This window comes from Peromyscus eremicus, chromosome 3, assembly GCF_949786415.1.
Source record: "Peromyscus eremicus chromosome 3, PerEre_H2_v1, whole genome shotgun sequence".
Lineage (NCBI taxonomy): Eukaryota > Metazoa > Chordata > Mammalia > Rodentia > Cricetidae > Peromyscus > Peromyscus eremicus.
The window spans coordinates 150,308,604-150,452,782 of record NC_081418.1 but is presented as its reverse complement, the minus strand read 5'-3'; the positions used below and the strand labels follow the sequence as shown (position 1 = coordinate 150,452,782).

General features: G+C 41.9%; 1 protein-coding gene across 2 annotated transcripts; it reads left to right on the top strand.

Moving 5' to 3' along the window:
* Positions 1 to 29,540: 29,540 nt before the first annotated feature.
* On the top strand, positions 29,541 to 140,767 carry Abcc9 (ATP binding cassette subfamily C member 9). Of its 2 annotated transcripts, XM_059258759.1 has the most exons (40): positions 29,541 to 29,748; positions 30,016 to 30,122; positions 33,713 to 33,873; positions 37,064 to 37,205; positions 41,379 to 41,500; positions 45,538 to 45,704; positions 47,418 to 47,660; positions 50,474 to 50,668; positions 53,064 to 53,216; positions 54,033 to 54,188; positions 55,774 to 55,908; positions 61,065 to 61,227; positions 63,337 to 63,377; positions 64,264 to 64,406; positions 72,058 to 72,166; positions 78,235 to 78,339; positions 80,100 to 80,172; positions 84,197 to 84,302; positions 90,185 to 90,223; positions 91,923 to 92,024; positions 94,543 to 94,627; positions 95,631 to 95,711; positions 99,688 to 99,825; positions 99,946 to 100,071; positions 103,330 to 103,426; positions 105,949 to 106,178; positions 107,093 to 107,241; positions 107,387 to 107,456; positions 108,902 to 109,059; positions 112,929 to 113,021; positions 118,780 to 118,882; positions 125,429 to 125,530; positions 126,607 to 126,727; positions 128,263 to 128,393; positions 129,139 to 129,217; positions 132,443 to 132,551; positions 133,999 to 134,102; positions 134,902 to 135,035; positions 136,067 to 136,129; positions 139,860 to 140,767. In XM_059258759.1, the coding sequence occupies exons 3-40, from the start codon at positions 33,732 to 33,734 to the stop codon at positions 139,995 to 139,997; spliced, it is 4,647 nt and encodes a 1,548-aa protein (XP_059114742.1). In that variant the 5' UTR covers positions 29,541 to 29,748; positions 30,016 to 30,122; positions 33,713 to 33,731; the 3' UTR covers positions 139,998 to 140,767. The 2 variants fall into 2 exon arrangements, with proteins under 2 accessions (XP_059114742.1, XP_059114743.1); XM_059258760.1 differs by lacking the exon at positions 90,185 to 90,223.
* Positions 140,768 to 144,179: the final 3,412 nt, after the last annotated feature.

Genomic DNA, 144,179 nt, shown 5'->3' with positions numbered 1-144,179 from the left:
GAAATTTACATTTACTTTATGGGTAAAGAAGAGTCTTGAGTGATTGTATTGTGAGTGGATTACTTTCAAACCAGAAATTATGGTCTTACTTTACTTTGAAACAGAATTTTCTACCATTCACACACATAAAATGGACTGCTTATATTAGTGTCTGCAGCAGAATAAGAAACAGCAGCAAATGGGAGATAGTAGTGACAAAAGGCAGAATTGACTTTGCAGAAACCTGAATTCATGGAAAAGAGAACAAAACAAAAACCTTCAGAACAACTGAGGTACAACCAAAGTGAGACTGTGTTTTATTTCCACATAAGAAAACACACAAAATATCCAAGAATTCAAAAGCAAAGCTACTAAAATAACAATATTTAAACTTAGATGTGTCTGTTTCCAGGTGGATTGTAAGGACAGTTATTTGTTAAATTTAAAAATTAAAGGGGTGGAGATATGGGGTGCTCAGTGATTGGGGTGTTTGCTGCTCTTCCAGGGGACGTGAATTCTATTCCTAGCACCCATGACAGGAAGTTTTTGTCCACAGGGATTAAAAATTAAAGATGCATAAATAAGGTAGAAGTGCACAAATGTCATCAAGAGTTCTAGAGGCAGACAACTTCTCACCTTCTGATTTGCCATCCTTACAGAATGACTGTGGTGATATATTGTGTACCCCAGTAAAGCTTACCTGGGGATCAGAGGACAGAGCCAGCCACTAGATTAGACACAGAGGTCAGGCAGTGGTGGTACACGCTCTTAATCCTATCACTCGGGAGACAGAGATCCATCTGGATCTCTGTGAGTTCAAGGCCACACTGGGCTACATGGAAGAAACAGAACCAGGCAGTGGGGACACACGACTTTAATCCCAGGAAGTAATATGGCAGGATACAGAAAGGTATATAAGGTGTGAGGAAACAGGAACTCACTTTCTTGAGGCTGAAGATTTTGTAGAGGTAAGCTAGTGGCTGGCTGTTTTGCTTCTCTGATCCCCAGGAAAGCTTTATTAGGGTACACAATATATCTCCACAAATGACTTTCTTTATATCAGATTTGCCTCATGCACTCAGTGGAAGTTGGAGGGTCAGCCATCACATCTGCAGTCATAACAGAAGGAATGAGTAAAGTCAAATGGTACATATACCCAAGGCACACAAGCCACATAGAGTCACCTAGCCACAGGCACGTAGGTTCCATTGGCTGTAGCCACCAGGGCATTCTGTGACTTTGAAAAAACTCAAGAACTATTTTAGAGAGAAAGAAACAATGGCTAATTAGTGTGGGAAGTGAGCAACTTTTGTGATAGATGGTATTAAAACTGAACAATACATAGAACGATTGAACATCTGTTCTTGGGCATATAAAATGAGGCTCAAACACTTGTAATGCTGAAGATTATCTTTCAGGATAATTTGAAATAGAATGGCACTGTGGGTGAGAGAAGCGTAGAGATGGGACAGGTGGAGGCTCTAGGTTTGGTAAGTTTGTAACCGCTCATTTCATTATTAAAAATCATGAACTAAACACTTACGCATCAACAAGAAGTCAGGGTGCGCTCTGATCTGGGGTTTGTGGAAATCCATCTTAAGGAGTTAAAAAGGTACAGTTTGAAGCCCTAATGATTCTAGAGTTCATGTGGAAGAATGAATGGGTAAAGAAGCCAAGACAAATAAAAATAGCAAAGGATGAAGGAAACATGCACCATATTATATTTTTGAACCTCTGATGTCTCATTTTAATAAAACCCTTTGCCTCTTGGAAGGAGGAGTTAGATGCCAGCTGTAACCCCATGCTGTCATAGAGAGTGACAGCCTTTGCATATTGTCCTGGGGCTCATGGGAGGGGACTCACTGTTCTATATGGAAGAAAGGTGAACCACCGCTGTGTCCATTCCACGGCATTTCTCATGACTCACCTGGGCATTTCAAGGCACCTTTTTGTGCATGTCATCATCCTCTTCTGCTAGACTTTGTCCTATTGACCTACTTCTACCAACCTGGCCCACCTACCTGCAGCCCACTAAGCCATAAACTCATGGATGGACTGATCCACTCATAAAGTCAGAGCCCTACAGAGTTCACGGGTTGTTGACCCAGTGGTCTGTATGCTTGATCACATCCAGCACCGCCAATGAATGGAAGTGGAAATGTGTAAGTTCTGGGAAATTTCTGTGAAGAACAGCTGGTGTGTGCCCTTTGGCCTCTCTGCCCCCACTCCTTCCTGCTGCTTGAAACACAGATGTGGGTGATGGGTTTGCCAGCAGGTGGATGCAGCAGTCCAGGAAACCCTGGTTGGTATAGCCTGGACTGCACTCTCTGATGTACTGTGAGCTCAGCATCCATCTCATACCTGGCTCTAACATACCCAGGAACCCAGTGTCAAACCACCACACTGATCTTCTCTTAAAAAGGCAAGCACTTTCAAGAATTAGAAGCCACTGGAAACTGGCCACAAGCTTCTAAGCACAAGCTGCTTTTTGATGCAGGGAATGAAATGCAGTGTGGGGAAAGATTATTTCTCATGTGCACTGAAAGAGATGAATTGTTAAAGACACATATTCATCATATTGAACTATTTTATTCTCACAAATGGAACCATAACTCCTCTAAGATATTATCTTTCATACTGAGAAGTATATATACCCATATGCTAGTCTGTCTTTTTTCCCTCCCTCCCTCCCTCCCTCCCTCCCTCCCTCCCTCCCTCCCTCCCTTTTTTCCTTCCTCTTTTTCTTCCTCCCTCCCTTCCTCTTTTTCTTTCTCCCTCCCTCCCTCCCTTTCCCTCCATCCTTCTTTCCCTCCCTTTTTTCCTCACCTCTTTTTTCCTTAGAAACAGTCTCATATATCCCAGGCTACTCTCACTATATAGCCAAGAATGACCTTGAACTTCTGATTTTCCTGCCTCCAGCTTCCAAGTACTGGGATTGTGAGTATAGACCAAAGCGCCCAGCTTAAAACCTTGTAATTATATGAGATGGTGCAGTGGTAACGGAAAATTATCAGGAATTAATTGATACAACCATTAAAAGTTACAAATATCCAACATTTAGGAATATCATCCTTCTTTGTGTCTCACTGTAATATTTTTTAAAGTTTGTGTCATTTAATGCATAGAATCATCTCATTTAATTCTTCTTTATAGGTCACTAGCCCAAAAGGAAGGGGCACTCATTGTACGAAAATCTGGTCTTATGGTTTTTATCTTCTTCACATCAGGGGCTACACTGTTAACAGAATCTTCAAAATTGAAACCAATTGTGCTGGTTGGTTTTTCATCAACTTAACACCAGCTAAGGGCATCTGGGAAGAAGGAATCTCAGCTGAGAAATGCCTCCACCAGAATGGTCTGTAGGCAAGTTTGGGGGGCATTTTCTTGATTAATCATTGATGTGGGAGTGCCCAGCCTATGGTGGGTAGTATCATCCCTGAGCAGGTGAATGTGGTTTGTATAAGAAAGCAGGCTGAACAAGCAATGGACAGCAAGCCAGTAAGCACAGTTCCCCCATGACCTGCTTCCGTTTGTTCCCTTGTCATCCAGCTTCCTGCCTAGAGTTCCTGCCCCAACTTCCCTTTGTGATGGACTGTAACTTGCAAACAACATAGACACTTTCCTCTCCAAGCCATTTTTGGTCACAGTGTTCAAACAAGGACACCAGTGGTCCATGCAAAGTCATTGCTTCTGTCCGTATTATGCCTACACTCAACATAGTCTGCAGACAACGAGGGGAAAGCTGAGAATCCACAGTTTGCATCCATGACTGGAAATCATGTTTAAACGTGTGATAAGTGGCTGCAGTGAAATCAGCACCTACTCCTTTACTGGTGTAGTAGACTCAATGTTGATTTTCACTTTTCTTCTCCACCCCTGTGCACATACATGCACTTGTGTGTTCTTGGCTATTTTTTTTTTAACTTTTGCTGCCCTAAGAAATATGAGGTCTGTGGGGCTGGAGAGATGGCTCAGAGGTTAAGAGCACTGACTGTTCTTCTAGAGGTCCTGAGTTCAATTCCCAGCAACCACATGGTGGCTCACAACCACCTGTAATGAGATCTGGTGCCCTCCTCTGGCCTGCAGTCATACATGCTGTATACATAATAAATAAATAAATCTTTAAAAAAAAAGAAATATGAGGTCTGTTTATATAACTTCTTAACCATCTGTAAATGATTCCATCTTTGGTACACAGATCTTTCTAAGCTTTGTAGACTAAAAGAACATGATGTTAGCAGAATAAATACAATGAGAGATTGACAATAGGAAAAACGAGGAAAAGAAGAGAGGGGACATGTCTAAACTTCATAGTGTTTATAAAATAATGTCCCAAACACTGAATCTCTTCAGAAAGTGGACTGTGCACTTTAGGCTGTCCTGCTTAGAGACTCTTGTCGATTAATATTCATTATTAGTTTTATTGATTTTTAGAATCATCATGACAACACACCTCTTCAGCTGTCTGTGAGAGTGTTTCTGGAAAGACTTAACTGAGGGAGGAAAACCCATGCTGAGTGTGGGCAGCCCCATCCCAAGGAGTGGAGTCCCGGCCCAAGTTAAAGGGGGAACTGAGCAGAGCACCAGCTTTCATTTCTCTCTGCGTCCTGACTTGGGATGCACTGTGACCAACGGCCTTCTGCTCCTGCCTTCGTGCCTCCCCTATCATGATGGACTGTGCCTTCTAACTGTGAGCCCATTTCAACCTGTCCTTGGGTTGTCTTACAGAAACTAATATGATCACATTAAACCCCCATACCTCATCGGGATATTTAAATTAGACTCATAGTTTCTCAAATATTGAAAACCCATGCCCGTCCTGCACCGGACTTCCCTTCTGGAGCACAGACCCCAGCCACTTCCTGAGACTTAGAGGCCGGCCCCCAGCTCCCATCCTGCCCTGGACTTCCCTTCTGGAGCACAGGTGAGTGCCCTAGCTCAGCCCGGACCCCATCTCTGGGCACCAGCCACTCCGGGAAGACCTGCCCAACTTGGCCCCAGGTTCTGGCCACCGGGCAGGTTTCCTTCTAGCCCCACTGGGAAGGATCCCCTTCTCCAAGACCCCCGGCAGACCCTACAATCTCCACACCCTGCCCCCACACCCATCCGCCTGAGCCCCCAGCCTCTTCCTAAGACTTAGAGGCCAGCCCCCAGCTCCCATCCTGCCCGGACTTCCCTTCTGGAGGAGAGAGAGAGAGAGAGAGAGAGAGAGAGAGAGAGAGAGAAAGAGAGAGAGAGAGAAGAGAAGAACTCCCATCCAGCCCCGGACCTCCCTTCTGGACAAGAGCTCCCATCCCGCCCCGGACTTCCCTTCTGGACAAGAGCTCCCATCCTGCCCCGGACTTTCAATTTGGACAATAGAGCTCCCATCTGGACAAGAGAGAGAGACTTTCTGAATCTGTCAGCTCTGTCTGAACCAAGTGTGTGGATAAGGCCAAGAACGAACCACAAGGAGATGGGCAGACATCAAGGCAGAAACACATACAACAAAATGAATAGCAATACAGCATCACCAGGACCTAGCCCTCCTCCAACACCTAGACCTGAACATCAGAAATTGGAAGAAGCAGAAGAAAACAGCCTTATGAATGACATCATGAAGAAGCTAGAGGCTTGTGTAGAGGAAAAGACAAAAAAATGGTAAGAACGCTGTAAACAACTAGAGGAAAGGGCAAACAAATTAGAAGAAATCAATAAAGTCCTGGAAGAAAACAATAAAGTACTGAAAGAAAATCAAGAAAAATCAATGGAACAAATGAAGGAAACAGTCCAAGACCTGAAAAGGGAAATAGAAAAAATGAAGAAGACACAAACAGAGGGAATGCTGGAAATAGAAAATCTGAGTAAACGATCGGGAACTTCAGATGCAAGTATAATCAACAGAATGCAAGAGATGGAAGAGAGGATCTCTGGCATTGAAGATACAGTAGAAGAAATAGATTCATCAGTCAAAGAAAACACTAAAGCCAACAAAGTCATGAACCAAAATGTCCAAGAAATTTGGGACACCATGAAAAGACCAAACCTACGAATAATAGGGGTAGAAGAAGGAGAAGAATACCAACTCAAGGGCACAGAAAATATATTCAACAAGATCATAGAAGAAAACCCACGCCCATACACAAAAGTTCAAGACCACTTGACTTCTCAGGTTTTTGACAAGGCATTCTAGGACACAGGTGTGAGGTGAAGTGTCTGCGTTTTCCCTCCAGCTAAAGTGAGTTTGTCAAACTTTACTGTTTGTAGATTGTTTTATAAAACCAATAGTTTTTCTAGGCATGGTGGCTCACACCTTTAACCCCATCACCTAGAAGACAGAGGCAGGGGATCTCTACAAGTTCCAGGGTAGCCTGGTTTACCTAGTGAGTTCTAGGTCAGCCAGTGCTAAAAAATGAGACCCTGTCAAACAAGCAAACAAAATAAAAAACCCTACTACCCGAATAACAAAAACAAACTACCTATAGACCATTTTTAAAGGATGTCGTTATCTTACATTGACTAGTTCATGACTTCCTCTGCCTAAATTCAGTCAGGTTCCTTCCTGTTCCTATTCCTGTAAGGAAGAGTCCTGTTCCAATCCTGAGGTGAGGGGTATAGAGGACCCCTAGTGACCAGGGGCTCACTCTGGGATGGGGCCATGTGGATGTGGGGATGTAGAAGACAGAGAGGTGAACAGTAAAGGCAAGTCTGGTGGTCAGCAGCACACCACTGGGAAGAGAATTCAGGTGAGTTCTCACCGAGGAGACCTCACCAGGAAAAGTCAGCTTTGTCAACACCAGGAACCCTGGGGTCGCTGGACATTCAGAAGTGCCACCTGTAACAGTGAGAAAATTCCAGAAAGCCAGAGGACACAACATCTGGGTGTCAGAGTCTCTGCTAAACGAGGAATTGCCAACTTGCTGTGTTGGAACTGTGTGTCTAATGCTTTGAAAAACGTAAAAAAGAAATAAATGAAATGCATTATTTCATTTGATAGCTAGTAAAATAATGTTATTTGTGTTATAAATGTTTCTAGAACTCTGAGTATGACCACAAAAGACACATTGTAAATTTGAGAATTTTGGAATTTGTAGAATTTCCTTTCCCATGCTGTCTATTCTGTCCTGGGTCCCAGGAAAGGGTGTCATTTTCTTCAGTGGTATGGGTACTGGTAAGATGCCCTTGCTCCAGGGTTTAAGCAAAAACCTCTGGTTAGACTCGGTGGGTCTCGCTCGAGAAGCAACTGTGGAAGTGGGAAGGGACTTGCTGAGAAGGAAGGGTGCCACTGGAAGAGGGAGCGGGCTGTGGGGGGATGGGGTGAAAATGTCCAATATTCACTATATACATGCATGAAACTGTCAAACAAAAAGTGGGCAATGGTTTTAACTGGGAGATTGCTGTGTGCGAATTCTGTTTGCCAACTTGACTGGGTTAAGAAATGCCTGGTCCCAGTGAGGCACACCTTTGAAGGAGTCTGTGAGGGCACCACTGAGGCAGTTAGCTGAGGAGAGAAGACACCCTGAATGTGCTGCATCATCTCATGGTCTGGGGCTCCAAACTGAACTCTAGAGACAAAAGGAGCACGTGAACAGAGAACTGGGCCTCTCCTCCCTTCCCTGTTTTCTCTGTCACTTGTATCTGAGGAGGCGGGAAGGCTCTGCAGACAGGGACAGGACCCTTAGACCATGAGTCCACATAGACCCTTCCTCCCCTAATTTGCTTCTTGCCGTGATCTTGATTACAGCAATGGGATCCGTAACCAATGCACTTCCAATATGTAAGTGTTGTAATTCTTAAGTTTTTCTTTCTAAATTAGCAAAAAAGTAAACAAATTGTGAGTATCCAGTCTCTTAACTCAGCACTAGAGGGAGCAACATGTAGGGGAAAGAGCATGAAAACGTGAGCCTCAGACTGTAACAAATGTTGAACCCTGCAAAACAGCAGAAAGAATGGTCAGGAGGTGGAGGGTGTCAGTTGGCGAGGGTGAGAGTCTTGGATCTGCTAGCAAGGCAACCTCTGTGCATGCAAGGTTAGACAGTGAAAGCTGAGGACACTTTTGGAATATATATATATTATATTCCAAAATAATATATATGTATATACATATTCTCTAAGATACACAGACAGCCTGCATGTTAAGCAGAGCACAGGAAACCAGAACTTAAGGCTTTCTGCCGTGCCTTGCTAGGCAGTCAGAAGAAGGTAAGAATGAGCAAACAGCAGCTTGACACAAGGAGGGGAATCCCACATCACCCGTCTGGAATTCCCACACCAGAGGAGACAATGGTACTAGATGGAATCCACGGAAAATGGAAGCCTCTCTCTCTCTTACAAAGGGTCAGCCCTGACCTTGATCTTGACTCTGACCATGGGCTCCAATTCCAGGGTCCAAATCAGGGCATGCTGTCAATGGCTGAGAAACTCATGTGATGAGAAGGAATCACTAGAAGACCTAAAGCTAGGCAGTGTGTTTCTGTGACAAGGCTCAGTGAGTGGGAGTGAGTCCCTTAGGGAGAAAGAGGTGGTGGGAATTAATGTTAAGAGCCCAGGCTGTGGGGCTGGAGAGATGGATGGTGGCTATGACAGCTTCCTCTTCTTACAGAAGGCTGGGCTTCAGTTCCCAGCTTCCACATCAGGAAGCTCATCACTACTTACAATTCCCATTCCAGGGGATATGTCACCTTCTTCTGGCCTCCATGGGTACACACACACACACACACACACACACACACACACACACACACAAACACATAAATAAAAATAAAATACAGCTAAAAAGGAAATTGGAAGAATACAGGCTGTGAGCCAAACACCACGTTTGGGATTGGCTACATGCCTTCTAACCATGTGACCTTGAGTGACTAAGTGTCCTGAAGCAAGAGTTTTTGAGAATTAAGTGGTTTAGAATAGTGTCTAGAATACTCAGTTCATGTCAGCTATACTGACAGGTGATATGATGGTAAGCTGACTACCTAGACCTATATGGCCTCTCTGGAAGTTAACTTGCTACCAGATACAGGGAAACACATGTTTATTTTGTACAAAACTTAATTTAAATGGTTGAGAGTTTAATGGCTGAATATCTGTTTTTAGATTTAGGTAAAGTATGAAATGTCCTTACCAGCTGTGTGTCTGTCTTATATAGGGTTTTTGAGATGAAGGTCTATGTACTGGGTACTGGCATTACAGGCATGTGCCACTGGGTCCTGTTTGTGTGGTGCTCAGAATCAAACCCAGGCCTGCATACATGCTGTGCAAACTTTCTACTAATGGAGCTGCCCTCCAGAACCATGCAGTCTTACAGTATTATGTCCGTTAAATCCTGGCTATAAAAATAAGTAATTATAGGGGCTGGAGAGATGGCTCCACAGTTAAGAGCATTTTTGACTCTTGCAAAGGACCCAGGTTCTGTTCCTGGACCCACACTGAAGCTCACAACAATCTGTAACTAAAGAACCAGGGGATCTGAAATTCTCTTCTGACCTGCTCGGCACCAGATGTGTGCCTGGTGCACACAGTTAGGAAAATACTCACACACAAAAAAATAAAATAAAAGTTAAAAGTAAGTAATCATAACCAAAATAAAGTCACTCTATAAATCAAATCTCAACACGGCATTGACATTTTGCATCTTAGACTAAAGTAGAAGCTCTCTGCACACACCATTTGTATGGTTGAATGTTTGCTCTGCATTTTAGCTTTTTATGTCTTGTTCTGACCTGACCTTATAACCTTTGCCCTTCTGCTACAACATCTGCTCTCTTGCCTTTACGTGATCTTTTCTACCTGGACACACACACACACACACACACACACACACACACACACACAGCTTCAGGAAACCTCTTGTGTTGTCTCTATAATTACAGCCTTCCTCCTCTGGGGGACCTTCACAGATCTCATCACTGCCTTTGGAGTAACAGATGGAAAAGACGCAGGACAGGACAGACAAAGAAGGACGACAGTGGGAAGAAGCAGAATAGTGGGGCCAAAGGAGAAGGGGCATCGACACTCCCATCAGTGCAGAAAGGGCCTCACTGAGTGATGGAAGCTGCCAGCTACAGCAACAGAGAACAAAACCGACCCTCAGCAGACACTTTTACAAACACAATGCAGACTGGAGTGTAAGGGTTGCATTTCCCAGTCAGAGAGACAGCAAGCACCAAGGTCCCAAGAAAGGAGAGGATCCGGGAGCCATGGGAAGGTAGGGAAGTGGGATGTGGCAAGTTCTGGCTCAAAGAATAATAGGAAGCCACGGGGAACAGATGGAAACATTCGTATTATTTCCTTACAAATAAACTTGGTATGCACATAATTTTACCATTTATTAGAGATGAAAACAAATTTACATACTAATGAGGTAGCGCTTGTTTATTGTCACACAAATAATTAAATCTTGGATGAATATCTGATACCATAGAACACAGGATATCTTTATTATTTTTAAGAGTTGATCAATATTTTGATTTTATAATTTCCAATGCTAAGAACATTGCTTTGCATAACTATGCACTATAAAATGGCCAAAATATGTTTTGGGCCACTTCAGAAATTCTTGAACATTCTGTCATAATCCTAAGACAAAATTCATTTAACAATCTTTTTATGAAACTCAAGCCAGCAACTCAAAGAGATAATTTTCAAACTAAACATTCAGACAACATACAATTTAAAGATACGAGGTCTTAATACTTACAAGATACAATTAATATTTACTATTAAACATTAATCTGTTTCTATGAGAGCAGAAAACTTTGAATGGACATTGAAAACACTGCAGTTTATAACAGTTGAATCTGAGCCCAAGTGTTTCAAGCAGTGCTCACTGGTGTTGTCTGATGGTACAGCATACCCAAGTTGCATGTTCAAAACCAAGGCTTCCGTGAAGTCCCAGGATGCAATACGGGCAAGTGCTGCCAGGACCCCGTCAGATTCATTGTGTGTTTGATACTGAGTTAACTTTTGTTCCTGGAAGAGGTGGAAGGACAGACAGTTGTGAGCCAACATGTGGGTGCTGGAAATCAACCCTGAGTCCTCTGGAAGAGCAGCCAGTGCTCTTAACTGATGGGCCATCTCTCCAACTCAGCTCATTCATTTGCTGTTGTTGTTCACATTGTTTCTCAAACTCTTTTCTTCAGAAGTCAGTTTATTTCCTTGGTGAGAATATTTCCATGACTATCTGACAGTATCTTCAGTTTGTTTTTTCTCAGGAGTGGCACTTTAGTTTATGCTGGCTGTTTTCTTACACTCTGTAGACACTATACCACTGTCCTGTGGACTCTGCTCTTGCCACTGATACCAAACTTTTGGTCCTCCAATCCTTGTTCCTTTACAGACACTCTGTCTTTTCTATCTGGTTGTGTGTGTGTGTGTGTGTGTGTGTGTGTGTGTGTGTGTGTGTGTGTATGTGTGTGTGTGTAGGGGGGTTGTCTGAGAGATGGTCTCCCTAAACAAGGTGCTAGCAATTGGATTGACAGGAAATGGCAAGAAAGAATCTCAAAGTTACTTTCAAAAACTTTGTAAAAAATGAGCTCATGGGAGTTGAGACTGGACAAGATGTTCTCAGCTACAACATGCCCTCAGGGAAACTGCAAATTTGATTCTACTTGGCACTTAAGAGTGTGACCAGATGAGGGTTGGTATTTATGTTGGTGTTTCAGCTTGGGGATTATTTCACATTATATGATTTTTTCTTTTGTTTTTGTTTTAATCTTAATCTATAAGAAGTACAGGCTTAAGGAACCAGTTCTCATGAAGATGTGTGTTTTGGTGCTTTGATATGTGTACTAATTACTAAATATTTTCACTTTCTCATACATTCTTTAGTCAATAGTTTGTTATTTTAAACACTCTCAAAGGCTTCAGAATCTCCCTGTAGTTGCAGCCTTACTGTAGAGATGATGGCTTAAATCCCAAGACACTTTCTTCGCCTTTCCATGGCATTTTCCACCGTTTAGTGTCAAGTGATATTAGGTCCACAGTCAGGAGTCTCCTCTGTCTGTCTCTCGTCTCTTGTCCTCCTGCTCCCTGTAAGCCAAGCATAGGTCTGAGGGCTGATAGGAGTCCATACATAAGCCCGTGTCTTCTCTGGCACCAACCTTGCAGGTTGCTATCAGCACTATCTACCCCAAACAGTTTAGGGGACCTCCCACACCCCAACTTTCTGAGTCTTCGGTTTGTCGGTCTTTCATTATTTCTGATCTGATTTCTAATGAGTTAGTAATTTCCTTAGTCTACCACTTGAAGTTGAGGATTGCCCCTCACTTGCTTTCTTATGCCTTACCTACTCCTCTGCAAATCTTCCCCGCACCCCTGTCAAACTCAATCTGCTACTGTTCCGATTCTATGATAGCTCAAAGACAAAGCAAACGCAAGCATCTGCTCAGGCTGGTCTCTCTGCTTTGAGTGCTGTTGGTTAGTGAAGTGTTTTGGTGACACTACACTCTGTTACAATGGGAAGTGAGAAAATATTTGTGGTATTTCTCTAAGTGAAAATTTCATGAGCTCTTTCCCTCCACTTGGCCTGGCATTTAAATGATAGTTAACATCCTTACAGCTCCTGTGGTTTCTGCTATCTCTAATCAGTCACTCACTGTCACCAAAGATTGCTAATTGTCATTAACATAAAAATAGAAAGTTGTTAGGCAAGCTCGGAGAATTGTGCCTGGGGAGAGATCATGGGGCCCCTCTTACAGGGATCTGCTTTTCTGCTGAAATCGCAGAAGCTGCTTCTCTCCCAGAGATGAGGATTTCAAGTAAAAGCTGGAAGAAGTTTGTCCTTCTCCTCTTGGTTTGGATCCTGGCAGTCTAGAGTGAATTTTAAGGGTGTCCAACTAAGTGATGAAGGGAAGCTGGAGGGAGAGTGTGGAGAACAGGGAGGGATGAAAGAGTTCCAGGAACTAAACTGGAGAAAAGTTGATGTCCTCAAGCAGGATAAACAGGAAGAGTTCCTTACTGCTCTCAGTGGAAGATGACGTGAACTTGCCTGTGTGCTCCATGGCCGGCAGATATGTTCTATTTCAGTAAGATGAAGAGGAATCAGTAGGAAAAATGTCTTGTTTCCATGTCTCTGTGCGAGTATTCTGCATATGTGCAGGGCTCATGGAGACCAGAAGACAGCATCTGGTCCTCTGTAGCTAATTACAGGTGGTTGTGAGCCGCCCAGTGTGGGTGCTGAGAGCAGACCCCAGGTCCTCTGAAGAGCAGCAAGTGCTATTAACTGCTGAATTCTGAATTCCAGCACTGACTTTCTTAAATGCAAGTGGGTAGACTATACACATTCTAGGTTCTTCTTAGTGTCTCACACAACCAAACCAAATAGATCATTTCAAGAGCATTGATATGACTATTGAATGCTGATTCTGCCTAACTTGGGCAAGAGACTTACAGTAGTGCTCAAGAGAGGTTCACTATTATGCAGGAAGAATGAGTCCTTTAACTCTTTATAAAGGTGAGAGAAGAATTTGTTGAAAACAACTGTATCTTTACTGTAGATGATAGCTATATTCAATTATATACAGATACATGTGACTATGCTATAAAATTATAAACTACCCATTTTTTTCCTGTTGTTACTTTCTGATTCATAGGAATCCAAGCAAAATCTTACACAAATATGTCAGGTATTTCAGCTTGCATCCTGGGAAGATGGACATAGCTACATGAATCTGGAAGACTTACATAGTACACAGGCGTTAGTGCACCAAGGATCTGTCTTCCCGAGAAGGAACTCATCCAAAGGAGAGAGAAAACACAAGTGTAGCTGTTGGGTCGTGTCCAGCATGTCACTGTAAGGAGGGAGCATTTTGCAGTTGTCACTTAGATTATCACTCAGCACAGTCAGCCTTGATCTGAGGGTAACGCAGACGCAAGCAAGAGTCTGGAGAGACGGCTCCGTCAGTGGAGCACTTACCACATAAGCAGGAAGATCGGAGTTTGACCTCCAGCACCCGCATGCAGAAGCTGGCTGTGTGGCACACACCTGCAATCCTTGAGCCAGGGAGGTGGGGACAGGAGGCTGCACTGGCCAGCAGGCCCAGTCTAACTGGTAAGCTTCAGATTCAGAGAAAACCTGTCTTAAAATCAAAAACAAAAGCAAAACGCAACCCCAAACAAATAAACAAAAATAAGACAGAAGGCATCCTGAAGAACATCAACATTCAAGGTTGATCTCTGGCCTGGCTTCCATATATACACGAATGCATGTTTGCATGCATGTATGTGCTTGCATGCAAGTGTGAACACACACGTAGTAAGCAACACTTCAGAAAGCTGCCGTTGTGTAACCTCCAGAGTCACTGGATCCTCTTAGAGTGACAGTATTGGTGACACAGGAAGTGTACACTAATAGAGACAACGTGTGCATTGCTGACATGAATAACGAAACGCTATGTTCAGTGCCTTTTGTTATCTGGATGTAATCCCAGATACTTGGGAGGCTGAGGCAGGAGGACTGGAAATTCAAGGTCTGTCTGGGCATCAGAGTAAGTTCAAGGCCAACCTGAGCACTTTAATGCTCAGGGGAAAAAAAAGGGAAGGGCTAGGGATATAACTCAGGGGTAAAGCACTTTCCTACTCTGGCATGGCCTTAGGTTCAAATCCGCGTATTCCATAGTGTATATCATAACCCCTGACTAGAAATCAGAGCATTTAGTCTTAGGCTGCTAGGCAGCCTTAGCCGTAATGTGGCAGTGGACTCACAGCTGCCATTTAAACACTGGGACACTTGGACATCTTATCTTGATGAGCAAGGCCAGGTGATACGAGCCCTGGCAGGTTATTCTGTGGTAGTCACCAGAACATGTCTTAGTTACTTTTCTGTTTCTGTGAACAAATACCATGACCAGAAGCCATTTAAGGAAGAATTTATTTTGACTTAACATTCTAGATGCTTTGATGTCATTGTTGGGGGAGCAGGCATGGAGGCTGGGTCAGGAAGCTGAGTGATCACATATTCACCCACACACAGAAAGTGGAGAACTAACTGGAAGTAGGACAAGGCTCTAAACTCTCAAAGCCTGACCCCAGAGTTGCACTTCCTCAGCAAGGCTCTTGTCTTACAAGCCTTATAACTTCTCCAAATAGTGCCATTAACTAGGGACAAGGTGTTAAAATATGTGAGCCTGTGGGAGAGACACTTCTCATTCCAGCCTCCACAGAATGTTATCAAGACTCAGAGAGCCACCCACTGGGTATTAAATTTATTTGAAAAGAACTTCTGTGAGTCCTATTTTCTTGGGAAGTAAGTAGTTTGAATGTCCCCACCATTCATATTGAGATGAACTGCTCAGGTGAGGTATTAAGGGAGTAGTAATTGAAGCCGAGGAGAGGGTCTGGGGAGGTAATTAAGATTAGGTAAGGTCATAATGGTGGGGCCCTAGTCCCTTATAAGTAAAGGAAAGAAAGACCTGGGCTAGGATGTGCTGTGGGATGGTCTGTATGTCAAATGCTCTGATTGGTCAATAAATAAAACACTGATTGGCCAGTGGACAGTCAGGAAGTACAGGCAGGACTAACAGAGAGGAGAACTGAGAGAACAGGAAGGTGGGAAGAGACACTGTCAGCCGCCACCATGACAAACAGCATGTGAAGATGCCGGTAAGCCACGAGCCATGTGGCAAGGTATAGATTTATAGAAATGGATTAATTTAAGATATAAGAACAGTTAGCAAGAAGCCTGGCATGGCCATACAGTTTGTAAGCAATATAAGTCTCTGTGTTTACTTGGTCGGGTCTGAGTGGCTGTGGGACTGGCAGGTGACAAAGATTTGTCCTGACTGTGGGCCAGGCAGGAAAACTCTAGCTACAAATGGCGTTCAACGTGGTGGCAAGAGTTTCCACCTGAAACCTGAGAAAAAAGATTCTAAAACGGAGCTAAAAACAGCTTCCTAATTGTCTCTCTCAAATGAGCGGCAGCTGCCGGTTTGAGCTACTTGTGGGTTCCTAGCATGTGCGCTCGACCTGCAGTATGGCTGGAATGAGGCCTCTGCAAGTGGTGCATTACGCTGCCTGGTGGATTTAGCCTTTGCTAGTACAAAACAAAAAGAGGTTTCTGGGCTACACGCTGCTTTGATAGAAGCATAGATCCACTATTTGTGAGAGTTGATGGCTCTCAGAGCTGGCGGAAAACATACCACTGCCATGTTAGGAAGCTGAAGTGGGCGGAGCCAGCAGCCACAGTGCCATTTAAGTCTTAGAATGCTGCAGTTTAAACCAATAGGTTCAAGATAATATAAAAAATAAGCCACGTAAAGATGGCTACCACACAAAGAATCGGGATTATGTTCTCTTTGATATTCATAACTGAAGAAAAACATTTGATTGTAAAAGCTGTTGAGTTATGTCAAAATGTATATTTTAAAGGTACCTTGACTTCAAAATTTGGATGTAAGGATATGTTGCTTTGGAAAGGAGGCTCTGCTTTTGTTTCCACAGAAAGCCAGAGGCTATGGATTTGTTCCAGATTAAGATATATCAGGTTTGACCAGCCAAGACCCCCTGAAAGGTCTCCGATGACACCATGGCCCAGATGATCCAACATCCAGATTGGATTCAAGGCAACTGGCTCAGACGATACAGCCTCACGGACTACTCCATAATCCTAAAATTTTCTTTGTGTCCCCATAAGATACAGCGCCCCCTCCAGCAGGAAGTAGTAAGAGAAGCTACGCCCAAATTCCCAAATATACCAAGCTGGCTTTGGAGATGTGTAAAAGTTAAAACCTTCCTTTTTTTTAAAAAAAAAAAGAAAAGGGAAAGTGCTGTGGGATGGTCTGTATGTCAAATGCTCTGATTGGTCAATAAATAAAACACTGATTGGCCAGTGGCCAGGCAGGAAGTATAGGCAGGACTAACAGAGAGGAGAATTGAGAGAACAGGAAGGTGGGAAGAGACACTGCCAGCCACTGCCATGACAAGCAGCATGTGAAGATGCCTGTAAGCCACGAGCCATGTGGCAAGGTATAGATTTATAGAAATGGATTAGTTTAAGATATAAGAACAGTTAGCAAGAAGCCTGGCATGGCCATACAGTTTGTAAGCAATATAAGTCTCTGTGTTTACTTGGTTGGGTCTGAGTGGCTGTGGGACTGGCGGGTGACAGAGATTTGTCCTGACTGTGGGTCAAGCAGGAAAACTCTAGCTACAAGGATGCTTTGTCCTTCTCCTCACATGATGCTCTCCACCACACAGAGGAGCGTACTGAAGACCTTGACCCCTTGACCGAAGGTTGTAAGATGTAGGCGCTTTACCTTGGACAGTTCAGCCTCCAAAACTGTGAGAAATCCATTTCATTTCTGGATTAATTACCTTTTTTTGGTGGTAATCTGTTATAAGATCAAAAATGGGCTAAAATGATCACAGATTTTCTTTCCTCTAAAATAGTTGTTTTATAACCTTGCGTTTAACCATTTTGCTGGGCTGTGAAAGTGCAGGGGCCTATGGGAGGTCAAAAGGGGACCAATGTCCAAGCCTGATTCTGTACTTCCTCCAGATGCTGAAGTGTGCTGTTGGATCTCTCTTCCAAACAGCTCTCTGCCCAGGTGAAGGGAGTGAAGTGGTAGAGTGTCCTGAAGTTGGAGCCTTTAAGGCATCTGTTCTCAACCTGTGGGTTGAGACCCATCGGAGGGGGCTGAAGGACCCTTTCTCAAGGGTCTCCTAATAGGGTCCTGCATATCAGATATTCACATTACGATTCATAACAGTATCAAAATTAGAGTTATGAAGTAACAACAAAAATAATTTTATGGTTGGAGTCACCACAACGTGAAGAACTGTATTAAAGGGTCACAGCACTAGGAAGGTTGAGAACCACTGCCTTAGGCCATGCCTCAGCAGAAGTCAAGTTCTTCTCTGTGCATCCTAAGGGCCTGAGACTAAGCGGAGCAGCACTGAAGGGTGAGTGAGTGGGCTGAAGGGTGAGTGAGTGGGGGGTTAGCTTTGCCCAGCTTTGCTTTAGACTGGCTCCCTGCTGCGCAGGCGCAAACTGTCAACCCTGATGCCTCTCCCACTTTCTCTTCTTCCACCCAGTATGCTACTCTACAAGGAACCGTGTTCTGCATGTGTTTTGGCATCGGTTTCTTCTGTCCGTCCACCAAGAAGGAAAGCACTCTGTCCTCAGACAATTCAGTTTTCCCTTCTGCCTTAGAGCCCACATTCTTCGTTGTTTCTGACCCCGATAGTCAAATCCGTAATGAAAAGGAGACCCGGTGTTAGATTTAGATGGGTCTGAACTTGAATTCTACCTCTGCCCGGAATGGTCCCTATGAAATCCAGTTATTCATTCACAAGAGCCTCACTTTCTTTGGCGTCTGAGACATCAGTCATTCATCACTGGGTAGGAACATGGATGCTACCATTGCAGCCCACAGGCAAATATTTTCCCGGACAGCCCCCGGAAGACACTTGAATTAAAAAGGAAGAGTGCAGACAGAGGAGTACCAGCGTTTTAAAGGGGTCCTTGTGTGTTTCATCACCTAAAAGTGGACGTGGTTGACTCTAAAGGGGCCAAAAGAATAAAAGGCCAATAAATTCACAAATGAAGTTTGTGTGTTTTCATGTTCTTTTGATTAAGTTTTATTGTTGCTGCTGCTTTTATTTCTGAGTGAGGAGGCACACCAGATCTTTAAGGCTAACAGGTTAATTTCAGATATAGAGTCTGTCCTTGTGCTCTTAGCTATTTCTCAAAAAAGAGGCTTGGCTTTATTTAACTTCCTCTTTGTCCTTTAAAATAATCACTTGAAATATTTTCCTTGGCATTTTCCCAAAGAAACAAAACAACCAGGGGGCGGACAGCATTGGGAACATTATGGAAAATATTTGACGAGAACTTAACTGTTTTAGACTTCTTATTTTCCTGGCCAAGTTTAAAACCCTGTGACATCTTAACTGGATAGTAAATGGAGGCCAACGCCAGACAAACAGAACCTGGTTGAAAAGAAACACTGTTACATGTTTCCTGTGCTGTATTTGCAAAAGGGATCGTTCTCATGTAGTAAGCATGTGTCACACACACACCAAATGCCTTGTCATTCTGTGGTGAGTTGCCAGCTGCCAAGAGCTTTCACTTCATCACATGCTGACCTTGTGTGAGAATGTCCCCAAGGATGAAGTATTGTGTTTAGCGTCACCAACGAAGAAGGCTGGGGAGCTTGTTATGGAAAGTTGAGATGGCAGAGACCAAAGGCAGCAGGTACCCTGGAACTGTCTTCCTTGCTATCTCGGTGGGTGGGAGACTCAAGAACCACAACACAGCTCCCCTGAGGTGGGAATGAATTTATGGAATGTCTCCAACTCCCACCTCTTTACCTAGCCTCTCATCCTTCAGATTTACCAAGGACAGCTCAGTATTCATGCCCTTTGTCCCCCAAACTGCAGCTGACATGTCTTAGTCTCACAAGACCATCTTCTAAATCCCCTTCTCATGGCATACAGTTAAAGGAAGTTTCTCCAGCCCTTTTCCTTGAGGACAACTCTATTTAAAGACCCTTCTTCACAAGTCTTGTTCAGAAATCATTTCTGACTATGTTTTGCTCCGGAGGCCATAGGATTTAAAGAGTTATCCAAGCGGTTTTGTGGATATTGTTTTTACAAAGCCCACAGGGATTCTTCTCCAGTCTGATATCTAGTATCTGTGAGCCTGAGTCAGATGCAATGGTCTGCTAGAAATGTTTTTGGAGAACCACGACATCACACACACACACACACACACACACACACACAAACACACACACAGCTTGCACATGTAAGTGTATGCAAGAGAGTTAGTCCTCCATCAAAATGGATGGGCCATACTTCAAAAGTTAACCCTAGTGTTAAATAGACAGTTTCACATCTCATGAAACCATCCTGTGATATTTTTGAAATATTTATTTTTATTATTTTTCAGTGTGTAAACATGTATATGTATGTGAATGTGTGTGTATGTATGTGTGTAAATATATGTATGTATATGTGTGAGTGTATGTATATGTGTGTGTATGTGTGTGAATGTGTGTATGTATATGTGTGTGTATGTGTGTGAATGTGTGTGTATGTGTGTGAATGTGTGTATGTATATGTGAGTGTGTTTATATATGTGTGTGTGAGTATGTGTGTATGTGTGAAGGTGTGCCACTTGTGTACAGATGCTGAGGAGGCCAGAAGAGGGCATCTGATCTCCTGGAGCTGGAGGTACAGTGGTTGTGAGCCTGGCAGGAGTGCTGGGAACTGAACTCCAGTTCTCTGGAAGAACAGCAGGTACTCTCAACCCCTGTGTCATCTCTCCAGCCCCTTGCACTCTGGCTTTCATCCTTACAATTCCATTACAACTTCATCTCAAGTGTTCAGGTTTTCTCCTTTCTTAGACTTAAGGTGTAGAGAGAAAATCCAGCATGTTTGCCTCACTTAATGTTCCTTTCTCCTACCAGAGGCAAGGAATGCACTTCACACTCAATAAACATTGGAGGAAAGAACAAATTGACTGATAGTCTGAACAAATTGACCATAGTCTGAATATTCTGTTCTAAAAAAACCCAAATGCTTGCCAGGTGTGATGGTGCATGCCCTTGATCCTAGCTACATGAGAGGCCAAGGCAGGAGGGTTGCAAGATCAAGGCCTGCCTGGGCTGTATGGTGAGTTCAAAGCCAGACTGAATGACTTAGTAAGACCCTGTCTCAAAAAAAAAAAAAATAAGTTGAAGGTCTAAGGATGTGGCTCGGTGGTGGAACATTGGCACGAAGGCCCTGGGTTCATTCCCTAGTACAACAAGGAGTGAGATAAAGTGGTGGAGATGGGCTGGTTGGTTTGTAGCTGATGGTGCAGCTGCAGCCTGTTGATTCCCACTTATTTTTATCAAGTACTAATGAGCCAGACCCTTTCTGGCTATGACTGCTGTTTCCCACATGAGTCATTAAAGACGGAAATGTGCTCTTTTTAAGTGGTTCCCATTTGCAGTGAATGAAAGCTTGGACTTCGTGACTAAGCCAACATAATCTTCAGTGCTTATCTAGTTTGTTAAAAGCACTAGGATCAGCCTAGTCCCAGATCGACTGCTGTGACCTGCTATTCCAGGAACAGCAACATTTTGACTTTGACCTTAGGTCTTCTTATGCCATTTCCTAAGAAGTTTATCTGATTCACATCCTCAACAGGACCTTTCAAAATCTTCCATGTTCTGTGCCTGGAGGAGGTGAGGTCACATCTGCAGGTTTGTTGGCTGTATCGTGAAGCAGACATGGGTCTTCAGTGCTCTGAGCATCTGCCCTTCCCGCCTGTCTTCTTGGGAGGAAGTGTCTACTGCTTGATCCACACAACTGACTGTAGCAATGGCTCAGAACAAAGCTCTTTGCTTTCAAAGCGATTTGCTTGGTTCAGAATTCTTTGGGGATCAGTTCTACAGATGGCATTCTCCCCAATAATTCTTCAACAGTATCTTCAGCCCTATGCTTCTCCCCACTTGAATGTCTGCTCTCACAGAAGGAGGACATCGAGCTTCCACGCTACTGTCAGTGGGAGCCAGTGGACTGAGGCAGCAGAGGGCTGCTTGTCTGATCAGGCTCCTTGGCTTCTACTGTGTCCTCCACCCCCACCCCACCCCCACCCCACCCCCACCCCGGTGATCTGCACACTAAGAAAGAGATGAGGAGGAATAGAGGCCACAGCAGGCAGCCATATTGGCACATTGAGACAGGACATTCTTTAGAGACAGGAAATCAGGACAAAATGGTTCAGGCATTTGGATGAACAAAACTAAGGATAATGAGGTGATGTGTGAGGAGTTCTGTGTGGCAAGTAGTAGAACTTGGTTGGACTGCTGAGGTGAAACCAGCTTTGGGAGAACTTTAAGCAAGAGTGATGACATGGGTGAGTCACGAGAGCCTGGGAATGCAGTAGAGCTGTCAGCAGGACCCTGGCCCCTTCTTCTCTTTTTCATCTCTTCCCAAATGCCATGAAAGGAGCAGACCTCCTCCAGCACAGACCCCTCATGATGCACTGTGTTGCCACAGGCCCAAAACAAAGGGAGAATTCTGAAAACATGAGCCCAAATCCAAGCTTTCTTCCTTGTAACCTGCTTTATCTCAGATCCTTGTCACAGTGATGGAAAGCCGACTGACATGTTTTTAGTGCTGTGTGCTGTGCATCCTCTTGCTGCACAGGAGACAATGCAAAGTCTCTGGTCAATCCAGAAGACACAGACAATGAGCAAAGAGAGAGAGGGGCTATAATGTGTCCACCCCAGTGCACTGGCTGGTTTTGTGTGTCAACTTGACATAAACTAGAGTCATCAGAGGAAGGAGCCTCAATTGAGGAAATGCCTCCATGAGATCCAGCTTGTAAGGCATCTTCTCAATTAGTGATCAATGAGGGAGGGGCCAGTCCATGGTGGGTGGTGCCATCCCTGGACTGGTGGTCCTGTGTTCTATAAGAAAGCAGGCTGAGCAAGCCATGTGAAGCAAAACCAGTTAGCAGCACCCCTCCATGGCCTCTGCATCAGCTCCTGCTCCCAGGATCCTGCTCTGTTTGAGTTCCTGTCCTAATTTCCTTCAGTGATGAACAGCAATGGAGAAGTATAAGTCAAATAAACTCTTTCCTCCTCAACTTGCTTTTTGGTCATAGTGTTTCATCGCAGCAATAGAAACCCTAAGTAAGACAAAATGGTACCAGGAGTGGGGTATTGCTGTGACAGATCTGACCATGATTTTGGGAGGATTGTGGAAGGACTTTGGAAATTTGGGGCTAGAAGAACCACTGAGTGTTAAGAGCTCTATGGGATGTTCTGTAGGAGCTTGGAAGATAAAAATGTTGAGATCAGTGCAAAGGATGGAAGCCTGGCTTGTGAAGTTGCAGAGGGAAGTTTAAAGACCCTGTCTGGGCCACTTGTTATTTTGAATTAAGATCCTATGGTTCTGGTTAACTGGGGCTAAAAATAAGCGATGATTAATAAGATACCAGAACTACTAAAGCAAAACTTTGCTTTGCTTGGGTCCTTGACACTGGTTGGCTGAACTAAGAAATTAGTGGTGATTAAGAAGAGACCAACACCCCTGAGGTGAAATCTGGTAAGCAATTCTTGAGAGCACAGAGAAGCTGTGTTCCAGAGGTAGCCAAGTTTGTACCTTGTGCTGGCAGCTGGATTTGGTAATGTGTAAGAGTCAACCATGTGGTACTGGTGTTGAAGGTATGAAAGGGTCATGGAGGGTTGTCGCTGTGAGAGGCCAGAAGAGGCCATTGGTGAAGATGCAGCCTCAGTGGCAGTTGAAGGCCCAGGACTGAAGGGGTCGTGCAAAGAAGCTGAGGTTTGGCACCATGAGGAGAGCTATGGGAAGCTATTGGTGAAAGTGCAGCCCGGTTGCAGCAGAAGACTCCAAAGTTTTGGAGATGCCAGTATCATGAGGCAACCACAAGAACAGTAGCAATAGCGGAGTGCAGTCAGCCGAAGCCCAGGAGACAAGCTGTGTGTGCTACATAGGGCAGAGCCAGAGAAGTGACCCAAGGAAGCCCTTGGGAAGAGTCCCTAAGATGGTGAGTGGATCCCAGATATTGGACAGTTAGAATTTTGTTTTCCCTTGACTTGATTGTGACTGTGTCCTGATTTTTCCCCTCTTGAAGTAAGATCATATTTTCTTGGAGCCCACAGTTGAGAGACTTGAGTTTTAAAAAGACTAGGTACTTTTAAAGAGATAGACTATTTTAAAGGAACTTAAAATTTAATGTATTTGTATAACATGAATCTTAAAATGATCTTTTAATAAAAAACCCAGTACCGGATATTGGGGTAAATCTGAAAGATCAGAGAGACAAGGGAACAAGCCACTGCCACATCTCACCAATTCCACAAATCCTCTGACTGAAATCCTTTTATGACTTCAGCCAAAAAAGCCTCTAGCTGAAAGGATGCTTCTGCCGAAAGGCCTCTGGTTCCTGTCTCCTCATGTCTTATCTACCTTTCTCCGCCCAGCCATCACTTCCTGGGATTAAAGGAGTGTGCTTCCCAGTACTGGGATTAAAGGTGTGTGCCGCCACTGTCTGCCTCTGTTTCTCTTCTAGACTGAGTCAATCTCATGTAGTCCAGGGTGGCTTTGGACTCACAGAGATCCAGACAGATCTCTGCCTCCTGAGGGCTAGGATTAAAGGTGTGTGTCACCACTGTCTGACCTCTGTATTTTAATCTAGTGGTTTGTTCTGTTCTCTGATCTTCAGGCAAATTTTATTTGGATACACAATATATCACCACATGTTTAAATTTGTAAACACTGTGGGACTTTTAAAGTTATTTAAGATCTCGGAGATGAATAAGAAAGGAAGGATTGTGGCTTAATAGTGATGTTTTTGTATGTCAAGTGGACAAGGGGTCAGTTGTTCTGGCTGGTTTTGTGTGTCAACTTGACACAAGCTAGAGTGTCATCAGAGAGGAAGGAGCCTCAGTTGAGGGAATGCCTCCATGAGATCCAGCTGTAAGGCATTTTCTCAATTAGTGATCAGTGGGGAAGAGCCCAGCCCACGGTTGGTGGTACCATCCCTGGGCTGGTGGTCCTGGATTCTATAAGAAAGCAGACTGAGCAAGTCATGTGAAGCAAAACCAGTAAGCAGCTCTTCTCTATGGCTTCTGCATTAGCTCTTGCCTCCAGGTTCCTGCTCTGCTTGAGTTCCTGTCCTGGCTTCCTTCAGTGATGAACAGCATTGCTGAAGTGTAAGCCAAATAAACCCTTTCCTCCCCAACTTGCTTTTTGTCATGGTGTTTCATTGAAGCAATGGAAACCCTATCTAAAATACCTAGGTAGGCAACAGTTAGACTTATGAGTGAGAGACACAAGGAAGAAGCTTCCTAAAGAGATAGAAATGTTCTATTATCTGTGGTATCATGGTAATGTCAAACACTTGGATTATATCTCTATTATGATAGTATTGTACTTGACAGTATAGTATTATACTTATAGTATTGTACTTGACAAAGTTTATTTAAAATATATTTTATAGATCTGGAGAACTGGATCAGTGGTAACCTCACATACTGCAACTGCCTAAGACCTGAGTTAGTGTCCCAGCACCCACATCAGGTGGCTCTTAACTGCCAGTAACTCCAGCTCCAGGGAGATCTGATGCCCTCTTCTGATATGTAAGGGGAACTGCATTTCACATGCACATAACCACACACATACAAACACATATTCAAATTATTAATGATTTAGAAAAAAATCTTAAATAAAGTAAACTACATTTATTTTATAACCCTGTGTGGTGGCTCACTCCTATGATTCCACTCTTTGGAGGACTGAGACAGGCCAGCTTGGGTTACATAGTAAGACCTTGTCTCACTTGTAGCTAGAATTTTCCTGACTGGCCCACAGTCAGGACAAATCTCTGACACCCGCCAGTCCCACAGCCACTCAGACCCAACTAATAAACACAGAGACTTATATTGCTTACAAACTGTATGGCCGTGGCAGGCTTCTTGCTAACTGTTCTTACAGCTTAAATTAATCCATTTCTATTAATCTATACCTTGCCACATGGCTCGTGGCTTACCAGCATCTTCACATGCGGCTTGTCATGGTGGTGGCTGGCAGTGTCTCTCTCTCCGCCTTCCACTTCCCAGAATTCTTCTCCTTGTCCCGCCTATACTTCCTGCCTAGCCAAAGGCCAATCAGTGATTTATTTACTGACCAATCAGCAACACATTTGACATACAGACCATCCCACAGCACTCACTATACCACACACACACACACACACACACACACACACACACACACACACACTATAAACTACCTCTTGGTGAGAAGAATGTCCTATCTTTTGGCGGTTTAGAATATATTGAAATTAGAGACAAAATGCCAGTAAACACCGTATATTTGCGAAAGTACCAGGCACAGGTTGTTAAAAAACATTACCACGTGCTGGACCCTAAGATAAATACAGACTGTCAGAAAATCCTGGTGAGGCAAAGCATAAAAACAATGTGATGACCTTCACACTGTAGGTCTTCACAAGAAATGTGCAAGCTTAACAAGGGAAGAGTGGAGAGGAAGTGACATGGATGGATGGGAAGCAGGACATGGAAGCCACCAGGCATCTTAGTAACTTATTTCCTAGATTCAATGAAACCCAAGAAGGTATCAAAAGGAGAGTTAATGAAAAGTAATAATAAAATGGAAACTGGTATGACGAGGTTTAAAATTCACACACACACACACACACACACACACACACACACACGGCCAGAATCATAGAATTGATTGTATTATTATTGTCTGATTACAGTTATAGAATAAAAAACAGAAAATGGATCAATTGAAAAATGTAGGTAGCCCAGAAACACAACTACAGGGTCATCACATGCACATGGCAAAGACAGCTTTATAGAGGGACCGAAGAGCAGTACTGGTATAATGTATAAAATACATCAGTTCTCATCCCATGGCATAAGGCAAAATGAATCCCAGAATAAAAAGCAAAGAATTTGTAATAAATATAAAAGGCAGCCAGTGGCTATTATGCAAAGCCTTGGACTACATTGCAAGGAAAAAGTGACAATAAATCTAAGCCAGCATTCCTTACAAGAAGGGTGTAGGGGACTGGGCCAAGAGCCTTGGCTCAGTTACTAGAGGGCTTGCCTGGTGTGAACAAAGCCCTGGGTTCAAACCCCAGGACTGCTTCAGTTAGGTATGGGCACAACTCCTGCATGCAGGAGACAGAGACAAAAGATCAGAGGTTCAAGGTCATCCTTGAGTACATAGGGAGCTCCAGGTCAACCTATACCAGAGAGCCTGAAAAATGTAGAAAAATGTAAGGTTTTTTTTTTTAAATGAAAATATTGGATGCTTGTTTTGTTGTAGAACACAGTTGGCAATTTGGTACTGGTTCCCATAGCCTCACACTTTTGAACCTGTAATTTCCATTCATTCAGAGAAAGCATTTTTTTTTTTTTTCAGATAGGATCTCACTATGTAGCTCTGGCTAGCCTGGAACTCACTATGTAGACCAGTCTGATAATGATCTTCCTGCCTCTGCCTCCTGAGTGCTGGGAATGAAAGTGTGTACCACCATACCTGGCCCCAGAGGGTGTATCTTAAATAAGTTACCTACTAGAATTAATTAAAATTATGTTTAGGAACAGATACAATGGAAAATTCAGAATTATAAGCTCAAGACCAAGAAATGTGTTTAAGTCACAAAATGGAATACTAAGCTACCGTTTAAATTATTTCTATGACCAAGTATTTTTTAAGTGTCATTGGAAAATAATTCCTGTAGAAGAGACAGATTATGTGTTGTTGCCAATAATAAAAACACGCATAGTAAAAACAGTATAAGAACAGCACACTCATTAATGTTTCTTGCAGGGTAGAGAGTCTGATTATTAATGTAATGGCCATCTACCTTTATATTAAGCCTCTGACACATGAACCATGGTTTGTTCCACTGAAGAAGAGAGGACCATCTAGTCGCCGAGATAGTGAGTGGGTGTGACAACCAGAAGCCCAGCTGCCCCTCCTGCTTGCTCTCATTCTCTGCATCTGTCTATCATCTACCCATCCACCCTCCATCTATCATCTATCATATCATATCTATATCAACCCATCATTTATCAGCTATCTTTATCTACTCTATGCATCATATTCTCTCTCTCTCTCTCTCTCTCTCTCTCTCTCTCTCTCTCTCTCTCTCTCTCTCTCTCATCCATCTACGTGTAAATTTTTGGTGTTATTCTATATCCCAGGCTTGTTTGAACACCTTCTCCATCAGCTTCCTGTGTGCTTCATTTTATATATATTATCATATATCTCCTTAAAAACAGTGATAATTCCTTTTAACTATTTATTTTTATATGTGTTTGCCTGAACATACATATGTGCAACGTGTGTGCCTTCTGCCTTCAGAGGCCAGAAAAAGCATCGGATCCCCTGAAAGTGGAGTTAGGGCAGTCGTGAATTCCCACACAGGTTCAGGGAACCTACTGGAAGAGCAGCAAGCACTTTAGCCACTGAGCTGCGACTCCAGCCTCAACAACAGTAATCATTTTTGAAAACTCCTCAGCTCAACTTCTTTTCGTGTATTCCCATTCAAACTGTGTATTTGGCACCATCTACCAGTTCCCAATTCTCTCCCAACTTGATGTCTCCACATTTTGAACACAATTCTGAGATTCCCTGTTTTCAGACCACACTCTTTCCCTCCTCTCCCCAAAGGCTCACTATAGTGTGCTGTTGAATGTCATTCTAAGGCTGGAAGATCAGTCCCAGGACCCTCCCAGGTGCCACTCTCTCTGGCCTTGCAGACCCCTGGCTGTGACACAGGCTGGTCCTGGAAGTTGGCCAAGGCCGCATCGACCTTCCCAGAAGTCTCATCTCTCCTGGGGCCTGCTGTGCTGGGGTCAGCTTCTGTACCCACTCCTGGAGGCCAGGAGGCCATGGGGTTCTGAGTTCAGCTCAGCGACCAGGGCCTCTAGGGGACAGTATGAAGAACCTCACAGGCACCAGCCCGCCAGGCTGACTATCCTTTATCTGGTTAAGACAGTTGCCAAAAACACTGATTACTGCAAGGGACTCAAAACCCGCCCTTGGGAATCTCGAGGGTTTGTATTCAGGAGTAGTGGGGTCAAAAATTACCCAGTGTAATGGCGGCTAACATCTGTAATCCTAACAATCCAGAAGCTGAGTCAGGAGGATTACTACGAGTTTGAATCCAAGCCAGGGTTTGAAACTTTGACTGCCCCCCTCCACATTTTGTCTCCACATTTTGAACACAATTCTGAGATTCCCTGAAAAAAAAAAATCAAAAGTTTAAAAATTCAATCCCTTACTTCCCAAGGGAAAGTTAATTGTGGAGCAATACACATACATACGTGTATCAAAACCGTGTGTGTGTGTGTGTGTGTGTGTGTGTGTGTGTGTGTGTGTGTGTAACTGGCCTCTAACCCTCTGTGTAGCTGCTCCTGGCTTTGAACTCCCTGCAAATCTTTCTCCCAAATTCTGGCAATTGATCTTGTTTTAGTAGGTTATGTTATTTCAAGAGTTAATTACATCTGTAGTTGGGGAAAGCACAGAATCAACAAAGTACTGTTGGTGCCGAACCACAGAATCAAAGTCATGCGTTCAGGGTGATCAGACAAGGACCATCAGTCAGTCTAGAGAGCAGACAAGTTCTCCTCGGGTCACTGGAGAATTCTGCCCTGCTGCCTAACCATCCAAGTGAGACATGCGAGCTTACTTAGCCTGGTGGCGGGTTTTTCTGCCCTGAACGAACCCTTCAGTTCCCAGTTCCGCTGCGGGAACAGACGGCAACTCCAAATCTGTTTCTGGGTGGTCAAAGCAAAGGCTGCCTGCGGACCTGGTGCCTTGCGTGTTTTCATATCTGACAACCCTACTTTTTAGGGTCCAAGAGTCGGTTTTTTGCAAGTTCCCCTCTCAAGCGGAGTCTGGGAGCCGCGGCTTAGCACATCTCCCTTGTGCTGGCTCCTAACTGAGCAGCTCCGGAGCAGAAAGTGGCTGGGGGACGGACGGGTGGTGGAGGGTCCCAAGCGGGGATGGTCCGGGCTGGGGAGGGTCGGGGTGGGGAGGGTCCCGGCCTCAGGCGATGCGCTCCGGACTCCTGCAGTTTCCTGCCTGGGCGCGGCGGTGTCCGCCCCGGCCGCAGCGCAGCGCATCGCAGAGGGGAAAGGCGATAGGAGGCAGCAGCTGGCCTCCCACCACCCTAAAAATAATCCACCCGCCAGCGGCCGACCGGGGAGGAAAACTTGTCATCCCACGGAGTGCAGGAGCTCCTCGGCTTGCTACAGAGCGATCACCAACCACTTTGAGGAGTCACCGGCTGTAAGCTGTTGATTTTGATCTAGTATTTATTTCCTCAGTAAAGGCGTTCGCTGCGTCTAGATTCAGGGGACAGGGCCCTCCCTGGCTGGAGAGGAGAAGGTGGGATCAGGTTTCCAGTCTGACTTACACAACGCTGCTGACTGGGGCCTAACCTGCTGGAAGCGGGAAGGTGTTACGGGTAAATACATAGACTTCTCAGCCATTCCCTTTATTATTCAAGAAGCAGCTTTCTTCTATCTACTGAATTTGTTACTCTTTGCTCTTTAGGAGTTCGGTGTACTGGTTTGAAACTTACATCTTCAGACTGTGGGCAGGCGTTTGGAAGGTAGCATAAGTGGCCGGTAGGGGGACCGAGTACAGGAGCCAAACTCAAGGTATTTATTATTTATTTATTTGCTTTCTGCTTGTTTGATCCGTGTTGATTACAGTGTCTAAGAAATCTTATCTGTGGAGGGAGTCCCAGCATGGGCTTTCTTGTGTCACAGACCGTCACAGTCCCTGAAGGGTAAATGGACACACTAAGACCAAAAAAATCAATCAGGCCAGTGGTCACTTTTGCTAGGGAATTTCCTACTTGGATCAGTACAGAACCAGCCAGACAGCTAGCTAGACTCTTTTTGTGAGGTCTCCACTGAAGTAACTGCGGTATTTGCTTTTGTAAATAATGGGTGTCCTGAGAGTGTCATGGGTAACAGAAGCCTTAGGAGCCTTCAAAGGGCTTACTAAGTGCTGAGTGACTCAGGGGTGAATTGTTTCACATGTAAGAAGGAAAGCTATCCTGTGCATGTTTGCTTTAGATGCTTCCAGAGCCTGAGGTTGCCTGGAACTCTCAATGGGTCACAACTGACATTTTCAGCCGGGTGGGCAGCGAGGTGGCTGCTTCTCACTCACTCATAGTCTACACTGGAAGGAGGAGGCTGGCAAAAGTAACTGGTACTCCTGATACGTTTTAATATTTTAGCATTCTTTTAGAATTGAATCAGTCAGCCTTTGTTCTTCTCCTGGAGAAGAGTAGAGTTGATAGATGAATTATTAGAGTCGTGAACTAAACTGAACTAAATCTCCGGGGCTGTGGAACTTCGCCTAGTGCACGTCCAGAGCTAAGTAAGCACGTTGAGTTGCTGCTCTCTCTAGGAAACAAGAAGTTAGGTCATGAAGAAATCCTCTCCCCTGCTTTTCTGCTCTGTAAGCCATCCCATAGTCAAAGTTTCACTTTTCATCTTTGTTTTAAAGTTTATTCCTTCCAATTCCCCAACCCTGATGACTATTATAAACACTTGACTGTTTTTCAGAGAGATTACGTGTGTTCGAAGAAAGGTGTTCTGTTTCCCCTTCTGATTTTCTGCCTTCTTGTTCTCCTTCTGGGCAGAACTGAGTCTAAACAGATCCAAGGAGGGGAGGGACACTAGCAATAGACGACACTTTAGCCCTCAAGAGCATCAGTGTATGGCCTTCCTCAAACGCTCACAACAGCCTGAGTTCTGGAAGGGAATCCAGACACTGTTTGGAAACTTAAGGATTTATTAGAAGGCTGGGTGTAGTTTGGTTTGTAGAGTGAATGTCTAGCATCATCAGGCTCTGGATTGGAATCCTAGAACAACACATACAGGTGTCGTACCACACACATACACACACACACACACACACACACACACACGCACGCACGCACGCACGCACGCATGCAGGCACGCACGGAAGGCACACACACACACACACACACACACACACACACACACACACGCACACAGCATCCTGATTCAATGTCTTTGATGGACACAGAAACTAATATATCTGCAATAAATTTCCTCTTTCCCTCCTCTTGGTTTGTAGTGGAGCTGGTAGAACTTGCTTCCTGGACAGCTGGCTTAGAGAAAGAATCTAACGGTTGAGGGGGGTGAGTAGAGGAGATGTCAGAAGGAAACATGGAGACCTGTGTAAGAAATGGAGAGGGTAAGAACCAGGGTGAAGCTCAAGGATCATATCAGAGGGAATAAAATCGTCTAGACCTTTCTGTGTAATGTGAACTGGAGGGCTGGGGACAGAGCATGTTGGTCAGTGGTAGAGCATGTGCCCAACATGTTCAATGCCCTGAGTTTGGTCTCCTGCACTGCATAAACAAACAGATAAACAAACCAATGACTCAGTTTCATTTTACCATTTCCACTAAACAAGGAAATAGTCTTAAAAATCTCATTGATAGCTATTATTTTTTAGATTGTTTTTCTATCTGTATCAAAATACATCTACTAATATACATATGTGAATGTTTAGCTTCCATTTTGCCATTATTTGAAAATTTTCAATTCTTTCTCCCATAGGAGTTTTTTTATAGTGTGTAATGATTTACCAAATATATGGCTGAATTTTGAATTTGTTTTTAAAATATAATTTTTTTAAAGATCTCAACTAGAGAGCCTACCAGTGACTTATCCACAAAAGGATTTATCAGAAATAATATATATGAGAGATTATATGCAAACACTTGGATAATCATACAAGCTTTCCAATTAGTTACTTATATCATATTCATGTAATGATTTTTAAAACCTCTGAGGGAAATTTGATTTTCCCAACAATTTACTATTGTCGGCATTCTCTGTGTCCCATTATTTGTCTTGTTTTTAGGAAAAATATCAGGTCTGTTACTAAATTAATTGCCAATGAAAAGAAAAATAAGAAAGGTATTGTTAGTTAATAAAATATTAATTTTTAATATCCTAACTCAGAATCCAACATAAATATGGAAGTCTGCTGAGGTCAAACTCTTAAACTGCTGTTTGTTTTAAGATGAATAGTTGAGATTAGTTTTGTAGAAAAATGGGTGGGGGGCTCAATGCCAGAGCAGAAAAGCACAGGTTATAAATCTGGCGTGTGGGTGTGGATCCCAACTTGTCTACTGGTTGACAAACCACCGGACTTATCCGAAGCTCAGTATAGTCTGCTGTAAAACACTGCCAACATCACTTTCATTACATGCTTGTTTTGAGGACTTCAGATAACACCTGGGCAGCACCAAGAACTAAGAAGTTGCTATTTAAATAATAGGTACCCTACAAAGGGTTTCAGAGTGCTGAAAGAATACTTGGGGTCCTAAGGACTTACTTTGATGGAGCAGGCTCTGCTGTCTTCCATGTAGCAAAGAGAAAGGTCTTCTGTTTCAAACCAAAGCCAGAGCGTATCCTCTGCTCACACTCACACGGGGTGGAAGCTGAAGTCCTCGCAATGGCTGGCATGAAGCCCTGTTTCCTTCCCATCTGCCCCTGCTCCCATTGCACTGGGACACTGATCTCCAGCTCAGCAGCTAACCTTTGTCTCAACTTGGGCAGAGTGCCTTGATTTATGAATACACCTAGTGGTGTTTTCATGACAGCCAGAAGCCCAAACTTGCCAAATGTCTGTCAAGCAATGAGAAGATGAATGAAATGTGGTAGAGCATATACCATAGAAAGTTATTCACCTTGGTGGCTGAGAATCTGTTGAGAAAGTACATAAGGCCGGTGAGATGACTCAGTGGTAAAGCCTCCGGCTGCTAAGCCTAATGACCTGAGTTTGAATATATAACCCAGATGGTGGAAGGAGAGAACTCACTCCAGCAAGTTGTCCTCTGACTCTCACATGCCTGCTGTAGCACACACACACACACACACACACACACACACACACACACACTCAAAGTGTAAAAATAAAAAATTAAAGGAGAGAAAATATGTTTCTTATTCCTTAAGGAGGAAGGATGAGAAAATGGGAGCAGGTAGATTAAAGGATACTAAGTTTCTTTGGGGATGATGAACATTTCTAAAATTAGTTTGGTGACAGCTCCACAACTCTGTGACTATAATAAAGCCGTTGGATCACACATGCCCAAGAAGATGTCTGACTCTGAAACCTGAGAAATTTCCCTAACTTAAAGTTATCACTTTAGGAAAGAAAGTTTAATACTAAGATGATCTTTTCTCCATTTTAGGCTAATCAAATAAGAAGAAATGAGTCTCTCTTTTTGTGGGAACAACATCTCCTCATATAACATCTATTATGGTGTTCTCCAAAACCCCTGCTTTGTGGATGCGCTCAACCTGGTCCCTCACGTCTTCCTATTGTTTATCACCTTCCCAATATTGTTCATTGGTGAGTCATCAGATGTCCTGTGTTACAGCACCTCATATTTCTGCCTCACTGGTGGCTGAGGTTCTGAGTAATGCTGTGTTAAGTTTTCCACCTCGAAAGCAGATGTGTGAGTTTGTGAGGAGAGTGTGATGCTGTTCTGTGTGTTTCAGTTGTATGCACTCGCTGTAGAATATTCATTCCACAGGTACATGCCAGCTGTGCTGCTGCAGATCTTTAAAAAGGAGCAAGAAGATAATTCTGTGAGACAGAACTAAAGTGTTTCTGGACTGCTTGCTTCATGCTGTGAGACAGGATAGAAACTGGACAAGACAGAACTCTTCCCTCCTGTGCAGACCACAGGAGCAGATGAACCCTGACAGCTCTATCTTGTCAGCCCCTTTGCAAAATCAGGGCAAATCACCCTGAGCCTTCACCTGCCAGGGCAGCTGACTCCTACAGGGAGGAGGGAGGACTGCAGAGTGACACCCGTCCAGTCTTCAAAGAAGGAGACTGGTAGGTTGTGTCTTAGGGAAAAAGAATTCTTATGAAAACCACTTGGAAAGTTAGCTGGATGTGGTAGTTAAGACCTGTTATTCCAGCACCTGGAAGGCTAAGGCAGGAGGATTGCCATGAGTTCTAGACCAGGATGGGCTATATAGTGATACCGACTCAGGAAACAAACAAAAAAGCTTGTAAATACACTTTATTTAACCACTTACACATGCACACAGTCAATTGTTTAGGTCAATTATATATAACTTTTTGTAACTTTCTGTGAACGACCAAAAGAGTTCATTTCACTATATTGTTTTGTTTTTATTTTCTTTGAGAAAAGTTTCTATTACACATCTCAGACATCTGGAACTTGATACACAGCCAGTTTGCCCTGGATCATGCAATCTTCTTGCCTTAGTCTTCTGGGTGATGTGGAGGTTTCAGGCATCACAGCCACAATGGGAAAAAAATAGATCCTTTAACTCACAAAGCACTAAACCATTTTTATGTATAAAATGATTAAGATTAATATAAGACTAAGCTTCTTGACAAAAGCAAGGGAGAAAAAGCTTATTTGGCTAACAATTCTAGGATAGAATTCATCATTGTAGGGAAGTCAAGACAGTCAGAGCCATCCCTAGACAGGTGGACTTGGGCTGTATACGAAAGGTAGCTGAGCAGGCCAGGGCACCAAGCCAGTGAACGGCATTCCTCCAAGGCTTCTGCTTCAAGATTCTACCTTGAGTTTCTGTCTAGGTTTCCCATTATGATGGACTCTAACTTACAAGCTGAAGTAAGTCCTTTATCCCCCAGGTTGCTTTTGGTCATAGTGTTTATCACAGCAACAGAGAAGCCAACTTACATAGTTATCATGGGTTAACATTCCAACAGAGATCATTTGTCAACTGGTATACAGACAGGCAGCACAACTCTCAGTACATTATGTTAAAACAATGTATGGACACTGAATATGCTAGGACCAGAGGGTAGAAACACTGTTCACTTTTTCTGTAACACTGCCTAAAAGCATTACTATTTTAATGCAGGTCTATAGTTAATAATTCATATCCTGACATGCAGTTAGCCTGTGACACCCCCCTTTAATGTCATCACAGTTTCTGACTACTAGGGTGTTTAAATAGAAGGACTGATGAAATGTTCATTTATGACACTGGCCACTTAGCCAAATTGGAATGAAAGAAGAACCACATCCTAGGGAAATTATAACATCACAGGGAGAGACAGAGCTTGCCTTCTAGATGTGAAAGTGCAAACCACAGGAGAATGTATAAGTAAAGCTCACTTTCTACTTGGGAATTACATTTGGAAGCACTAAGATGTGAGTCGGTTTTCTTTACAGAGGTACTGCTACAATTCCTTTTGTCTACACAGAACTTCTTTCTTGCAATATTTCTAGCACAAATCCTCACTCATTTTTGAAGTCCATTGCTTATTTCTGTAGTCTAAATCTAGAAAGAAAGAGGAGGGCAAAAAAAAAAATAGGAGTTGGATTCTCTTCTAGTGTACCATAAAATTCAGTGATGATACTCTCTCTACCTACAGTTTGGGGAGGGAAACCTTAAAATTTGACCAAGAAATAATTACTGTTTGTTTCTTCTGTTGTGAGCTTAGGGTGAACCAGTGGTGTTCTCAATCCTTCCAAAGGATTGTGTGAATGGCTGAATATTTTTATTTTATTTTAAAGTGTGTGTGTGTGTGTGTGTGTGTGTGTGTGTATACCTTATGTGCATACAGGTGCCCATGGTGGCCAAAAGATCTGCTGGAGCTAGTGTTACAGGCACTTGGGAGCTGCTTGTCTGGGGTGCTGGGAACCAAACTCTGGTCCTCTGCAACATCAGTATGCACTACACTCTTAACTGCTGAGCCATCTCTACAGTCCCCAATTGCAGCTTTCTTTGAGAAAAGCATAGTATGCTTGTTGATCAGTGCTGGCCCAGCTATAGATGCTGATTTTTCTCATATGATGAGTGTATGATTCAGGGCCAGAGAGGTAGCTCATTTCATTATTGTGCAAGCATGAGGACCTGAGTTTGAATCCCCAGCACCCACATAAAAAATATGCTCTATTATGTATCTATAATCCAGCCACTCCTATGTCAAGATGGGAGGGGAAGATGGGAAAATCCCCAGAAGCTCACAGGTCAACAGGGACCAATAGGAGACCTTGTCTCAAACAAGGTGGAAGGTGAGGACTTCCATCTGTACATCATGACACACATGTGCTCACACTCCCACTCATGTGGACACACACACAAATATGCATGTGATTCAGAATTGACTCAGCAAACGGGTCCCCTATTGTACCACCAAATATGTGGTTTTTTGTTAGTCCCCTGAAGGTCTCATGTGTTAAAAGACTATAAATGCTAATTTTCTTTTGATATTGTAATTATTCATTTGTCTTGTTGGGTGAATCAGAAGTTGTAAGTGCATCAGTTATGATCATGCTCTTCTCAGAGGTGGAGAGTCATTTCTGAACAATGTAGCATGTGTTCATGTGTGAGCCTCTGTGGTGTTGTAAATCTAACTTAAATAGTTGTTTTTAACATGATGAAAATAGACCAGAGTTTCCATTGCTGTGAGGCACTTGGGGTTCAGGAACTTCCCAAAGCATGTGGCATTCAATAATGAAAATTATACTCCTGGTTATTGTGGCCCTTTTGTTAATCACGTTTTTGCCCCCCTTCTCTCTCAGGATGGGGGAGCCAAAGCTCCAAAGTGCAAATTCATCACAACACATGGCTTCATTTTCCCGGACATAATCTGAGATGGATTCTGACGTTTGCGCTCCTCTTTGTCCACGTTTGTGAAATAGCAGAAGGCATTGTTTCAGACTCGTAAGTGACCCAACTCGTCCATACCTTACTGTATGTGAGCAGGCACATGGATGTAGTCAGAGCACATCGTCAGGCTTAGTTGGGGAAGGGGATCAGATCATGACTTATTAGCTATAATAACCGCCAACCACCATACAGGATAACCACATGGGGTTTGTTTTTGTTTTGTGTGTGTATATATGATGTATTTGTGTTCACATGTGTGAATGGGGTGTGCATGTGGAAGGTCAGGGGACAACCTCTCTGCCTGTTTGACATGTGATTCCATTGCCATTAGCCATGCCAGGCTAGCTGGCCCATGAGCTGTCTCTGACTCACATTGCTCCTTAGGATCACTGGGTTTGTGGATGCATGCTACCCTGCCTAGCGTTTTACATGGGTTCTGAACTCAGGTCCATACTTGCACAGTAAACACTTTACCTGCTGAACTTTCTCCCTGGTCCCTCAGGGTTTTACCTTCATTGTTGTCTAGCTACATAATTTCTCTGATGGATAATTTCAGATCTTTGTGACTGGTGCTCAGTCATGTGCTTTCATATTTCTTTGTTCTTTTATCCAGAAAGTTCTGTCCTCTGAAACATTTTGATGTGTACTCTATCTTTAAAAATAGGTATATACATATCATCTATACTGATATTAAATATCTGTATCTCTCTCTGTCTTGATAGTAATTGAGTATATAGCTCTAATATCTATGTATTTATATTTTAACATAGTATCAACTCTCAGATGCTCTCATTTATTTTGTAAAGGAACAGAAATAGACAAAGTAGACATTAAGGGAAGCTAAGAGCCATGAAGACAAAGAGACTGAAGTAAAGGATGGGAGAAATTTAACATCAGAATTTGCATGAAGTCATATTTCTATTGGAATTTTTTCCTTCTTATAAAAGCAGGTTATATTAGGAAATAAAATACAATGAATTTTACTTCTAAATGTAAATATAGTTGGTGAAAAATATTTCTCTCACATAGTAACAGAATAAACTCAAGCAATAGGAAATGCTTAGGCCACGGTATACCTTTCATTTAAACATTGATTTGGAGCCATGCATGACGGCACACACCTTTAATCCCAGCACTAGGGAAGCAGAGGCAGGCAGATCTCAGACCAAGGTACGTAGTGAGTTCCAGGTTAGCTGGGGCTGTACAGTAAGATCCTGTCTAAAAAATAATATTAGAAGCCTTTCAAGTTTTTAAAAAGAAAACTCAAAAACTATTTTTCTCTCATTTCCTAGGACCCCTTTGCAACTTCCTTGTTTTCCTGTTGCAATTAGCAAGGACTGAAACTTCCCTCATGGAGACAGCTCTCCCATAATGCTTCATGGCGACTCCTTGCAGATGTGCGCTTGTCTGAATTTCCGATAAAAGGGGGAAATCAGAGATTCTAATATGTGTCCTTATTTAAAGCAATTGGAGGTTTATTTTGCCCTTGACTTATTGATAACTTTTTAGAACTCTTTGGTATGTTTGTACAAACACAGCCAATGCTGTCTTTAATACTTTCTTTTGCCTCTGAACCATGTAGTTTGACATTGTATGTTCCTATGCACATATATGAATAGAGACCAGCCCAGTATTTCTTAGAACCTTAATGTGTTATCAGGGAGTACTCTTCTCTTCCAGCTTCATGGCTGATGTGTGGCATGAGAGACAGAAAGTAGGCTGAATGAATAATGAGTGCCCTGTGGGAATGGTGGAAACGTGTTTGTAATGGTGATAGTATCAGGAGTTGGTCTTAAAACCAAACAGGCAGGTAGAACCAATATAACCCTGTTCTTGTGCACTGTCTCCCATTTAGACTTCTCCCTACTTTTTATCCAGGCTTCTTAAAATGTCATCTTGCCATGACTTCTTAAACTTGAAGTTTGCCTCCTTCTTCTCTCTGACCTACCCTTAAAACTGCTTCTACAAGAGACCCAATGAACATGCCCCACACAGCCATGGCCATGTTATTATGTTTTCATTCCTGATATTCTTTCTTTCTGTCCTTTGTGTGTGTGGTATGTGTATGTGTGTGAATTTGTATTAGCATATGTGTGGAAGTTCATGTGTGAGCCAGTGCATGTATGTGTGGGCCTGAAGTTGATACCAGGTTTCTTCCTTCATCACTTGTCATCATTTGTATTAAGGCAAGGTCTCTTACTGAACTCTGAGCTTGTTAGAATGACTAGTCAGCTGGCTTCTGGGATTACAGGAGGGCCACCATGCCATGCCCACCTGGGTTCTGGGGACCTCAACTTTGGTTCTGGAGACCTCAACTTCAGTCCTCACACTTGCACAGCAAGCCCTTATCCATCTCCTCAGACTCACTTTCAGTCCAGGGAAGTGGTGCTGAGGTTTGCGTAATGTTCAACAAGTCAATTGTCCATCATTAGGTCCCTTCATGATCTGCGTATCCTCCTAGAGCTTGCTTCCTTTCTCTTCTGTCCTTATAACACCTCGGTCACACAACTGTCTGCCCAGGAGAGGAACTGTCATTTAACTCTGTCGTCGTAGCCTTCGTACATTCACACTGGTCCACTGTAGTCTGACTCTACAGCCATTGCTTTCACAGTTCACACTGGTCCACTGTAGTCTGACTGTATGGCCATTACCTTCACAGTTCACACTGGTCCACTGTAGTCTGACTGTATGGCCATTGCCTTCATAGTTCACACTGGTCCACTCTTGCCCAATCTTGCAACTGACCTTTTCCAAAAGCCTGGTTTCCTTCATGTCACCGCTGTGAAGATTTGACTGAGACCTTCACTGTGCCACCTGCCTGTTGTTGATCATTTCTTAGTGGCCTCTTCCTCTTTTTCTTCCCTCCCCCAGAACCCCCAGAACACTTACCAATACCATCATCCCTACAGTGCAGAATAAATTTGTCTAAAATACAAATATGACCAAGCACTAACTATTAAGCTCTTCCAGTTTTCTTCAGAGATATTCCCACTCATTACATTGGGTGCAAAGCCTTTCAGGATATAAGCTGTCCTAAGCTTTCTGGTTCAGCATTAAACTATTTAGAATTTTAAACATATTACATGGTTTCAAGCTTTGGTGTATCTCCATATTCTGTGCCCTGTTTACCACTTTCCTGACTGGGGCATTGATTTTGATTTATTTTATTTTTATTGGCATGTATTCTTTGCCTTCAGTACTGGTTTTCTTATAGACAGTTTCTCCAAATGCATTACGTACTCTGATCTTATCCCTCTGTCCATGCCTTCCCTATGGTCTCCCTGCTCCTTTCCCCCTCCACTCACCCCTCCCTTTCCCTAACCTCCTCTCTTCTGCTTCCATGACTGTGGGAGCCCGTTCTCGGGTTCCTCGTGGCTTTACCCAGCAGGTCCTCATAGAGGGCCTGAGTGCAGGTGTCTGGGATGGTCTGCACTTGGCTGTGCTGGGGGAGGAGGTCTTTTGCTCCACCCCTTGGCGTCTCTATAAAAACCCTGAGGCAGAGACAGTTGGGGCCCTTTGGAAAAGGTTCCAGGCCCTCTCGAGGCTATCCTTTATTTTCTATCTGTTTATCTCCGCAAGATTCTCAGTAATAAATCCTTCTATCTAATATTTCCTGCTGCTCACACTCAAGAAAACTCTGGGGAACTGTGGGGGTGGTGGGTAAACGCCCCACACATGACATATAAATGCAAATGAGCAAATGGTGTTATGCAGCTATAAAGAACAGTAGGGCTCGCAAATGTCTTTTATTTTGCTTGTATGATGTCCAGCTGCATTTTTTTCTGTATTTCAGTCTCCACTGTCAATCACACTTCCATTACCTCCTCAAATATATTTTTTCCCTATATTTGAACTAGCCACTCTTTCAGCTCATTGTCTTTACTGCTTTGATTATTAAATTATTTCTGCAGGTCTGCCTTGACACATAATTTATATATCACTGGATATATCCACACTCATACAGAATGGTGGGGATATGTTGTTTTGTTGTAAGCACTTGAAGATATCATTTCGCTGTATTTAACCCATGCTTTGTGTTAGGACAAATGCTTTCAGCCCAATTATGTCACACGGGTATGATGTATTTGCTCACATGTTTTCTAAGCAACTACTATGGCAGTCTGGCTTTTAAACATAGCTATGTAAGTTCTCATGCAAAGATTGCAAACACAATGAACTCTCTAGACCCCTTTGCCTTAGACATCAACACTGTTTTGCTCTCTCTAGGCGGCGGGAGTCCAGGCATCTCCACCTTTTCATGCCAGCCGTGATGGGATTTGTTGCCACTACAACATCCATCGTGTATTATCATAATATTGAAACATCAAACTTCCCCAAATTACTTTTAGGTAAGTATTATCACAGGTTTTATGACCGTCCTCCCCCAAAGAGCCATTTGCTTTCTTCTCCACATGACAAATAAGAAATAGTGAGGAGGCTTGAGAGTGGGAAGCATGGAAAAGAGTTCTCATGGAGTCTCCCTGTAAATGTGAGGCTGGGGATACGTCACGGTGTCCTAAGCTGTGACAATTCCAATAAATGCCCTCTGTGGGGTGTCAGTGTATGGGGATGGTGTAGTTTATCTAATGTTTTTGTATTGTTATTGCTTTCTGTGTCTTAAACCTTTACTCTCTCGTGCTTTCTCTGATAGGTTTAAAATCAACTGTGTATAAGAGGTTATTAGCAGGCCAGGTTCTTCTTATTTCACACACACAGCCATTGGTTCTAAGCAGTTCCCTTTGGTCTAAGTTTCCAGATAGGATATCATAGAGTTGTCCCTGGTTATTGTCCTCAAAGATGTAGACTAGACATGTAGCTGCCTCCATTCCCCATGCTGGCTGATTTATTTTGCCTTTTGTCTAACCTGGCTAAGGAATGACCAGACTGCTGGGATCCTTTAAACCAGCCTTGTTGATGCTCCTGTGTGTGCCCATTTCTTCAGCTGTTCATTTGTGTTGTGTGCTTCTCCACTCACAGCCCGCTGCCTTCCTTCCTTAGATGTTGTTCTCTGTCCTCCTTCCCATAACTTTCAAGGTGGAAACATTGATTTAGGACCTCTCCAAAGTGAATATCTAAAACGATCATCTTTATTTTAAGTTTAGTTTTTCTAAATTTTTACATGAAGTAGAGTTTTTGTCATCACTCAGTTAGAATATTTTCTAGTGTGTACAGGAACTATTCTTTCACATGGGTTATTAGATATGCTTGGTTTAATTTCTAAGCATGTGGAGACATCTAGATAGCTTCCCAAACAGTAAGATGTACAGGTGACTGCGGTATCTCTGTGCTCAGTGTTCCTAGTCTGGGACCTATTTTCCTGAGGTCAAGGAGGATCCCACCAAGCATGGCAAGGACAGAAGTTCAAAGTCAGCTGGTCCACTGCTGACACCACAGTCCCTGTCATCACTTGGCTCGCTGCTTGTTGAGAGAATCCAGATGGCACATGAAAACTGAGAGGACAAGGTGTGGGCTGCTCTAAGTTGTCAAGTATCTGTCACCCACTAAGCATTAAGCAGAGGTGACAGGCATTCTTGACTTTTAAAAAATGTAACACTTTCGTTTTTAAATTTTATGTTATTGTTTTCATTTTATGTGTATGGCATTTGGCTGACACATGTATCTCTGTATCATGTGTGCACCTGAGAGGATACTGGAGTCCCTGGAACTGGAATTATGGATGGCTGTAATCTACCTTGTGGTTTCTAGGAATTGAACCTGGGTTCTCTGTAAGAACAGCCAGTGCTCTTAGCTGCTGAGTCATCTCCAGCTTTGTCCTTGACATTTTTCCTCTTATGTTTGAGACAGGGTCTCAATATGTAGTTCAGGTTGACCTCAAACTGCTGGTACTTTTGTATCAGAAGAGTATCCCAAGTCCTGGGATTATAGGCATGCATCATCATCCCTAGATTTATTTTTAAAACTTAATTACATTGTGAAACAAATATAATCGTATTTAGTCTGGTTCCTGTTGTTCTGTTTCCTTCCTTTTTCATCTGCATGTTTATATGGTGTACATATGTGTATGCATGTTCATATGTGTGTGGCCATGATCCAAATACAATCATACTCTGTATGATTTCTGTTTCCTTCCTTTTTCATATGCATGTTTGTATTGTGTACATATGTATATGCATGTTCATATGTATGTGGACACATGAGTGTATAGGGGCAAATGTGTAGATGTGCACATGTGTGGTTGCCTCAGATGGATGTCAGGAATCATCCTCATTGCTCTTCTACCTAATTCATTGACGTACGGTCTTTCATATGAACCAAGAGTTCACCCATACAGCTGGTCTAGCTAGCCAGCTTGCTCCAGGGGTCCCCTGTCTCTGCCTCCTGGCAGGTTTCTAAGACCACTCAGCACTCACATGGTTTTGGGGATCTGAACCCCAGCACTCACATGGTTTTGGGGATCTGAACCCCAGTCCTCACATTGGCTGCATGTGAGTTATATCTTTGCTTTGACTGCTGAGTTATATCTCATTCCTATTTTAATTTTATTATGCCTCATTTCCTAATTGCCAGCTCCATGGTCAGTTAATGTGAAAGATAGTCTGAAGGAGGTAAGTGGATTTTATAATGCCAAATACCAAGTACTTCCACAAGCATCAAACAATATGAGATGTTTGATAGTGTCTAGATCTTCAAGTTTTCATTGGGCCATGCACAACTTGATTGTTGAAAAATAGACCCTTTAAAGGTCAGGTATGATGGCACACACTTTTAATCCCAGTACTTGGGAGGCAGAGGCAGACAGAGATCTGTGAGTTCATGGCCAGTCTGGTCTACAGAGCGAGTTCCAGGATAGCCAGGTGTGTTACATAGAAAAACCCTGTCTTGAAAAAACAAACAAACAAACAAACAAAAATAGACCCTTTTAATATTATTAGATTGTTAAAAACATTTTTCCTTCCAGCTAATATTCCATTTTGAAGTCTACTTGGCTTAAAATTAACATGACTTCTCCAGGATCTTATGTTTTCTGGTTTCAAGTTACATCTTTTCCATCACTTATTTTCAACCTGTTTCCAGTATTTAGGGTGGATCTCTTTAGACAGTGGATTATTTAGTCTGTTAATTTTCCCTAAATTTATCCTTATTTCTGTATCTTAAGCTTAAAAAATTCTGATATATGTTGAGTTATGATGCCAATGTTTAGCTTTCCTTCATTGAGGAAGGGGTGAGCATTCTTAAGCATTCTGGCTCTGCTAAGTGTTGCCCAAACTGGATTGTCTGGTGTGTTTTAGATTAATTTTTATCCTGTATTCACTTGTAATGACCCAAGTACAGAGTGGACTACATTCGTGTCTCTTGGCTTCTAACTCACATTCATGGTATGGGGCCGGCTATGGCACGGTGCCAGGTGTGGCATGGTGCCGGCTGTGGTGGTGAGGAATGAAGCACCCGCCCTTCTTATTCAGCTAGTCAAGGACTAGGCTGCTGTTTGTGCTCCTTGCTCTTCTCTGTGTCCTGCGGATAGTAGTACTGTTTAAACTGACTTGTTTGGGAAGAATCATTTCCTCCTTGAAGGTTAGCTGTACAGCAGAAGCTCCACTCCACAACTGTGTAAATTCCATGATGATTCCATGCAAACAGGGATCCACATACACTGAGTGCTACAATGGACCCACCTAACTAATAAATTACACAGACACTAACTTGTTAATTCTTCATATAACTGAAGGCCTTAAGAAACAAGATCATGGACAAACCACTGCAGAGATCCACAGAATCATAACAACTCTGAGAAAAGAGATTATACTGAGGTCTGCTTACAGCTTCCCACATATCACACATAATTGGAGTGAAAGCAATCAATATTTCTAGCATATTTTCATACCTTCATGGATCGGAAGAACTAATATGATCAAAGTGTTGACATGCTCCAAAGCAATTCATAGATTCAATGAACACCCCCCCCCCCCCATCAAAACGCTAATGTCATTCTCCTCAGATCTGACTAAAAGCAAGGCAGGAGACATTACAGGACTTTAAAAGATGGCACCAAGCTCTAGTGATCAAAACAGCATGGCATTGGTATCAAGACAGACAGACATGAAAAATGATACTAAAGTCAGAAAACAATACTGTTCACTTACAGCCAAATGACTCTGCACAAAGGCACAGAAACATACATTGGAAGAGAAGCAGTCTCTTCAGTAACTGGAGCTGTGGGAAACTGGATATTCTCATGCAGAAGACTGAAACTTAACCCCCATTTCTCATCCTGTATCATACTTTCAATTTATAACCCATGACACACACTTAAACACATATATTTTTTCTTACTGAAGAACTTATTTGCAAATCAAATACTCAAAATGTGTTTGTGTTTATGTTGAAATGTTAGTGAAGCTTTGCCTGTCCCCTTTTCTTTCTGCAGCTTTATTCCTGTATTGGGTGATGGCCTTTATCACAAAGACGATAAAGCTGGTCAAATACTGGCAGTTGGGGTGGGGAGTGTCAGATCTGCGCTTCTGCATCACAGGCGTGATGGTAATCTTGAATGGGCTGCTGATGGCTGTGGAGATCAATGTCATCCGGGTCAGAGTGAGTATCAATTGCATTTTTGTAATGACTGACACTTGAGACCTCAGCATTAGAGATTACAGCCAGCCAGGAATAAGCGGTGTTTAAGAAGAGGGGGAAAAGGACATGTGATCTGTGTGTAAACATGAAGTTAAAATAGCCACTGAATTATGGGACATTTGTGTTAGTTACTTTTCTATTGCTCTGTGACCAAGGCAACTTAAAGAAGAAAGGGTTTATTGGGGCTGGTAACAGTTTCAGAGGGTTAGAGTCCATGGCCATCATGGCTAGAGTGGTGGCAGTCAGCCAGCCAGGCAGGCAGGCAAGCAGACAGGCAGACAGGCAGTCAGTCAGTCAGTCAGTCAGTCAGTCAGTCAGTCAGTCAGGCAGGCAGTCAGCCAGCCAGTCAGGCAGGCAAGCAGACAGGCAGACAGGCAGTCAGTCAGTCAGTCAGTCAGTCAGTCAGGCAGGCAGACAGGCAGGCAGGCAGGCAGGCAGGCAGGCAGGCAGGCAGTCAGGCAGGCAGTCAGGCAGGCAGTCAGTCAGGCAGGCAGTCAGTCAGGCAGGCAGGCAGTCAGGCAGTCTGTCAGGCAGGCAGTCAGTCAGGCAGGCAGGCAGGCAGGTAGACAGTCAGGCAGTCTGTCAGGCAGGCAGGCAGGCAGGCAGACAGGCAAGCAGGCAGGTACTGGAGCAGTAGGTGAGAGCTTACATCTTGATCCACAAGCATGAGACAGATGATAGAGATTGGAGAAATGATAGAGAGAGGATAGATGGACAAGGAATGGCACTAGTCTTTTGAAATCTGAAAACCTACCCTCAGTGACACATCACCTCCAACAAGGCCACATCTCCTAGTCCTCCCCAAGCAGTTCCACCATCTGAGGACCAAGCATTTACCTCTATGAACCTGTGTGTGTGTGTGTGTGTGTGTGTGTGTGTGTGTGTGTGTAAGATCCTCATTCAAACCACCACACCATTAATATCTCAGAATCTTTGTGAACCTGGACTCTATTTATGCTCTCAAGGTAGTGATGGATTTCTTCATCTGTGATTGGCCAAAAAGCATGTCTGGGTTTATCAAAATATGAATCTTGAAGTTAGTCATTGCAGAGAAGATAATTTTATCTACTCTTCTCATTTCCATGATGAGGCATCTATAGTGGTAACTAGGTACATGTCCAAAATGCAGTGGTTAGGACTATAGTTAAGGCACACGAAGCCTAGCTTTCAATTGTTTTATACTTTCTGTTCTTCAAGTTGTCAGTTACATTGTGTGAGACACTACTATCCCTAGCAGGTTTTCAATATTCATTTTCTATCAAATAACTTTATGAGGAGAGAGATACACACTACAGTGAAAGTGCACAGTAGACAGCTAACACCAGCCAAACCATGTGACTCAACAATGGTATTAAAATCTCAAAGATAGAACAGTCTTCATTAATTTAACCCTATCGTAGGATAAAGACAGGTTCTTTTAAAGGGCTAATTAATTTTTCAGGTTTATCTCCAAATGGTTTCAATGTGGAATTCTGGCAATTAGCTAGTTAGTCCAAGGAAAACAAAGGAAAAACATTGCAAAGGATATTTCAGAATGCAATGGAAAGAACCATAAATTAAAACATGAGTTTTGACTGTCTTAAATGAAAATTCAGAAAAGGTTACGGTTTTATTTTTAGTCTGTGGAGAGAGAAGTAGGCAAATGGTCACACTGTGGAATTCTTCCTACCGCAGAGATATGTTTTCTTCATGAATCCTCAGAAAGTGAAGCCTCCAGAAGACCTCCAGGACCTGGGTGTGAGGTTCCTCCAGCCATTTGTGAATTTACTGTCCAAAGCTACGTACTGGTGGATGAACGCGCTGATCATATCTGCTCACAGGAAGCCTATTGATCTGAAGGCGATTGGAAAGTTGCCAATAGCAATGAGGGCGGTGACAAATTACGTTTGCCTGAAGGAAGCCTATGAAGAGCAAAAGGTAATAGCATTTGTCTTCCACATCTGTAACCAAGGAGGGAGGGCAGGCTTGTTAAATATGAAAGTGCAAAGCTCAAATAGTATCTGCTCAAGGGAAAGTGGATTTCCTCCATCTGTCTCACCCAGGAGTGTGACTTTGTGTTAATTACATCACTGAAGAAAACGAGGAAGGGCTAATGAAGTAAACAGATGTCATGACTGCTGTCCCTAATCACCTAAGGAAGGACTGTGTGGGCACGGTTTTTTTTCCCTCTGGAACATGTGCTCAAGTACACATTAAAAATGAGCTCAGGGTCTGGAGAGATGGCTCAGTGGTTAAGAGCACTGGCTGCTCTTCCAGAGGTCCTAGGTTTGATTCTCAGCACCCTCAGATGGCTCATAACCTTTGTCAATATGTTCCCAGGAGATTTGATGCCTTCCTCTGGCTTTAGAGGGCACTGCACACATATGGTACACATAAAACATAATAAATTGAGCGATCCCATGTAACTAACCTGTTATCCTAGAATATTAATAGCTCATACATTCTAGTTCTTCTCAAGTATCTTACGAATAACTTTTCTGAGTATGGTAAAAGTAGTGTATGTTTGTAGCAGGCTTTCTCTCTGGACCACCAGCCAGCTCCCAAATCATGACACAGAGACTAATTATTAGTTAAGGATGCTCAGCCTTGTCTTATGCTTGTCCCTCTTTTTTTTTTCCTGAGACAGGATTTCTCTGTGTAGTAACCCTGGCTGTCCTGGCACTTGCTGTGTAGACCAGGCTGGCCCTGAACTCACAGAGATCCACTTGCCTCTACCTCCCAAGTGCTTGAATTAAAGGGATGTGCCACCACTCCTGACACTAATAACCACTGAAATCTCATATTAATTATCAATAAACATTGGGTTCTATTGTTCAGACTTAGAAACTATAGCAATGAAAGGACTATCAATTTCTATTTCACATATTATTATAAATGTCTTCAAAAGTTGTCCGCTTCCAGCATCTTTCTGTGTATAAATAATTGCTTTCAAATGTTAAAAGTGTGTTTTTAGATAGTTCATTTTAAAAATACCTTTGCTTTATTCTTTGACAAGTTCATACATTTATACAATATATCTCAATCCCATTTACTCCTTTGGATATTTTAAATTTGTCCTGTTACCATTCCAAATGGTCCTGGGTGTGATGCACAGTTCTAAATGTATTTTGGTTACTACTGTCTGTAAAATGTTGATGCTCACAATGATCCTGGAAGGGAGTCATGCATGCTGAATCAGTTAAAGAGATTTTTTGGCAACTCTAAATGAAAATCAACTGTTTATGGTAAATGATAAAAATGAGCATGTGTATCAGAATCTTGTGTTTTGAAAGGGTTATTGCAGAAAAACGTTGCTACAAATGGGCCTGAGTCACTTTTCTGGTTTCCCTTGAGGAAAGTATTGTATCAAAGTGTGTAAATTTCTCTGTTAAAGTAGATTTAAAATGTAGACCAAACTTACCTCAGATTTCCTGGGTGCTTTTTACGTACAGTATGAACTTGAAATGCTCATGTCATGTGAGTAAACTTGATAGAAAATGAAGAAATCATCAACTCTAATGGACAGCTGAATATGAAAGATGAATTCTATTCTATTGTGTGTGTTTGTATGTGTATAGGTGCATGTGATTGCACACTTCTGGAGGCCGGATGATAGCCATAGATTGCCTTAGTAGATTTCTACCTGTTTTTTTTGAAACAGGATCTCTCAGTGGGACATAGGACTCCCCTGTGAGGGAGACTGGCTGGTCAGCGAACCCCAGGGATGCCTCCCTTGTGTTAGGAATCTGAGTCACCATTCCTGGCTTTTTTCATGTGGTTTCTGATGATTGAACTCAAGTTCTCATGCTTGTAAGGCAAGCAGTTTACCAACTAAACCATCCCCCCACCCCAGCCTTCTACTCCATTGAGTACCTTCTTTGGCACCATAGATGTTCAGGCCTTAAAGTCTTTACAAATGATGGCTGATGGGTGAGTCAATGGTCATCTTAAACATGTATCCATTTTTACTTTTTCAAACACAAGCTCCTAACACTTTAAAATGAACTGGCTACTCTTTATGAAGCTGAGAAAATGTGGAAGATAGATCATGTGAGATAATCTATTTTGGCTTACAGTAGTGTGATTGGGAACCTCTTATGAATGCTAAATATTCAAACATATGAGCCTATGAGGCCATTTTTATTCAAATCTCTGTAGTATGTGTGTGTGGACATGTGCATGCCATGGCTCACATGTAGAGATCAGAGGACAACATGTAGGAGTGGGTTCTCTCTTTACACCACGAGGATCATGGGGATTGATCTCAGGTCATCAGGCTTGGTGGCAAGCATCTTTACTCACTGGGCCATCTTGCCTGTCCTCCTCACAGTACTTTAGAAAGGAAATGCATGATTGGTTACATGATACAAGGCCTCATAACATCAGACCTTGTCTCTCACTGTCTTGTTTTTCATACGGTTTTCTTTGGTCATATTCATGAGTGATATACATTTTTCAAGCTCAAGGGAACTAGATATGAATTTGTCCTTAAGAATTCTATGTCATCTTTTGACAACTAAAAATAACACAGAGATGTAGAATAGCTAGCTTATATGCTATGTTGTATCTGTTTTATTGTGGTGGTTCCAGAAGCTACCGTTTGTATAAAATACAAGGATGCAGAATTTCCCATGTTGCATTGAAATCTCCACAGTTTCTTTTAGGTCTTTAGAATATTGTTGGGATTTCAGAAAGCACATCACTGTCAGCTGTTACTTCAAGCTTTTACTTGGGTCTTTTGTTTGTTTCAGAAAAAAGTTGCAGACCATCCAAATCAGACCCCATCCATATGGCTGGCCATGTACAGAGCTTTCGGGAGACCAATCTTGCTGAGCAGCACATTCCGATACTTGGCTGACTTGCTTGGGTTTGCTGGTCCTCTCTGTATTTCCAGAATAGTCCAGTGTGTGAATGAAATAAAAAATGGGACGACTAACACAACAGGAGTAAGTTCATGGTTTTTCTTTTTATTATTTAGTTTGTGTTTGCATTAGTTACTTTTTATTGCTATGAAGACACAGTGACCAAGGAAATTCATAGAAGAAAGAGTTTATTGTATGACTATAGTTCCAGAGGGTTAGAGTCCATGACCATGATGGGGAGCATGGCAGCAGGCAGGCAGGTGTGGTGTTGGAGCAGTAGCTGAGAGCTCACATCCTGATCCACAAGCATGAGGCAGAGAAATAGCTAACTGGGAATGGCATGGGCTATTGAAACCTGAAACCCTGCTCTCTGTGACACATCTCCTCCAACAAGGCCACACCTCCAATCCTTCCTGAGCAGTTCCACAAACTGGGGTCAAGTATTCAAACATATGAGCCTATGGGGGACATTCTTATTCAAATCACCACAATGTATATGTGTGTGGACATGTGAATGACATAGCTAACATGTAGAGATCAGAGGATGACTTGTGGGAGTAGAGTAGGTGCTCTCTTTCCAACATGTGGGTCTTGTGGATTGGTCTCACATCAGCCTTGGTCGCAAACACCTTTATTTACTGAGCCATCTTGCCTGCCCTGCCCATAGTACTTTTGAAAGGAAACACATTACTGGATGTTTACATTGTAATTGTCACATTTTATTAATGCAGTAGTATAAGAAACTCAAGCAGGTTTATTTATAGAGAAATGGAAAGTTTTTAAGTAAAACCAATAATTTTCCTTTTGGAGAAAATTATATATATATATATATATATATATATATATATATATATATATCCATCAAAATTATTCCTAGGATTTGAAGCTTATAAATATTTTATAACCACCCTTCATGTGTAAGGAACTTCATGCAAAAATTTCACATTGATTATTTTACTTGATTTTTATAGTAATCTTTAAATAGGATATGAGAGTGTTAAGTCACTGCTTAAAAGGTCTGTGCAATAATATGGCCAATGTGGTTTTTAATATTACATATTATTTTCTGTTTTATTGTGTTTTGTATGCATGTGTGTTTTCAGGTGAGTGTGTGTGTGTGTGTGTGTGTGTGTGTGTGTGTGTGTGTGTGTGTGTTAGGCCAGAGGTTATCATTGGCTGTCTTCCTCAATCACTCCTCCACCTTAATGTTTTTTGAGACAAGCTCCTCATTTCGTTTGGAATTAAATTTGGGTAAACTGGGTGGTCATTGAGCCCCAGTGGTCCTTCTGTCTCCATTTTCCTGTCAGTAAAGGGCTGGACACCCAAGCATAAGGAACCAAGTTTTTATCTTCAGCACCTATGTAGAAAAATCCAGGCATAGCAGCCCACAACTGGATCACAGGGCTAGGGGAATGGAGATGGGGTGGGGCTGGAGGTTCAGACCCCTGAACTAGGGCTGGAGGAATGGAGATGGGGGGGGCCACTGGAGGTTCAAATGCTGAAGGTGAAGAAGGCTACTGAAGTATAATCTTACTAGATTAAAAAATACACTTTATTAAAATGCATTCATAAGTAAAAGTATCACACATCTAGATTAAGTTGGTTAGCTAAGCAAACACTTGCCTAGTCCCAAACCCTGTCTCAGTAAACTTCACTACAGTTAGAATGTCCATTCTAAAGCCACAGAGTTTTGCTTAGGGTTTTACCCTTCATCACCAATTACATTTTTATTCACTTATTCACCACAAAAAAGGATGAAGAGGAGGACGAAGATGAGGAAGAGGAGGAGAAGGAAGAGGAGGATGAGGATGAGGAGGAGGAGAGGACTATGAAGGAGCTTGAAACTACAAAATCTATTTGCTTTATATACTCCTTCACAACACTAGGTTTCAATAACAAAAATGAAGAATGTCTGTAATACTGCCATGTGCTTATTGACTGTCACCAAGTGACACTGTTGTTCACAAAGCTGAACCAATGTCATTTCATCCCTATGATGGACCCAGTCATTTTCCTACTAAGACATGTCTTCCCAAGTCATCTTTTCTTCCTGGAAGTGACCCATGGCTGAAATAAATAAATGACATGTTTTAAAATTTGTTTCACTAGTATGAATTAGGATGCATGGAAATTGAAAGAAATAAACTGTGTACAATGATTTTAAAGACCACAGACAAGGTGGCCCAGTCAGTGAAGTTCTTGACTAACAAGCGGGAGAGCCAGGGTAATTTATGACTGTCATCCTAGTGCAGGGGAAGTGGAGACAGGAAGTTCCCTGGGGCTTACCACCAGCCAGTCTGGCTGAACTGGTGAGCTCCCGGCCAATGGGAGTCCCCGTCTCGAGGGAGATAGATGTCTGCATTGTAAGAACACTGAGTTTTAAATTGAAAATCATGTGTCCTTTAATAAACACAAATGATACATCTGGTAGATGGAAAGACTGGTTTTAATTTGTTTTCTGTTTACTTTTCGGGATAAGAACTCAGAGACACTCTCATCGAAGGAATTTCTGGAGAACACCTATGTGCTGGCAGTCCTGCTTTTCCTGGCCCTTATTTTGCAAAGGACATTTTTGCAGGCTTCCTACTACGTGACCATAGAGACTGGCATCAACCTCCGTGGGGCTCTGCTGGTATGTAGAACACGGGAACCTTTGCATCTTGTAAATGCCATGCACTGTGTGTTGGTAAGAACACTAACCGTTTAGGGAACACCCCCACTCCACTCCACTCCACTCCACTCCACTCCACTCCACTCCACTCCACTCCACTCCACTCCACTCCACTCCACTCCACTCCGTTTACACTTTAATACTATGACAATACGTTTCTAGGATCTACTTTTAAAAAATTTAGTTATCATATAAAATAATGGACTTTATTGTAACATAGATACATTTCATTATACTTTGTTCTCTCTCTCTCTCTCTCTCTCTCTCTCTCTCTCTCTCTCTCTCTCTCTCTCTCTCTCTGATCCCTTTCATACTCTGAGAATAGTCCCTCCTGTTTTTGAGTCACATATATTCAATTAATCTCCCATTATTCCCACCTTTGGACCTCCCCTCCCTCCTCACAGCCCCTTCCCCAGCTCCTCACAGCCCCTCTTGGCTTCCAGATCTGTAGCTTTTACTTAATGAAAGAAACACGGACTTAATGTGTAGGGGTGGGGAGCTTTCAAAATAACACATTAAGAAAGCCATTTCAAAAATCTTGCATTTACCATTTCTTTGTCTGTTTATTCTTGAACATAATAATGTTTAAAGTTGAGTATGGGTCTTAATTATAGTCCTAGAAAACACAAATTCATATTTAAGAACATAGTTTAAGAAGGTAGAGAGGCTTGTAAATTTTCAAAAACTTGAAATAATTGTTATTTTGATAGAAGTAAATAATTAGTGTTGGATTTAAGTTTGGGGCTCAGCATTCATCTTTTCCCCTTCTCCTCATAGGCTATGATATACAATAAAATCCTTCGGCTCTCTACTTCTAACCTATCCATGGGTGAGATGACCCTGGGGCAGATCAACAACTTGGTTGCCATAGAAACCAATCAGCTCATGTGGTTCTTGTTCCTGTGTCCTAATCTGTGGGCCATGCCTGTCCAGGTAGATCAATGTACATAAGTTGCTCATTGGAAGGGGAGATAAAACAAACAGCTGAGAATGCTCGGCTCTGGGAAGGGTATACTGTTAGAATGTTCTAGTGTACTTGGGCCATTTTTTTGTGGACAAGGAATATGAGACTAAGGGATGTTAGAAGGTTTAAAAGTTGGATGTGGGGTTACACTGCTTAACTTCTAATGCCTGTGGTGCTCCTTGTGTATGCTACTGTGGAACCCCTCCAAGTGTTACTGTCTTTATCTGTACAATGGGAATAGCACACATATCTTCTTGACATAGCTGTGGAAGCTGTCAAGTTTGAAGAAGTCCAAAGCATTTGGAAACAGGGTCTTTGCATTTCACGGCACTTAGTGTCCACTGGTTGTTGGCATTACTGTCCAAATCCACACCCAGGTCTGGACTCCTTCATTCTGACAAACTCCCACAGTGTTTCTGATCTACAGCGGCCACCTCAAATCATCCCATGGCTTCATCTGGGGGCTTGAAACATGGCAAGCTGTGGTGCTATTTAGCTATATGTTATATAAAGTAGCATTTTAAATGAGGTGTTTTTTAAAAGATGTGTTTTTTGTCCCACTGGGTAAAAACAGCAAAAGAAATACTTTCAGCTATTTTTCTGGGTTGCTGTATTGGGTATTGTTCATTATCTCAAAACTTTCATCTTTAAATTGAAACTTACACTGTGTACATTTATTAAAAGTACATAAAATAATAACAAGTTCTTAATGTATTATTTATAGTTTGTTTTGAGTGGAAATTCAAACTCATAAAATACAAGTGTTTGAGCATAACGGGTAGGAAGTCAGGTCAGTCTTGGCTGGTTTAGTCAGCCTTGGCTGTGTAGCAAGTTGGGAGCCTCTCTCAGAAACAAAAAATAAAAAAATGAATGAAAAGAGAAAAATGAGCGTGATAAAGTAGCCTGAGAGCCTTTATAGTTGGTTGGTTTTGTTTGTTTTGTTTGCTTGTTTGGTTAGGGTTTGAATATGTAGTCTTAGCTGGTCTTGAACTCACAGTGACCTTCCTACCTAGGGCTCCCAAGCGCTGGGGTTACAGCCTTGTGTCAACACACCCAGCTTTCTTCACAGGTTTGGTTAGGCCTAGACTTAAGTGGCTTTTGGAGTCACCAAGTAGGGAACTTTTGTCCTCCAGCAGCCCTCCTATGCTCATGTGGAATGCTGCCAACACTTCCATTTCCACAACTTTGAAAACCTAGTTCAATTCCAGGAGAACCTAGAATGTCAAGTTTATGGTGGGTGACAGCTTGTTCATCCCTTTAAAGTCTCCTTTCAAGTTTATATCTGTGCTATAAGGTCAGAAACACCAGGAGGCCATTCCGCAGCTCCATGTAAGAAACTGGTCTGGCACCAGTTGTACAGATCAACATACTAAAAATATGTTCCTAGAGCTTGGCTGCATAAAGAAGTCTTAGCAAAACCCAGCTGTCACCATTGAGTTGGCCCCCAAATAAATGTAGCACGATAATTAAGAGCGTCCATTCCCACTAACGGCGTTCCCGGCACTCGCTGGCTCCTGCAGCCTGCTCACTCTGCTGTTCTTTGCTCCCTCCCAGATCATAATGGGGGTGATCCTGCTGTACAATCTGCTTGGATTAAGTGCGCTGGTTGGCGCCGGGGTCATCGTGCTCCTTGCGCCCATTCAGTACTTCATCGCCACGAAGCTAGCTGAGGCTCAGAAGAGCACTCTGGTGAGTCACGTCCTCGGAAACGTTATTAGCGAATTGAGCTGGGCTGGGCGATTTTTGTATTTTTATAATATAAGAAGAAGTCACTCCGTTTCAACTGGATAATTTCAAAATCGTTGTATCCCCAAACCTTCCCTCCCTTTTTATCTCTCCTTCCTTCCTTCCTTCCTTCCTTCCTTCCTTCCTTCCTTCCTTCCTTCCTTCCTTCCTCCCTCCCTCCCTCCCTCCCTCCCTCCGTCTGTCTGTCTTTGTCTCTGTCTCTCTTTCTCCCTCTTCCCCCCTCTGTCTCTGTCTCTCTCTCTTCCTCCCCCCCCACCTCTTTCTTCTGACAGGGTCTTACTACATGCAACCCTGGCTGTCCTGAAATTTGCTATGTAGACCAGGCTGCCCTGAATAGACAGGGCTCTGCCTGTTTCTGTGTCCTGGGTGCTAGGATTAAAGTGTTACCACTCCTGGCCTCATTTGTACTCTTGGGCAGTGAATGTGTATTTTGATTACTGCAAAAATATTTTAAATTGGTGCTTATTTAATCTACATAGTAAATTTCATTCAAGTATTTAGTATATGTTGAATATTTTCAATCTGTGTCACCCGTATCCCATTAAACCCTTTTGCTTCTCTAGACAGTTTCCACATCTACTTTCATGTCATACACACACACACGTCTGAATTTACGTATCTGTGTAAAACCCAGGACTCACAGATGAGAGAAAACGTGTCCTTGTCATTTCCAGTCTGATCTAATTTGCTTATTGTGATGATCTTCAGTTGTACCCATGTCTTGCAAAGGGCGTAGTTTTGTTCTTCGTGGTGGGATAAAATCCACCGTGCATGCATGTACTTTCCTTACCCATTCCCCTGGTGTGGACGCCTCGCTTGGTTCCAAACCTCAGCTACCCTGACCGGTGCTGTACTGACAGTGGTATGCAAGTGTCTCTGTGACATGTTCATGTGGAGTCATGAGTGTAAGTATTCAGGGGTGGTTAGCTGGGTCATGTGGTAGAGAGAGCTTTTAGTCTTCTGGAGAATTTCCACACTGATTTCTGTAGTGTCCGGGCAAGTGGTGAGGTAGAGTGGAAACTGAGGCTTGATTGTCTTACTCTCGCACTGTGGGGATCACAGGTGGCAAGACTTGGGGCCATTTTAGTTTTGTTTTTCTTTTAAGATAGGGTCTCACTCAATAGCTCTGGCTGTCATGGAATTCACTGTGTAGATGGGGCTGGCCTTGAATTCACAAAGATCTGCCTGCCTCTTCCTCTCCAAAGCTGCAATTAGAGGTGTACACCGCCACATCTGGCTGGATCTTCTAAAAGAAGTAAAACTTGCCAAAAATTACTCTTAAGCATACTTTGAGGCCACCAGGTGACAAGGAAAAAATGAACCAAGCAGGGGTCACAGCTCAGATTTGGTGCATCAGAGGTTAAATTCTCTCCAATTGTGACCCGTCAGTGACAGCGAATCCTATTGAGTGTGTTCATGGTCATGTTGACAAGGAAAGGACAGTCCAATTATTGACCCTTTCTGCCTTTAATTTACCATGAAATAATTTTATTTGAACAAGCATTGGCTTCTTGCAAAGAATCATTTGCAAATAGTAAAACTGTTGATAGCATATTTAGAAATGAAGCTTGATTAACTGTGAGGAGGCTGGGTATAAATTAGGGGTGCATGTAGGGGTGCTGCCACCCTTAGGATGGGTATAGATTGGCGTCACATGTGGGGTCCTGCCACCCTTAGGGTGGGTGTAGATCAGGGGTCACGTGTAGGGTGCTGCCACCCTTAGGGTGGGTGTAGATCAGGGGTCATGTGTAGGGTGCTGCCACTCAGGGTGGGTGTAGATCAGGGGTCACGTGTAGGGTGCTGCCACTCTTAGGGTGGGTGTAGATCAGGGGTCACGTGTAGGGTGCTGCCACCCTTAGGGTGGGTGTAGATTGGGGTCACATGTGGGGTGCTGCCACCCTCAGCATTGCTCCTTGAGCCGGCCTTTCTACTGTGAGAAGGAAGTGGTATGTCATGGAAGCTTGTTTTCTGTCTATGGGGCTGTTCCTCACTTGTTTGTTTGCTGCTAGGGTGAGGTGATCCCTGGTGTCTGCTTTTGTCCTCGCTGTGCTCTGAGCCACCCCTTTTCACTGTAGCATTCAAATGCAGAAAGAGGTTGAAGGGCAGCCTAAACGGAGACGTGACACCCCTCACACATCTGTCTTTCCTTTTACTGCTCACAAGTAATCATTTGATAGGCACTCAAGGCCCTGCAGAGACAAAGACGAACAAAACACAGGTGAGTGGCTACCATGCTTTCTTTTGTCTGCCTTTGAGCCACCCAGCTGTCCCTGTGGATGGTTAGTGGACCTCCTGCACTTTGTAGGCTGTTCTCATAGACTACTGGGTGGCAGAGGCAGCTAAACAATGATTAAATGATTAAACCAAGGACTTCAATCCACGACAAATGACTCCGAAATCACTCTGATTCTTAGTCTTGAACAAGAACATATGAAAAAGCATGCAGAAATGTGCTGGAAGTATGCAGGCTTGACTACTAGAGTATGAGGAAAAGTGTGAACTCATCCCACAGCAGACATTACAGATCCAAAGAAGCAGCAAACCTTTGCTACCTGGGGACCAGCCTCTAGCAGTGCAGGCAGGAGTGGATTGGAATCCAGGGAGTCATCCTAACTATGCCCTTCTTTATCTGAGGGGGTAAGGGAGAAGACACTCACACACTCTTGATGCTTTCCTTCTTCTGGATTCTTTACTCTGTGTTCTATTCTCTTTCCTTATCTCTATCCAGAAATGTCCTTTCTGTCTCTCTCGATGTTTTCTTTCTAACTCTGCCTTCATTCTTCCTTATTCTCACTCTTTATTTTTCTTTGATGGCTTATATACCCCAGCAAAATCTTTCAATATAAAAGTTATAATGTGGTTACATTCTATTTTTCAAGCGAGTGATTACAATGAATACAAGTAAGGAACAGCATGTTTTCCATATCCCTTACATGATTAAACATTTTACATATTACAGGTGAAAAACAGGTTGTCCCAAGAATCCACGTATGTTCATAACCAAACAACTTGTTATAGATTAACAGAGTGTAAGCAAACAAGGTATTCTTCTCAGTCAGGTCTCTTATTGGCAGGCTGTGTTTTGCAGTTACAAAGAAAGGACCAATCACTTTATTACTTGTCTTGAAAGGTAATCTTATAAGGAATCACAAACCTAAACTTTTATACATGAAAAAGAGCCAGCTCTACTTTAAATCTTTAGTGTGCCTACCCACTCATCAGTAGCTTTTTATAATCAAGAGATTGAGGGCAGAAATGGGTACAAGGAACTAATCATCTTGATCACCAACCAAACCTCAAAAGGAAACTATGTCAGCTAGTAGTAATTGGACTGCTTTGTTTTTGATCCCTAATCTCAAAGCTACTATCAAAATCTTAATCTGAGGTCATTCTAAAGCTTTGTTTCAGCTATCATGCACCCTGAAACCTGTGAACACGTCTCCCAACATTAATATTAAAAGAATTTAAGCTAGCTGGGCTATTGGGACTCAATTGTTTTTTTTTAATCATTAATCTAAGTCACAGTCTATATGGCTCCTCAGTAGAAACTCATGTGTTCTAGCTGTGTGACACTTCTTTATTTTATTTTTTATCCTCTGCAGCCTCTGATCAGAGGCAGGGGCAACACTATATCCTACCTTTACCTATGTTAATTTTTCCACTAAACTGACCTCTATCATAATCTCTCACTATATTTATTAAAGACCCTCAATCACCAAAATCCTATTTAAACTAGCACTATTATTATATAAAAGCATTGTTTCAGTTAAACAGTGCAGCTTAGGAGGAAATCATCTTCATAATAATCCGCAGGTAGAAATGCTGAGTAGAACAGGATATTTCCATGAGATAAACACACTACATTATAGGCAATGGGGATCTCCCCATGCCTATTTACACCATGCCAGATACCAGAGAAAGATGGCAGCGGCAAACATGTGAAGGCACAGCAGAGGCAAAAGACACTCTGGGGTCTGTGGTCTCGGGGCCTTGCCTGTCTGAGATTCACCTATCAGGGTTGTATTTCCTGGTGGGCTGACACCTGAAGCCTGTTACCACCTGCTGCTCCTCTGACACGGCCACCAGCACAAGCCACCCTTGTCCTTCTGTGGTGCTGTTGAGGAGAGACGCAGTCAATAGGAGCCATCACACACGGACTGCATGCTAACATCATACTCACCTGCAGCTGCTGCTCAAGGAAACCGTGGGAAGCTGAAGAACTCGCTTTTATATAAACTAAAGAAATAGAGGCAGATGTGGCTCTAAGTGGACAGATATTTTGGAGTTACCTCCTTGGTCACCTCTTCATTCTAAAGCTGAGGAAAATTCTTGCTTTTACGACATACATGCTAAAGTTAGGATGATTCAAAGAATGTGTGCATGGCCCCTGGGTGTGGAGGAACACAAACTGAAGAGGCATTCTATACTTTGTGTGCATGTATGTCCGTGTGTGTGTGTGTGTGTGTGTGTGTATGTGTGAGTGGTGTGTGTGTATATATGTGAACGTATGTGTGTATGTATGTGCTTGTGCAGGTGCATGTGTAATGTACCTGTGTATGTTTGTGTGTGAGCACATGTATGTCTGTAATGTATCTATGTGTATGTTGGTGTATGTGGGAATGTGAGTGTGTGCATTTGAATGTATGTGCATAGGTGTGTATGGATGCATATGTGTATATATGCATTTATGTGTGTGTCACAATACTAGGGAATTATATCATGAGAGGAAGGTATTTTAAAGGAGAGAGAGCAGAGAGGTCTATGAAATACATGTAGTAAGAGAGCAGAAGGTGGCATCAGTTAGGAGAGGAAGAGGATCCACCTGGAGGGGAGAGAGGGCACGGGGGAGAGCAGGAAGGAGGGGAGCAAGCAGGAACACAGTATGACACATTTGTATGAAGAGGCTGCGATGAAATCCATCACTTTCCTATCAGAATGAATGAAGTTGTGATTTCGGCACTGAACTGAGCTAAACCTGGGGATTTCCTAGTGTGGTAGGGGCAGAGCTGTTCAGAAGCAAGGCCTCCCGCTCTCTGGGTCCTGCCTTGGTAGTGTAGTTGGCTGCATCCGGCACTACAGTTTCTTCCTTTATCTTACAGGATTATTCCACCGAGAGGCTGAAGAAGACAAATGAGATACTGAAAGGCATCAAGCTCCTCAAGCTGTACGCCTGGGAGCACATCTTCTGCAAAAGCGTGGAAGAGACGAGAATGAAGGAGCTCTCCAGCCTCAAAACCTTCGCGCTCTACACGTCACTCTCCAGTGAGTCACCATTGTCACTCGGGTGACCAGTATGTGCCCAGTGTTAAGTCTGGCTTATAAGCGATGAAATGCTCTAGTCCTCAAAGGAGGCCCGTTATTGTCTCTACATATTTTACCCTGTCTCCACTCACAACATGATGCTCTTTACACTGCATCTGGCCCTTTGCAAGTTGTTTTTGGCTATGGTACATCACCTATTGAAATCCTTGGTACTTTTTTTAAACTTTATTTTAATTTGATGATGTGTGTGGGCATGCACATCTGTGGCACATGTGTGGAGGTCAGAGGCCAGCGTTGTGGAGTGAGCTCTTGTCTTCCATTTTTACATGGGTTCCAGGGATTGAACTCAGGTTGCCAGCCTCATACAGCAAGCACTGAGCTGTCTCACCTGGTAATATGAAAACGGTAATGATGTGAGGTGGTAGCTCCAGCTGAAACTCTCATCCACTATAGTAGGAAAAGTCAGCTAGTTCTCAGTAAAAAGGGAGCTAGTTCTTTCCGGTGATTTGACTATCTTGCTAATGACCATCTCTAAGTCCGTTGAACGCTCCCACTCTGGTTTGTGTTATCTGTTTTGGAGGGTGCTTCTGATAGACTCTCCTGAAGAGCAAATGAAGGCAGAGAAAAGCTTCAGGTAAAAGAAGCCAAACTTGATTGACTCACAGTCTGCTTTCCTAGTGTGTTCTTGAGAACATTTGCATACTGTTTCCATCTTAAGCACAAACCCAGTGTTTTCTGGAGTAATCGGTTTGCATTAGTATAGATCACACACGCTTAGTCAAATGTCACCCACTCTTACTTGATTTTATTTGTGGGTCATTTTTGTTCCCAAAGATCTTTAAGGGCTTAGAGATTTGGAGGTTTATGCACTATTATTTCTTGAACTGTAAATGACTTTAGATCTTTGTGATGTTATATGCTTTTGTTCTGAAATGGAATTACAGTCAACATTGAGGGCACATTCTATTTTAGGTGCCATGAAAAGGGCTTTATACTCATTGGGTTTTGTATCTACATGACAATGGTGCCAGATTTTGATAAAATCCTGTGGTTTCCAAAAAGGATCCTAACAGACCGTCCATCTGGTTTTACTATGATTCAAACCCTAACATTTTTGGTGGTGTGTGGCCATAGCTCCCAGCCCTTGGGATCCTAAGGCAGAAGGATTGCCTTAAGGTTCAAGCTAGTCTGGGCTACATTGCGAATTCAAGTTCAGCCTCAGGTACAAAGTGAGACCATGTTAATAAACAAAAGTAAACAGGGCCTGAAGAGATGGCTCTGCAGTTAAAAGCACATTCTGCTCTTGCAGAGGACCTGGGTTCAATTCCCAGCACCCATATGTGGTGGCTCACAACCATCTGTAACTCCAGCTCCAGAAGATCTGATGCCCTCTTCTGGCTACCTCAGTCAGCTGCACACATATAATACACATACATACACTCAGGCTCATACACATACACATAAATTAAAAATAAATCTATAAGTCTTTAAAACAAAACAAGAAAAAAAAGAAAGAAAAAAAACATACTACACTAAACCCCTCTAGAATTTTAGCCTAAAATTCTGAGTTGCCCTTGTGTTGACTCTGCATTTATGGTTTAAGGAAGGGTGAAGATATGAAATTATTTATTAACTGAAAAGTCTAAAAGTGAAAGTTAATAACCCCTGTTGGACCCTGAGCATGAGGTAATGTCAAATTCTCATTTTTCATCTGCATAATAACCAAATTTTTATAACTTAAATTAGTTCAGTAGACCAAATAAAATATACAACGTGTAAATGCTCTCAAAAGTGCACATTTAAAAAATTCTAATAATCTGCATCATCAAAGGATATTTTATCTGAATTCTGTTGCTTGGAACATTTAATAAGAAAATTGTCATAATTCTTTAATAAAGAAAAGTGCTTTCTGGCTACAATGTGTATGTGGGAGCTCATATAACCATGGGTGAGGAGACAGCCCTGGGGACTATTGGTAAGCCAGACAGAATGCTGCTAACATACTCTGCCATTCTAGTCTTCATGGAGCATTAATAGTGGATGATTAATTTACATGGGGAAAACATTTGTGCAGTTCAGTGAAATAACACATTTGATTTCTTCCTGCAGTCTTCATGAATGCAGCAATTCCCATCGCGGCTGTTCTTGCAGTAAGACACTTTTTCTTGCTTTTAGAAATAGAAGCAGGTCCGTGCTCATGAAAGATTTCCAGCAGAGAGTGTGTGGGTGGCCATGGCTGTTACTTCCCTCATCGCTTCCTTCTCTGTAGTTTCCAACCCAATGGTTCTAGTCCAGGATTGCTCAGCCCTGACAGCGCAGATACTTTGGTTTATACCATTCTTTGCTGTAAGGGGATATCCTTAGCACTAGTATAAATAGTGGCATTCCTGGCTTCAACCCTACTAGATGTCAGTACCTTGCCCAACCATGACAATAAAACCTATTCCCAAGGGTAGGTGAAGGTGATTAAAACTAACAGTGGTTGGAAAGTGTCCATCTTCATCATGGTGGCCTGGTTCTCATACATTCTTGTAACAAAATAGTTCATAGGAGGAACCAGGACATGTTAAGTAATTGCATTATATTTCTCACCATATAGTGTTCACAAGTGAGAATAAGTCTTCACTGGACTAAAGTCTTGGAGTTTCGTACAGTTGTACAGTACAGACCTTTAAACGCTAGACCACTTTCTTTGCTTAGAATAGCGAGTCTGGGTTGCTTGGGAAGCATTTGGCTGGGTGTTGGGACTCGGAGTTCTCTGCTCAGTTTATTCCTCCATGCACAGTAATTTGAGAGAAGCCACTTTCCTAGTCTATAAATAAGCTGTCTTGTCTGTCTCTCAAGTTTACTGCTAGGATCATGTGCAGATCACTATGTCTCATGAGTCTGGGGTAAAGTAATTATTCTTCGTGGTGTCAGTGGACATGGCAGCCTGGGAGGAGACACTAGGTTAGGCAAGTTGAACGTCAGCGTGTGTGTCCCTTGTACCACTTTCGCCAGAACATTTTAAGTAAACCTTTTTTTGTGTTTGTGCAGACGTTTGTGACACATGCATATGCCAGTGGAAACACCCTGAAACCCGCAGAGGCCTTTGCCTCTCTGTCTCTCTTCCACATCCTTGTCACCCCACTCTTCCTGCTGTCCACAGTGGTCAGATTTGCGGTCAAAGCCATCATCAGGTATGCACTAAACTATCTGGGTTTCTTTGCTTATTGATGAATAATAAGTGCCCCTGCTGGTGGATTTGCAAGAGTACAAAAGGAACCATAAAAACGCTGTCAGAGATTACCATTGTTAGAAACTGACTACATTAACTTGCAGTGTTTTAGTTCCTATGAAAGTGTTGCAGATTGGGGCTCCTTATTTTTTCCTTTTTATTATTATATTTTTTAATATTTAAAATAATTTTTAAATTTAAATTATTTTGATCATATTCCTTCCCCTCCTCTAAGTCCTTCCAGATCCTTCCCCTCCTCCAACCCAATTTAAAGTTCTTTCTCAAAAAAAAACCAAAAATCCAATACAACAACAACCAAAAAACAAAAACAAGATAAAAAAGTAAAACCACACCAAAAAAAACCACCAAATTATATCCAAATAAACACACACACACACACACACTCACACACAAGTGAGTGTGTGTGTGTGTGTGTGTGTGTGTGAGAGAGAGAGAGAGAGAGAGAGAGAGAGAGAGAGAGAGATACATGCACAAACACATCACACACAAACACACACATGACAAAAAACAAGAAACAAAAACCGTGGAGTCCACTATATGTTGATCAACTACTCCTGAACATGAGTCCTATCCTGCAGTGGCTTGATATACAAAGTGTCATGCCATTGGAGAAACTGATTTTCCCTCTCACAGTAGGAATAAGTGACAGTTCAGTTTTAACCTTTACCCTAGTGGATAAATTTTCATTCATTTATTCATTCATTTTTAAAAACGTAACAAAATAAAATATAATAAGACAAAAGCTATCACATTAAACTTGGACAGGACAAACCAACAGAAGGAAAAGATCCTAAGACAAGGCACAAGAATCAGAGACCAACTTGTTTGCACACTCAGGAATACCATAAAAACACTAAATTGGAAGCCAAAATATAAACACAGAGGACCTGGTGCAGACCGATGCAGGCTCTGTGCATGCTGCCTCAGTCTCTGTGAGTTCATATGAGCTTTGCTCAGTTGATTCAGAGTGCTTGTTCTCCTGGGGTCCTCCATCCCCTCTGGCTCTTACACTCTTTCTGCCTCCTCTTCCCCAGGATTCCCTGACCTCTGAGGGATTTGATGGAGATATTCCATTTGGGGCCAAGTGTTCCAAGGTCTCTCATTCTCTGAATAACGTCTGGCAGTGGGTTTCTATATTTGTTCCCATCTGCTGCAGGAGGAACCTTCCTGGTCATGCCACAATCCATTCTTTAGAAACAGTCCAATTGATTGAACAATTGGCTTTTTACCAGACATTTAGAATGTCTTTATCTCCCCGCAATATGCTTAATATCGAGGCAAACACCTCCTTTTATCTTTGAAGTCTTCTTTGATGGTTGGCTTGGGTCAGACTTCTGTAAGTGATGGTGACAGTTTTGGTGGTACCGTAAAGGTTCTTGATGGAGATGGCAATGATGCTTTTCATCTAAGTGATGTAGGCCAAAGCTTATATGTATATTTGATATGATATAGGCCAAAACTTATGGGTATATTTAATGTATCTATGAATGTGGTCATCATGTTTCCCACTGAAGCTGCACCAGTCTATAGATGTACCATCAGTGGTGGAATATGTTTGAATCAACAGAATATGCCACATGGATTTCAGTTTAATCTCCCCCCAAAAAATAATAATCCCAGCTCATATTCTTTGAGGATTAGGAAGACTTGAAAAACTGTTAATTTTCTCTCTCAAGTATGCTTCCAGCCAGGGTAGACTTTGTCTTGGTTATAATTTCCCATAACTGACAGCTACAAAAGCAGGTGTCATATGATGGTGACCATTTCCCACTTCTTCCATTTGTACCACACACACACAACTGTGTTGACAAGACACACCATGCTCTCTGTGCCACCATCTACTGTCCTAAACCATTATATAAACAGGGCAGTCTTGAAGTCATATTTCACCCTCACTTTGCAATTTTCATATGCCTTATAGACTCTTAGCATGTGCTGCACACAGCTTTTGTAATTTTTATTTTTGACCTTTGAAAGAAATGTCTACATGCTCCAACACTGAAGAAAACCTGAGCCCTTAACGAGTACCCCTTAAGGGTCCATTACACCATCAACAGCAAAGTAGAACATTTCAAAATGAAATAATTTCCACAAGGCACATACATTACTGAGACACCTTGCATTTGATGTTCAATACCTTGGTTGTAGGCAACAGTTTATACTGATTTGCCATAGATTAACTACCGGATAATGTTAGAATGCAGATGAGCTATCCAGAAAAGCACTAGGTTCAGATGGGGGGTGGGTGGGGGATGGCATCCTAATGCAGCTTCAATCCTCTTCTCTGAGCCAGGCGATCAGCAACTGCTCCGAAGCTGCTGGGCTTTAGAGCTCATACGCTCTGGCCTCAGCTACCCTCATTTCTTCTCTCATTGTTCTGCCTTTGGATGGCTTACATAGATAGACTGTAGTTCGCAGTCGGCCTTCCAAATTAGGCAGCACTCTGGAAGGGAAGCCACTTCAAACAATAAAACTGATAAATAGCCAGAGTCTGCTATTTTGGTCCTTATTTTCATTTTCTCCATTTAACGGCCATCCCTTCCATGGTTGCAGTCTTAATTAATTGAAACTTGACTCTGCGCTAGAAGTCGAAATAAAAAGCAATCTGTAATGTATAACATATCACGACTTTCAAAGAGGTAGCCTGCCAAACATTAAAAGGACTTTGGGAGTTGGTTTGAAAAAGACAAAAGAACTCAAACACAATGCTACAACCTAGTGCAGTGGAAGGTGGGTAAAGCCCTCTGTGGATTTCTCATGGCCCTCTCCCTTTATTGCTCCTGGGGAAAAGGCATTTGCCAGTTTGATAAAGCCCAGCGAACTTCCAGGGCCCCAGGCCAGCTTCCCCAAGCCACAGCCCAAACAGAATGTGCTTCTAAAAGCACACTTCTCTAAAATGACGTTCAGGGTTGATTTGCAGGTCCTACAGAGATGGTGGGTCAACAGAAGTGGCCAGACCTTTTCCCCACTGGGTACTGGTTCTGGGAACCCAAACAAGCATTTTCCCAGTGTTGACTGGCTTCTGCATTTGCTTCAGTGCCTGGGAACCCGTGACCAATCTCAAATGCCAGTTGGCCGGCAGTGAGCTGAGCCGCCTGTTTATAATTGGAGACTTTGGTCAGCTGATTTTGAAATCTCCTCTTCAGGACTCTAGAAGTCATAAGCTCTTTACTGGACTCTTAAATATATTCAGGAACTTGGTAGGTTGGGATGGGCTGAAGCAAACTTATGCACTTCTGCTATGTGTGCATGAGAGAAACCGAGAAACCCCTTCACTAGAGGAAAATGCAAGGCCCTACAGAATTCCCTGCCCCAGGATAAGTCCTACACTTTCTTTTGACAGAGTTCATATTGATAGCCAGTAGCCTTGTGATGTTCACTGGGTAGAGCATGTGCACACGCACACATGCGATCCACCTGCTATTACATTTATAACAAAATGCAACCAAGAGGCAAATGGGATCCAGGTTGTCTTGGCACAGTCTCAAACTTCCCACCCTGTTTGAGTTTTAGGGTGAAGTGTTGCAAAACAGACTAGAGATATGTCACTTGTTATTTAAAATTTGACTCCAGTTCCAGGAAATCCAACATCCCTTTCTGGCCTCTGCAGGTAACAGGCATGCTAGTGGTGCACAGATGTACACACGAACAAAACACCCATACATGTGCAATTAAAATGAAAAATATTAAAGTTCTTATAAAAAAAGAGCAGGGCTGGTGGCACATGCTTGTAATCCAAGGACTTGGGAGGTAGAAGCAGGAGGGTCAGGATTTCAGGGTTACCCTCTGCTCCATATTGAGTTAAGGCCAACTTGTGCTCTCTGAGACCCCGTCTCAAACACAAAAAGTATTTGAGTGAGTGATTTTTTTCACAATGCTAAACTTTATTCTCCACTTCCTTAGGAATAATTTATGTGTTTTACCCTTCTGGAGTATTCCTTATAGGTATTTGGTATTTGATACGTAATGTAGTAACTATGTCCAAAGATGTTATTTGCCAGAGGAAAAAAAATATTATTAAAGAAACCTCTCATTTCCAGTGGAGAGTAACAAGAACAGTAATAATTGTCTTTTCTCTTGTGTGCCTCTCAGAGACATTTCTGCTTGGCACATCTCCTGCATCACCACCTGTAAAATAGTTACTGATACTTATTATCAAGCATGCTTACACCTTGGCCAGGCCTTTGTATTTCAGTTGACAAAATGTCATATTCTCTATCAAAAACCATGCAACTATCAGCCACAAAAATCAGTTATTCTTCAGGACTGTAATACCTGTTCAAGGTTTTCAAATTGCATCTAAATATCCAAAGTAATATTTGAAGGGTTGGAGTGGTGACTCAGTGGGTAAGATCACATAGTGATGATTCAGTGGGTAAGATCACATAGTGATGATTCGGTGGGTAAAATCACATAAGGATGATGCGGTGGGTAAGATCTCATAGTATTCTTCCAGGACCCAAGTTAGGTTTCCAGCGCCCATGTTAGACAGCTGACCACCTCCTGTAAGTCCAACTACAGGGGATCTAACACCCTTTTCTGGCTTCTCCTTGATACCTGTACTCCATTCGCATACCCATAACAGACACATAATCAAAAATAAAATATATATTAAAAAACCAAAGTAGTATTTGAGAAGTGAACTGGTCATGTGCATATGTAAAACTGTAAACACTTTTGTCAGTTTCCTAAGCAAGTGAGACATTAGTAAAATACTGAGCTTAACAGTGCTGAAGGCGGGCCAGCAAACTTATTGGTATCAGCTACGCCTACTTTCAAATCCCAGGCATAAAGTACTTATTGTTCAACTTTAGGTGTGTCGTGTGGTTGTATCTGAGACTCAGTTTTCTCATTTGTCAAATGAATACCATATCACCTGCTTCTGAAGGTTGATAAAAACATGACAATGCACAGAAATGGCCAGAACACTTTCTAAATACTGTAGGTCTTTTTACAAATCTCAATTTTACTCATTTATCACCATTTTTACCACCTAGTGCCTGAGCATATTATGTGGGTCTTCACTCTCTGGTGGCTGCATTAATAACTGCAAAGAGGAGAGATAGGTAGCCATGAGCAGAGAGTCCACTGTGCATTTAGAGAGGCCAAGAAGCAATATGAATCCCTATACATAGAATGGCATGGCCTGTAGATGACCATCAGTTTATTTAGTGGAGTGGGAGGCTGTCTGGTTCCCAATGGTCTGAAGGGTGTGAATGTACTTGCTAACTCTAAAAGGATACCTGGCTTTTGACTAGTTGGAGAAGGAGGAAAATGAATTTTATTAGAGGGGGTAGAGGGAGGAGTAAGTACCCTAGACATCTTAGTGTACATGGAGGGCCAAAGGTGTTTTTGTGTGGATGGAGAAATGATTCTGACACTAGAACTCTCAAGGGACAAGGCTGGGAGATGATGGGGAAGATGTTGGAAGGCGAGTAAGTGCTGAGCCATTTGATATCTGAGAGAGGGCTTCTTACATCCATGTGTTTGCAGTGTAAAGGTAGTGTGGCTGAAGAAACTTCACCTCTGGTCAGGATTTGTGCATTTTCTGAAGTTAACTGTCTCAGTGGCTCCTGGAAGGATCTTGTACAAGCAGGAGATGCTTTTGCTACTCATTAGCCACTTATTCTCTCACCAACCTCACTGAGGAATCACGATGCACACATTGAGATAGCCCCAGAGCACAGAGAGCTATCCTTTTAAAGGTGCTCAAAGTCTAATAGGAGAGATATAAATAACACATAATACTAAAGCCATGATAATGCACTAGTATGTGGGACCTTCAGCCAGAGAGCCTAGGTCAGTGGTTCTCAACCTTCTCAATGCTGCAACCCTTTACCACAGTTCCTCATGTGGTGACCCTCAACCTTAAAATTATTTCATCCCTACTTTATAACTGTGATTTTGCTACTGATATGAATAATAATGTAAATATCTGATATGCATGATATCTGATATGCTACCTCCTTAGGGGTTGTGACCCACAGGCTGAGAACTAGTGGCCTAGAGGAAAGGAACAGGGAGGTTCAGAGGTTTAACACTGGATACCATCTATGGACATTGTAACTGGAGGTGCCAAAGAGGATATGTCTCAGCTTTATTTCTGTTGACATGATAAATATTTTGACTCAAGACAACTTAGATGAGAAAAGGGTTTGTTTCAGTTTATAATTCCAAATCACAGCCCATCATTTAGGGGAGTCAAGGCAGGAACTTGAAACATCAGCTGTAGAGGAATGCTGCTTGCTGGCTCAACTGGAGGGCTATGCTTGCTCAGCCTTCTTATTCTGCTTAGGGCTACCTCTCATAGGGAATGGTGGTTACACACAGTGGACTGGACCCTCCTGCATCAACTGACAATCAAGGCAATCCCCACAGACCCACCCACAGGTCAGTCAATCAATAGGTGATCCCCACATACTCTCCCACAGGTCAATCAATCAAGGCAATCCCCACAGACCTGCCCACAGGTCAATCAATCAATGCAATCCCCACAGACCTGCTCACAGTTCAATCAATCAAGGCCATCCCCTCAGACCCGCCCACAGCTCAGTCAATCAAAGCAATCCCCACAGACCCACCCACAGGTCAGTCAATCAATAGGTGATCCCCACATACTCTCCCACAGGTCAATCAATCAAGGCAATCCCCACAGACCTGCCCACAGGTCAATCAATCAATGCAATCCCCACAGACCTGCTCACAGTTCAATCAATCAAGGCCATCCACACAGACTCTCCCACAGGTCAGTCAATCAAAGCAATCCCCACAGACCCACCCACAGGTCAAATAATCAATAGGTGATCCCCACAGACCCACTCACAGTTCGATCAATCAATGCAATCCCCACAGACCTGCCCACAGGTCAATCAATCAAAGCAGTCCGCACAGACTCACCCACAGGCCAATTTGATCGAGGAAATCTTTCAATTGAGACTCTATTCTCAGGTAACTCTAGGCTGTGTTAGGTTGATAACTAAAAGCTAGAAAGGACAGGATGTTCCACGGAGAAGAGAAAGTTCTTTCCACTCCCAGTATAGCTGAGGAGTCATGCTTTCTCAATGTTCAGCAACATTAAGGCTTATGTATTCCGTAAAAGCTTCAGTGAGATTTGTGTGCATACTAGAAGGGAGAAATGGAGACTTGGACCCACCAGATATAGTATGTGAATCATTAGTCTGTTTATCCTTTGATTTATTGAGCAAGCATCCATACAGCAATGTGGGCCAGGCACTGTTAGGCCTGGAGGTCAAGACTCATGAGTCTGGTCTTGGCACTTGGCCTTGTTCAGAAGTACAACATGAGGGTGTGCAAGGGATATTCTTGTAGTTGACAAGGCTATTTCTTCTGACCACACCCTTTAAAACATGAGAGCACAATGGCAGCTACACCGTGCATACATCAAAAAGAAATGCTTGTCATTCAAGATGGATAGCATACCATTTCCTAAGACAGTTCCAGTGCTGTGATTTTTTTGGGTCTATGCAGTCATATGTTAGTAATAAAGTCCCAGAGTGAACAAGTCAATGCTCTTCTTAGACAATTACCTCACCTAGTTTCCTGACACAGTGTCTCTTGGTTTCTTTCTGCAGTGTTCAAAAGCTGAATGAGTTTCTCTTGAGTGATGAGATTGGTGAGGACAGCTGGCGCACTGCTGAGGGCACGCTGCCTTTCGAGTCCTGTAAGAAGCACACTGGAGTGGTGAGCATTTGTCTTGCCGTACAGAGGACAGGCCAAACAAATGATATGTTTTAATGCACTTAGAAAAAAAAAACTGTAAGCTTTATTTGTTTAAATCTACACAAAGAAAAATGGCTACATGCTTCTACGAAAATCAATCTTCATATGTCTGAAATCAATATACAGATGCAGGAATATTGCCTCTATAAATTGTGAGAGAATGACCCCCTTCTTGATTCAAAAGGGAATTGAGATATTGTTTCTTCTTACCCACATTCTTAGGAGGTGTCCTGGTACATTAAGTGTTTTGATTCACTGAACATATTACAGTACATTCCTTGTCTTTATGTTCATCTGAAGACACTGCCTTTGCATGCTTCAGTGGCTTGAACAAAGTCATAAGGTTAGAAGGGCCAGAACCAGAATTTGAACCTGAGTCTTTTCACTTGTAAACCGGCAGGTCCATTCACCCTCACCAAAAATATTTACTCAATAGCTGCATAAGGTCTGGAAGCAGTCAGTACTGTTTGGATGTGCGTCATACACAGTAGAAATCAACCATTTGTCATGTGTTCACCAGGCTTCCAGACTCACTGGCTACCCTGTATTTAATGCCAAGAACTAGATTGTCACTCTGAACAAGGCACACAAGGTCTCTCCCAGCATGGTTTGTTTTCCATTTTTGAAATGACAAGACCATTTCCTGTGTGGAAAAAAAAAGTGAAAAGGACATGAAAAAGTGAAGAGGATTCTAAATTAGGGTAGTCATTCACCTGATGGCCCCTCTGAGGAGCCAGCATTTGGGCCAAGACTTGAAGAACACAGATGCATGTCTTCCAGAGGGACATTGGGAAACAGGAAGGCTAGTGCACGTGAAGTACTTGAATAGTGGATTGAGTTGGTTCATATAAAGAGCAGAAGGGCAGTGTATTTAGAGCCTGGTGATAAAGAGGAAGATGAGGCACAATTATGATAGTGACAGGGTTGGGTAGAACACGGGAAGGGCTGAGATTTATGGAAGTGTGGTAGAAGCCGTTGAACAAGGTTGCTTGCTTGTTTGTTTTTGGTTTGGGAGACAGTGTCTCATGTACCCTGACTGGTCTGGAACTCTATGCAACTGAAAATGACCTGGAATCCCTATTCTTCCTCCTACTTCCACATCCCAAATGCTGGGATTATAAGCATGGTATAATTTTACTTATTGTTCAAAAAGTTAACTTTGATTACTGAGAGAGGTCAATAGGGCAAAGATTGGAACTGGGAGGTGAGTAGAAGTGGTTATAATAACACAGGCAAGAGATGATGGCTAGAATTAGAAGTTTGCTGCAGTTGTGGTGCTATGGTGAAGAAGTGATTAAATTCACTCTCTCTCTCTCTCTCTCTCTCTCTCTCTCTCTCTCTCTCTCTCTCTCTCTCTCTGTGTGTGTGTGTGTGTGTGTGTGTGTTGCTCAGGACTGACCCAGGGCCTCATCCATGCTAAGCAAATGCTCCATTACTGAGCTACACCTCCAGATCCCTCTGTGTCTTTTGTATGTTCCATTAATAAAAATGTGTTGAAAGATTATGGCACCAAGGAAGAAGGAAGTCTGGAGGATGGATGCTTTGGATGCTTTCTGATTGGCTGACTGCTGGGTAAACAGTGGAGCCATTCACTGAAACAGGGCACTGATTAAGGAGGCAGGCAATTACCATTAGGGTGAGATCAAGAGGTGTGTATTTTGCAGTTGATATATTTTTTGTTTTGGTTTTTTTGTTTTTTGTTTTTCGAGACAGGGTTTCTCTGCGTAGCTTTGCGCCTTTCCTGGAACTCACTTGGTAGCCCAGGCTGGCCTCGAACTCACAGAGATCCGCCTGGCTCTGCCTCCCGAGTGCTGGGATTAAAGGCGTGCGCCACCACCGCCCGGCCGCAGTTGATATTTTTACAACACTTCTTGTCATCCAAGAATAAACATCAGCATTGGAGATGGAAATTTATGAAACATAGGCCATGAGACAAGCTTTAAGTCAATGCGACTGGTTGAAACCTTTCTTTGGTTATGGAGGTGGCTCTTTTTGTAAAGGGATAGTCACACAAGCATGAGGACCTGAGTTTATACCCCCAGCATCCACATATAAATGAGTGTAATGATGTACCCTTGTAATCCCAGGGCTGGGGAGGCAGAAATAGGAGGATCCCTGGGTTTTGCTGGCCATCCAATCTAGCAGAGAGACCATGTCTCAAATTATACAGGGGAGAGCAGTGAAGGATGATATCTAGTCTCCACATGCACAAATACACAAAACACACACACACTAAATAAATAAATAAATAAATAAATAAATAAATAAATAAATAAATAAATAAATGAATAAATACAAACCACTTTCATGAAAGGTATGTCTGAAAAATTCTGAAACAGTCCATTAAAAGCAATGTACATATTTCTTAAGAGTAAAGTCAGTAGATGCATCATGTTATTATAGCGTGCTATTAGTCATTTATATAGCTGTTTGGGAAAAAAAAACATGAATACATTTGTCACATGCTCGACCCAATAAAAATGTACATCAGTCTTCTGAGTGGAGCTGAATGGAACTCAGAAAGTCCTTGCCAGGAAATCCATCTGTATTAAAATTTTCTTTATATTGTGTTTAAAACTGCTAAAAATAGTTAAGCCAGGTGCCTGAATACTTTCATATGTACTGTTTTATTTGCTTTTCTGTAGTTAAAGCAAAAAAAAAAAATCATCTTTTTGGCCAGGCAGTGGTGGCTCACACCTTTAATCTCAGCACTCGGGAGGTAGAGGCAGGCAGATCTCTGTGAGTTCGAGGCCAGCCTGGTCTACAAAGCGAGATCCAGGACAGGCATCAAAGCTACACAGAGAAACCATGTCTCAAAAAACAAAACAAAAAGAAAGAAAGAAAGAGAGAGAGAGAGAGAGAGAGAAAGAAAGAAAGAAAGAAAGAAAGAAAGAAAGAAAGAAAGAAAGAAAGAAAGAAAGAAAGAAAAAAAAAAAAATCTCTTTGGTTGTCTCATTGAACAGGTGTGATTTTTGTCTGCCATGTGTGCCTGTCTATGTTGCCACAGCAAGACTGCAAAGGATGTTTGATGTTGTGTGGACATGTGCATAAATCCAAATACACATGAATGGCTGGCCAGTTTAGGTTAAAGCAGGGAGCTTATAGTGTCTCAGTGTCATGGGTTGCATCTCTGCATGGACCACACAAGAAATTCATGAGGGCTAGAAAGGCAATTCAATCAACATAAGAATACTTGATGTTCTTGCAGTGAATCTGAGTTTGGTTCCTGATACCCCAGTTGGGCAGCTCACAATCACTTGTAATTCCAGCTCCAGGGGATCAAATGCCCTCTATGGCCTCTTCTGCCTCTGTGTGCACCTACACAAATCTGTACACACACACACACACAAATAAATCTTTAAAAATACATTCAAGTGTATCTATATTTTTTAAGAGAAAGAAAATCAAATGTTTGATTAGAACCAGCTCCTCACACTTTTGATGATCTTCCTCTCCCAAAGAATGCATTAGACCATTTTCTAGGGAGGCAGATTGAACAGAGCAATACCACCTCAAAGAAAGGGGAGGTCAAATTCATAGAGTTAGAGTTATCTGAAGAATTGTTTTCTGTGAAAGATGAGGTAGAGGAGTAAAATTACACTGCAAAAAGAATTCTGGAAGAAAAAAGAATCTCCTTCAGACACGTCTAATATCTCCAGTTATTGAATCCAGGTTGGACTTCTAGTGCTGTCGAGGGTCATTCATCACTGTGGACGGCCCAAACCACAAATGACAAGCTTTTTTAAAATGCTGTGTGTTTGAAAACAATACTAGGGAAACTCGTCCTTGAGAGTGCTTGGGATGCTTATATTCTGTGAGAGCTTAGAGTTGAGTGATTTTGGCTGTAACATTGCCACAGAGAGTTGGTAATATTCTAGGGCCAAAGTCTCTTCAAATTACATCGATGGAGCTGTGACTCAAGTCTCTGTCAACACGTCTCTACTTGTCATCATTGCCTTGGTCCCACAAAGAGCATGACGTCATTCTTCTGAGCCTCTGGGGCAGCACTACCACAGTAGCCATGACTCTAGAAGATGGTGATGCTAGGATATAGGTACAAATCTACTTAGCATGCAAAGTACATCCACCCTAAAGAGTTGTGGTAATTTGAGAATGTTCCGTGCACTGTGCTTCCAGTGTTATCTGTGAGGGCTGTGGGGAGGGCAGATATAACATTTCATCACCCACCCCCTTTTCTTTTCACCCACCCAAGTGTGTGTGTGTGTGTGTGTGTGTGTGTGTGTGTGTGTGTGTGTGTATGTGTGTGTGTGTGTTTCCTAGATGGCCTGACCTCTGCTGTTCCTCTGATATCTGTTCTCATACTGAGGTTTTGGTTTGTGTTGCTCTCATGAAGACTTGGCATTGTTCTGTTTGATGGTTGATGGATTAAATCACTGGTTATTTTCAGACATTGTTAGTTCTCACAGAAGTTATCTATTTTTTAAATATTAAATCTGAAATTTCAGACAGAAATATTTTTAAAAGTTTCATGCTTCTAGAATCATTTGCTTTTCTAGGCAAATTAACAGTTTTAAACCGTTACATTTTAAACCCAATCATCTTTACAAGATATTTCAATAAGAGATATAATTATTTATGGAGAACTACTTTATTGTTAAATTTGTAGAAAAAAATTGAGCTTTTTCACTCTAAAATTTTTAAAAATCTTTTCAATGTGTATGGGTGTTTTACCTACATGTATGTCTATTCAGCACATGTGTGCAGTACCCATATAAGCCAGAAGAGGACAGGAGGCACAGTTGTGACCTCTATGAGGGTGCTAGGAGCTGAACCCAAGTCCTCTAGAAGAGCAGTCAGTGCTCTTAGCCATTGAGCCATTTCTCCAGGCCCTTGTGTGTGTATGTAGGTACATATGTATGTGTGTGCATGTTTCTCTTCGTGTGTGTGTGTGTGTGTGTGTGTGTGTGTGTGTGTGAACTCCTGTGTGTAGAGACCAGAGGACAACCTTGGCTGTCATTCCTTGGGTGTCATCTACCTTGTTTTTCAAGAGTCCCTCCCTGGCCTGAAGCGCTTCCTGTGAGTTGAGCTGTCCTCTCTCCACGTCTTCAGTGCTGAGCCTGCACGTCCTGCCAGCATATCCAGCTCTTTTTTCTTTTTAAATTAGGGTTTTGGTTTATTGAACACAGGTCTGCTTACAAGTATTTTACAGGCAAAGACACGCTCCTCCCCTTACTGTTGTGGTTTCCTTGTAGTGGATAGGTCTGTCTGCTGATGAAGAACTGTACTGCATTTGAGGTAGATCACAGTATAGCACCTGTGGATCTCCTGGTGAAGCACTGTCCATCTTTGTGTAGCAAAAAGTTCTGGGTCTTTTTCTTTTGATAGTCCACAATAGATTCCTGGGTGTGTTCTAGCTCAGTCTGATTTATGTGCACATGTCAACTTCTCATGATTCCCAAAAGTGATCATTAATATCCTCCTGGAATGTTTGTTTTTAAGTCTGATGGCTCTCCCAAACGGACTGCAATTTGTTCAGGGTCAATCTAGTCAGCCTGTTTATAGTAAACGGGGTTTAAAAAATGTTTATTTATTTGTGTATATTTGTGTCTGAGTGGTGTGTGTGTGTGTGTGTGTGTGTGTGTGTGTGTGTAGGTGGGCTCACAAGCCTATGCACACAGAGAGGCTTGGTGAGGGTATCCATATCCTCTCTCACCCTCTGCCTATTCTTTGAGGCAAGGGCTCTCACTGAACCCGGGGCTCAGGTTTCCTGGGCTAGGCTGATGCCAACAAGCTCCAGGGATCAGCACTCTGCCCACCATCATTTCCAAGTACTATATCTTTCTCTTTCCATTTTCCCAAGAGGTCAGTTAATTAGCGTTAAAGTTTTAACTAGATATTTTTCTCACCGTTTGCTCTTGTGGAAAAGCCCCAGGAAAGACTAAAACTTGACATTCTCTAGCTTGTTTTTCTTGGAATTGAAGTGAAATAGCCATGTGAGCGAACGTTTGGTGAAAATCTCAGTGTTTTTATAAGGCTTCAACGTCTGTCCTTTTCTATTTGGAACACAGCAATCAAAACCAATAAACAGGAAGCAGCCTGGAAGATACCACCTGGACAGCTACGAGCAATCTCGCCGTCTTCGGCCAGCAGAGACAGAGGATATTGCGATCAAGGTTAGTTCATCTCTTACGATCTTACGTAAGTGGAAGGGTTTATGTTACATTCTAGGATGACGTCTGCAAAAGTGTCCCAAATGTGTCTTCCGGGTCTCTTTACTGGGATCACAGCCCTGACAGTTTTTAAAGCATATGCCAGTGAGTTTATAATTCTTTTCTTCACTTCTTGACCACAGGTTCAGTTTCAGCCTGGTACCCAGAAAAGAACATTTCTTTCAAATCTACCAGAATCTAGTATTCAACTCATTCCTCTAGTACTCACATATAAACTGATTCACAGAAAATACCAGTATTTTATAATTCCATTTTTAAAGGAAAACAAGAAGTTAGTTGTTGCACAGTACTACTCCTAGAGAGATGTGAATGAACATCTACTCACCAAAGATAGGAAACTCATGACAGAGTAATGTAACAGCACCATTAGAGTTCAGCTTGGTGAACCACTGAATCTATTGGGGTTACTTACAGGAATATGGGTCAGGGGTTACCTACAGGACCACAGATGGCACAAAGCTGCTACATCCACTCCAGAATGCATGATGACTCAGGGAAGTTGGAACCCAGGATCTCAGCACAAATTGTAGGGAACTTGACAGGTCAGAGAGTCACCTCCTTAGTCTTTACTGGTTGTATATTATTAGGGATTGATAGGCGGTGTGAATCTTGTAAGTTTCAGATACTTCTTGATACTTGTGAGTTGTTTATTGCCTGAGTCTCAAGGAGCCTTCCCTTTGAAATTCCTGAGTCTTGATAAGCTTCCTCTCAGGATAGAATATTTCAACTGGGAAGAAATTGGTACCCAACATAAATACATGTACCATACAGTTTCCCTTAGCTTATCCTGCCCCACAGTGCTTTTGATATAGTTTCAAACTTGGCTTTATACTTTCCCCAGCCTTTTGTGCTTAGGCAGAACTCATGTAGAAATAGCAGCTTTGGGGGCACATCTGGGAACTGATGGCTGGGACAAATCCCAGGGAGAGGCCAATGATGAGCAGGTTCCAGAAGAGAGGCTCCTGGACATGGTAGTATCAGAGTCCTAGAACATTTCCCTTTTAGAAATCTCTTCTCCAGGTCATCTGTACTTCCCAGGCCAGGCCAAGGCAGTGAGATTCAATGCCTGGCCTATGGAAATCATGCAGCTGCTTGTTTAGGAGTGACTGTACATGTTCCAGGCTCTTGTCTGGTGGTTTCAGACCCTAATTTTTCTTCTTATGCTCAGATGACACTGTGGCATCCTCAGTCACTTCTCATACCTGTCACCAGAGACCTCTTTGTCATGTCCTCACTTTCACTGGTGACATCAGCACGCTTTCCTTTTCTAGTACATGACAGGTTAATATAATTTTTTCAGTTTAAAGAAGTATGTATTTACTTGTTTATTATTTGTATGTGCCCATGTATCCCTGTGTGAGTTCATATGTACCACATGTGTATAAGTGCTAGCAGAGACAAGAGGAGGGCATTGGATGGATGTCCTGGAGCTGGAGTTAGAGTTGGTTGTGAGCCAAGTGATGTGGGCGCTGGGAACTGAACACATGAGCTGTATGAGAGCAGCAAGTGCTCTGAATGGCTGAGCCCTCTCTCTAGCCTCGATTCCTTGTTTCTCATTTATACCACTAAACACGTAGAACTCAGATTGGACTGCTGCCGTGTGCTGTAACTTGTGTTACAGTTGTAACCACTGGAAAGCGGCTGTCCTTTAGTTTTCCACTAGTACAGCACATCAACTTAATTCCTATATTCTTATTTTCTAGGTGACAAATGGATACTTTTCATGGGGCAGTGGTTTAGCTACATTATCCAATATTGACATTCGAATTCCAACAGGTAAGACTCATTGCATAAGCATTTTTGTATTTTTCCAAGATAATTGAGCCTAACAAAAAGTGAAGGGGGAGGCTTTACATTTATTTAATTTCCATTTCATGTGTGTATGTGTGTGTATGGTGTGAATGTGTGCATACATTGTTGCATTGTGTGAGTGTGTGGGGTGGGGTGGGGGTTGAGTTCATATATGTGGAGACTCAAAATTGAGGTTCAGAATCTTCTTCAATTAATCTTCCACCTTATTCAGTGAAGTAGGATCTCTCAGTTAAACCCAGAGCTCAGTGATATAGCTTGTCTAGCTTGCCAGCTTGCTCTGGGAATGTCCTGTCTCCATCATCTTGCTCTGGGAATGTCCTGTCTCCATCATCTTGCTCTGGGAATGTCCTGCCTCCATTTCTAGGGCTAACTGAACTTACTTTGGTTTTGGGAATCTGAACTCTGGTCCCCTTAATCTTAACCGTTGATCTATCTCCTATCTCGCCTGCTTGTTAAAGGAGTTTAAAAAGATACAGCCATAAGTTTATATTACTTGTATGTACTAGGTTTCTCATGAGACAACTATATCACTATGAACTAGAAATTATAAAACTGGACTGTCATTTGAAAATCTGTGTCTTTGGATAAAGTTATTTACTGTTCACTCAGTGATTTGAGGTGCTTAAGGAAGTGGGATTGTTGGTTTCTCATTGTGTTCAAGAGAAACTTTATTTTTTTATTTATTTTTTGGTTTTTTGAGACAAAGTTTCTCTGTGTAGCTTTGGCATCTTTCCTGGAACTCACTCTGTAGCGAAGGCTGGCCTCAAGTGCACAGAGATCCACCTGCCTCTGCCTCCCAAGTGCTGGGATTGAAGGCGTGCGCCACCGCCGCCTGGTGAGAACAACTTTAAAGAAAGGCTATGTGTGAAAACATCTGAGGCCTGGAAAAATACTGATAGCTGTAGTTGGACTTTCTTTGGACTGCCAACCCCAAAATAATGACATGGAGACATTATTAATTATGAAAGCTTGGCCTTTATCTTAGGCTCGTTCCCAGCTAGCTCCTATAACTTAAATTAACCCATTCACATTAATCCACATTCTACCACATGGCCCTTTACCTCTCCTCCGTCCTCTATGTCCTACTCCCTCGTATCTCACTGGCATCTCTTGTGGCACTAGTTTCTAACCTCGAGTTCCTCTTTCTGCTTGGAGGTCCCGCCTCACCTCTCCTGCCTAGCTATTGGCCATTCAGCTTTTTTTTTTAACCAATCAAGTGCCTTAGACAGGTAAGGTATAACAGTGACACATCTCTACACAGTTTGCTTAAATATCCCACAACAGATGGCACTTGCAAATACTTCAGGATCACCCATCTGGTCATTTTATTTGCGCATTAATTTTCTTGCCTTTAAGTCTTATTGAGGCGCAGCCAGTCTACAATGGCTGTATCTCTTTAGTATTTCATTGTAGGCAGGCTTGCTTTGGACTGCCAGCTCCCAAATAATGACGCGGAGACTTCTTATTCATTATGAATTCTTGGCCTCAGCTTAGGCTTGTTCCTTAAGTAGCTCTTAAAACTTAAATTAACCCATTTGTATTAATCTATATTCGCCATGTGGCTCTTATCTCTGCTCAGTACCATGTGTTGGTGGGATCTCATGTCTACTTCCCCACCACATGCTGGGATTTTGTCTGGTTTGCGCTTACACAGTTCTTGTGCATGCTTCCTTAACCGCTGTGGTTTCGTATGTACCACTGCCCTGTCTGGAAAACACCAACTCCTTGAAGTCATCCAGCACCTACGGCTCTTAAAGTCTTTCTTCCTACTTCGAGAATTTGGGCCTAGTGTAGGTCTCTGATGCCATGACAATCAAGAACTTAATATATAGCTGCATCCGAAAGCCACTTCCTTTTATTATTCTTTTACTTTATAAACTTTTGTGGGAAGAGCATACCATGAGCTATCCTGCCACATATTAGAGTTACTTAGATATTATGTTGAGCAGGTATTGAAGCATTTTTGGAAAATTTATATCCGTTAAACAATACCCCACAGTCCCCTTCCTCTGTTTACTGGTAACCACCCTTGCCATTTCTTCTTCTGTGAGTTTGACTGTTGTAACTCATATTCATCACTCATGAGTTTTTTCTTCTTTGTATTTTTCTTCTTTGTCTGTCCTACTTTACTTAGCATAATCCCTCAAGATTCTGCTATATTGTTGAAAACAGTAGAACTTCCTTCTTTTGTAGATGAACATTTTATTACATGTATGTAGCATGTTTTCTTACCCTGTCAGTAGACATTGGATTGTTTCTATCTGCTTTGATATTGTGAAAAATGCTTCAGTGAATGTGGGAGCACAGACATCTTTTACTATCTGAATTTTAATTATTTCGTACAGACACTGAGAGACAAGTTTACTGATACATACGGTCATTCTGTTTTTAATAGTTAAGTAACCTTCATACTTTTTTTGTACTGAACGCTCACATTCTATTTTTCTGCTATTGACTTGTAGGGAATTCTTGTGAATTTTAAATGTTAATACTTCATCAGGTAGAAGGTTTGTGAGCATTTTCTGTCATTTTCTCTCTGTTCACTGTTTCCTTTGTTGGACCCTTTATATTTTGAGGTATTTTCATTTTGCTATGCTTTGTTTTGTTTTCATTTGAAATCTAAAAATTCATTGCCAAGGCCAATGTGGAGAAGTTCTTTCCCTGTACTTTCTTGGAAGGTTTTGAAGCTTCCACTCTATCAGGTCTTTGCATCACTGTGAGATGACCTTAGTGTAGAATCGAACAGTCAAATCCCATTCTTTTGCAAGCAGACATCGGTTTTCCCATCACCACTTGCTTCTTCCCCACTATGTGATCCTGAAGGGCTTATGGCAGATTAGGTGACACAGGGGTTAGTTCTCAGCTCTCTATTCCATTCCCCAATGTGTCATTACCACACAGATCACGGAGGCTTTGCAATGTATTATTTGTAATATATTTTGGGCATGGGATGCTGAAGAAATTTGCATTCAATCTGTAGATTATGTTGGGAAGCACAGGCATTTTCATAACATTAGTTTGTCAATCACATAAGCCTGGGGTTATTTCCATCTTCTTCTCTTTTCTGCATGCATTTCATCACCATTTTTAGTGTGAAGCTCTTCTTCCTTGGTTAAGTTTCATTTCTGTGTTTTGAGGTGCTAGCAACAAATTGTCCAAGAAGGAAATTAACAAAACAATAGCATTTATAACAGCACCCCAAGCACAAGCTATGTAGGGATGGTTATAATAATTTTATTTCAAATATTTGACTGAATAAAAATATTTGCTCAATCTGGTGTAATGGTCAGTAGCTTGGACATTTTCTCTCATACCTGGAGGTCAAAGTGAGGAACTAGAGTCCTAACAGCATCCAGATCACTTCATCTCAACTACCTTTTGTCACAATCGCCCTTTTACTGTGTGAATTCAACAATGAAGTTAAAGATAATATTGATAGGTTAAGAAGTTGGTTCTTTTATTCTTTAGTCATATCAGCTCTTTTCCATTTAAAAACACTAGAGCACGGTCTGCGATGTAGCTCGGTTGGCAGAGGCAGAAGGGTCAGAAACTCATAGAAAGTTTGAAGGCAACCTAGCCCACAGGAGATCTTTCAAGTAATAAGTCAAGACCCATAGGTTTTACTTTTTCTTTCCCTTTGCAAAAAGACAGGGGAAGGAGCTGTTTACTTCACTGCCTGGAGTCAAACTGGACTAGAGGTCGAAACACGAGGCCTCTCTAAATGTGTTGGAATTTCATCTTTTTTTTAAAAATTTATTTTGGTGATTTTTTTTTTCTTTTAGTGTTTGAGACAGGGTCTCGCTTTGTGTTTCTTGTTGGTTTGGAACTTCCAGTGTAGACCAGGCTGGGCTTGTGCTTGCACTGATCTTCCTAGCTGTCTGTCTTCCTGGTGCCGAGAGTCCCCACATGCCCACCACAGCTGGGTTTCTGTTTCATTTAGCTATGTGAAATCTTTCTCATCTTTGTATCCTCTGCTTTGTTTCTCTAGGTCAGTTAACCATGATTGTGGGCCAAGTGGGGTGTGGGAAATCATCTCTTCTCCTCGCCATCCTCGGTGAGATGCAGACCCTGGAAGGGAAAGTTTACTGGAGCAAGTAAGTATTCCTGTTATAGTTTCCTTTCTGTGGCTATGTGAACACTCAGACCAAAAGCAGCTCGGGGAGAGACGGGTTCTGTTTGGCTTACACGACCAAGTCACTGTCCATCACTGAGGGAAGTCAGGGCAGGCAATCGAGGAGGGACTTGTAGTAGAAACCACAGAGGAATGCTGCTTGCTGGTGCACCTAGCTCACACTTAGCCAGCTCTCCTGTACAACCCAGTGTTACCCATCTAGGGGATGGGGCCACCCACAGTGGACTGGGTCTCTGTATATTAATTAGCAGTGAAGACACTTCCCCATAGACATGCCCATAGGTGAAACTGATCAGGATAATCCCTTAACTGAGAGAATTCTTTTCTCAGGTGACTCTAGGCTGTGTCAAGGTGACAGTTCACTCTATCTAGGACAGTGCTTTTAACAGGTTTCTGTTCTGTCACACAGCTAAAAATCTTCCAAGAGAAAACTAGAACAATGGGTCTCCATTTCCTGGGCCATAGAATTTCTGAACTATGCAAATATATAAAAATAAAAATCACAGAAATATAAAAACCACTGGATTATAAAGCAACTCACTGCCATAGTTAATGGTAGTGAAAACTAGTACATGCTAAGTTAAGAGGTTGGGGTGGTAAAGACAAATTTTTGGATTTAAATAGGGAATACTCAAAGAAATTACAAAATTTATTCTGTAATAAAGTAAGTTATAGAAAGTTTATACTACCTATAAAGCTTAAATGCAAACAGATCATCAAGGGTTTGATGTTCAGGAAACAAATATCAAGTGATCTTTTCTAAAGTCTTCAGAAGAGGCTGAGAAGCAACACTTTTTCTTCCCATTTAATATAAGCCAGACATCAGAGGTATTGAGGAACACATGGGTAGGACAGCCTAGTGCGCTGTGTAGCTCACAAAGACGTGAAGAGGAAGTTGCCCAACCTGGTGCTTCTTCAAGTGCTAAGACACTAAAAGAGATGTTTGCCAAGAGCAAACACCTCAATTAACACTAAGAGAGGTCACTAACTCAGTGATGCGGGGGGCAGGGTCTGTGAACAGGTTGAGGTAATAGAGTGATATGGGGCTACACTAGTACAGGACTGAGTACTGAAGAGCAAACTAAGTTTATTTAGTTTGGTCTACCTAGTTGATTCCTCATGGGCAGTGTATGAAGGAACTAGTTGTAACTTTTTGTCAAATATATATATACATACATACATACATACATACATTAATAAGCAAATAAATAAGAGTGTTGTCTAGGAGTTCATATCTAGGTGTGATTCTTCCCCCAGGAACTTAGCAATGTACGGAGACGTGTTTGAGAGCTATGTTGCTGCTGTTCTGGTTGGTAGAGAGCAGAGATATCTGCTAAGCAACCTGAGATGCACCACGAAGCTCACAACGGCAAGTCGCCCTAGCGCTCGCTAGTAGTTGTGCTAGAGTTGAGCAGCCTTGCTGTGAAGGGTCCAGTTTTGAACTCGTGATCACAAGTTCCACTGTGTGTAGCCAGCTGTTCATGTACACAGATGTCTCTGAGGGACTAAAGATTGTTTCTGGGCCCTTGAAACGCTAGGAGAAAGAAATGCTTGGCTGTGAAATTTGGCCTAGGACTCCTGTTTGTAGTGTCATTGGCAAAAGAAGGAAGCTGAGAAAAGTTGAGTGTCTACTTTATTTGTGTTGGAAAAATCTAGAAGGCAGTAGCCATGAAATGGTTTGCTCATGTTGAGAGGATAGCTCAGGAAATCATGACTGCTCAGTTTGGTGCCGATCACTGCAGTTAGACACTAAGCAGTGTCTGCCTTCCCTCCGTCATCCTTGGCTCTGGAGGGAGAAGCAGATTCCTCCGGATTGTGTTATGTGATGCAACAGTTGCCATCATAATCAAATTACTTGGTTTTCATTTAACATTGTTTCACCAAAATTTGTAAGAATGTGAGATAGTGACAGGAAAATCTAGAAGTCCCCTTCTCCTGCCTCCAGGGAGTTCTAATCTGGTCTTCTCTGTGTTCGTTAATTTTCTGCACCTGCTCTCCAGTTGATTCCATCTTACTCTGAGCATTACCATTCATGATTATTATAATTTGCTTAATAAAATAAACAGCATGACAATATAGAAATACATTTTATAATCTAAATGTAGTTGTTTACTTACATTCTCAAGAATATAGACTGTGTATTTTCCATCTTATTGCATTAAAATGTATATTGCTGGAAAATGGTGATAAAGAAGTCAAGAATGAAATTAGTTTACATAATAACTTCTGGACATATTGTTATATATTTTGTACCATGGCATATGTGTGTCCACACACAAATAAAGTAATTAATTTTAAACCATGGTGTCCTTAATTTCATGGGACACATTGTAGACATGACCTGACTTTGCCTCCTGGTCACCTGATGCTGTTACTAATACTTTTCATACTCAGATGACTTCCTTGTTTAGTTTCTAGCAAAACTTACAGTGTGGTTCTCCCATTATCAATGTAGTAAGGCACAGTGGCAAGTGTCTGTAATCTCAGTTTGTAGGATGATGAGGAAGGAGGATCATGACTTTGAGGCTAGCCTGGGGCTATATAATGAGACCTCATCTTAGAAAGCAGCCAAAACAAAAAACAAAAAAAACAAAAAAAAAAAACAAAAACAAAAAAACCCCCAAGCCTGTGGTGATGTATTGTGTACCCTAATAAAGCTTGCCTGAGGATCAGAGGACAGAGCCAGCCACTGGATTAGACATAGAGGTCAGGCAGTGGTGGCACACACCCTTAATCCTATCACTCGGGAGGCAGAGATCCGTCTGGATCTCTGTGAGTTCAAGGCCACACTGGAAACAGAGCCAGGCAGTGATGGCACACACCTTAAATCCCAGTACTGGGAAGCACACACCTTTAATCCCAGGAAGTGACTGCAGGGCAGAGAAAGGTAGATAAGGTGTGAGGAAACAGGAACTAAAGCAGTTCAGCTGAGACCTCGGGTGAGGATTGAGAGGCTTTCAGTCTGAGGATTCGTGGAAACAGGATTGGCTGAGGAGTTGGCAAAGTGAGTGTGGCTGTGGTTTGCTCTGCTTCTGTGATCTTTCAACTTTCACCCTGATATCTGGCTCTGTTTTTTTTTTTTTTTTTTTTTTTTTTTTTTTTTTAATTAAAAGACCATCTAAGATTCGAAAAACACAAGCCTCTTGTCTTTGTCCATCCCATAGATTTCTTTTCCTCAGTCAGTTTGCTCAGCGGTGATGTTTTCTGGAATACTGCCTTCCTCTGTCTTCTGCTTCTGTGTTTACCAGATCATCACACAGCTTCCCAAGACTTCAATTTTCACTCTCTGCTCCTAGTCTTTTGTTCTCTTATAAACAAATTAAGATTGTTGGAACTATTTACTGATCTTTTTTGTAAGTAATAAGGGAATAGAAACTGGAATTTTGTTATCTAACACACGTGTCAAGACAGGAAACCATTCCAAAGTCTTCATTTCCTTCCTGGTCTCCCTTGAACTTGGAACTCTGCTTCATGGCCAAGGTCATTCGGAAATTCCCCAGGCACCTCAAATCGAGTGCATTTGATGCTACAGTCTCTCTTGTCCCCATCACAGGCGCTTGCCCTCCTGTGCTCAGCGTCTCTTGCTCGTCCATCTTCCCCTCTCACCAGCCCTGCCAGCCCGGGCAGCTGGACGCTCTCTTCATCTGCTCAGCACAACTCTCCTAAGGGCATTGCCCTCACTGTTCTGACAGCCCCCAGAGGCCTCTGTGTCTCCTCGCTCCTGATCCTGCAGTTCCTGGGTTCCACTAAAGTGCAGCTTCTCAAATGAACCTGTCTCTCAAGTAAAGTTTATGACGGTTCTGTGGGAACCTACACAGTGGTTTATGAGCCCTTTACTATCTAAATTTGCATCTCCTTCTCTTTGTGGGTCTTATACCCACTGCTATGCCATGTTTCTGGCAGATGGGATTTACCTGTTCTTTGTCTGGGCAATGTAATGCATGGGCGTCTGCTATGCACTTTCTCCAGCCTCAAGTTCTCCTGGCATTTTCTTAGTGTGGCCCATTCTTCATCTTCCCTGTGGCATCACTAATCCCATTAATTAATTACTTTGTCTACAGCTGTGAGAAAATACCTGACAAAAAGCAGCTTACAGAAGGAAGGTTTTTTTTCCCTCAGATTTCAAGAGTGCAGTCCCTCATGACTGGGAAGGCAGGGCTGCAGGAGCAGGAGGCAGCTGATGACGCTGCCTATGCACTCAGGAGGTGGAGAGGCATGAGTGCTGGTATTCAATTCTTTCTCCTTTTTTCCAGCCCAAGATCTCAGCCAGTGGGATGGTGCCACCCGAATTCAGAGTGGGTCTTGCCTCCTGTTAAAATTCTCTGAACATGTTTTCAAAGCCATGCCCAGAAATGTGTTTCCATGGAGATTGTCTGCTCATCTTGGTGCTTACCATTTATCATGCTCTGGCAACAGTGCAGCACCGTGCAGAAAGCATAGAACCTTCATTCTCCTGGTGTCTCTAGTAGTCTCAGTACCAGGAGGAGACCAAAACTATGTATTAAGTTTAATTATTTAGTGTGGGAGATGCATATGCTTCAGCACAGTGTGGAGTTCAGAGAGCAACTTAAAGGATCCTCTCCTTCTACCACATGGGTCCCAGGGCTTGAACTCAGGCCAGTCAGGCTTGGCTGCCAGGACTTTTCCCACTGAGTTATCTCCCCGGCTCCAATAAATATTTTAGTTAATTTTTAATATAGTGGGAATATAATCGATCATTATTTGGACACGTTGATGGTTTCTAAGGTCTCCAGTCTGGATTGACATATCCAGTTGTATGATGGGGATTTCCATCTGGATAAACAATACACAAACAAGCCCACTAACTTCCAATGCATCTACTTTTCTTTCATATATGACTTAAGTAATGTTACCACTAAAACATTAAGTTCAAATATTTTGGCGTCTAAAATGAGAAATGAAGTATTTTAGTATCTGTTTTTCATGAATTACTTAAATCAGGGGATACATGTTGAGAGACATTTTTTTTAGTCTGGTATTTTATTCGTCTCATATTAATGATTCTTTACTTCTATTATCTGTCATCATATGTCATTAGCAATGTGTAACACTGGAGTTAATTCTTACAAGTTCTAAAACAAATTTATTACTAGGTAATGTAATTAGATACATTTACTTACAAAAGGCATAGAGCACTGTCTGAAGTAAAATAATACTTATTTTTTGATTAGATCAGTTGTGTAGGGCTATTGAATAAAGATCTTTCAAAAGAATAGAATTCAGGTGAGCCTAAATCCTTCAAAATTCAAGTACAAAATAATGATCTTCAGGTGATATTTCCCCCTCACAATGAGTGTATAACTACATGGAATCAGTCTAACCCCACTCTGGCCTGAATCTCATCACTCTATAGTCATGTCGTGTTGCAGTTTAACGTACATGATCCTTGGTGGACAACACCTGGGGGTTATGCTCCTTCCATGTTTAGATTCTCAAGGTATCACTTCTGATCCTGTCTCAGGATATCATGAAGAATTTAAATAGATTAAAATCAAATTTTAATGATAGGAAGCATTTGACCATACAGAACCACAGGCAACTGTGTTTTAGGGCAAATTTTCAAGTTTCCAGAGCAGAATATAAGCTGTTACATGAGGCAGAAGTTTGTGTGAGAGAGAACTGGGCCTGCTGTCATCCAGAAGCTTAGTGATTAATTATTTCCTGCTTGAGGAAGACAGAAAAGAGGAAACTAATTTATCTAATTTGTCTTTGGAATAAATGGGGAGAATATTTCCGATGTTTGTTTGTCTCACACCTATTTGCACACTCGTCCTTTCACGGTTCCATTTCATCATTAATGAGCGTTGTTTGCCATACTTACAGTGTCAATGAATCTGAGCCTTCCTTTGAAGCAACCCGAAGGTATTATTTCTATTTTCACCCAAGTTTAATAAGAATAACTTTCCCCCTCAGTCTTTAATCTTGCCCCTAGTTTCCCCCTCCATTCTGATGGTGTACAGTCATTTTTCAAATGCCTACCATATTTCCAACAGCAGTGGTTCACAACCTCTCCAGGCTACTGAAGGATTAATTTTTCAAGCCTATGCCTGTAACCCTGAGACAGGAGGATAGGCTTGATTTCTAAGCCATTCTATATTATACACTGAGTTCCAGTTGAGTCTAGGCTGGAGTGATAGCCTGTCTCAATAAACCAAAAAGAAAAAGAAAGAGAAAAATTAATCTGCCAAACAAATGGCTCATTGTTTAAACTGTTTTTGTCTCAATGGGTCACATGTCTTTTAAGTTTATCTGAAAATCAAACTGTCTGTAGTAAAGGATTGTGGGGGCTCATTAAATAAAAACTCTTAAGAACTAATACATGCATTGATTATATGTCAAATGATATCTGAAGATGGTGTTGAGTTGGAGAGCCCAGTGTTTTAGCTATTCAAAAACAAACAAACAAAACCCCCAAACAAAATAATCCCACAAAACAAAAAATGCAGCAAAACAAAACAAAACCAAACCCAAAAGCTTAAAGAGGCTCTGGGTTTGATCCCCAAAATCAAAAAATCCTCCCCAGACTAAGGGGAAGGGCAGGCAGATGTGCAAGACTTGGGGACTACTGCCTTCCTGCATATGTAATCATCTAAAAGATGACTGTCACACTAGACTTTAGTGTCCTCTGAAGCCCTACAATGCCGCACTTCCCAATGACTCTTTAGCTTTTCTCATTTCTTCCTCTTAACCTTACTCCTTGTTAACTGAATCCCGTCATTAGAACTGACATATCATGAACTAACTGTGGAGGTCCACTCCCTTCCCCAGCCTGTTCCCTTCACCTTCTGTTTCTTCAGCTCATGTATTTTGTAATGGTTGCCAGTTAAAGTCTAATGGGTAAGCATATAACAAAATTTGTAAGCTAAAGAAATAGAAAAGAGAGGAGGAATTTAGTAGTTTTTATTTATTTTTTGTCTTTCTCTTAAAAATTTTTATTGGCTCTTTGAGAATTTCATACATATATTTTGAGCGTATTTATCCCTCCTCCACATCATCTCCATAAAAATATTTTATATGTTTTGAAATATGGACCTTGAATGTGCAATTTCAACATTGAAATTGACTCCTCTAGATATCGTTCTTCATTTTGAAATATTTATATATTATCTATGACTTTAAAATATATTTATGTAATTAAGCAACATAATTCTAGTTTTAATTCATGTTTCTTAAAGGTCATTATGAAAACTCTACTGTTTCATAAAGTGTGTTTAACACAAGCCAAAACATCTATGGCTACTAAAGAGAGTGAGTTATTAATAACCCTTTAATCTCAATTCAGAAAAGACATTTTCTTTTAGCAGCTTATAACATTAAATGCTTCATCAGCAGAGAAGAATCAAATGTTACTCATCATATGACATTTTAATTATATTTTGATCCCTGTAATTTAAGTGGCTTATTTAATAATCGCCTTCTAAGGTCGGCGGCCTTGGCCTTCCTCTCCTTTAGTTGTCTACTTCTATGTCTGATGTATTCTCTCAACCCTCATTTCCCTGTTGTACTGAAGTGCTCAGCATGGCACCCTGTGTAATCCCTGTTGTGTTTGCCCTTTTCCCAGCAGAAGCAGGTATTCTGTGGCTTATGCTGCCCAGAAGCCCTGGCTCCTAAATGCTACGGTCGAGGAAAACATCACTTTTGGAAGTCCTTTCAACAGACAGAGGTAAATTTGCACATACAGAGTCTACAACTGAAACAACTGCTCATGATCCATGAGTTTGGACCAATTCACTCATTGAGAGGCAATGCCCCCAAACTAAAGGTCATCATTGAAGAGTATATAACAGTGGGATGGGACTGTATAGGTTGTTCATGAGTAGGTAAAAAGGGACATGCCCAAGTATGCTGAATCAGGAGGGTTAACTGGACAGAGCTTGAGCTTGGTAATGGAGACCCCTAGTGACTATGGGGAGCTAGAATATACCACCTCTCTACCACCTTCCCTAAGAAGGTATACAAGATGGCCTGTGCCTTGAACCACGTCATAGTGGTGGGCCTTAAGATCCAAAGCTGGAATCTTGAAAGTTAAAGAGAATTAGGCAAGGGGAGAGGAATGCTGACAAGGAGAGAAGACAGGAGTGTGGCTTCTTGAGAGAAGAACATAAATTATTTGAGTCTTCTGGGGTCTGGGAACAGGCAGACAAAAGGAGATTCAGAAGGGTGAATAAGGTTGGGGAGACGATAACTCCCATTCAATGGGATTGTCTGTGTTTCAAGAAGGAACTGCAAGCTTTAGAAAGGGGTACAGGCTGGGTGGGATGGGACATGTCTGAAGTCTCCACACTTGGGAGATGATGGCAGGAGGATCAAGAGTTAAAACGCATCTTCAGCTATACAGCAAGCTGAAGACCAGCTTGGTTACATGGGATCCTGTCTCAGAAATAACCCCCAAAATAAATAAATAAAATATCAACTAAAAATAAAAATGGAAAAGGCTACAAGTAAATGTGGTGTTCACTTTGGAGGTTAAGATACCTGGGCAGATACAGTCTGAATTGGGTCAAAGACATGTAAAGAAGATATTTGGAAGAATCACTTAGACATATGCTTGGAATGGACAGTAGAAATGTAAAAGAAAGGATGGTTGATAAAAAAAAAGTTCTAGAGTAGTAGTGGAAGCAGATGAGGAAGGAATCAAGATTGACTTGAATATTTTAGAACCAATAAATAGTCAAGGGCCAGGGAGATACTCAGTCAGTAGTAGAATGTCTTCTTTGCAAATCTGAGGACCTGAATTTAATCTCCAGAACCCATGTAAAAAAATCTAGATGTGGTGGCATGCATCTGTGCTCCTGCACCAGAGAAGCAGGACAGGATAACCCCCAAGGCTCATTGTCTAGCTAGCCTTAACTTATGTGCTGAGATCTAGGCCAATGAATAAAATAAGGTGGAAAGTACCTGAGGAATGACACCTGAGGTTGTCCTGACTTCCAAATGGGCACACAGACACATGCACCTGCACATACATGGGCATGAACATGCACACACACACACACCTGCACACACATGAACATGCACACACATGAACATACACACGTGCACCTGAACAAACATGAGCATGCGAACACACCTACACACATGAACATGCACACAGTAAATAAATGGTTGATAATTTCTCCAGCATCCTTTGCTTCTCTATCTTTAATTCCCCTGTGCTCTAGCACTATCTTTATATTCTTAATTAAATTTGAGTACTATCAGTCCCCATTGCCTTCTGCTTCTCCTCTCTTAACATACATGACAATACTTGAGGACTGCCACTTAGTCTGTGCTTGGCCACAATGGACAATCTCTTTCTGTCCCTCACAGATACCATGAACCATCTCACCATCAGATCTTCCTTAAACTTCATTTTGTTCATTTTTCTCCCTGGTGTATTTCTACATTCCTTTATGGACTCCTCTTGGAGTGGCTATTGTTTTTCTCATGTTGAAGAGTGCCTAGTCCACATCTCCATGAACAGCACCTGAGAAAGCCCAGCTCTGTTGTGTGCCGAAGATGCCAGCTTTAAATATTTTAACAAACAAATAAACTTGGATATACTTTTTAACGTACAAAATGATGTCTCAGATATATACTGTGAATGAACAAAATCTAGTTATTTAGTGTACATGTAACCTCACACCACTATCATTGCTCATAGAGAAATGAATGGAAACTCATACTTTTCTAGTCGAGGTCACACTAACGTGTTCAGAACATGTTTTGTTTCAGTCTAAGATACTGAACTTGGGATTGTGAGCAATGTGCAAATAATGATCAACAGACTCAAAACAAACTGAGTGAAGACTGTATATCTCTTTATATGAGTTTATTCTTCATATAGAAGAAGAGAATTATATTGTTTGCTGGAGAGTGGATGCAGCTGGATCTACTAAGTCAAATAAGCCAAACTCAGAAAGAGAAATATTGCACACTTTTTAAATATTTTTGGATCCTAGCTTCCTTTAAAATAAGTAATAAAACCTTTTACCCATAAATGTGACATGAGAGTGGAAGGGAGACTATGAGAAGGGGTGGACTAAAAGAGGGGGAGGGGAGGGAGAGGAAGGAGGGATGGGGAAGGGAAGGAGAGAGAGGGAACAGACAGGAGGGGAGGGGAGTGGCTATTGTTAGAATATATAATACACTTGAGGGAACAGCTGTGTTTCAAAAGACCCTGAATGTCATTTCTCCCGAAGGTACAAAGCTGTCACCGACGCCTGCTCTCTTCAGCCAGATATTGATTTGTTACCCTTTGGAGACCAGACTGAAATTGGAGAGAGGGTGAGCTGCATGTGGTTGAACTAAGCAATGCACAAAAATAGAGAAAAGTTGTCTGCTTGTCTTTAATCCTCAGAAGAGCACAATGAAGTCTGAGGGCTTAGGAATTGCCCGTTGTCCCGGTGACAACCACCAAAATGTAAGGACAGGCATCCTTTGATACCACCGTCCTTTATGCACCATTGAGATGCTACTGTGCATGTCATATTGTGCTAGCCACCCAGGACTTGCAGCAGCAGGTGGTGGTGAAAGAGAGTGGACTGTGAGTAGCTTCATGTCTCTGAGCCACAGCGTCCACAGGTGTAAAATGAGAACAATCTTCATCTATTGGACCTTCTATGACAAATAAAGCAAAGAAAATTGTAAAGTGACATATACCAACCTGGTACATACTAGGTACTAAGTTAATGCTAATTATTAATTATCATTAATATTTCATTGTCAAAGAATATTGTTGTGGAGTGCTATATGGTATAACTTACAAGATCAAATTGAAGCGATATGTATTGAGAGCTGGAGAGATGGCTCAGCAGGGAAGAGCATTTGCTTCTCTTGCAGAAGACCCAAGTTCTGACCACCCAACTAAGGCAGCTTACAACCTCCTGTAACTACAGCCCCAAGGGAGCCAACTCCCTCTTCTGACCACAGGTATCTTGCACTCATGTGCACATATCCTCACACAGAAACACACATGCACACATAATTAAAAATAAAATAAAAAGCTCTGTAAAAAGAGGGCTGCGTCCAAGTACAGCCAATGCAAAACATTAAAAATGTGGAGTTGCTTGTCTTTGGCACTCACCAAGAGTGTTGGTTATTAACGCTCTGGTGCAGCAGAGCTCTCAGTCAGTGTGAAAGGCCTGTTGACGTGCATCAGTCATTGGCATTAGAGAGAATTGTTAGTGATGTTAAAAATGTTTATAGATACTTATGTTTTAAAGGTCATCTTTACAACCATATCCCTTACTAATGATGAAAATTGTTGTTTCTGGTATTTCTTTTCCAGGGCATCAACCTGAGTGGGGGTCAGAGGCAAAGGATCTGTGTGGCACGGGCACTCTACCAAAACACTAACATTGTCTTCTTGGTAAGAATATGAACTTTAATTTTATTTATACTTTGATTTCTCCCTCTAGACAAATGGGTCTTAAAAAGCCAAATAATCAGAAAAAAAAAAAAAGAAGCCAAGTCAGATAACTGAAGAAAAGCCGATTTAATTTGTGGAATTACAGAGTAGAGAGTAGGTAAATCCTCACAATACAATTCAGTATATCAACACACAAAACCGAGAGCTGGGAGATCCAGACTGGTGTCAGTGAAATTACAGAAGAAGCACCGAGACACTCTAAGCAGTATCTTTTTACATTTTGTGCATTATTTATTCATTTTGTGTGGGAAGGGGAGGCAGTGCTTGCTTGCCACAGTGCATGTGTGGAAGCTGGAAGACAAATTACCAAGTTGGTTCTCTCCTTTCAACATCTGGGTCCCAAGGATCAAACTCAGCCTTGGTTGTCAGGCTTGGTGGTAGTCACCATCAGCTTCTGAACTGATTTGATAGTCCCTGGAGGTAGTGACTTATCTGGGTTTCTTGACCAGAAAAATCATTAATGAGGGAATGTGAATGATGTTGAATAATTCCACAGAAGCTTCTCCTTTGTATTTCATGGCAAAGAGATAAGGCTCAGAAAATAGACCCTTGGTGGACGTAAGGGCATCTAAATAAATATTCCAGTTCCAATGATGTTCAGTTCAGGCTGCAGATAAGAGTTTTCTCTGATGACTCCTAAAATGGTAACAATCTTTGCTCAACACTGATAGAATCCATGTCTTGAAGATGCTTCAGGTGGTTTTCATGTATTCACAGAATTTTTTGATTGTGTTGGCTATGATTTTGATCAGGCTTAGTTTGTGCAGGAGCAAGGGGCCAAAATACCAGCATATATAAAGTGGGAATTTTAGAGTCCAGCAGAGAATGTAAGCTTGTCCCTTTCCTGTGCCATCGTTTGTAGCTGGAAGTTTTCCTGTGTCCCACAGCGGCTTGGTCCCAAATAAATACACAGAAGCTTATTATTAATTACAAACTGTTTGGTCTATGGCTTATTGCTAGCTAGCTATTACATCTTAAATTAACCCATATCTATTAATCTATGTGTTGCCACATGGCAATGGCATTATTGGTCTGCTGGCACTTTGCTTCTTTGGCTGTGGGCTGATGTCTGCCCTGACTCTGCCCTTTTCTCCCTGTATCTCTCTTGGATTTCCCGCCTGGCTCTTATCCTGCCTTACCATAGGCTGAAACAGCTTCTTTATTAACCAATGGTAGCAACACATGTTCACAGAATACAGAAAGACCATCCCACAGCAACCATTAGCCTTCATTTGTAAATCTGCTTGTAGATGGTTTAGAACCCTCAACCTGTGGGTCAAGACCCCTTTGACACCTTTGAGGTCAAATGACTCTTTCACAGAGGTCACCTAAAACCACTAGAAAACACACACACACACACACACACACACACACACACACACACACACACACATATTATGTAACAAAGGTACAGTTATGAAGTAGCAATGAAAATAATTTACGGTTGGTGGTTACCACAACATGAGGAACTGTATTAAAGGGTTGCAGCAGTATTAAGAAGGTTGAGAACGACTGTTTTGGACATTCACTCCCCCATATCGAAACTCTTCAAAATATAGGTTGATTTTGAGGTTTCCTGCTGAATTTGAATCAATTTAGAAGAAGAATCCAGATCCGTTGGAATTCTTTCAGGTTAATCCTGAAGATTAATTTAGGGAATGGTGCCACCCCTTGTGGGCTGGGTCCTCCCATACCAGTTAATGTAATCAAGACAATTCCCCATAGAGCTGCCCATGGGCCAACCTGATCTAGACATCCCACTGAGATTTTCTTCCCAGGTGACTATACATTGTGTTAGTTCAGAGTTAAAACCAATCATTGTACCATGTAAAGGAATTGTGCTTTTCCTAGTCTTCAGAATGAACACACGGCTTTGTGCATGCTGGACAAGTACTCTGCCACTGAGCTGTGTCCTCAATCTTCTTTTTATTTTGAGATAAAGTCTTGCTAAGTTACTCAAACTGACTTTGTACACATTTTATGGGCCAGACAAACCTTAAATTTGTGACCCTTTTGCCTCAACCTCTTGAGTAGCTGGGATGGCTGGCCTGAGCCCCTGGCTGACTGGAGCTGGGCCTTTGAATCATCGTGATTTCCTTAGTGATGAGTCCTGATGACACATAGCTGTCACTGTGGCACTTTAGAGAGAGAGACATGGTGTCAATCCACCACAGCTTTATAAGATAGTAATAGTAGAGTAGCACTAGTAATAGTAGAATAGCACTGTAAAGTGATTTCAGAAACCCCACATTACTCTATTGGATCTTTGCATCAGTCTGATGAAGGTTTTGACAGGTCCTGTTAGTATCCCCCTTATTTTACAAATGAAGTGACAGTTGGGACAGAGAGAGAGAGAGAGAGAGAGAGAGAGAGAGAGAGAGAGAGAGAGAGAGAGAGGTTGTAACTACATTTCAGCCTTCTCATTTACAGCACTATGCTTACTGTCTTAATGACATTTCAATTCAGAATTGTGTGGAAAATTGACCTGAGTTACTATAAAAACTAATTTCTAACTTGTATCTTTTTCCATATGAAAAATTTCTTATACAAATGATTAGGACCTTTTGGTCTGTATAACAAAAGATGTTCCAGGTCTTACAGGAACCAGAAGCAGAAATTTTGTCAAAAGCAATCAATTTATCCCTATAATAGTTATCTGAATTTTCAAAAGCAGTGATTGGCTAGTAAACCTTGTAATTAAACTCTTACTGCATCACTTCTGGGAGAAGGAGGTAAACCCTGCCAGTGGTATCCTGAGAGTGTTTAAGTCTTTTTCCCAGTATGGGAAACAGTGTATCTTAGAATGATTTATATTGCTACACACACTTTCATTTTAAGTAATCTGTCCTCTAGAAAGGCCACCAGGGCTGTTAACCTCTGAGCCATCTCTCATCTGTACAGATCCATCTGTAACAATTTTTAAAAGCAAGTTACTGGACAGCAGGCAGACAGATTAATCTCTTGGATGTTCTATTTCATGGGATATCTTAGAAATAGTTGGTATTCATAAAAATGACCCAAAGGTTCAGAAAGATTTTGAAACATTTCAATATGATGAAAAATATTTTAGAATATTCCAGAAAATTCTGTCAACTAATCAATTTCATTTCATTACTTTCTAAAATAAATAGATAAACCCAGATAACATATAAATATATATTTATACCTGTATATGTTAGGTATCTGTACACACACACACACACACATATATATAATGACAATTTCTTGCTAACGATTCCATCATCTAGAATATCCCTGTATTTAAATGGTTTAAATGAACTACTGTGGGTCTATCTCAGTTACTAAATGTATTAATATAAAAGCCATCTGAGGGTATTCACTAATTCACCCATCTATCTGTAACTATGATTATCTAACAAACTATTTAATTACTTTACTAATTTTTGTTTTTATAAGATTACTTTTAAATACTTTAATAAAATCATGACTTATTTCTGTTTATTGAGCAGAGAATAATTGAATGCTGAATAAATATTGAGCTAATTTTATTACTCTCTGTAATGGCCGCAAATATAAACTGACACTAACTTCCAAATATAATTGCTATATTTCTTGCTACATAATCAATCAATGTATATGTATAGATAACAGGATTGTGCTAAATTCTTTCAGAGTGATAATTTCTACCTATGTGAGTATGTGCCCCAGTATGTGGAATCCATAAGAATCCAGTCACTCCCTCCATGGGCCCATATGTAGATACTAGTTAGCATATTAAACAAGTAGAACAACAAAGAAATAAATCAAGCAGAGAAGATATGTTCCAGGCACCCTCATTTCTCCACTAAAAGCCTGGATCATGTTTCTTTTTCTTATCTTTTAATTGGTTCTTTGAGCATTTTTAGCAGAACTGAGTACGGGTCGCTCAACTGCCTTCCAACTCTCCCTGTCCCAGGACGACCCATTCTCTGCCTTGGACATCCACTTGAGTGATCACTTGATGCAGGAAGGAATTCTCAAGTTTCTCCAAGATGACAAGAGGACAGTGGTTCTCGTGACTCACAAGTTGCAGTACCTGACACACGCTGACTGGGTGAGACCTCCTGAGTTTGTCATATCTTAGAGACACCAAGGAATACTTCCTGAGACCAAGTTATGTCATTTGGCCCCTTCCAAGCTTTGCTATGTTTCTGCTCATGCACTCTTTCCTTAGATCATAGCCATGAAGGATGGGAGTGTGTTAAGAGAAGGGACCTTGAAAGACATTCAGACCAAAGATGTGGAGCTTTATGAACACTGGAAAACTCTCATGAATAGACAAGATCAAGAATTAGAAAAGGTAAGAAGGGTCAGGGAATTCTTTGTAATTACTAGGAATTCTTTGAAGGAAGCACTGTGATTTGTAAGATACATGCTGCTCTGTGATAGCCTTCTTTTGAAGCTCAAGATGATTGAGTCTTTGCATATAGTTATTGAATAGGCTACTTTGAACCTACTACATTTTACTATTAGTTTATTATTTGCTTGTTTATTTATTGTGTGGCCAGTATGTATTGCATGCATGGTACGTGTGTGTGTGTGTGTGTGTGTGTGTGTGTGTGTGTGTGTGTATACTAGGCATGCACACCCACAGACACATGTGCACAGACAGGAGGAGCACATTTGGTGTCTCTTTCTGTCTCTCTCTGCTTTATTCCCTCAAGAGAGGGTCTCTCACCGAACCTGGATCTAGGCTGATGACCACACACACCGTCGTTGTTCCTGTCTCCACACACAGTGCTGGAGTTCCAGGTGTGAATGGCCACCCTTGGCTTTTTACGTGGGTGCTGAGATTTAGACTCAGACCCCCTTGCTTGTGCAGCAAGCAGTCCTCTCCATGGAGCTGCCTCCCCAGCCCCTGTCCTGTACTGCCTTTCGGATGAAGTACTATCCGTGTTTTGGCTCTGGACCATTTGGAATTATGTGTGTAGCTACAAGTTGAATGAGCTGTTTATCAAGGCTTGAGGCTTTCCTTATTTTTCTGATTTATCTCTTCTTTTCTCACGTGTGATAAGATCATGTTCATGCATTGACTACAGTCAGACAATCACAGTCAAGACAAAAGCCAAGGTGACTCTGAAAGATGGCAAAGCTGTGAGCTCTGGCTGGAGTCAATGGGTGTGTCTGAAATAACCCTGACGGTGAACAAAGCTTAACAGAAAGAAAAATACACTATCTGAAGCTGGAGAGAAATTCCTCCATAAGGCTGGGGAGGAGGCAAAATGCTTGCTTTCCAAGTATGAGAACCTGAGTTTGGACTCCCAGGACTCACATAAAAAGCCAGACAGCAGTGTGTGTGTGTGTCTGTAATCCCAGAGCTAGGAGGTAGAGACAGGAGGATCCTTGGAGTTGGTTGCACAGCCGTCTAACCAAACTGGTGAGTTTCGAGTTCAATGAAAGACCCTGCCTCAAAAAATAAGGGGGACAGTAATAGAGGAAAGCACGTGATGACCTCTGGCCTGCCCATGAATGCATGGAAATATGTACTCACATACACCTACATGCGCGCGCACATACACACACACACACACACACACACATACACACACACACACACACACACACCTGGAATACCTTGGGGGAGGGTTCCATAAAACAGTTTCCACTTGGATTGTTATATGTCAGGACAGAGTCTCACTTATTCTCCAGGGCGAATTCTGCTACTTAGGAGGCATTTGGCCACACTGGGAGACATTTGTGTTCATCACAGTTGAGGCTGGGGTGACACAGGGATGTTGTGGGCAAAGACAGAGCTGCTACTCCAGCTGCTGCAGTACAGGAGGACCCCCAAGGCATCCATCTGGCCCAAGCTCAGCAACACCAAGGCTAAGGAAGCCTAGCCCAGAAGTGCAGACAAATGGAATGAGTGGAGAAGGAGCATGAGGCAAAATGCCAATCAAAGCCTTGGCACGGGGCTTCAGTAAGAACTGTCAGTGTGAATTAAGGGGAAGAATGAAGGGCTGTGTCAGAAAGATGACAATGAAAACCACAATAAGGAGATCACATGTTTGATTCAAATTCGACTGGAAACTCTGCTTTGGGTGGCACCGATTGTTTTCTCCACCGTGCTATTGAGTGGATGAGTGACTGTCATTCGATGATCCCTACTCTCATCTTGGGCAGGCCTGGGAAATAGTCACTGGGCAAATGAAATTGAATTTGTACTTACTTAACCCAAGCATCAACACAATATCAAATACTTATCCAGTAAATAGCTTATTTATGAAAATTTACTTTCAAGAACATTTTCCTTAACTTAAAACAAAAATAAAAACAAAGTAAAGTTGGGCTCACACATAGTATTATGGGAGCCAGCAAAGAGCTAACTCCACTTTTCTATTTGGGTTTGCTCCATTCCATCCCATCATTGACAAAGGAGAGAGGTCTTTATTCATTGGATGTTTGATCTAGTCTATTGACACATCATTAGGCAACGCTAGTGTCTAGTGCCTTTGTAAAGTCTAATCGGCACAATAGATGTACTGGGGATTGCTGCCACTCTTCATGAAACCAGAAACAGTGAAACTTTCTAGAATGGTGAGCCTTCCAAAGGTTAAGAAAAAAAAATATGTAGGGACTGATCACCGAAGCTCATTGGGTTAATGATGTAACCACCAAACTGTGTTCTGTTGTTGCTGGTGTCTGCTTGTTCATGTTTGATTTGGGATGTATTGGGCCATGCTGAGGGGCCACTCAGGGCTAATGTCACTTACCACGTTTCTGGCCTACATGCTTAGAATGCCAAATCCTGCTGCCCCAGTTCTGAGGCTGAGGATGAAGAAGATGAAGCCCTTTCTTCCTTGGGCCAATGTCAAGTCCACTCAACCCTGAACACATGGCAATTTGATTTTGTATTTTTCTTTCTTTTTCTGTATATTCCTTCCCTACAGTGTCCTCTGAGTCTCCTAGGCATGGAAGGACCTCATTGCTTATTTTCTTTGGAATGACCTGTTCCCTCCTAAAGCCACTGAAGTCCCTTGTACAGCTCCCTCAATGATATGCTAAGGGAATCTATCTTGATTTACTCATTTATAGTCATAGTGGATGCATGATAGAAGTTTACCCATCGCAGAATTACATGCAACTTTATATGTTCATTTATTGAGATGGGATCTCCCTATGTAGCTCAGGCTGGCCTGGAATTTCCAGTAATTCACCTGCTAGCCTTCTGAGGGATGAGATGACAGGCATCATGCCTAGCTCGACTGTTTTTTAAAAAAGAAATTTAACGTAAGTGAATCCTCAGGTTAAAAAACTGTATTTGAAATTGATGTAAAAACAAAAGATTTCTCAGTGGTGCAGCTGTGTTTGAAGGCTTAGGTTCCTGATGTTATAACTTTTTCTGGCTTCCTATTGATCTACACGTCTGAGTACAGAAATGTTGTCTATAAATCCTCAGCACCATTTTCGTAACAGCTCCTGTGACAGGAGTTCTGTGTGTCTAGAGTGAGCAGAGAGCTTGGGACTAGTATAAAACCATCCCATGTGTCATCCATGGCCAAGTCAAACCCTTCCTCAGACAGAAGCTCCTTCAGTGAGAGCATGTTGTTATCCACAGGACATGGAAGCAGACCAAACAACGTTAGAGAGGAAGACTCTCCGAAGAGCCATGTATTCAAGAGAGGCCAAAGCGCAGATGGAGGATGAAGATGAAGGCAAGTCTTTTTTTTTTTTTTTAATCTGAAACATTCAGATAGATTAGTATGTCGTGAGGAGTTTACTCTGGAAATTGATGTGTGAGTGTGCCACACACACATATAACAAACTACTTTGCACAAGGCCCAGAGCCAAACTAAGTGCACAATATTGAACATGATAGAGTCAAGGTAAGGCTAATGTCCCCCAACAGCATGCCCCTGTGAGGGGTGCACTAGGTGGGTATCTATGTACTCACATGGTGTGTCACAGAGAATGGAAAGACCAAAGCAGGGATCTGAAAACAGAATAGTTGGAAGTCTAATATAATGACTGGATCAGGTTGTTACTAAAATATCAGTTCTTTAAATATCAAGAATGAATGGAAATATAGGAAAGACAGTCCCTATATTTGAATCACTCAGACTTTATGCATGTAGTTTCCATAACACACTGATGAAGAAGGAAGATGTTAGAGAGTCCATTTTTCATTTCAGTTTTCCACATCTAGTACTGTATTCTGAAGAAGAAGAAAATAGATTTACTGTAAGTTTGGAAAAAAAATCACTTAAAATCATTACATTGTCATGACATGACTCACCAAGAAAGTTTGAAAAAAGTCACTTAAGTTCACAGAATAAATGCATTCATTATGCTTCATTTCCTATGTAGATTTTATTTACCATTTCCTTTCCACTGGCCAACTAAGAAATAGGCAACATTGTAATGTGAAGGTAGAAAACACCAAACTGGGCCACCTACATATTTCAGATGTCTCAATGAATGTTCAGGAAGTTAAAAAAATCAATGAATGAAGGATGAATTTTTTCATTTCAATTCTTAATTTTGAGGGTATTTTGTTCGTTAAGCAGACACAGGCTTCTGGAATTCAAAATCACTTATTTCTAATATGTTTTAAATATAGAATCATAGTCAACTACCTTAAGACTCACTTGTTGCAATAGAGAACTGATCACTACAGAAACTGATTCAGCCCTGGCTTGCTGGGTTAATCCTTCTTAGGTGTGAAATAACAGTACTTGCCTTAGTGGAGAGGGTGTTAATGTGACTTAATGGCAGATGCACTACAACTAGGATGGTTGCTCTCCTGGGTCCTAGCATTCTGAAACCACCAGGGAGGGCAGAAAGGAGAAAGAAAATGTCTCCTTTCCCTTAAGGAACTTAAAGCAGCATGCATTGTTTCTACTGATGGTTGACCAGCTCGTGATGTGGGCAGATTAGGTGCCAAGAAAGTGAACATGAACTGTCTTTAGCTGGCTGCCATAAGTAACTGAACTTTCATCTGGTATAGAAGTAAAGGGTACATACTAGGGAGACAGCAGGCAGTCTTTAAGTGTGTACCATTTTCATCATACACGTTTTTGTTCCCATATTTATGAGACAGAACATAGTTCCTCCAAAGAGAAGCTCATCCAAGACTCCTTTGCAGGATCCAGTTAAAACGAAAGTGCTGATGATGGGCTGTCTTTGCCTCACATCCACACTGGGTCCCTTTGGTCTGATGATTTGCAGACAAAAGTCATATTTTCCATCCTTCCAGGCCACAGCTTCATACCTGTAACTATTGAGATAGTGGAGAGCACACAGCTAAAGTATCGTACAAATGGCCACTGGTGAAGGAACAGACAGGAGACCCGACAGTCACTGGAACATGCAAATAACCAAGTCATGCTGACAAGAAATTGAAAGCCTCCCTGTCATAGCAGTGAAGAATGTGCCTAGGATAATCATTCTCAGAGTTTCTAAAGAATATGCCTAGGATATTCTGTCTCGGAGTTTCCAAGTGGCTTGAACATTTGATAGGATCATCCTGCCCATTGTCTCATGTGATCTTCAGCTTTGTCTTCTAGAATGTTCCATCTTGACAACTCTCCTCCATGACCACATTTAAAGCAGGACAGAAAAATTATGGATTGGTGCTTCTAGGGTAGACACAAATTCCACAGCTGCTTTTCTTCTGGTGCAGATTTCTAAATTCAGAAAGCCATAGATTAAAAAATTAGATGTTTACAAACAAGGAGCATGCTTTCCTCGGCAACACAATTCTACCACTAACTTAAGTGTCTGTAAATCAGCAGTCTGGTCTATATGTGAACTTATATATTTGTTCATTCATTCACATTTTACCTTTATTTCCTCCCTTCCTTCCTTTGTTCCTCCCTTCCTTTCTTCCTTCCTTCCTTCTTCCCTTTCTTTCTTCTGACTGTATCACACACAGCCTAGGCTATCCTTGAACTCCCTATGTAGCCTATAGCTGGGGCTGGCCTTGAACTTCTGATCCTCCCACCTCTGGCTCCCAAGTGCTGGGATTACAGGAGCATGCCACCATGTATGACCATTTTCAACCCGTTTTTTAGAAAGAAAAAAAAAGAAAACAATTGAAATGTGGACCACTTAAAGTATTTAAAACTTCAAAAGCTAATACTAAATGCGGTTATTCATATTCTTGGTAGAAAATAAAATTTCTTTCTGGTGCTCATCTGAAGCTTACACAAAGTTTGTTGTGTGTGTGAATACACAGAGGAAGAAGAGGAGGAAGATGAGGATGATAACATGTCAACTGTAATGAGGCTCAGGACGAAGATGCCCTGGAAAACCTGTTGGTGGTACCTCACCTCAGGAGGGTTTTTTTTACTCTTCCTCATGATCTTCTCTAAGCTTTTGAAGCACTCAGTGATTGTGGCTATAGACTACTGGCTGGCTACATGGACATCCGAGTACAGTATAAACCACACCGGGAAAGCTGACCAGGTACAGTGCCCCCAGAAATGGTAGAGAGGGAGGCTCTCTGCTGAAATCAGTTAAGAGCCAGAAGGCCAGAGGAGTTTGGTGCAAGTTCAGTATGTTAGTAATTAGGGAACCACCTAAAACAAGGTAAACTGCCAACAATGTTAAAGACGATGTCTCTTATTGTTTTATCATTTTAAATATTTGCTTACATTATTTTTATTTATTACATATTTATGTATTATATTATATGTATAGGTATGTGCACATGAATGCAGTGGCCATGGAGGCCAGAAAAAGGTGCCAGATCCCCTGGAGCTGGAGTTACAGGCAGTTGTGAACCACTCAATGTGGGTTCTAGGAACTAAATACAGGTGCTCTGAAAGAGCAGTAAGCACTCTTAACTGCTGAGCCATCTCTCCAGCCCTGTTTTTACATTCCTGTCATAAGAAGCATTTCATCATAGTATTTAGATAGAGATTCAAGGAGTTCAATATATCTGTTTTATATGTAATGCATGTTACTATTATATATCAGATGCTAAACACATGTAAAGGAAATTCTGTTATTCTGATGATTTTCAATCCTCCATCAGTATACTGAGTGGTCATTCTGTGATCAAGGATGGGAGGGCTTGACAATGCAGAAAACCAAGAGTCTGTCCCCAGCCTGAAAGATACATCAATCCTGCAGGCCTTAGGCCAGACCTTGCTGGTGAAAAAAGCAAGCAGGGGCATGGGGGAGAGGCAGGCGCTGCCTGGCCTGTGGGACTGACCTGAAGGGCGCACTGCCCTAGGTACCCACCATATGTCTTCAGCTCTCTAAATACAAGTGAGATAAGGATGAAGACAATCTGTCTGATTTTGATGCTTTGTTTTCTAGTTAGGAAAAGCCCAGGTAATCATTTCATGTCAGCCTCCCGTGCTGGTTCTTCCTAGACTTTCTACGTGGCTGGATTTAGCATTCTCTGCGGAGCTGGCATCTTCCTTTGCCTCGTCACCTCCCTCACTGTAGAATGGATGGGCCTCACAGCTGCCAAGAACCTCCACCACAATCTCCTGAATAAGATAATTCTTGGGCCAATAAGGTAAAAAAAATATAGTGATCTCTTGCCCCTATGCATGCAGTAATAAAAACATACTGATCGTTTTCAAGACCTTAGATGTCCCTTAGTGGTGCTTCTGACCCAGGCAGTCCACATCACCATACTCTTTGATCTGTTCCCTGCCTAGGTTCTTTGATACCACACCCCTGGGACTGATTCTCAATCGGTTTTCTGCTGATACTAATATCATTGACCAGGTGAGTATCCGAGCTGCTTCTAAGTTCTAAGACAAATTTCTCAGTGTAAACTAAATAGCATTTCAAAAAGGACCGGAGGGCTCTTGGTGGTAGAGAATTACCAAAATTTAAATTATGGCCCATTTGCTCTCATATCAAAATGAAAAAAAAAGATTACTAGGGTAAAATTTCTGCCTGTGTGTTGTATGCACATGCTTGTGTGAGTGTATCCACTTGACATATAAGTGCCCATGCATACTTCTATGTGTGTGTGTGCCTCTGTGTGTATATGTGTGTGTGTATGTGTGCCTCCGTGTGTGTGTGTGTGTGTGTGTGTGTGTGTGTGTTAGCCAGAGGTTGACATAAGGCATCTTCAATTATTCCCCATCTTAATTTTTATGTCTTATTATTTTTAATTTTGGAGTTGTATGTATGGGTTTTTTCATGAAAGTCCCTTGCAGCAGGGGGCAGGTGGATGCCAGAGCCTTGCTAGTCAGCCATTGTGGCAAAATGCCTTCTCTGAGCTCACTGGGAGACCCTGACTCAAAAAATAAAGTGGATAACTATGCCCAGTGTCAATCTCAAGCTACCACACGTTCACTATGGGCACTCACACCAACTCACACATGTGCACATGCACACACAAATAGTACACATAGAAATTTAACACAAGATAAATGCGGCATCTGGAATCTCTGAGAATCATTAATTTTAAAACTAAAAGATGTTGAGACAATTATCCATAAAATATAAAACAAATGGCTATAGAATGAAAATGGCCACATAAAGCCATAACCTGGTGAAATAAAAGATATTGGGTAGCTTTGGAACCTGAACTGCCAAAGGTCTTTTGAAGTAAGACAGAACATAGCAAGAAAATAAGAAAAAGACAAATAGAAATAACTGTATACACACACAAAAGAAATAACCGTACAAAAATTTAAACTTTGATTGAGCTGAAAGCACCAACCAAAGACAAATTTAAATTGTAAAAGAAGCTAAACACTACAATATATTAATAGCATCTAAATTCAATAAAGAAAAGGCAAATAATGCAATCAAAGATACTTGAAGGACACAAGCAACTACAGGAAAAATAATCTGTGTGTTTTACAGTAGAAGAGCAGATGAGTTTTAGATAGTGTATATCCATTCAAAAGGAATGTTTGGAAATACCTATAGTCCATCACAGAAAAGTGAAACAGACACAGGAATGAAAAAGATTTCTAGGATCATCATTTATATAAAATATCCAAGATAAGTAGGTGAACAACATGTCAGTGATATGTCAGTGGATACAGCTACTAAATTGCGGAAGCATGTGGAATTATTTACAGTGAACGTGCCTATAGACGGCTTTGGCAGCCCATATTACTGAACATTAATATAAGAGTTAATATTTTTATGACACTGCCGTGGATATTGTGCATGAGCTGAAAAGATTGTCCCTTGAATTCTCTCCACAGCACATCCCTCCAACCTTGGAGTCTCTGACCCGCTCTACCCTGCTCTGCTTGTCTGCTATTGGGATGATCTCCTACGCTACACCTGTGTTCCTGGTCGCCCTTGTGCCCCTTGGTGTTGCCTTTTATTTCATCCAGAAGTACTTCCGAGTTGCTTCTAAGTAAGTAAAACTATTCTCCCCTTTTCAAAAGCCTGCATATTTGACTCATTGGGAACTGTTTTTGCTCAACTGTTTCTTTGTTTTTCAAACTAAGGTGGAAAATTTAGAAATGCAACTGTTTTGCTAAAACCTCATGTTACAATGTGAGATCTAATGTCATTCTTTCTATAATTGTCTGTTTCTTCCTACCCTTGACACATAACATATTGTTCAGTTTGCCAACAATTTGTCTATTGAGTTAGATGTGCTAGCCTTTACATTCCACGATTCTTTTTCTGGATGTAACATAGGCAGGAAGCTCAGAAAATCAAACACAGTCCTGAAGAGTGAGCAATTTCGAGCCAGTATATTTCAAAGCAGGAAAAAAAGTTAAAAACAAAATCCTTCAAATACACGATATGAAATAGTAGAAGAAGACAGATGAAGAGATACATGATCCAAGACTATGCAATTGGATAATCTTGAGCATCTGAGAGGCATACCATCACTTTAAGAGACTGGAGAGTTTGAGTTCACAGAATTTTCCATGTACTTGCTAATCCAGTCAAATAAATAAAGGGGAAGAATTAATTTTAGATTTTCTGTCAATATAGGACTTATTGTTTCCTGAGAAGTTGAATGATTAATGATCAATACAGTGTCTGCCATTATAAACCTGGAAGTTTGTGTTTAGTGCTTTCCTGAAGAATATGATGAGCTTTATATATGTTGCAGGGTCTGTCTCAGCACTCACTGAATGTTTGCTATGTTACTGATAGCTGTATTGAGCATGTGGTGGGTGATGAAAAACCTGTTCTCAACAAAACCCATCTCTCGTGAAGATAAAGCCATATATAAAGTAACATATGGATTGAGCTAAAATAAAAGGCAGATGTGTTTTAGAAACTGAACATACTTCATGTGACAGGTGTGTGAAGAAGAGGAAGTTACCCGGGAAGAGAGAAGAAAAGGGAAGGGGCTCCAGTGAGGTCCACCTCACATCATAGCATTTTAGAGGATTTCTCCCCCAGGGCTGTGAGTGAAGAATCCTTCATGTACTGGAGATGTGTATTATATTTGAGTGGTTTTTCTTCCCCAGTATCCATCCATCCTTCCTTCCTCCCTCCCTCCCTCCCTCCCTCCCTCCCTCCCTCCTCCCTCCCTCCCATTACCAAGATAAACCGAGTGGGGAGTATTAGGCAAAGTGTTCTAACCCACTCCAAATGTGAGAGCTGTGAACTCTGCTCCTGAAACATAGTCCAAATAATGTGTCCACATGAGTATAATAGAAGGCATAATTTTTTAAAATGCTATATAAAGAATTTTTATTTTTAATGCTGGTGAAAAAGGGAAAGGCACAAAATAGATTTTTTTTAAAGAGCCAACTGTAACACAACAATCATTTCTTAAGGAATTAGAGTCTTAATTCAGACTTAGGAGCCATTCCAGTCCACCCATTCTCATCTGTAAATCAGAGAGACGACCCAATGACCAATGTGAAATCTTACAGGCTCAACAACTTTGCCTGTGACTCACTCAGGGAAAAAGCTCACACAGCTGAATAGACTATATATATAATATATATATATATTATATATGTAGACACACATGTATATATATACACATACATACATACATACATACGTACATACATACATATATACAAATTGAAGTGGGGAGCTCATGGCAGGCAACAATATGACCATTAACATCTAAAGTCATAGGTCTAAAGGGTTTTTAGCTACACGCTTCCTCTGACAAGAACACAGATCAAGCTGTGCCTTCACCTTCTGGGTTTCACACATGATCCTTCCGTAAACAATGACGGCTCCTCCGTGATGTTTCCTTCAGCCCTGACTGCAGTGTAGTGGCTTTGGCCATCTGTTGGCGTCAGCTGCCCCAAGAGCCACTTGTTTATGTCTAAGAAAAGGAAAGTCCTCACATTCCTTCACTATCTTCACCACCTTTCCTCTGTGTTCTCCTCTCCACATCCCCCATTCGAGAAGTGAGCCAAGTCCTCAGAAACTCAAAAAGAGAAGACTTCGCACTTGTTTGTGGGATTACACAGCCAATCGAGAATGGCTTCCACAGCTGATGCTGTGGAATAACACTTCGCTCACTAGATGCTCACAGGTGAATGGAAAGGCAGCCCCTCCAGTTCTCCCAACCCCATGACCGCAAGAAGGGCAGAAAGGGGAAGAAAAAAGTGAAATGCTTTCTAACAATTGGTTTAACTCAGTCTTATATTCTAGAAATGTAAGCTTTTATGGCTTAAAGAAAAGTTGTTGACTTTGGTATGCCTATGAATCCCTGTCGTTCTAGTAGTTGGGAGGCTGAGGCAGGAGAATCTCTGCAAGTTTTAGGCCAATCTGGGATACATGGTGAGCTCCTACAAAAACAAATATAAACTAAATATTTTTAAAAGGAAATTCATGAATACACACCTTTGTGAAAAGGGTTACATTAAGCAGATTGAGGTATTTCTATTTTTAAGTAGGTTGTGGAGACATGTATATATTCGTGTATGGACATGAACATTAGTTCCTTGGGGGAACAGTGAAAGTTTCTTGGAGGCAGGGATTCAGCTCACTGTGGCCAGAGCCAAACTCATGGTCATAGTGGATCTCTCCCTGTGATCTCTTCTCCCCACTTCTCCTATCATCTCTTCCCCTCCCCCCTCTCTGTTCTCTTCCCCCACCCCCAACCCCAGCCCGTCCGTCAACATTGGTGGTAAGTAGCAGTTATTTTTTAAGTCTGTTGTACTGGAAACTCGGTACAATCAATGCTTCACAGTAGCACGTGAAGCTCCCTCTAACAAGTAACTTCCCACCATAACTCCCACTCTCTTCTTTTAAATTGATTAGCATCTTACTAACTCAGAACTTTAAAGGCCCCTCCCATTAGCTCTCCCAAGTGCTCTCCCAGTCTCAACTACTCACTCATTCTTCACATCATTGAGGAGGCTCAGCTCTTACTGTTTTACTGTTCAGTGATATTTTTCATTTGGTTAATAATCCTCTACAGTCCAGTGTCCCATTTACAAGACTATACCTTTGTGACGGATGTAGTGGCGCATGCACTTGGGAGGTAGAGACAGGAGATTCAGGGTGCCAGGTCATCATGAGTGACGTTGTGAGTTCAAGGCCAGCATGTGTTACATTAGACACCTTCCTTATTTAATTTTATAATTTAATTTAATTTTACATATCCACCACGGATTCCCCTGTCCTCCCTCCTCCCGTGCCCCCCCTTCCCCCAACCCACCTCCCATTCCCATCTCCTCCAGGGCAAGGTCTTACCTAGGGATTCAGCTCAGCCTAGTAGATTCAGTCGAGGCAGGTCCAGTCCCCTCCTCCCTTCACCCAGGCTGAGCAAAGTGCATTAGACACCTTCTTAATAAACCAACTCCCCTCCCCAAACATTAACAGTAAGAAGATCATACCCTTCAATGGATTATTTTTCATCAATTCATCCATTTTAAATCAAGGTTGTCTCATCATTGCATTTGCATTTATAGTGTGTCATGGTAGCTCTTTCACTGAAGCACTCAGTTGACAAAACCTTCAACAGCTTACACTCTGATGATGAAGGAAAAGATGGTTGCGTAAGGGTTACGGGTCCATACTTCATTTAAGGTGTCTACAAAACTCCAAGTCTTATGTCACAGCTGAAACACACTGGCTGTGGGGACGCAGAATGAGCAAATAAGTCATATTCACACGGGAAACATTTTGACGAACCTTTTAAACATGACAACCAAGAGGAACTAGATAGAGGCAGAGGACAGATGAATGGTGACCAGAGCAAGCACTCGGGTCTGAGAACTTGCAAGTTCAATGGTGGCCTCAGAACCTGGAGGCGGGTGACATGTACCATTGCCTTTGTCCTAGGGATCTCCAGGAACTTGATGACAGCACCCAGCTCCCCCTGCTTTGCCACTTCTCAGAAACAGCTGAAGGGCTCACAACCATCCGGGCCTTCAGGTGAGTAACACATCTTCAGATTGCCCCTGAGGGGCAAATCCATCCACAAATGTCTATCAACAAAGAGTAGCTAACAGCCACCCCTTCTGGGGGCACACTATGTTTCTCACAGTGAACTAGAAAATGGACTTATCTGAAAATTTAAGAGTAAAGAATGAATTTACTCTTGGAAAGTGGAAAGGAATTAGTTGTGTATCTTAGATAAGGTTTTCTAATTCTAAAGCCTCTGTGTCCTCATCTGAAAAATGGGGGGATCAGTCTTGCTTATTACAGCCATTGGAATGATTGATATAATACATGTAAGGACTGAACCACAGTGACTGTTGAAGTACTCAATAAACAACTTAAAATAAATCTATAGAGCATGATAGTAATAATGATATTAACAAAAAAGAAAACCATTACACCAAAGTTACTTTAGAAGTTAATCCAGCCAAGCTTGGAAATTCGCACCTATAATCCCAGTACTTGGTGGTGGTCATAGTGGGGATATAGACAGGAGGACCAAGAGTTTAAGGACCTCCCAGACTACAGAAGTTCAAGGCCAGACTGAATTCTATGAGACTTTATCTCAAAAATACAACAAAACAAATAACTAACAAAGAAAACAACCCATGTTTCCCAATATTTGTGCACAGTAATAACCTAGGCTTCCATGGAGCTAGCTCCATTTTCCTCTTCAAGTTAGATCATAAAAGTGGCATTACTGGATATTTCCTTTGTTCTGGAAAACTTATATTTTAATCATTGTATCTTCTTTCAACCCTATTGCAAATATGCATTGACTTCAATCAGAGATATCTCCAATCTAAGAAGTTTACTTTAAGAATTTAGAAATGGGTCATAGAGTATATCATTAATATGCAACTTCCCATATGATTTATGATATGATTTCTACCCAAATCCATGTGAGTTTCACTTACCCCACCAGTATTTCACATCCTGTCATGTTTTCTCAACATGGAGTGTAATGCCTCTTACTGAGAATCTCAACATTACTTATTGGTATTGAGTATATAGATACTGGCATGAAATGTATAGTCTAATAATGCTCAGCAGGAACCATTAACAAATACAGCAGTAAAGATTACTGTTGCCACCAAGAAAGTCTTTCCCAAATAGTTTATATAAGAAATATTTATTTGAATAACTAACACACACCAAGTACTATTCTCAATGTAGATTAATATAGGTTGAATACACATGGCCATTTATTCCCATCCCAATTGCAGGCTGGGTTCTTTACTTTAGCTGACATGATGATTTTATTTCTTTTATGATTATTTATGAGTATGTTTTCATTATCTTTTTATTAAAAATATTTGCTTGTTAATTGTCCAATCTCTTCCAACTAGAATATGAGTTCTGAGAGAGCAGGGTTTTGTTTTCACAGTTAGCTTCCTGTGACTTGAGAAAGGCTTATGGTACTTACTAATGAGCTAGTATAGGCTCTGTCCTCAGGAGGTCACCACACAGGATAAAGGACTTTATTCTTTCTGTGTTATAGAGTCACTGAAGAATCTCAACAGGAAACTGACACAGTCAGAGTTGTATTAATTAGAATAACTGACTCATAAAGGATGAGTCAGGATGGTTGAGGCTAAAGGTAAGAAGGTGTCAGGAGGCTGTTTGAGCCACAGCATTACAAGATACATCATTGTGATGGACCTTAATTCAGACAGATCCTCCTTTTCCAAGACTTCAGCGATGTAATAAGGCCAAATGCCACTTCTTGGGGAAGATCTCATCTTTCTACTAAGGGAGAGAAATTCAGACCAATTGAGAAACTAAACCACATAAGGAGGCAAAAGCTCAGGATAGCGGGGAGTGTTTAATTACCTGAGAGTTTCACAGGAATAAAGAGCGGATCAGAAAGGCTTTGTGCAACTTGGAAAACGATGATTTTGTCACTGCAGTTAGACAAATGAGCAAGTCAAAAAACTGAATGTTTACAGTGGTAAAAACATAAACGAATAAAAAGAAACTAAAGGCATCCTCTGGATAAGAAATCCTCAGTGCTAATTATGACTGTAACGAGATTGGAATTGGTTAAGGAGGAATGACATCAGAATTCAGAGGGCTGACGGATTAAAGGCCTATGGGAAGATGTGAGCTGTAAGCAAGATGGGGCAGTTGATGGAACAGGTTTTAATATGGATTGACAGGGGTGTGACCAGGAGGGGAGTGCTTTTCTTGAAGGGGATTTGGTACAGAGTGCCTCTGAGAAAGCATGGAGGAGTATGGGGGGATTCAGGAAGAGTGACAGCAGGAAGCTGATGGGCTCAACACATCAGAACCTTTACTTTCTTCCTGTGGGACAACGTAGATCATCTTCTGAAACTGCCAAGGATGTGAATCGGGGAGAGCATCTTGAGGAATTTGAGAAAGATTTAGAAAAGAAGAGGAAGTGGACCAGGGGTCAAGATCCAACTTCTTAATTTCCCTTCTTCCCTAGACACAGGAGTAGAATTTAGTGAATTGTACATTGAGAAAGACTCTGGATAACTGTAAGAATAACAAAATATTGTGTTAACATTCAATGCTTGCACAATAGTTGTGAGAAACAAAGATGGTCTAACTTCCATCTAGAAGTATCTTGTCTGCATCTACATCCAGAATTAGATCTTTCATGTTTATTCCAAAAGTCAATATTAAATATTATAAACAACATCATTTTTTAGTCATAATAAGTATTTTTAAAAGATAGCGATGGCCTGCCTGCTGTGGATAAGTTTCTAGAATCCTTAGGGTTGGCATTCATAATAAGAATGAAGCATGTTCTTGGGGGCTGGAGAGATGTGCAATGGTTAACATTGTGCACTATTCTTGCAGAGGATCAGGATTCAGTTCCCAGCATCCCTATCAGGTGGCTCACAACAGCCTGTCTAATCTTTTCTTCTGTTATCCACAGGCACCTGCACTCATGTGTACCTAGATACACACACACACACACACACACACACACACACACACACACACACAATTAAAATCAAAATAAATCATAGAAAATACTTAAAAAAGAATTAAGCACATGATTTCCCATATCTGTTCCTTTCTATGTCTGCTCAGTTTTTCCTGGGCCAGCTTCTCTCAAAGTTGTCCTTACTGATTAGACCTTGTGTTCCCTCTGCACCCAGGGCTCAGGGTGCACTCACACGGAGCAGTGACCCTCTCGCCATTTACGAGGGAAGTATCACAGCTAAATTAGTCAAAGTTGTCAGTGACCTTTGCCGTTGCTTTATTATTATTTTTCTGTCTGACAGAATAAAGGTCTGAGAATGTTCAGAAGACGAACTGGATGCGAATGAAAAGATACAGGCTGAGTGTGTCAAAGTTTCCGTTAGGAAAACAGCAGGTTTCTTGCCAAATAGAAACAGAGAAAGAATGCTCACTGCATTTTCACCCCTCCTCCTCCCTGCTGCTTCAGGCTGCTGCCAGTTCCCTACACATGTGTGGAGTGTGGAGATGGAACTCCACAACCACAGCAGGACGAAGGTCCCAGAGCGAGCACGCTGTCAGGACCAAGGTCTAGTCGTTCGTTAGAGTGTGGCTCCCACACTTTGATCCTCCTGGATGTCTTTGTCCAGTGGGGAGAGAAACTTGCCCACTCCAGGAAAGCACTGGATTTTCTCACTCCTGTGTTGTCTCTTGTCCTTCAGAGTACTTACAATGCCTTGTTCACCTGAGGAATCCAGTGTCATGCCTACGACTACACTCGACCATCTTCCCTGTCCTCCGGAAAGCTTAGTCCTCCCCTCTCCACCCCCTCCTAGTACTCTGTTCAGATCCTGCAATGCACATTCCCCTTTTTGTTCTTGGGGCCATTAAAGGAAGGTCCCAGCTACATCAGCCTCACTGGTTAGTGTGGTTTCCCCATCCTGAGACCTTGTGCATCTCCAGAGTCTAGCACAGTGTGAAGAACGGATGCTGACTAAATGCATCTGAGTGAATAGATGCAAATACACCCGACATCCCCCTAGCAAGCAGCTCTACCTGGCATACCTCTGGCAAGCATGGAAGTGTGACACTTACAAAAATCTTCACAGTTCATTTCCACTGTTGCCGTAAATCCTACAACTTCCTAAGCCCTTCACCCTTTAGTGATTTACTATAGTCACCCGTCAAGGTCATCTGGAAGGCAGACATGTTTCTTGAACTGCTTAGTCCTAAGCCATTGTGCTGCCATTCTTCGGCACAGGTCCCCCTGGACGTGGCATTTAGTTCAAGCCTACATAACTCAAAGTGAAGTAATGGTTTGGCTCTCACTGCTAACTTTTCTGATCACTGTAGATCAGACATTGCTGTCTGACCAAATTATCTATCTGGCTTGGCATACTGAAATGATCAGATTGGTTGGACAGATCCCAAGTATCTGCTCTACATTGGCCTGTATGGGCTCTGATCGTGGGCCAAAAAACACCCCACCCAGGACTCCTCCGTTCTTTCATACAAGTGATGAGTTATTTAAGTTTTGCAATTTTACTGGAAGATCTTACAGGAGTGGAGGACTCTTAGCAAATGAGTCTTACTAGCGGGTTGAAAATTCCTTAGAAAAATGACCGGTAGATGGGTTATGTCAGCATCCATGGCCACAGAGAGGGAAGCAGCAAACTTAGCTGGGGATGTAACCAACTTTCAAACCAGTTGTTTTCCAGCTCTCTGCTGTTTCCATTATTCGAGGAAAATAATTACAAAGTAAGGATATTTTTGTTCCTTAGAAAAGGTGCTTTTCAGCATGTATGTCTGTGGAATCACACCTCTGATGTGATCAAGCTCTTCTTGATTTCTTAAAACTTTCCACTGCATGTATTCATTGTACGTGGTAGTGCAAGAGATTGGGGTGGAGGTGCTCATATACAACATACGCTTGTGTGAAGGTTATTCTTAATTCTGCTAGTAAAATAAGCTACACAGAATTTTATTTGATTGTGTTGGACACCAAGGATGAGCTTAACTTTTTATGGATCAGTCTCTCCATCACCATGGCCATGAGGGGGAGAAACGTGCCCAGCCCTGGAAGATGGCAGACTTTCCCTCATGCCACCTAGGGTACTTAGAATGCCTGGTTCACCTGAGAAACCCAGCTTCACTCCTAAAGCTGCTCCCAGACCGTCTGGGAAGCCTGGCTTTGCCTTTCGCTCTCCCCTCTCTTCTCTATTCTGATTCTCCATCCCCCAAAGTGTATAAATCCCCTTCGTGTTCATAGGTCATTGTAAGTAGACCCTGGGCCGTGCCTGTCACCTGCAAGACCCCTCAACCCTCTGCTTCTTGGCACCCTACTTTCTTTCTTTGGTTTAAAGAAAGGCCAGAAAAAAGAGTTTGAAGGAATATATTTACTTGTTATAAATGATAGCTTTCTGTCTTCACTGGTTCTCATCCAGCCCAACTCAGTATCATTTGGAAAAATAAAATAAGTGCCTCAAATGAAAGTAGAGCCTATTGTGGATTCGGTAGCCCTTGTGATGTAGGTCAGATCTTGTTTATGTGGTTCCTCCAATTTAGCAGAATTACAAAGTAACCTTTAATGAAGTTTTGTCTTGGCAATGGCTTTTTTTCTTAGTTGTGGCATGAAAAGGGAGCAAACACTTGACCTCTTGGGCTCTATCTAGGATGCAACAGAGCAGCTCTGGAGTCCACAAGTCACCCATCCTGTCCATGTGACACTCTGTTGAGCAAATTGTGCAGTAGTTAAGCATGTCTGGCTTTTACTACTTCTACGGTTAGGTGGCTAAGATCGTAGTGTTTTTGTTTTCTGCAGGCATGAAACCAGATTCAAACAACGCATGCTAGAGCTGACAGACACGAACAACATTGCCTACTTATTTCTCTCGGCTGCCAACAGATGGCTGGAGGTCAGGACGGTATGTTCATTGTGTTCCAGACACTTGGTATGATTAGCCTTCCACTGAGAGTCAGTACCGGTCTCCATTATCTGGACTTTAAAATAGATCAGGTTTGTTTATGTTCCAAATGAAATTTAACATATCGCAATGTTTTAGCCAATCACAACAAAGCAGCCCCCAAAGCAAAAATCATTCTGTGTTCATTATATTCTCTGAACTACCTCAGTTAATGGGATGGTAAATATTTATATAATGTCATTTTTTTTAAAGAGAGAATTTGAAAAGTGACCACATACACTCATGTCCTTCACCGAGTCAGACAGCTGTAAGGGATGGTGACTTTCTTTGTTTCAAGCCAATGGAGGGTTATGTTAGTACAAAATGTAATGACTAAGTCATCGATTGCTGTCTTCTGTCCTATGTGACACATAGAAACAAGCACAGACTTTGGCACTCTATGGACGCCATGTACCAGATTAATTTCTTTTAGTCCCAGATCCCCCTTCATTTATAAAATAGGAATAAAAACACGTATTTCATGGATGTGTCACTAAAATAACAATGAAAATAACATAATTGACTTTGTATGCTATTCTAGCTTGATTTGTCGCTGTGATAAAATGTCCTGTCAAAAGACAACTTAGGGGAGAAAGAGGTTTATTTCAACTTACAATTCTGGATTACCATCCCTCATTTTGGGAAACTGAGGCAGAAACTTCAAACAGATAGTCATATCACATGTACTGTCAAGTGTAAAAATGAATACATGCATATAAACTCACCCACTTGCTGGTGTGCCGCATAATTTCTCCATTGTCATACCTTTCAGGACACCTGCATAGGGACTGGTGCTGCCCACAGTGGCATAGGACTTTCCACCTCAATTCAATTAAGAATGTTTTCCATAGACATGCCTACACAACTACCCAGTGTAGACAATCCCTCATTGAGACTCTTTCCAAGTGATCCCAGGCTGTGTCAAGCTGACAATTAAAGCTAAGCAAAGCACCTTCTGCAGTGTTTTGTTTCCCCCAACAAGATGCAGATCTTCTTTTAAAACCCAACAACCAGAGGGGCAAACGATAATGGAAATATAATGGGGTCAAAATGAAGGTACCCAAGTTCAAGACTGGTCTTAAATGGATTGATATGGATTGACACAGAGTCTTGGACAACCTGTGTCTTTTGGTTACTGTGATTTCTCACTGGTTGACAAAGACTCTTTACCATTGTGTTGGTGGTATAGAGAGTTCACTGAGCAATAGAACACAATCATGTCACACAAAACTTTGAAAGAAGCATTAGCTGTTGAAAACAACCACTAAGCCATCTTTCACATGACTGTGAAGGTTGAAAAAGTCAGGACAGAGTTGCTTAGGAATTACAGACGGTTAAAAGTTAAGTAAATTGTCACACAAAATCTATAATAAAGCCTAAGCATTATTACCAGACCATCTAGACCAGCATTGCTTATTTTAAGCTTCTGTTTGCATTCTTTTTTTAAAAATCCCCATATTTCTTTAAGGGGAAGTATTATATTTGAATAGTAGAATAGCAAACTATCTCAGTGCGTAGATTTTCGGATTTATGAGGAGACAATGACAGTGGTTGTCCATGAGTCTGGTTTTCCTCAGCCAGGAGATCAGGTGTGACTTTAGGGCTAAGTCCGTTCTCCTTGGACTTGAGATGCCTAACTATGACTTCTGCCCTTCATGGCACTTCCCAATGACAGGTTCAGAGACAAGTGCAAGACAAGAATCTTCATGCAAACCATATGCTCAGTTCTTAGAGCCAAAATAAGACATGAGACCCGAGACTGCCAAGAAAGAGGGCAGGGCAAGTTAGAAAAGACAGCAGCCAGACTCAGAGTGGCTCAGTCTGACCCAGTGTTTCAGCCCCCATGTGAAAGAGCAATCAAGTCTACCTGAGTATAAAAGAATTCGGTTTACCTGGAGCCTGAAGAAGAGATTCCATTTTGAATGGGAGGGGCCGAATGTGCTCTTCATTCCTCAGTTTCCTGACTCTTTATGTGGTACAAAGACATAGACACAAGTAAAACACCCTCACACATAAAATAAGATAAAATAATTTAAAACTACATGCTGTAGTTCAAGAGCATATGTCACAGGTGGATTGTTGAATAAATCAAACAGATGGATTCTATTGGGGGAAAAAACTTCCTTTTCCCACTTGGCTTCACTACTGTAGGCATCTGTGGTTGGGTCCTCATCACTGTCTCCACAACTTCAGCCTCAAAAACTGGGTTTTCTGTCAGAAAAAATGAACACTGGAGTCAGGATCTTGGAGATGAGAGTGTAAGTTGTTCTCAGTCCCACAGCTAGACACACTCTGTTTTGTAAATCCTCTGAGAGTGGGAAAAAAAGTAAGGAAAGGCTTTATTTGGCTCAGAAAATCTGCATTGATCTTATCTGCACTGTTCACACAGCCCTTCCTGCCTCCTTATTACCCAGTGTCCAGGAAATCAATATGAATGTCTGCTCTGAGTGAATATTCACCAGGTTCTCAGAACAGACATAATTCACGGCATGGAAGAAGAGCCACTGCATTGGGCACTAATGATTCAGGCAGCTTTTCCCGAAGCCTCCAGGACTAGGAACATTAATGCAGAAAAGGGAAAGCCTGATTTCAGCACTTCCCATGGCTGCCCCACTCCATTTCCACTTCTTCCTTCTTGATTTTAGATCCTCTTCCCCTGACCCATTGCTGCTGGCAGAAAATCCCAATGAGAAGGAAGGAAGAGAAACCAGAGCTGATGGGATCATTGAACTGGGAAAGGTCCCTGGGCTCCATCCAGCTTCAAATTTTGTCTAGTGGATTATTGGTGCTTGCTTCTTTCTCCATTCATGTTGAATAAGAGTTAAGAAAACCCTGACACTGAGGAGATGATCAATGGATAAAACACCACCACACACATCTGCAGGGCAGAGTTTGGAGGCTAGAACTGCAGTGTGGGAGCTACCTGTCTTCCCAGCACTAGAGAGGCAGAGAAGGGATCTCCAGGCAAGCTAATTAGACTAGATGAGTTAGCAGGCTCTGGAGGACTCTGCCTCAGTAAATGCACATGCCTACACACACACACACACACACACACACACACACACACACACACACACCCACAGGCCCACAGCACATGCACCACATATACACATGAAAAGAAAAAAAAATAGAAAGCGTTAAGACCATCCAAGTTTCTATCTTTCCTTGGCTCTGTGGTTTCCTTGGGGAAGGTTTCATCTTGCCTCCCACATTCACTTCCTGTTTGATTAGATTGGGCAAAGCATAATCAAGGCTTTAACACATCAAAAAGGGATGAATCTAAGGGATAAAGTGACTTGACTGGCAGACTAATAACAAAACGGCGGCCACCCTGCTTGCTTTGGCAGTGGAAGGAAGTGTTTTCCTATCAGTGTTGAGTGAAGTGGCTAGGGTTCTGTGTGTCCCCAGGGCCTGGCCTTTGAACACAGCTTAGGTCCTCCCGTCAGCCCTCCATGTTAAACAATTCCAGTTCTCTGGCTTCGGTGTTTCCATTTGCAAAAATTGTGTAAGTCTATCTACAGGCTGTGGTTCCAAGCTTTGTCACGCTGCATGCTGGGCGGCTAAAAGAAAATTCTCATCAAGAAGCCAAAACAAACAAACAACAACCAAAAAAAAGTCAGTAGGCACTCCGGGTGAAAGTGCAAATGGTTAGTTAGTCTGTCTTCAGGCTGTTTGGGGAGACAGCACAGAGCTTTCTGTTGCCAGCTCCTGAGTACACAGGCCTGCAATCACATTGCAATTTGAGTCCCTCATATCACTTCCCTGTTCCCAAGTGCTAGCGAGGGGACAGTTCTAAGGACTGCTTGGAGGACAGCAGAACCTGCTGTTTTTAGTTGCTACCAATTGCTTCCAAGTCTGTTTTACAGAGAAGTACAGTTTTCATTATAAGCCTAAGTACAGATCAGTATCATGGATTCACTGAAATTGGACCAGAAGCTTCTCTCTGGGCAATGGGAATCAAGGGCTTCTATCCCGGGAACATTGACTTTACATGGTCAGGAGAGATCATAATTCTGGGATGGCTAGAGATCCAGCTCCATTGGTAAACAGCTTGCCTTGTTAACACAAGGATCTGAGTTCAGCCCCGGCCTCCCCCTAGAACCGGTGTAAGAAGCCTGGCATGGTGGTATCTCAACACTTGTTATCTCAGCACTGAGCATGGAGACAGGCAGATCCCCAAGCTCCCTGGGCAGGCAGCCTAGCCTATGTGGCGAGTTCTAGACCCTGTCTTAAAACAAAGTGGGACAGCACCTGAGGAAGAGTGCCTGAGGTTGAGCTCAGGCTTCCATACACACACACACACACACACACACACACGTGTGCGCGCGTGAACATGCACTTGCATGTACTTGTGCACATGTGTACCAAACATCACACATACAAAATTATAATTTGGTACTACACAGATGACTTAGTGTGGTTGGGCTCTCCCTTGAGAGTGGGTAATTCATATGTTTATTTTATATTTTATTTATTTATTTATTTATTTGGTTTTTTGAGACAGGGTTTCTCTATGTAGCTTTGCTCCTTTCCTGGAACTCACTCTGTAGCCCAGGCTGGTCTTGAACTTGCAGAGACCCTCTGCCTCTGCCTCCCGAGTGCTGGGATTAAAGATGTGTGCCACCACCGCCCGGCTTATATTTTATTTTTAAAACTTATAAAATTGTGTGCGTGTGCGTGTGCGTGTGCGTGTGTGTGTGTGTGTACGTGTTAGTGAAGTGCTTACAGAGACCAGAAGAGGGCCTATGATCCCTGGAGCTAGAGTTATAAGTGGTTGTAAGTCACCAACCATGTGGGTGCTGGGAATTGAACTTGGGTCCTCTACAAGAGCAGCAAGTGCTCTTAGCCACTGAGCCATCTCTCCAGCCTCTTTGTGCATCTTTTCAGAAAAGCTGTTATATAATTTATGAACATACCACATCATGTTGAAACTATGAATTTCACCTAGAGTGTTTAGGGGGGAAACCTATCGGTATAAATGTTTTCAAAGTACTTGGGAACTTGTTGGCATTTGCAAACCCTAGAAGAAGGGTCTAGACTAGACGGGATCTGCACTCTCTTCAAGCAAAGGGCGGGAGAAAGAGCTGACTGACTGGGATGCGGTAAGCTGTTAGCAACAGCTGTATCAGAAGCAGCAATCAAGGAAGGGTTTGCTACTCAGTGATGTTTATTGCCTTGAGAGGTTTGCTCTATGTTATTCTTTTTAAAAATTCCTTTATAACTATTATGGGACTTGATATGGAATTATATCTTAGTGCATGTTTTGACCTCCGGTGTTCTATGATGCACACAGGTTTTTAAAGCTTGCTTCAAACATTTGGAAATTATTCAGAACTAAAAACAATCTCAATTTCCAGGGGTAGGGAAACATAACTATGACTTTGTTCCCTTTAATGTTTTTGTGTATTAGGCATAATTTCTAGTTTTCACAGAGAAATTTAGAGTCAAAGGCATCTAAATTAGTTATCTAAGCTCAATAGCTACTAACTGGCAAAGCCAACATTTGAAGTCTCTGATGTCAAGGCTGGACTTGTGGTCAGCTCTGCAGCAGCAGGATGTTTATAACTGTTTGATACATGTACCAATGTGCACAGGGAGCTACTGGAGACACTTCCTTCTTTGACTTTAGCACATTAAATATTTTATTGTTATTATTGAAGTCTTATCCAGTGGATAGATTTTTTTAGAGGGACTGGAGCTCTCTCTAGCCACAGAAGAAATTTTCCAATTGGCTGTGACTTATGATCAGGAAAAGACCAGCATCTGAAAGTCTCCCTGTCTCTAGAACAAGTGACACATGGACTCAATAGGGCAGAAAGACTCAAAAGTCTCCCACACAGTTGGGAAATGGGATTAGAAGGGGTGTGAGGAAATGGACAGATATGATTTAGTTGAATCTGAGGCTGGCTTTTGTGAATTTATTTTTGTTAAGTTTTGCAAAAGGGCTTATCGTTGAGTCATAGAAAAGTCTGGAGCTTTACAACATACACATACTTGTAACTTATGAGCAAACTCAGCCCCTTTTGTCCTCTACATGATCTGCAAATCTCATGCCCCAGACATGAACACAGTTGGAAAAACGTTCATCTCCAGAGCCCAACAGGCACCTGAGGCTCATTTCTGCAAGGGCTTTGTTCTGACACACAGGGTCTATGGTAACCTTTACATAAGCCTATGTGAAGTCTAAGCTAGAAATAGCTGTTTGTCTGTCAGAAAAGCATGTACATGGTAAGATGGGGGCTAGACCTGATCCTGGCTGTGACAGCAACCGTAGCTTCTCTGCAGGTAACCCATATCTCCCCCGAGAGATTCAGTGCCACTCTTGATTCCAACCTCCATGTCCCAAGTCTTCCTTACTCCACCTCTGACGAATCATTTGTCTGAAACTTGACTGGACACTCATGCAATGGTGTGCTTTTCACTGACGGATCACTCTCCCTAAGTTAGTCGACATCCCTGGTTTGACTGGAATCTTCACATCTTGTCCCTTATCTTCACGCTCTCCAGGACTACCTCGGAGCTTGCATTGTCCTCACAGCATCCATCGCATCCATTCGTGGATCTTCCAGTTCTGGACTAGTGGGTTTGGGTCTTCTGTACGCCCTCACGGTAGGTATTGATGAAAATATCTTTCTTTCCATGCAATGCTGGAGGAACTTCACACAATAATTATCTCCTCTCTTTTATGGACAATAGCAAAGTTTGAAATTTATAACATGTTATTTAGACATCATAGAAGATTTGAGCCTAAAGCTAACATTTTAGGACAGCTTAAATTAGTTTCTCTCGTTTTCACTTTAAAGATTTTATTTAAATTTTAATTATGTGTATTATGTGCATGTGCACCTGTGCATGTGTCCATACACAGATGCAGGTGCTCACAGAGGCCAGAAAGTCAGATCCTCTAGAGCCGGAGCTACAGGCAATTGAGAACCACCCAACACTAGTGCTGTTGATCAAAGTCCCCCTCTGCAAGAGCATTCTATTATGTATAAGTGTGCTCACTTGTGTCTAGGAGATCAAAGGTTGATGTCAACTGTCTTCCTCTATCACTACTTTTTGAGAAAATGTCTCTCACTGAACCTGGAGCTTGCTTATTTGGCTAGACCAGCTGGCTAACAAGCCCCAGGAATTCTCCTGCCTCTTCCTTTCCAGTGCTGAAGTTAAAGACTTACACAACTGTATCCAGCTTTTTAAATGGGTTCTGGGGATCCAAACCCATGCCTTCATACTTGTATGGCAAGCTCTTTGCAGACTGAAGCGTCTCCAGGTCCCTTAGATTCTTTTCTGGCATTGACACTAGTTTCTAAAAAATTCTCCAATCCCACAGGCATCTTGTCCTGAGGTTGTTTGAAATCCCTGTCTTGTGCTGTTTACATCCCATTTGGGGCACTAAAATGGGCATGAATATGAATGAGACTAGCATGTACATGAGTGGAATCAATTCTCCACTGTGTAGGGGAATCGGAGAGCAGTTCATGAAATAGAGACATGAGAGACTTTGAAGAACACACACCTTCTCTACTGATGTCTCATGATGCTCTCCCTGCTGTCTGCTAACCTGCAGTACTTAGGAACTGGACCATGTGATGGATACTGTATAGGTCATTCTGTCCCCAGATGTTCAGTGACCATGAGAATTGCTTAGTTATTTTAAATGTGACCATTTTTGTCACCTGATACAGATAACCAATTATTTGAATTGGGTTGTGAGGAACTTGGCTGACTTGGAGGTCCAGATGGGTGCCGTGAAGAAAGTGAACAGTTTCTTGACTATGGAGTCCGAGAACTATGAAGGCACCATGGGTACTGTGAACATGACTGCTCTGGGAGCCTTGCGTTTGCTGTGCTTTGTCACTTTAGTACCAAGAGAATCCCTTCTCGTCTTAATTTACACTCCTCCCTTCCTTTCCTTCCTACTTTTATTTACTTATTCATTTCTTTATGTATCTTTGGAGTTTAGGGTTCTGAGACATGTTAAGTCTATGTAACCCAGGGTGACCTTAAACTCAAGATTCTCCTGTCTTGGTCTTCTGAGTGCTGGCAATATGTATACACACACTATACCCCCTCTCATATTGATATTGCTTGATAAGCAGCTGAGAATAAGCAAAAATTTAGTCTTGGATACAAGTAGACTCTAAGTAGACAATATTCAATACTATTTAGAAAGAATTGCAGATGTATTGGCACCTTATTACAGTGTGTTCTCTTTCTTACAGCTTTGTTAACTTAAACATCAATAAACTTAAAAGTACTAAACAAGATTCTTAATTCTATTAGAATAACTGCCAGGAAAGTTGAGGATAAACACAGCATGACCTTCCTTAGATGCAAATCTCAATCAAAATGCATTGTTTTGCCCGAGTCATTCAGTGGCTTTCTAGCTGGTAAAGTACACAGTCCCAGTTATAGCTGAGGCCACTAAGTGAGGCTTGCTACCTCCCCAGTCCCCTTTCTCACCCACTTACATACTTCCTAGACACAATAGCACGATACAGTTCTCTTTTGCCTTTGCTCTTCTCTTACACATATTTGAATTCAATTCCCTAAGATTCATCTCAAGAACTGCTTTTACTTCAAGTCCCCCTGGCTGACCCAAGTCTCCACCCTCTGTGCTCCCAGAGTGCTTTGCTTACCTCCCCATATGGCTGTCCACTTAGAACTGCAGATACTGACTTCTTGCCTGCCTCCTAGGGACACAGCAAGCCTTGCCTTTTATCTTCAAATAATGGATACTCTCACATTAGAAGCCTCAGGTGTTTGAGGACCCACTCACATGCACATCAATTCACAAATGAGCTATCTTTACTTAGCTTGGATAGTATTGGATGCTGGGATGCCAAAGAGACGGGATGACGTTAATGCCCCCCCACCCCCACCCCCACCCCCGCACACACACAGAAGTTAAAATTGTACCACACAAGAAAGACAGGAAAGCAGGAGGGGCACTAGTTAGAAAAGTACAGGGGGTCAGCAGAAGTGGAAGGCCGTCAAGAAAAGGAAGTTAGGGTAAGGAATGGTCACAATGCACTGTGTATCTATGCGAAAGTTTCAAAACCTAAACTTAAAGGAAAGAAAATAACTCAAAAAACTTAAAATTCTTGATCTACATTGTTCACTCTGAAGGCAATTTAAATTTAAAAAATAAGCTATCATAGTTTGTTTCAGTATTAAAATGAATTTAGGGAAATTACACACACACACACACACACACACACACACACACACACACACACACACGCATTGTTAAAGCAATTCCTGGAAATTATACACATTTAAATTTGTGTTTCTTTCTTCATCTATGTCTTAACTACCATTGTCTATTCTACTACCCCCAGATCCCTCTCAAGTCCCAGAACATTGGCCACAGGAAGGCGAGATCAAGATTCATGATCTCTGTGTCAGATATGAAAATAATCTGAAGCCCGTTCTGAAACACGTCAAGGCTTACATCAAACCTGGGCAGAAGGTATGGGATTCACCACTGCCCGATTGTTTGTCTGCATAAATCTCTGGTGGAGCCCCCATCACCACGTGAGCACCTCCCCATCACCACGTGAGCACCTCCCTGTCACCATGTGAACACTTCCCCATCACCATATGAGCACCTGATCACCATGTCAACACCCACCACAGGTGTCCAGATCCAGACTCACATTCCACATATGCTATGGACAAGATTATCTGCATGAAAAAGGAGGGGAGAGAAGGGATCAAAGCAGGACATCAAATGCTCCCTAAGTTATTCTGCCCTTCATTAGCACCCCATCAAATCAGAATGGTCAACACCGGGCACACTGTTTAAAATTTCTGATTTCTGGCTCAGAGCTGTACTAGACATCTCCTCCATGACTTTTGCCTCCATTCTAGATCTGCTCTGAATCAACTTCTTTTAATTTCTATTTTTGAAAGATTATGTGTGGAGATAGTGGACTCATTCTTATTAACCCATCTCTGCTCGGCAAAAACTGAGCACTTACTTAAAGGTCCAACTATAAATTGATATAGAAATGAAGCCAGGAACAGGGAACAACACAGCCACATAGAAATAAAAATCAGATGCAATTATTAGTTTAGTGAGGACTTCATTTTACCATAATTCATGAGATCTAAGCAGAAAATTGTGATGCAATTATTTGAGCAAATTTGAAGCTAAAAATACCTCGATGCCTTTCATGCCTTTGTCTGATCTCGATTGCTCCTGCTCTTCTCAGGTGGGCATCTGTGGTCGAACTGGCAGTGGGAAGTCGTCCTTATCTCTGGCATTCTTCAGAATGGTCGACATATTTGATGGTGAGTTGTTAACTAAGTTTTATGCCAGCCAGGTGGCCTTTTGTGGCTCAGTGTGCAAAGGTGCTTGCCACCAAGACTGACAACCTGGGTTCAGTACTCAGGACCTACAGAGTGAAAAAGAGACAACTGACTCCCACAGGTTGTCCTCTAACTTTCACTTGCACAATGGTGTGTGTACCTGTGCTTGTGCGCACGCGCACGCGCGCGCGCGCGCGCGCACACACACACACACACACACACACACAAGTAAGAAATAAAATATTTTAAAAATAATAGAGCCCAATCAATTTTCCTAATTCTGTGAAAATAAACAGCACATATTTATCAGAACTTCGTCTCCTGCACATGGGTCGAGGCAGGTACCCCGAAGATAACAGGAGAACATAGAATTGGGAGAATAAGATGACAGTCCCAAATGAAGGCGTAGTGACAGCTGCCAGCAGGTTGTTATAACTTACAGGATGAACACAGCCACCACAGCGAGCATCAACAGATGGAGGTGAGATTTTGAGAGGAAAGAAAAGGGAAGGCTGCTTTGCTCTCCCCAGATTAAAAAATATGTCTTTCTCTACTGAAGGAAAAAGAATGGCACAGAAATAAGTAATCTGCACTCATAATTTAGTTGTGTGACTTTTATAGTTGTGTTCTTAATAACACAGTTTAATGATGCTGAACATTTTGTGTGTAGACAAACCTTGCTGTAAAATGCTAAATTCATGTCCATAGTATCCAGAAATATTTATTCATCTACTATAACAGCAGAAATCATTTAATCTTTGTTTTAGAAAAATAATACGTCATGGGTTTTTTTTTTGTTTATTGAGTGGCTATAAACAGGCCAACACATAAGCCATTCTAAATGAAAGGAGCTCCAGCAATGACCCTGACCTTTAGCCCAGGAAATGATTCCTACTACTGTCTCCATTGACTACAGTGATAATTATAGTACTTTGTATTTTTATTGCACTTGACAGCTTATATTATTTTACTTAATCTACAAAACAACTCTGTGAGATAAAAGATTAGTTTGTGAGCAATGAAACTGAACTGTAGCTGGGCATGGTGGTTGTAGCTAGAGTTTTCCTGCCTGGCCCACAGTCAGGACAAATCTCTCTCACCGCTCAGACCCGACCAAGTAAACACAGAGACTTATATGGGTTACAAACTGTATGGCCGTGGCAGGCTTCTTGCTAACTTTTCTTACAGCTTAAATTAATCCATTTCTATAAATCTATACCTTGCCACGTGGCTCGTGGCTTACCGGCATCTTCACATGCTGTTTCTCATCATGGCGGCTGGCAGTGTCTCTCACTCAGCCTTCCACTTCCCAGCTTTATTCTCCTCCTTGTCCCGCCTATACTTCTTGCCTAGCCACTGGCCAATCAGTGTTTTATTTATTGACTAATCAGCAACACATTTGACATACAGACCATCCCACAGCAGGTGGTACATGCCTTTAATCTCAATCTTCAGGAGGCAGAGGCAGGTTAATCTGTGAGTTCGAGGCCAGCCTGGTCTACACAGTGAGTCCTGGGACAGCCAGAGCTACATAATGGAGAGAAGCTGTCTTAAAGTGTGTGTGTATGTGTGTGTGTGTGTGTGTGTGTGTGTGTGTGTGTGTGTGTGTATGAGCTATAGAAATCAGAATGGGGGAGAGTAAATTGAGTGGCATAGTAAGCATCCACCACTAGGTGGGTTAGTGGCTTGTTCATTCCATGATGGGCAATGTCTTCAGCAGAGTTTGCGTCTCTGGGCAATTACATGGTCCAAAGACAACTGACAGTTTTCATTACAAAACTATGACTATGGCTGAGCTTATTCGAGTAGCCTGATCTTCAGGCATCTACAAAGGTGATTTTTAGGCACCCCTGAGAACCCTAACTAATTTGATGCCTTTTCAGTAGCATTGTCCCTGAAAGAACCCACTTAAGCTCATCCTCCTTGCTTCTGCTTAAGGAATCCCTGTGGTAGTATTGTGTTCCCCAAAGTATTGTGTACCCTAATAAACTTATCTGGGGTCAGAGAAGAGAACAGCCACATATTAAACATAGAAGATAGGCAGTGGTAGCACACACCTTTAATCCTAGCATTCCAGAGGCAGAAATCTCTCTGGATCTCTGTGAGTTCAAGGCCACATTGGAAACAGCCAGGCATGGTGACTCACGCCTTTAATCCCAGAGAGTGAGCCTTTAATCCCAGGGAGTGATGGCAAAAAGCAGAAAGGTATATAAGGCGTGAGGACCAGAAACTAGAAGCATTTGGCTGGTTAAGCTTTTAGGCTTTTAGCAGCAGTCAGCTGAGATTCATTCTGGATGAGGACTCAGAAGCTTCCAGTCTGAGGAAATGGGATCAGCTGAGGAACTGGCGAGGTGAGGAAGCTGTGGCTTGTTCTGCTTCTCTGATTTTCCAGCATTCACCCCAATACCTGGCTTCGGGTTTGTTTTTTATTAATAAGACCTTTTAAGATTCCTGCTACAAAGCCCTTGCTTACTACTAACTGGGCTGTAGCTGACATTCCGAGTCTATCTTACTTGTCTCACAAGGAACATTGTCTTTGCCTGACAAGATGAGGAAATGAATCTCTCAGGTAAAGGGGACATGAAGAATGTGCAGTCCTGTAAGTCTACAGACAGTACGGGCTACTTGGTGACATCTGATCTCATGTCAGAACTTGCTTTCCTATTCATAATATGTTGTGCTATTCGTCCCAGCAGTGGGTGACAGGCCAAAAGCTTTGTCTTCAGGAAACTTGAATGTGTGGAGCTAGACAATAAAAAATACGTAAACACATACAGGATGTCTGATTCCAACAAATCCTACAAAGCAAAATGAAACAGGAAGGGAAGGTAAAGGCCTTCTAGAAGAAAGGAGACCCAAAGGGGGAAAAGTGATTTGGGTTTGCCTGGCCAAATATGAATAATAACAGAACATTCCTTCAGGGGAAAATATATCAGAAAGACAAATCTCCCCAGAAGTGTACATTTTTGTTAGAGACAGATGTTTCTGATACTTAAACAAGAAGCTTTGTATTCTGTGTTTCAACCTAGAACTTGGAAAAAAATCTTTTATTAATTCATTCATTGGAGGGACTGGGCACTGAGCCCAGGGCCTCATGGCCAGGCAACGGTGGGAGAGAGTAAGGGAGAACAATTTTAATTATTAAATGAATGAAAATCTCTCTCATGAGTCTGCTGTACATCTGCGGCATTTGTTTTTCCATAACAGGAAAGATAGTCATTGATGGGATAGACATTTCCAAACTGCCCCTGCACACACTGCGCTCTAGACTGTCCATCATTCTCCAGGACCCGATCCTGTTCAGCGGCTCTATCAGGTGAGTGCGCTAGTCTGAGAACTTTATCAAGATGATCACGTCGAGCATGCTACCCCACAGCTGGAGGAGGAACTCCTGGGTATGCTAGCCTAGACATGCGCTTTGAGCTCTCTCCTGTTTGAGTCTATAAAGTCTGGCAACATTTCAGATACCTGCCTGATTCCTGTGTGTCTGTCCTGGGTTCAGCAGATAACGTAGACTGTCTCTATCTGCCTCCCTGCCTCTCGCAACTTTTATTCTCCTCTCAAATCACTTGGACAAAGCAACTCCAGAGGTCTCTGCCCTGGTTTGTTGTTTCCCATAAATCAGTAAATAGTATAAAACAACTGGAGATATTCACTCTCCTAGTAGTTGCTTTTAATATACTGTCTAATTAAATCCTCAGAAAATGCTTTGAGGTCCTATTATTATCCCCATGTTACAAATGGTTATTTTGAAACTCAAAGCTGTTATGTTTTTCTCAAGTTCATAGTCCAAGTAAGTGGTAGAATTGCCATCCAGTAGCAGACTGTCTGAGTCCAAGGTCTACCCAGACAGCTACTAGATCATTAGGGTGGATGGGGGAGGTATGAATGTGTGCATGTGTGGCTTTATTTTTTGTTTTGTTTTGTTTTGCTTTTGTCTCTCTCTCTCTCTTGATTCCCTCCCCTGTCACCTAATTACAAAGAAGTGTTTGCTACCTCCATTCAAGAATTATTATTTATATTAGAGAAAAAATATATGGAATGTCACTCATTATTCACCTGTAAGATTTCTTTAATTAAAAGTTTTAGTGATCTAGCCTTAGACAAAGAACTATAGGTAACCAAGGAATACTGAGAGTGGGAAGAGCACATCAATTAGTTAAATATGAAGTGGTCATCCCTGAAAACATATACATTCAGGTAACATAGGGACTGAGCAGGTTGTATTTATCTATTTCTCTCATACATATATACAATTAAAGAAATATAGGCCATGCATTTGAGAGACAGAAGCAGGGCTGTATGTGAATGTTGGCAGGAGGGAAGGGAAGGGGAGAAATTATGTAATTATATTTTCATTTTAAAACTTAAAAACATTCTTTAAAAAGTTCTAGATGCATCAAGTTACTTAGCAGTATTGTATCAACTTGTACCTCTGATATACCCTGAATACTTCTGTTGTGTATTATATATTCCCACACAGACTTGTGTGTTTAGCATCAGTTCTATGGGACATTGACTAGACAATATTCTGGTTATACTAAGCATAATATAGATCTGGGCAATAATATTGGCCATACTGTATTATGTATGCAAATGCACCTGGTAATGTAAAAAAACTTTTGTGCTAACATTGAAGGTCATTCATACAGTCATCACTAAAGTATGGCTTTTGTGCTTGCTCTGAACTGAGCCCTGTTCTGGTGTTGACTATATCGTCTCATGTTTATTATTAACTGATAAACAGAGTTGTTTCCTTACAGGTTTAACTTGGATCCTGAGTGCAAGTGCACAGATGACAGGCTCTGGGAGGCTCTAGAAATTGCCCAGCTGAAGAACATGGTGAAATCTCTGCCAGGAGGTTTAGGTACATCTAAAAGTGACTCCACGTGCCTCTAGCTCCATGCTCTGGAGAACTGCATAATTCTAGTGCCATTTTTTATTTAAATATTATTTATTTTTATTTATGTGTATATATGTGTACCTGTTTGTCTGTATGTGTATCATGTGCATGCAGTGTCCGTGGAGACCAGAAGAGGACATTAGACTGGAGATACAGGAGGTTGTGAGCCATCATATGGGTGCTGGAAACAAAACATAGGTTCTCTGCAAGAGCAGCCAGTGCCCTTAACTGCTGAGCCATGTCTCAGCCCTCATCTGTGTTTGTTTGTTTTAATAAAGTTACAGTAGCAGTGGAGATAAATTGATAAAAACAAACTCAACCCTCATCCACTGGGACAGTACAGATTAATGGGTTGATATAACAGAAAGAGAAGTGAAATTGGGGTGGGAATATTCTATTTCTTCTCAAGGCCTACTACACATCAGATAAACATGACCTTAAACAAACCATTTGATCTCCTTAGGCCACAGGTAGGTAAATTACACAATCTCCTGGGAGAACTGGATTAAATAATTCAATAATTCCCAAGGTCTTCTGGTCTTGCAAATGTCTAGCAGTATTTCTTGACTTAGCTGTTGGAACACAGTTCTCCATATGTTGTCAAAAATATGATGGGCCAGCATCCTCTTCACTCTGCCCCTCAGGAGGCCATCTCTTCAACAGCATACCAGGCCAGTCATGCACATGTCATGTTTTTCCTGACTCCCCTCCTCCCCAAAGTTAGTTACTGTTGTTAGTGAGCCTCTTGCTTACCCTGCCTCAGATGCCACTGTCACTGAAGGTGGGGAGAACTTCAGCGTCGGGCAGAGGCAGCTGTTCTGCTTGGCCAGGGCCTTCGTGAGAAAGAGCAGTATACTCATCATGGACGAGGCCACAGCCTCCATTGACATGGCCACGGTGAGTTTGCACCTCGGCTTTGAAAACCAGTGTGTTGGGGAGGTGTTTGACTGGGTGTGTTCTTCTGACTGGGTTCGGAGTCCTCAACGCTATTGTTGCAAACGATACCCCAACCGTCTCCTTGATCAACCAAAAGGGGTTTCTCTTACCAAGACTCACTTTTAAAAATCTACACTAGTAGTAGAGACTCATAAAAAACAAACTCAGCCTCATCCACTGGGAGACCACAGATTAGCTGGATGGTGTAACAGAAAGAGAAGCAGAGTTAGGGTTGGGATATTCTATTAATTCTTAAACCCTACTGCACGCTGGCTAAATGTGACCCTGGACAAGCCACTTGGTCTCTTAATCTCTCCTTAAACCTTTCATTTGATATGAATTAAACTGCTAACACTGTTGAGAAGAAATGACAAATAAGCACCAGACACCTATTTGTATACAACACACACACACACACACACACACACACACACACACACACACACACAGGGGGAAGGGGGCAATATGAAGTCACCATCCATGTTATACAGCGTAGAAAGAGTCAATCAAGCAAACAAATATATCTTTAACCCAAGCAATTGACCACATTTCTTTGTAGTGGAAATGTTGAAAATCAACACATTTGCAATATGTGACTTGTATCCCTATCAGCCCGCTCACAACCACCTACAGCTCCTGTTTCAAGGAGTTTGGTGCCCTCTTCTTGCTTCTGTGGGTGCCTGCACACTCTCGACATAACTACACACAAGGCACACACAAGGATAAAATAAATTAATTTTTTAAAGAAAGATCTCTTCCTCCCTTCTCATGGTCCCCTTTCCACTTATGATAACTGACTTTTCTTGTATTTTGAAGCCATTTCCAAACCCCAGCCTGCTACTAACTATACTTCCTTGTCAACACCACAGAAGACTTGGAGTCAGTATGCTCAGAAGGAACTGGGCAGGGGAGTATTGATCTTGGGGTATAAAATATTTTGTCAAGAGGAAGCAGGCTCCTGAAAGTTGAAACTTCTCTTTTCCTTTTGGCAGGAAAACATTTTGCAGAAAGTAGTAATGACAGCCTTTGCGGACCGCACAGTCGTGACCATAGCTGTAAGTGACATGTGTGGGATCACTTCATTCCTCTGTAGCTTTGGTTATAAGGCTCTTTGAGCTTTAAGTTTGAGAAGGTGAAATATATTGATGTTGTGTATTTCTCTCCTGTTTCATGTCATATATATCATTTATTTTTAATGACTCCATCTGACATGTAAGGACACCAACTGACCAGTGTCAGTGCTAATTTCCAGCAGCATGGTAACTTTCAGAAAGTTCATAAATTCCATGACCAATTTAGCTAATATTTGTATATAATTTCTCCTCATTTACCCGTTTTAAAGTAGAAGACAATGAGATGCCCATGGCACGGGAAGTAATGTCCTGACATTAGGTAGCCCGATCGGGTTGCTGAGTCACTTAGCTACCATTTGCTTGCTTGCAAGGGGGTTAGTTTTTCTGTCTCTTCCTCATTGTGTTTGGTCTGGTCTTTGCTCTCATTGCAGCCCACTGAAGACTTTATTTGATGAGACCTCGTCCTTTCCTTCTCACTGATTCTCTTCTCTCTCCACTTCTCTCTCCTCCAGCACCGCGTCTCTTCTATTGTGGATGCAGGCCTTGTTTTAGTCTTTTCTGAGGGTATTTTAGTGGAGTGTGACACTGGTCCAAACTTGCTGGAACACAAGAATGGCCTCTTTTCTACTTTGGTGATGACCAACAAGTAGCCCAGCGTGATCTGCTCCTCCAAGTGTCTCATTCTCTGGTAGATGTCTTAGCTGACTCGCCTGAGTAAGGCAGAGCTGAGGCTGTGATTGAAAGGATTGCTGGGGGGAAGAACTAACCATGGGGATGACCGTGCAAGTCAGCTCGACCAAGTGCTTGCACCGTGTGTGCTACTGACTGAGGAGCATGCTTATGTTCTCAAAGACAGCATTTAAGAAATAGGAAGCAAGATTCCCTCTGTCCTAAGGATCAGTTGATTTGAGGCTCTTTTCTAGTCACTTTTAAAAATGCCATGTTTGTTACCTGCCCAAAGAAGGTTTTAATTTATGTGATTGCTTAGTGTAATTGCTGAGAACCTGAGCTGCTGAAGAACCCTTACTATTTTTGGGGGAAAGACACTCTCTGAAGTGCGTCTTCCTCAAGCTCCAGGAAATGACTTCCCATGGGGCCCAGGTAAAGGAAGCCCAACTTTCTCTAATTTTCCTGATAAGCTCTTTGATTCCTCCTTTGTGATGGGGGGGGCAGCCTCACAAGTTCATTCTTACCACAGTAAATGATCTAAGAGGCTAGAGAACCAGCTGATGTGAAATACCACTTCTTGAATATGGTTCAAGAGTTGTTTCACTAGAGACATGTAGGGAGAATTCCCTGTTGCTCCTTCATGAGTGGGAGGAGAAAGGAATATCAGACCCTTGGTTACCCAGGAGACCAAATCTCTGCTCTGCATGAAGCATGGTGGTGGTGGGCAGTCCCATGAAGTCTTTATCTTGAAGATTACTTGATCACAATTTGTATCTTTAATGCAAAGTTACATTCTTTTACCTGATTTCTAACTGTATTTGTGGAATACTTTTCACTCTGCACACCCAGTGTGGAGGTCATTAAACTCCCAGCATCCCCCACCTAAAGGTCACAGGGATGAGGCATCACTAGGAGACTCTGGAGAAGCCCATGCTACACAAGTGGCTCATTGATGATAGACCAGCACCTCACTTGTCATAGGCTCCTTCCAGAATGATCGACAGCTCTGCTAAGATTTCTTTTCTTTCTCAGTCTAAAAGCTCCCCATTACCTTGGTCAACTGCCACTGAAACATAAAATATCTTTTAAAAAAATACATATTTTTCTAGCTTCTTAGAAGGAGCCATCACATTCCAAATTAGTTCCTGGTGTTTATTTATGGAAACGATTTATTCCTCACCCTCAATTGGATAACTTCTCTGGAGCATTTTGAAATTTTCTTCAACACTAACTGACCCCACACTTTCCCAACAACAACAAAAAGTAATGTGAATTAATGGAATAAACACAAACTATATTTATTTCTGTTGGCTAAGATTTTTTCAATGTTTTTATTATTTTAGTAAACATTATTTTTAACTATTACAGCAATGTTTATAAAACTGTCTTCATAGACATAAAAGCCAAATTCTTTTTTAAGCACCTCTATATGGCTATTGAAGAAATAATATTTTTCTGGAGAGAAAATGCATTAATAGTTATAAAGCAATTTGCTATGTCTATTTCTTCCAGATTCATGGGGGTGCATATGGCTCTGGTCTTTTCTCAAAAATGGACATTGCCCCCCAACTTCTGGAAAATTCCTAAAAATAGCTGTAGGTGACTATGAGAACTTGAGAGTGGCTGGTAGCTCTTGATAGTCACTGCATGTCTAAAATACATGATGCATCTCAAACAGCAAGAACAGAAAATGGAGAAGGATGCAAGAATATTTTTATGCTGGTTTCACATCAAAATGCTAACACAGAGAACAGGCTGAGGATTGTATGTATGCATGTATGTATGTATATACTAGAGTTGCTTTCAACTGCTGTTGCTGCTTTTAAAATGTGTCTCCCAGCAAATTTAAAATGCCATGAAATTGGCTTTAGATTTTTATGGTATAGGCTGATCTCAGCAAGAATAAAGGCCACCAAGAGCTTTCCTTCTAAACTATTAAGAGAATTCCTAACAGCAGTTGACATTTATCATTTGTTTATATATGCCAGAAAAGGTGTGCAGTTTCCACACAAATTCTCTCACATTATGCTGGAAGGCAGGGCCATTGCTGCCATCATTGTGTAGGTACAAAGCTGCAGCACCCATGGTTAGGATGCTGATGGAGACTGCACAGGTGACAGGTATGGGAACTGGAATGTAAGTCGGTCTGACATCAGAGCCTGCTCACACATCATTACAACACTCATCGTGGTTGGCCGACATCCCCTGAGGGATGGCAGGATAAAAAGACCTTGCCTTCTGAAGCTAGCAAACCTGTCTCGATGATGATTCGATGATGATCGTGCTGTTAATTATCTGGATCATCTCTATTTTTCTTGATCTGTCTGAACCCTAATGATATCCCTGACGGAGTGGAGCGAGGGGAGACCCACTGCTGAAGAACATTTTGATGATTCCCAAGTGTGTGGTGCACTTAACATGGGGCATATCCTAGATAAACGGCAGTTTTTATTATTACTATTAAGTAACGCCACAGCCCCTCTTCCAAGGGGGCAACATGGGAAGTGAGCCAGTGAGTGACGGTGATCTCCACCGAATAAGAGACCACACATCAATACACCTGAATAACACATTCAAATGCTGAATGCCAGAATAGACTTCCCCAGGTGGGATTCCCCGGACCTGAATCTCTCAGGGTCCTTCTCATTGTGTGTTAATCCACAGATTTAGTGGGCTCACACATGAGATAACTGTAATCAGGAATAAAATATAACCCAACTGGTTGACAATGGCTCCCTTCAGCATTTAACGGAGACACACTTATTAGTGTGCATAGTTGTCAGGTTTAGTCAAATAGTGACAACATTAGCTGCACTGAAGTTAAGATAGAGCAGACACAGCTAACTACATTGGTTGGTATTTAGAAGTGTATTAATTAATTAATTAGTTAGTTAATTAATTAATTCAAGAAAAGAGTATTTCTTGGCATACCCAAAGTCAAGAAGAAACCATGCATGACCGGTCTGTGAAATATTCATATTCCTTGTTTTGGCTCATGAGTTCAGATTCATAACTAACGTTGCTGGTTTCCATATTTCCACAGCACCGAGTTCACACCATTCTGACTGCAGACCTGGTTATTGTGATGAAGCGAGGGAACATTTTGGAATACGACACCCCAGAAAGCCTCTTGGCCCAGGAAGATGGAGTGTTTGCCTCATTTGTTCGTGCAGACATGTGAAGGGATGCCTTGCAGTCCTACCCGGCTTTAAATGCCTGCAGTCAGCACACCCGAGGGAGCTTCACCTTGGCCTTCACAGGGCAGCACCATTAACTTTAGCAGATTTTTGTATGAAAGTTGAGGTTTCTGTTCCTGTTTTGGTTTAACAGTTTCCTGAGAGACACTTCTTGTAGGTTCATCATTGGGTTATTTTTCTAATGATCAGGCTGGGTTAGAATAGCAGGCTACGTTAAAACATGCAAGTAAATTAGTTTGAGTTAAGTCTAGTCAATGTCTGTCAAACACAGGGGTTGAAATGAGTAATCTGCATTACCACACTCTTCCCGGGAGGGCTAAGCTTGCCTTGCTGTTGGGGTGCCCATGTAGGAAGAGAGTAAAAGAAATTCATTTTCTAACGAAATACTAAAGTTCATGATCTACCTTAGGAGAATATTTTCTATGCTTTTTTTTTTTTTTACTTTTCCCCTTTTTAATAATTTCTTGTCACCAAGAATTATGCATTTTTAGTACCTCTGTAAAGCCAACCTCTTACGAGAGAAAGATTGTGACATGAGGTTGAATATTTGAAAACATTATACCTGTTTTCATTTTCCTCTGTCCAATAAGAGAAAGTTCAAGTTAGGTTCAGTCCTCTAGTGAAAGGACAGTTAAGCTTTCTGGAGTTTAATTCTTTATCATCGAGGTAATGACTCTGAACCCTGAAGTGCTATATTATATATAGAATATAGGTAAATGGCCTTATCCATCACACACACACACACACACACACACACACACACACACACACACACATACATTCATGCCACATCTTAGCTGTGTGCTAACCTTGGCAAGTGCACATTCCTCAAGGGTACCAAATATTCCCTACAATACATTTCTGTGGGAGGGTTACATAAATAGTGAGTTTTTATTTCTACTTGGCAGATTTCACCTGTAGACATTGATGACATACATGTGACCATTTGTCCTGTTCTAATTTTAGTACACAAGAGTGTACCAGAAATCTGCAGGGTATTAGTGTCCTGTTTCACTTAAATACTAGTTAATAAAGTTGAACTTACTGAACATTAGCTTCCCTGTTATCCTAGCTACCACAGTTTCTGTAAATCTTGCCCATCTGATACAAGCATTGCTGAGTTTCATATAAGGGTTTTCACACATTGTAAGATCTCAAAGACACATAATTGATGGGGAATGCATTTGTTTCAAGACTTAAAATTCTTGTGCATCAGGATATATCAAGGTGTCTTCTTAGATGCAGAACCATAGTATAAGAAGTTCATAATGATGGACAAAAATGGTCCGGATTACTTTGCTTAAATCATCACCTCTTGTCCCGTGTATAAGACTTCATTAGGAGAAAATAATAGTATTATCTGCAAAAAGCCAGTAGATCACAGTCATTATCAATAAATTCAATCTCAAAAGTACTTCATAAAAAAATTGACTAATCTACTAAAATACTGCTCGTTTGAAAAATTCTGTTGGGGTTGAATATCCATGATGTTTGTTACCAAGTCACACCTTCTTCTTACATAGAAAGGTTTGCCTACAGACATAGCCCCTTCAGATGTAAAACTACACTATCCTGTATACAAGTGAGTATCTATAGCTTATTCTTTACTACTCCTTGTTATGCTTATTCTATTTATTCTCAGTATATTAAATTTGTTTATTATGTACACTGTAAGTTTACTCTCTATGGTACATGAGAACATATTGGCTTATCTTACATAATAAACTAGTCTTTTTGTTTACTCAATTACAGCAGGTGACTTTTCTTCTGCAGACAGTTCCATTGCATGTTAACCAGTCAATAGATATGAGTCAACATACTTGCCAGACAATACCTGGTCTGCCTGCCTTCATGACTTTTAAGAGTCATGAATGTGTACCATCACTTTATAAACAGACCCCAGGGTTGTTTCCATTGAGTGGACCAGCTCTTCTCCTCCTTCTCCTTCTCCTTCTCCTTCTCCTTCTCCTTCTCCTTCTCCTCCTTCTTCTTCTCCTTCTCCTTCTTCCTCTCCTCCTCCTCCTCCTCCTTGTCCTCCTCGTCCTCCTCCTCCTCCTTCTTTCTCATTTTTATTTTTTTAACATTTTGAACTAAGTGTTTCTATGACTGGATTTTTCCCAAATATTTATTGACTGATTCATATAATTGTCTTCTAGTCTTTCCCTTGTCACTCATTTTCTAACAGTCTTTGGATTATGCAGTTATAGGACTGTTCCCATATTGGCCCATTGTCTAAAACTACATTCCACCTGTTCAAAAGAGAAATGCCAGTTAATCGGATGCACCTGAAAACTTACATTCAGTTTTCTTCTTCAGTAACTGTATGTTATTGACATCATTGATTTGATAAGCATTGGTAGGATTCACTGGCTCAAACTCACCAAGGAAGAGATTTTATGTATTTCTAGCAAGTGCCCCAGATGACATTTATAATTAGCCAAGTTTGGGTTAAGCCACCTAAGCCTGCCCCACACCCTCCCCTTTCACTATTTAGCTGAGCCTGGCCTTGAACTCACAAGTGATCCTCTGGCCTCAGCCTCCCAAGTGCTGGGTTTCTATGCCTGCAGCACCATGCCTGGCTGCTCTAGTTTCTCTTTGTCACTGATGTCATTTTACCCTGAGTTACTCAGACTCCTCCATGTCATGGAATGCATTGTTTTACTTCCTTGCTGATGCAATCTTGTTTTGAATCTCATCTGAGAAGATAGCCAGGACTCCCAACACCATTTTCTTTTGATTTGTCATTTAACTAGTAGTGGGAATTCTAAGCATGAATATTTTTCATAAGAATGCAATGTATGCTTTCCACATCTGAGTTAGCTATTGAATCCTTTGCTTTTAATTCTTCTGAGTTTAAGTTGCAAATGTATATGCCCCATGCCGTGTACATTTCCAGATGTGCCTGGCTTGAGGATGGGGAGTAGTTGATGTTTCCCATTTTCCCATCATAAAAAAGGTGAAAGATATCATGATGGTTATTATCTTTTTCACTGTCACATTTGTTCAAGTATCTTCATCTTTACATGTTGATATATTCACACTATGTGTCTTCTACATGGGATTTAAATCACCTCTTATTATATGCCCTGCAGCAAATTTCTACTGGCAATCCACACTACGGTCACCACTACCCTGTTTCCCAAAGAGCAAAGGTCAGGAGAAGCCATGTCAGTCAGAACTGGAATTGGGAGAAATCAAGGCTCATGAAAACTGAATATGGGGGCATATCTAGAGGTCAGTCTGGGGACTGGCCACTCCCTCGATTCCATTGTCTCTGGGTTTTCATTCTTTCTGTTATATTACCATTTCTACTGCCTTTTTGCCTTGCACCTAGACTTTATGAACAACTTTAATGTTTTCTAACCTCCCACATAGCCTTTATGACTGATTTGACACAAAATTCTCTAGCTTCCCAGCTTATAGCCACCTCTACTTCTTAAGCTGTCTGCCCAAAGGACCAGGTAAGTGAGAAGTCAGATTTGTCCAGCTCCTCTCTCTGTGTACCCAGGGCAATTTTGCCCTGCATCCATCTAAGTCAAGGATTTGCCTCTGAGGTACACACTGATTAGAAGTCAAGTCTGGGTAAGAGGGATGGTGGGATGGTTAATATACCCAAGTTCAGTTCCCAGCACCCATGTTGGATGGCTCACAGCCACCTGGAATTACAGCTCCAGGGGACCCCACTCCCTCTTCTGGCCTCTATGAGCACTTGTACTCACACATGCACATACTCTTTCTTCCCACATATGTGTGCACTTAATTTAAAAGAAAATAAGTCTCTTTTTTAAAGATGTAAAGTTTTATTCTGAGTAAAACTTAACACAAATTAGAGGTGATGTGACAACCAGTGATCTCAGAAAAACCAAATCACAAACAGTAGTTTTAAGAAGGAGATGATGAGCCGGGCAGTGGTGGCGCACGCCTTTAATCTCAGCACTTAGGAGGCAGAGGCAGGTGGATCTTTGTGAGTTCTAGGTCAGCCTGGTCTACAGAGCGAGATCCAGAAAAAGCGCAAAGCTACACAGAGAAACCCTGTCTCGAAAAACCAAAAAAAAAAAAAGAAGAAGGAGATGATGCACTGGCCACTGATGCACTGCACTGGCCACTGATGGACTATATTAGCCACTGATGCACCTCACTGGTCACTGACACACTTCATTGGCCAC

Coding starts and splice junctions, on each gene's coding strand:
- Abcc9 (XM_059258759.1), top strand. CDS start 33,732: ATGAGTCTCTCTTTTTGTGGGAACAACATCTCCTCATATAACATCTAT. Junction 50,669..53,063: donor GGACGACTAACACAACAGGA/GTAAGTTCATGG, acceptor TTTCGGGATAAG/AACTCAGAGACACTCTCATC. Junction 99,826..99,945: donor ACCTGACACACGCTGACTGG/GTGAGACCTCCT, acceptor CTCTTTCCTTAG/ATCATAGCCATGAAGGATGG.